At 41.4% G+C, this 144,179-nt stretch overlaps 1 protein-coding gene across 1 annotated transcript; it reads left to right on the top strand.

Annotated features, from left to right (window-relative positions):
• Positions 1–72,085: 72,085 nt before the first annotated feature.
• Positions 72,086–127,270, top strand: kif3a (kinesin family member 3A). The gene is given in 18 exon segments (XM_078411014.1): positions 72,086–72,097; positions 94,981–95,263; positions 99,517–99,661; positions 100,547–100,631; positions 101,078–101,183; positions 102,090–102,229; positions 103,416–103,613; positions 104,322–104,496; positions 104,850–104,945; positions 108,059–108,067; positions 112,122–112,278; positions 116,701–116,881; positions 119,717–119,827; positions 121,341–121,466; positions 124,162–124,215; positions 124,878–124,946; positions 125,057–125,184; positions 127,204–127,270. Coding segments are annotated over 18 exon segments (2,142 nt in total).
• Positions 127,271–144,179: the final 16,909 nt, after the last annotated feature.

The following is a 144,179-nucleotide window of genomic DNA, read 5'->3' as shown; positions in this document are numbered from 1 at the left end:
GAAACATATAAGATTATTAAGGGGTTGGACACGTTAGAAGCAGGAAACATGTTCCCGATGTTGGGGGAGTCCAGAACCAGGGGCCACAGTTTAAGAATAAGGGGTAGGCCATTTAGAACGGAGATGAGGAAAAACTTTTTCAGTCAGAGAGTTGTAAATCTGTGGAATCCACTGCCTCAGAAGGCAGTGGATGCCAATTCTCTGAATGCATTCAAGAGAGAGCTAGATAGAGCTCTTAAGGATAGCGGGGTCAGGGGGTATGGGGAGAAGGCAGGAACGGGGTACTGATTGAAAATGATCAGCCATGATTACATTGAATGGCGGTGCTGGCTCGAAGGGCCGAATGGCCTACTCCTGCACCTATTGTCTATTGTCTATTGTCTACATTGTACTGAGTTAGGATCCCAAAATTATCCAGGCACCTTACTTGGATCTTATTCAGTAATTATTACCCAAAGTGCAATGATTCTTTGAGAATGTAACAAAGAAGGTTGATGAGGGTGGTGTCGTAGATGTAGCAAGGCCTTTGAAACGGATCCGAATAGTAGGCTGCTCTGGAAAGTTAGATCTCATGGTATCCAGGGAGGGCCAACTAACTGGATACAAAATTGGCTTCATGCAAGGAGGAAGAGGGTGGTGGTAAAACTAAGGCCTGAGACTATTGGTGAGATTTGGATGACAATATGCAAGGCATTTGCAGATGACACTAAAATAGGTGTAATGGTAGACAATGAAGATGGTCATCGATAATTACGGTGGGATCTTTATCAGATAGGCAAATGGGCTGAAGAATAGAGAATGGACTTTAATTCAAATAAATGTGATGTGGTTTCGTATTTTGGGAAGTCGAACCAGGGCTGAACTTTCACAGTGAAGAGTAGAGCCTGAGCTGCAGGGAGAGATTGGACAGGCCATGAGCACATTCCCCAAGGTCCTACCATTCACTGGGTAGTTCCTGCTCTTGTTTGACTTCCCAAAAAGCAACAACTCACACTTATCTGCATTGTACTCTATCAGCCTTTCCTCAGCCCACTTGCCCGGCTGTTCAAGATCCTGTGGCAATTTTTGATGACCAGCCTCGCTGCTTACGATATGAGCTACTTTAGTGTAATCTGCACACTTACTAATCAATCCTTGTATAACTCATCTAAATCATTGATATAAACTACAAACAGCATTGGGCCCAGCACCGCTCTCTGAGCCTTATCATATCATATCATATCATATATATACAGCCGGAAACAGGCCTTTTCGGCCCACCAAGTCCGTGCCGCCCAGTGATCCCCGTACATTAACACTATCCTACACCCACTAGGGACAATTTTTACATTTACCCAGCCAATTAACCTACATACCTGTACGTCTTTGGAGTGTGGGAGGAAACCGAAGATCTCGGAGAAAACCCACGCAGGTCACGGGGAGAACGTACAAACTCCTTACAGTGCAGCACCCGTAGTCAGGATCGAACCTGAGTCTCCGGCGCTGCATTCGCTGTAAGGCAGCAATTCTACCGCTGCGCTACCGTGCCTTAGATGGAGCATATTGATCGGCATGTATGAGTTGGGCAGAAGGATCTGTTTCCATGCTGTATGACTCTAAGACCCTATGACGGCTTACATAGAAATTAGTTGAAAGTAAGAAGCCCTCCGGCACACTCTCCTCCTCCAGGCTCATACCCAAAGGACATTTGGATGACATAGCAGGAGGCAACTAGTTTCATACAACCAGCTTCTAGCAAGATTTAACTGCTCCAAGAGATGGGTGGACTGATTCCCCTCAAAGTATCTGGGATTCTCCTTGGAAAAAAGTTCTTTATGGAACAATTTCTGGGAAGCACGAGAATCTCTTACTGTACTACATGACATTCCCATCCCTTTTCGGGAAGATAAGTAAACAAATTAATGATGGTAGTAATAAATTTCTCCTATTAATATCATGGAGAATCATTTTAATCTTCTTCATGAGATGATATAAATTATCATCAGGGGGTGATGTATTTCGTCTATTGATGAAGGTATTGCTTGGACTAATTTACTAGCCTTCTACAAAACAAAATGAGATAACTTGGATTAATAAAGGATGTAGAAAATCCGTTCCATACGCCAGTACAATCTTCTCCCTCTTATGGCTTTCAGCTCATGCACCTTCAGAATGGAGATGAGGAGGGATTTCTCAACGGTTCAATGGATCCTTTATGTACCAAGGTACAGTGAGATTCTTTTTCTGAGTCTGAGGTCATCCTATTCGGCCCCCCTGACACCATCAAAATGATACCAGGCAGCCTTGGAAGCCTATCCTCCTTAGTCAAACCGCATGTCAAAAACCTTGGCGTGATATTTGACTCTGCATTAAAGTTTGACAAGCAAGTCAACGCTGTGGTAAAAGCCAGCTTCTTCCAACTTCGTACCATAGCTAAAATCAAACCATTCCTCCAATTTGACAACACTGAAAAAATCATCCACGCATTCATTTCCTCCCGCCTAGACTACTGCAACTCCCTATACACTGGGATCAGCCAATCATCGCTGTCCCGCCTGCAATTGGTCCAAAACGTTGCAGCGAGACTCCTGATGGGTACCCGTAAAAGGGACCACATCACCCCGATTCTAGCCTCTCTCCACTGGCTCCCAGTACAGTACAGAATCAACTTCAAGCTCCTCCTATTCACATACAAAGCCCTAAACGGGCTTGTCCCCTCCTCCCATATAAAAAATCTTCTAACCCACCACTCTATCTCCAGGTCCCTCAGGTCGGCCGACTTGGGGCTACTGACTATCCCGCGGTCTAGGCTTAAGCTCAAGGGTGACCGCGCTTTTGCGGTTGCAGCTCCTAGACTGTGGAACAGCATCCCTCTCCCCATCAGAACTGCCCTCTCCATTGACTCCTTTAAGTCCAGGCTCAAAACCTATTTCTACTCCCTAGCGTTTGAGGCCCTCTGAGGGGACGCTGTGAACTGTTTATGTATGTGCTGTTATGTTTGTGTGCCATTGTATGTTCGTTTTTAGTACCTGAACTGATGTACAGCACTTTGGTCAACGTGGGTTGTTTTTAAATGTGCTATACAAATAAAATTGACTTGACTTGACTTTTTTGCATACGGATCAGTAAGATTATTATTGCTTTACATAAACCCAATCCCGGCTAAGTACATAATGTATATTACCCATTGCGTCTATATGCAAGAGTCACCAGGTTTTGGCACCATCTCACCCACCAGCTGGCCATAAAGTCTTATTGCAGCCGTTGCCTCCAACCACACGTCCTGTGAACCATAGTCCATCTCCATACCAGGCCATCTTCAATCTCGGTGCCCCAGGGGCGCCCCGACCTTGAGGCATGGAAAGTAAGACCCCCCAGTTCATCCTACCAGCCCTTGTCCAACGCCCGCCATTGCCGACTCCCTCCACCTCCTCTCCAGTTCCTGGGTCTTCGAGGGTGAGCAGTGGCTGGGCTCTGCAGCTTCACTCTCCCAGTTCCACGGTGGGCGAGCCAGGCCTGATATCGGGGCATGGCTGTGGCTCGCCAAAACTATCTGCCGCACGGGGTTCACACAAACTTTCTGCCTTGCACGGCTCGCCAGGATCTTCTGCTGCATGTGGTTCGTTGGCACTTTAGCCACAGGGCGGTGAATCTGTAGAATTCGTTGCATTAGTTGGCTGTGGAGGCCAATGCATTGGATATTTTTTATAAGCAGAGATTGATAGATTCTTGATTAGTATGGGTGTCAAAGGTTATGGGGAGAAGGCAGGAGAATGGGGTTGAGAGGGAAAAATAGATCAGCCATGATTGAATGGCAGTTTAGACTCAATGGGCCAAATGGCCTAAGTCTACTCTTATATCTTATGGTCTTAAGGTCTTGAACCCTTCTATCCTGAGACAAATTCTATATACATGCACCTTGACACTATAGACTTTCCCAAAGGAAGACTATTCCCAAATCTTATTGCCCTCAGAAAATAATACTAGTTTCTCCCATTCTCTAAACTCTGACCCTATTCTTCATTCAAGATATTTTTTGAGGGAATTAAATAATAGATGACATTTGAGAAAAGCATGTTCCTGTCATTTTATTTTATTTTATATCATTTTTGTGTGAACTTTGAGTCAGTCAACACAAACCAGAACTGGATCATGATAAAATGTGTTCTAAGTATACTGTGGACTGTGGCATTGCGTTGAATATTATTGACATATGTGTCTAACTACATGTAATGTGAGAAGACCTGTAAATCCCTCTACTGGATTTGCGGATTCCTCCACTGATAAATCAATATTCCATCATTGAACACTTGGAAGAATTATTTTCAACAGCATTTTCAAATCCATAACAGTATAACAGAACTTTATTGTCATTCGGTATAAATACCGAACGAAATTTCAGCAGTCACAAGACACAACAAAAAAGAAAAGAACACAGGACACACGACCCCAACACAAACATCCATCACAGTGACTCCAAACACCCCCTCACTGTGATGGAGGCAACAAAACTTCCACTCTCTTCCCCCCGTGCCCACGGACAGGCAGCTCGACCCCTACCGAGGCAACCGACACGCACAGCCCCCGCAAGGGGATGGAAGGCCCCGCGGCCGAGCCGCTCCGGGCACTGACCTCTATAAGCAAGCACAGGTGCAGAAGGCACATGGAAACATCAGCTAATGGTCGTTTTTCCACGTTTCACTGACTTTCAAACACATCCCCATATCTTTCTGAAGAAGGGTCCTAACCTAAAACATTGCCCATCCATTTCCTCTATAGATGCTGCCTGACCTGCTGAGGTCCTCCAGCACTTTGTGTTTGTTCAAGATTCCAGCATCTGCACTTCCTTGTGTCTTCTTTCTTGTTTGTTTTTAAATGCTGGAATTCGCTACCCATCAGGAAGGAGGATTACTGGAGGGATTCCAGCAATTTGAGACACTCACTCTTAAGAGCAATCAAGGACAGACAATAATTGCTGGACTTGCTACTGAGGCCTAGTTCGATAATTGAATAATATTCTTAAAAACTCTGGATGCATAACATACTACTTCAATTTGTCTAGAGATAGAACTGGAGGATTGAGATAAAGGAGATAAATTAAAATCCATCAGTATTTCAGTGTGAGGTGGTCACCATTTGAAGAGGTTTCCTGGTGAAAGCAGATTATGCTGATTCATGGTGTACAAATCTGTTAAACTTTGTACAAAAGATATATGGAAAGTGTGACATAGATGTGAGGAGCACCAACCTTTGAATTTATGGTTACCTACTTCTTCCAACATCAGCGATTTCCTTTTCCTGATGTTTGGCTCTGTTGTAAGGTAACAGATGGTGATTGGTTGCTTTCATTTATCCACTGCTCCATTTCTGAAGTGAACCCTGAGTCCAGCAGGAAGAGAGAAAAGCGAATGATAGACAGGAGCAGAACACAAAGTGTTGGAGGAACTCATCGGGTCGGGCAGCATCTCTGCAGGGGATGGATAGGCACGGTTTCAGGTCAGGACCATTCTTCTGATTACCTGTCTTTTCTCTTGCGATTTCCAACTTCAACATGATTTGTGGGCCATGGAGGGTGTGGGCCACAAAAACAAATGCCGGCACAGTGGTGCAGTGGTAGAGTTGCTGCCTTACAGCGTCAGAGACCCTGGTTCAATCCTGACTGTGGGTGCTGTCTGTATGGGGTTTGTACGTTCTCCCTGTGACCGCGTGGGTTTTCTCCGGGTGCTCTGGTTTCCTCTCGCACTCCAAAGACGTACAGGTTTGTAGGCTAAATGGCTTCGTAAAATTGTAAATTTGTCCCAAGCTGGTGATCGCTGGTCAGCACGTACTTGGTGGGCAGAAGGGCCTGTTTCCATGCTGGATCTCTAGAGTTTAGTTTAATTGTAGTTTAGAGATACAGTGCAGAAACAGGCCCTTCGGCCCACCGAGTCCACACCGACCAGCAATCCCTGCATATTAGCACTACCCGACATACAATTTTACATTTCTACAATGAGAATATACAAACTCTGTACAGACAGCACCCGTAGTCAGGATCGAACCTGGGTCTCTGGCGCTGTAAGACAGCAACTCTACCACTGCGCCACCATGCTGCCCTTAAGTGCTTGATGCAAGGTTTTGGAAATCCTGCTCATTTACTGCACTCAAACATAGAAAGTGCATTATTTTACAATACTTATGTCCTAAGTGCCTGAGAAGTAATGATCATAAGGAAATGGCTTCTTTGAAGCCCCGCACGAAATTTGTGTTGGTTCCTGGAGCAGTGATATTTTACTTATGCATTTCCTATGGTGTAGATGTTTCTAAATCTTTCTTTTTGTATTGAGTGTGATCACATAGGTACTATTGTTTATAAATTAGAATATTTCAGGGAAGGCTGCAGTTAAATCTAGATGAATCAAACACCCTGCACAAGGACTGATTTTTAAAAGTGAAACTGTCAAAGATGGGTTTCAATAATGTGTACGTTTATTGATTGTGGTTCAGTTATACTGCAACGATGTTCATAACTTGTGAGCTACTTAGGCAGGTAGTGCAGGAGTCCCCTGCGGTCATCTCCCTCCTAAACAGATATGCCATTTTGGATACTGTTGGGGGAGATGGCCCATCAGGGGAAGGCAGCAGCAGCCAAGTTCATGGCACCGTGGGTGGCTCTGCGGCAAAAGAGGGGAGGAAAAAGAGTGGAAGGGCTATAGTAATAGGGGATTCAATTGTAAGGGGAATAGATAGGCGTTTCTGCGGCCGCAAACGAGACTCCAGGATGGTATGTTGCCTCCCTGGTGCAAGGATCAGGGATGTCTCTGAGCGGCTGCAGAACATTCTGGAGGGGGAGGGTGAACAGCCAGTTGTCGTGGTGCACATTGGCACCAACGATATAGGTAAAAAACGGGATGAGGTCCTACAAGGTGAATTTAGGGAGCTAGGAGATAAACTTAAAAGTAGGACCTCAAAGGTAATAATCTCTGGATTACTACCAGTGCCACGTGCTAGTCAGAGTAGAAATAGGAGGATATTTCAGATGAATACGTGGCTTGAAAAATGGTGCAAGGGGGAGGGATTCAAATTTCTAGGACATTGGAACTAGTTCTGGGAGAGGTGGGACCAGTACAAACAGGACGGTCTGCACCTGAGCTGGAATGGAACCAATTTCCTTGGGGGAGTGTTTGCTAGTGCTGTCGGGGAGGATTTAAACTAATGTGGCAGGGGGATGGGAGCATGAGCAGAGAGACAGAGGGGTGTAAAATGAGGGTAGAAGCAATAGGTAGCAAGGTGAAAAGTAAAAGTGGCAGGCAGACAAATCCAGGGCAAAAATCAAAAAGGGCCACTTTTCAACATAATTGTATAAGGGGTAAGAGTGTTGTAAAAACAAGCCTGAAGGCTTTGTGTCTCAATGCAAGGAGCATTCGTAATAAGGTGGATGAGTTGAATGTGCAGATAGTTATTAATGAATATGATATTGTTGGGATTACGGAGACATGGCTCCAGGGTGACCAAGGCTGGGAGCTCAACATCCAGGGATATTCAATATTCAGGAGGGATAGACAGAAAGGAAAAGGAGGTGGGGTAGCGTTGCTGGATAGAGAGGAGATTAATGCAATAGAAAGGAAGGACATTAGCTTGGAGGATGTGGAATCGATATGGGTAGAGCTGCGAAACACTAAGGGGCAGAAAACGCTAGTGGAAGTTGTGTACAGGCCACCTAACAGTAGTAGTAGAGTTGGGGATGGCATCAAACAGGAAATTAGAAATGCGTGCAACAAAGGTAAAACAGTTATAATGGGTGACTTCAATCTACATATAGATTGGGTGAATCAAATTGGCAGAGGTGCTGAGGAAAAGGATTTCTTGGAATGTATGCGGGATAGTTTTCTAAGCCAACATGTAGAGGAACCAATGAGAGAGCAGGCTATTCTAGACTGGGTATTGAGTAATGAGGAAGGGTTAGTTAGCAGTCTTGATGTGCGAGGCCCCTTGGGCAAGAGTGACCATAATATGGTTGAGTTCTTCATTAGGATGGAGAGTGACATAGTTAATTCAGAAACGACGGTTCTGAACTTAATGAAAGGTAACTTTGAGGGTATGAGACGTGAATTGGCCAAGATAGACTGGCAATTGATTCTTAAAAGGTTGACGGTGGATATGCAATGGAAGGCATTTAAAGACCGCATGGATGAACTACAACAATTGTTCATCCCAGTTTGGCAAAAGAATAAATCAGGGAAGGTAGTGCATCCGTGGCTAACAAGGGAGATTAGGGATAGTATCAAAACAAAAGATGAAGCGTACAAATTAGCAAAAACAAGCAGCCTACCAGAGGACTGGGAGAAATTCAGAGTCCAGCAGATGAGGACAAAGGGCTTAATTAGGAAAGGGAAAATAGATTATGAAAGAAAACTGGCAGGGAACATAAAAACTGACTATAAAAGCTTTTATAGATATGTGAAGAGAAAAAGATTAGTTAAAACAAATGTAGGTCCCTTGCAGTTAGAAACAGGTGAATTGATCATGAGGAACGAGGACATGGCAGACCAATTGAATAACTATTTTGGTTCTGTCTTCACTAAGGAAGACATAAATAATCTGCCGGAAATAGCAGGGAACCGGGGATGGAGGAACTGAGATGGAGGAACTGAGTGAAATCCAGGTTAGTCGGGAAGTGGTGTTAGGTAAATTGAATGGATTAAAGGCCGATAAATCCCCAGGGCCAGATAGGCTGCATCCCAGAGTGCTTAAGGAGGTAGCCCCAGAAATAGTGGATGCATTAGTGATAATTTTTCAAAACTCTTTAGATTCTGGAGTAGTTCCTGAGGATTGGAGGGTAGCTAATGTAACCCCACTTTTCAAAAAGGGAGGGAGAGAGAAAAAGGGGAATTACAGACCAGTTAGCCTAACATCGGTAGTGGGGAAAATGCTAGAGTCAGTTATTAAAGATGGGATAGCAGCACATTTGGAAAGTGGTGAAATCATTGGACAAAGTCAGCATGGATTTATGAAAGGTAAATCATGTCTGACGAATCTTATAGAATTTTTCGAGGATGTAACTAGTAGAGTGGATAAGGGAGAACCAGTGGATGTGTTATATCTGGACTTCCAGAAGGCTTTCGACAAGGTCCCACATAAGAGATTAGTATGCAAACTTAAAGCACACGGTATTGTGGGTTCAGTATTGATGTAGATAGAGAACTGGCTGGCAGACAGGAAGCAAAGAGTAGGAATAAACGGGTCCTTTTCAGAATGGCAGGCAGTGACTAGTGGGGTACCGCAAGGCTCAGTGCTGGGACCCCAGCTATTTACAATATATATTAATGATTTGGACAAGGGAATTGAATGCAACATCTCCAAGTTGGCGGATGACACGAAGCTGGGGGGGGCAGTGTTAGCTGTGAGGAGGATGCTAGGAGGCTGCAAGGTGACTTGGATAGGTTAGGTGAGTGGGCAAATGCATGGCAGATGCAGTATAATGTGGATAAATGTGAGGTTATCCACTTTGGTGGCAAGAACAGGAAAGCAGACTATTATCTGAATGGTGGCCGATTTGGAAAAGGGGAGATGCAACGAGACCTGGGTGTCGTGGTACACCAGTCATTGAAAGTAGGCATGCAGGTGCAGCAGGCAGTGAAGAAAGTGAATGGTATGTTGGCATTCATAGCGAGGGGATTTGAGTATAGGAGCAGGGTGGTTCTGCTGCAGTTGTACAGGGCATTGGTGAGACCACACCTGGAGTATTGCGTACAGTTTTGGTCTCCTAATCTGGGGAAAGACATTCTTGCCATAGAGGGAGTACAGAGAAGGTTCACCAGATTGATTCCTGGGATGGCAGGCCTTTCATATGAAGAAAGACTGGATAGACTCGGCTTGTACTCGCTGGAATTTAGAAGATTGAGGGGGGATCTTATAGAAACTTACAAAATTCTTAAGGGGTTGGACAGGCTAGATGCAGGAAGATTGTTCCCGATGTTGGGGAAGTCCAGAACAAGGGGTCACAGTTTAAGGATAAGGGGGAAGTCTTTTAGGACCGAGATGAGAAAGTTTTTTTTCACACAGAGAGTGGTGAATCTGTGGAATTCTCTGCCACAGAAGGTAGTTGAGGCTAGTTCATTGGCTATATTTAAGAGAGAGTTAGATGTGACCCTTGTGGCTAAAGGGATCAGGGGGTATGGAGAGAAGGCAGATACAGAATACTGAGTTGGATGATCAGCCATGATCATATTGAATGGCGGTGCAGGCCCGAAGGGCCGAATGGCCTACTCCTGCACCTATGTTTCTATGTTTCTATGTTTCAGTGCTGCACAGTGATAGAAACACTGCAGATTGATGTCCATATTCTGATTACAAAATGAACTTGAAGGGGTGGCCAGGGATGAGATTGGAGTGTTTGGGATGGAAATGTAAATGAGGCCTATCTATAAAATCAGTCCAATTACAGTCATCAACAGTAAATATACATGGACCATGTAAAGAGTGGCGAACATGTCTGTACCACTGCCCAACACCAGAGTGAAAGTCTGTTTCACTGGTGGTGCAGATTCCAATTCAGTTCCGTTCCAGACTTTCTGGTTCTGATAGAAAGTGTAGAGAGCTGAGAGCATTGGACACACGACATGATTTTTATTTTATTTTATTTTTGCCGACAGCTTTATCTTCTTGAAACACCTTGAGGTTTTTTAAGTTAAAGGCACTACATGGATGCAAGTTGATGTTGTTGTGATTGAGCAATGGAATAGCCTCATAATTTATAGGCTTGCTTTTAATTATAGGCTTGGCCTTTCTTTGACTTGTGTTAGCTCTGAATTCATCTGGAGTGTGTGGTGATGTGAAGTGGAGGGCCAATAGCTCAGGGCAGCCAAGGAAAGGGAAGACTGTTGGGAACAGCAATCTCTCTGAGCTCAACCCATTTCTATTTGCAGCTGGATCAAGACTGCTACCAGATATGTTGGTTGTATACTGCTTGATGTCTACTGTATTTGATACTGGATCTAAACTATTTAAAAGAGGCAACCAAGAAACACAAATATTGGAGAGTACTTGAAATTTTAATGGATATAGACCAAATGGACCCATTGGGCCCAAACCTCTCCTGCATTAGTGCAGCACCCTCTCCTCCCCTCTCCCCCTTCCCTCTACCCCCCATCCCCCCTCCCCCTCCCCTCTCCCCCTCCCCCCTACCCCTCCCCTCTCCTCCCACCCCCTTCCCCCCTCCCTTCTCCACCCCTCACCTCTCCCTTCCCCTCCCCCCTTCCCCTCCCCCCATTCCATCCCCCTCAACCCCCTTATCCTCCTCCTCCTCCCTCCCTCCCTCCTTCCCCCCCTCCATTTAAACTTTAAAATGTGAATAACTTTGAAAATATAACACCGATTTCAATGAAACTTCCTTTAGCACCAAAGGGATGACGGTGACTAAGGTGGGCCTAAAATTGTCACGCTATCGTGTACCATTTTGGCTGTAGTTCAGGAACAAACAAACAAACAAACGAGAGTTTTAGTACATAGATTATTTAACTGCCCCTGGCACCTTTGTAACACTTTGAATCCAGATGTCAAGCTGTGTTCGTGGAACTTAGTGTTGTTGTTCATATAATTTATGGAGGGGAAGATTATAGTTTTCTTTGTATTTCATAAAGACTAGTAATAAGCATTAGTTTAGTTTATTATAATGTGTACCGAGGTATAGTGATTGTTCTGGGATGCCAGAACCAACAGTTGAGCCTTCCCGAGGTGTCGTGGGCTTAACTCAATGAAACACCAGTGCAGGGAGGTGCCCATTTGATATACTTGCATCTACAGGATACGTTTTTAAAACATAATTAATATGTAGGTAGCTGTTTTTTGTATATGGAGTAATTTATTGTAAGTTGGTATATTTAGTTAGATAGTTAGATAATTCTTTGGCTTTGGGCTTAGGTTTCTTAGTTGAGCGTTTATCCTGGAGATACAGCACGTACTTTGTGTTTTAATTGTAATTCTCTTTATTTCCAGCACATTTTTAACTTTGAGAGTAAATGTCTGTCCAAGGCACATTGAATGTGGACAGAGCACTGACTGAATATGGATTTAAATAGTAATAATATCATTCCATAATTTTATAACATTTCAAAAAATTATTTTCCACATTCTGTTTCAGCACCCAACAACATCTGCCTCATCTTTCATTTATCTCTCCTGGGAGCATGGGCATTTTACTTTGCAAAGTCTATGTACACCAGTAAAGTTTAGAGCTTTGTACATGTGCCATTATCTATAAGTGAGTTCAATCACTAAGTGCATGGAAGCCATTAACCATGGCTAGCAACCCCAACACTCTTGTATCCTGACATCCCCAGTTGAAGTTTCAACAGTGGTAATGAATAGCAATCAGAAAGAGCCTTTGTGATCAATTTTTCTCTTAACCCCAGAATTCTTAAGGGGTTGGACAGGCTAGATGCAGGAAGATTGTTCCCGATGTTGGGGAAGTCCAGAACAAGGGGTCACAGTTTAAGGATAAGGGGGAAGTCTTTTCGGACCGAGATGAGAAAGTTTTTTTTCACACAGAGAGTGGTGAATCTGTGGAAGTCTCTGCCACAGAAAGTAGTTGAGGCCAATTCATTGGCTATATTTAAGAGGGAGTTAGATGTGGCCCTTGTGGGTAAAGGGATCAGGGGGTATGGAGAGAAGGCAGGTATGGGATACTGAGTTGGATGGTCAGCCATGATCATATTGAATGGTGGTGCAAGCCCGAAGGCCGAATGGCCTACTCCTGCACCTATTTTCTATGTTTCTATGTTTCTATGTTTTCTGTTGTGCTCAGGGAATTAGTGTCAAAAGCAACATGGACAGCAAAATGTCCTTTCTTGACTTTGTAGTGAAGGTGCTCTCATAGTGTCATTCAGTGAGGAGTTCTATGATACTGAACAAAGAAGAAGCTAGGTAAATGTGTCCAAGGACTATTTGTGGGATGGTGGATTTCTCATGCACTTGCTGTGCTTGTGCTACCAGGTCACAACGGTCTTGGGTAGAGGAAATTCTCATCGAGTGACCTCGTTGACTTACTGTGGCACATTGTGTAGATGGGATGTCTTGGAATCATGACACGCTAGGGTGAAAGAAGTGAATTTTAATTGTGGTGGATGCATATCAATGAGACATTGGCTTTGTCCTGAATTAATGGCAAGTTTCTTCAGTGCTTTTGGAGCTCATTTTATTTAGGCAAGTAGACCGTATTCCCTTAGGCTCTTGACATAACTTGTTGGTGGTGAAATAGCTGAAGTAATCAGAATGTGATGTTGTAGCCACAGTATTTATATGTTGGAACTAATTGAGTTTCTGGATGATGGTGACGGAATGAATATTCATGGTGGTGATTTGGCAAACATAATGTGCTTGATAGTCAAGGATAGATTATGAGACTGGCAATGGTAATCATGCCTACGTTACATGCCAGCTCAGGAATAGGCAGTCAGCATAACTTTTGGACTGATGTGGTAACATTTGTATTCTATATAACTTAACTATCTTTGTCTCAAACTGTTGTGCAGGAAGAAGTGCTTATATCTTTGCATCTGAAAAGACTTTGACAAGATTGGTTGTGTCAGGTGAATCTTCGATATCTGTTGGTCTCTTATAGATTTATTAAATAAAAGCAACTTGGTTTGCCGATGGAATTTGACTCCATTTGCCTGGGAAAATGGAAACATCTATTTGATTTATTCATGAACCTGGAGAAGATAAAAACATCCTTCAGATCTCTACTTATGGTAAAAAAAAAACAATTGTCACACCAATAAATGGAAAAGTGGCTGAGTTGTGATTTTCTACTGCACATTACTTTGTGGGGGAATAACATAGAAACATAGAAAATAGGTGCAGGAGTAGGCCATTCGGCCCTTCGAGCCTGCACCGCCATTCAATATGATCATGGCTGATCATCCAACTCAGTATCCCGTACCTGCCTTTTCTCCATACCCCCTGATCCCTTTAGCCACAAGGGCCACATCTAACTCCCTCTTAAATATAGCCAATGAACTGCCCTCAACTACCTTCTGTGGCAGAGAATTCCACAGATTCACCACTCTCTGTGTGAAAAAAAATGTTCTCATCTCGGTCCTAAAAGACTTCCCCTTATCCTTAAACTGTGACCCCTTGTTCTGGACTTCCCCAACATCGGGAACAATCTTCCTGCATCTAGCCTGTCCAACCCCTTAAGAATTTTGTAAGTTTCTATAAGATCCCCCTCAATCTTCTAAATTCCAGCGAGTGCAAGCCGAGTCTATCCAGTCTTTCTTCATATGAAAGTCCTGCCATCCCAGGAATCAATCTGGTGAACCTTCTCTGTAACATAGAAACATAGAAACATAGAAAATAGGTGCAGGAGTAGGCCATTTGGCCCTTCGAGCCTGCACCGCCATTCAATATGATCATGGCTGATCATATATTAATGACTTTCAATAGATCGCAGCAAGGTAGCTGCTCTGCTACTTACGAAACCCTGTACTCCCTCTATGGCAAGAATGTCTTTCCTCAGATTAGGAGACCAAAACTGTACACAATACTCCAGGTGTGGTCTCACCAATGCCCTGTACAACTGTAATACATAACAGTAGAATGTAAGGACGTGGCGCAATGTGCCTCAATGTCACTTCAAGCTGATAGAATATCTATAAACTAGGACCATTGGTTAGTTTTAAAAATCGGTTGTCTCCTGTTTTAGGTAATTACAGAAAAATAACACTATGTATGAGTATTTAAATATCTGAATGTTTGTAGCCTAAATGTTCACATTTCTGAACTATTCTACATGCTCTACGATCACAATCCATTCCAAACCAACCGTAAACATCAGCTACCCATTTTCTCCGGAGATGCTGCCTGATCCGTTGAGTCACTCCAGCACTTTTGGTCTTGTTTTATAAACCAACATCTGCAGTTCCTTAAATTCACCTGACCAGCAGTTATTGCCCATTCTAGTTATTTTTAAACTGATGACTTGATTCAACTCAGAACCTTGTTTTCAAGTTGAAGTTAAAAATGAACCACATCACTGTGAGTCAACAATACACCCAGAATAGAGTAAGAGCAGGGGATTGCGTTCCCATTTATGATTTTATATTTCAGGAATTGAAATGACACCATTACTAAGGCTACTTTTTTTATTACAGTGTTATTTAATTGATTTGAAATTCTCCTGGTGCCAAGGCAGTTCTTTGAACTCACGTCTCTGTAATATTAATTCAGCCCCACTCAGCCCCTCAATCTTGCCCTATCATTTTGTACGATCATAACCACTGTTCTAATATCTATCTCGACCTCTTTATTTTACATTGCATATTTATTTCATTGACATTTTTAATTTTTTTTATTTTAAAAACAATTTATTTTAGAGAAGAAAAGTGATTTGGCTGTACTTCGGGAACATGCATACATGCGTACATACAAGATGAGAATTTTAGTTATGTGTTAGACCAAGTATGTATGCACGTATGTGTGTTCCCGAAGTACAGCCAAACCGGTACACGATAGCGCAACAATTGTAGGCCCACCTTACTCACCATTGGCCTGAGGTGTGCAGTAGCTAGTTTTGTTCAAATTGTTGTTATATTTTTAAAGTTATTCACTTTATAAACTTTACACTGTGAATGGATCTGGCAGCCGCCGCACATGCGCAGTTGTGGGAGGGTTGCCGGTGCCGACCGGTGCCTGTACCGGCATGCCCCGTGCCTGACCTTCCTCCCATGGTGCAGCGCAGCGGCAGAGGGTCAAAGAAGATGGCCACCAGCAGGACGAACATGCGGCAGCGCTTTGCGGCCGCTCTCCTGCTGCTGGCCGCCGCGATGGCCGCCCGGGGCCGGGGTGAGTGACTCCCTCTCCCCTTTCCTCTCCCCCCCTGCTCACGTCCGGCCCCGGGGGAGACTCCCCGACCGGCAATGGGTCCACGAGTCGTCAGTTTGGGGAGCGTTGCCGGGCCCGCAGGAGACGTTTGAACCCAACGGGTCGTCTAGTTACTATTAAAGTGTTGACCAGGTGACCAGCTTGGCTGGTGGTTTAGTGAGATTAAATGCCCGTGCTTTTTAAATCTGGCTAATCTGATTTGGATTTACTTTAGACTTTAGGCTTTAGAGATACAGCCTGGAAACAGGCCCTTCGGCCCACTAAGTCTGCACCGACTAGCCATTACCCCATACACAAGCACCATCCCACACACTCGGGACAATTTACAGCTTTTACCAAAGCCAATTAACTTACAAACCTGTACGTCCTTTGAGTGTGGTAGGAATCCGGAGCACACGGAGAAAACCCACGCAGTCACGGGAGAACATGCAAACTCCATACGGACATCACCCATTGTCAGGATCAACCCGGGTCTCTGGCGCTGTAAAGCAGCAATTCTACCACTGTGCCACCCTTTATGTACAGATTTGCCAATAATGCCCTTTAGAAACCTCTGGGGCCATGAAGTACAAAATGAACATTACAATGAGAAGTAGACCTGCAAATTTATCTTGGTTTCCAGAATCTTCTGAGGCAAAATTTGTAAGGGAGTACTGGCCAAAGGTTTTGACATTGGGTGCTAAACCGGGTGGAGTTTGGAACTAATCTATTGCTATTTTGATCTGGGAGGCTCTCCTTAAGTAAATGCCATTGAAAATATTTTTATTTTCCAGGCTTTAAAACCCTCCCACTATTGAACATTAAAATCACAGTTATTTAAATAATAACTCTGCATTTCACAGTTAGTAATTGTTACAATTAAAGAAAGATTTGGAATATGTCATTAGTTGTGTGGAATTGAAGCTCTCAGGTTTCAGTATATAAAAATGATACTATCAAAAATGAAACACAGAAACTCTCGGCTTTATCTGAACTATATTTTTGCCAGTCTTACTGGATAAATTTTGCATCATGGATCTTACACAAGGAAATCTTACACCCACTGAGGCAACAGTGCTCCATTGCACACTATAAAGTTCATATTGCCCACAAAGCCTCCAATAGATTGGACACGAAGCAGCTTAAATAATGGATTATAAGAGACCTCCTCTCAATCTGGAGGAAGGAAGGCATGCAGGTGGCATTAAGGGTGAAGAATAATGGATGTGTATTATGGTCTGTTTTGCAAGTTTGATTCCACACTCCCTCCCCCACCACTTCTCCACCTACATGGACCCATCTCATACCACTTGTACCAAAGCCTAAACACACTCCCACAAGTCACCACAACTCCCTCCCTGTCCTACACTGTGATGTTCCGGGGCTAGATTCTGAGTGACCATTGGGCCCAAGGCCTAATAACATTGGGCCCAACGTTCAACATAGGACTCATTTTTGACGTCACTATTTAGATGATGAGAACGCACCCCATGTCTTTGCGCATGTGTGTGCGCCAGAATCTCCATCCCCCACCATTCATTATTTAGTTTCCAAAACACGAAGAGTTAAAGGCACCTTTTGTTAACCAACAACACTATATTTTGAGATGCTTTTGAGCTTGGTTTAAATTGGCTCTATTATTGATGAGGAATATTCAGTCAGCTATTAAATGTCATAAAAAAACAGCCAGGAGGTAAAGGGAGAGCATTTGCTGAAAAGCTGGAGCATTTGGACAGCGGAAGATGATGAAACATTAATGATGTTTTGTGGGTGTTACATTTTAATTTCAAATAGAACCCTTGAGGATTCTAAACCAATGTAAAATGGTCCCACTGGCATAATGTCTAGTTTTATTTTTTAAATTTTACTTTACAATTGGACTGTAACTTTGCAAAAAATGGCATGGTGAATGTTGACAATTGAAACAGAATGAATCCATAATCTGATTCATGAACAGAAAGGGTACAGTGTCATTTTCATTGCATGTTTTTAGTTTCATTATTAACATCAGAATTCAGCCTTACAATAAGGAGCAGAGCTAGCGAATGAAATTAAATTGGCAATGTGCATGCAGTGGAACTATTGTACATACATGAATAATTCTGAGCAGGGAACAAAGATTCCAACATTACATGATTATTTTAACCATCACCTGTGCTAAAGAGGATGCAAGTTAAAGACAACATCTAAGGGTCATTCTAATCGTCCTATTTAAATAGATGTTTTGAACTTGTGCATGCCGAATGAATGACTACGAATGAATGAAGCCTCAATAAAAATCCCCTTGTGCTCTTTCTAACTTGAATTGGGAGAATGGGCAAACAATCTGTCACAAGCTTCCTGCCAAGGCTTCTCTTGGGTCATATATGGAAAGCTGTGAAAATAGCCTCACTGGGATTCACACACAGTATTGTCTTTCTCCATTGTGGTGGCTGACGATGTGGCCAAGATGAGAGTTGGTCTGCTTGAGTAATCAAGTCTTCATACGGACCTTGAACAAAAGGAACTAACAGGTCTGGTGGCATGACCTGCTGAGTTCCTCGTGTAGTGTTTTTTTGCTTGGGCTTGCAGCATCAGCAGTCTCTCGTGTCTCTACTCATAGAGACGTTGCGAGATGACTTTTCAAAAAGATACTCATACAGATGGACTTCATCCAAATCAGGAAACTGAAAATGAGTGATAGAAACTTAGAAAATAGGTGCAGGAGTAGGCCATTCGGCCCTTTGAGCCAGCACCGCCATTCAATATGATCATGGCTGATCATCCAAAATCAGTACCCCATTCAAATGGCCTTCAGGGAAATTATGATGGCGCACCATAATAAGTTCCAGGAAGTCAGAACCAAATCAATTAATAATGGTCCCCCATATCCCTTGATTCCCTTAGCCCAAAGAGCTAAATCTAACTCTCTCTCGAAAACACCCAGTGAATTGGCTTCTGTGGCAGAGAATTCCACAGATTCACAATTCTCTGGGTGAAAAAGTTTTTCCTCATCTCAGTCCTAAATGGCCTATCCCTTATTCTTAAACTGTGACCCCTGGTTCTAGACTCCCCCAACATCGGGAACATTTTTCTTGCATCTACCCTGTCCAATCCTCTAAGAATTTTATATGTTTCTATAAGACCCCCTCTCATCCACCTAAATTCCAGTGAATACAAGCCCAGTCGACCCATTCTTTCATCGTATGTCAGTCCCGCCATCCCGGGAATTAATCTGGTGAACCTACGCTGCACTTCCTCAATAGCAATAATGTCTTTCCTCAAATTAGGAGACCAAAATTGCACACAATACTCCAGGTGTAGTCTCACCAGGGCCATGTACAGATGCAGTAGGACCTCCTTGCGCCTAAACTCAAATCCTCTCGCAATGAAGGCCAACATGCCATTGGCTTTCATCACTACCTGCAGTACCTGCACGCTTACTTTCATTCACTGATGTACAAGCACACCCAGGTCTCGTTGCACTTCCCCTTCTCCGAATCTGACACCATTCAGATAATAATCTGCCTTCCTGTTCTTGCCACCAAAGTGGATAACCTCACATTTACCCACATTATACTGCATCTGCCAAGCTTCAGCACACTCACCCAACCTATCCAAGTCACCCTGCAGCCTCATAGCATCCTCCTTGCAGCTCACACTGCCACCCTGCTTTGGGTCATTTGCAAACTTAGAGATGTTACGTTTAATTCCCTCGTCTAAGTCATTAAAATATATTTTAAACAACTGGGGTCCCTGCACCGAGCCTTGCGACACCCCACTAGTCACTGCCTGCCATTCTGCCATTGTTTGTGGTTTCCTTAGTGCAGACAGAACCAAAGTACTTGTTTAACTGTTCTGCCATTTCCTTGGTTCCCATTATAAATTGACCTGTCTCTGATTGTAAAGGACCTACATTCGTCTTCACTAATCTTTTCCTTTTTTTGCATACCTATAGAAACGTTTCCAGTCTGTTTTTATATTACCCGCAAGCTTTCTTTCATGCTCTTTTTCCCCCTCTTAAATGACCCCTTTGTCCTCTTCTGTTGAGTTCTAATTTTTTCCCAGTCCTCTGGTTTGCCACTTCTGGCCAATGTATATGCCTCTTCCTCGGCTTTAACACAATCCTTGACTTCCCTCGTCAGCCACGGTTCAGCCGCCTTCCCAATTTTACTTTTTCGCTAGACAGGGATGACCAATTTCTGGCGTTCATCCATGCGGTTTTTAAATCTTCGCCATTGCATCTCCACTATCAACCGTTTAAGTTTAATTTGCCAGTCTATCCTAGCCAATTCCCATCTCACACCGCCAAAGTCTCCTTTCTTTATGTTCAGGACCCTAGTCTCTGAATTAACCGTGTCACTCTCCATCCTAATGCAGAATTCCACCATATTATGGTCACTGTTGCCCAAGGGGCCTTGCACAACAAAATCGCTAACTAATCCTTCCTCATTGCATAATACCCAGTCTAGGATGGCCTGCCCTCTAGCCGGTTCCTCTATATATTGGTTTAAAAACACATCCCATATTCAAGGGCTTGAAAGGTTCTGCTGTCAGTAGCAACTACTGGAATGGAGTTCCACGCACGGGAAAGCAACTATGACTGCATCGGTGTGAAAGGTGGCACAGTGATGCAGCAGGTAATAATGCAGGTGCACACCTCCAGCTATCCACGTTCAATCCTGTCCTCCTGTGCTCACTGTGTGGATTTTGCATGTTCTTCCTGTGACCATTTGGGTTTCTCTCAGGTGATTCAGTTGCCTCCCTTATCCCAAACATGGGATTGTTGTGAATTCTCTGAGAGCTCTCATAGACTTGGTGGGCCGGACAAGACTAAGAAACATGAGAAGGCAAAGGTGAAATACTATTCACAGCAGGAAATCTTGGAATTTAAAACAGCAAGCAGACCTCAAGTTATTTATGATCATACGCTAAATTTTGTCATAACGTGTGCATGTTTTGCCTTGGGGAGAAAAGTGTAATGCATCAAACTATTGTAACAAGTTATTGGATAAATCCCGTGGATGTCTTCCAATATTATGCAACTTCCCATCAGCTTATGCAATTTTCTTTTATCGATCTGAGACACAGTGAAAATGGCAACATCTTAGCCAATCCAGGTGATGTGAAATCATTTAAAATATTGAGGGTACAATGCTATGTTAACACCATTATTATAAATGTCGCATTTACATGCTACGGTGTCGCAGGGGTAGAGTTGCTGCCATACAGTGCGGGAGGCCCGGGTTCAATCTGACCATGGGTCCTGTTTGTATAGAGTTTGTACCTTCTTCCTGTGACCTGCGTGGATTTTCTCCATGTGCTCCGGTTTCCTCCCACACTCCAAATACGTACAGGTTTGTGAGTTAATTCACTTCGGTAAAGATTGTAAATTGTCCCTAGTGTGTAGGATAGTGCTAGTGTACAGGGATCGCTGCTTGGCACAGACCCGGTGGGCAGGGCCGTTTTTACAGCATTATGGGCCCCCGGGCAAAGCAGTGTACTGGGGCCCCTACCGTTACTCTCCCCCACCCCCCTTTCCCTACCAGCCCCCCCCCCCCCCCCCCCCGTCGTGCCGGTGAAAAGCACTTACCGAAAAGCACTTAGCGATGGACTTAGGGTGCTACATTGTTGCGAAAAGTACTTACAGATCGCTGTGAGAAGCACTTAGGGACCGAAAATGTTGCGAAAAAAGCACTTATTGAACCTACATTTTTAAAGTAGTATTTATTTATTGCAAGTCACTTAACATACACAGATCAGCATGGTGCCCCTATGCTCGTGGGGCCCCGGGCAAGTGCCCATCGGGCCCATGCGTTAAGATGGCCCTGCCGGTGGGCCGAAGGTGCCTGTTTCCGCGCTGTACCTCTAAACTAAACTAAACTAAACTAAACTATGATGTCACTATTGGAAGTACATACATCCCATACAGGAAGGAACAGTTCATGTATAGTATTAACTTGTACCTCATTTAATTGCAATAGTGTATCAAATGCACAATCCCTAGTCCTCATCAGCAAACGTGGGCCCGCTATGGATAATTGATGACCAATGCATAGCAATAGTTAATATTTGGATGTAGCAACCCAGTATTCCCAGTCACTGTTCATCAAAATAGGCCTGGCAATCTGGCTGAGGTTAGAACATTGTTTAATAAAGCATAAGGTCACCTGACTTAGAAGTTTGACAAATTCACACTGACAAAATGCTGGATGATTAAATTATGGTACATATTTCAGGTGAAGCAAAAAGAATTACTCCAGCATTTTGTGTCCATCTTCGGCGAAAACCAGAAAGAATTATAGTCTATATTGAACGTACTTGAAGCAGGCACTGCGACCAGCAAGGATTAATGTTTGATTCAGCAAGTAACTAATATTAGGTTATTTTTGAAGCATTATAGATTACAGAGCACAGAGATTTTCATAATTTGGATATGCCTAATTGTTCGCCTGATTTTAAAGGCAGATATCCATCATTGCAATTGAATTGAGGGTGAAGCTCCAAAGGTCCACTAAAGCTGGGACATAAAGAAACCATCTGCCAATATTTTAAGCCAAGTTTATTGACATATGCATCTGTACAGTTAGCGCAGGTACAACATTTAAGCTACATCTGGGGTCTTTATTCTTTATAAGATGAATGTAAACTCTATTGCCCGAGTGACTTGTGCGTTGTGGGGCTGGTAACTGGATGCTTTGTTATATCAATCGGAAACTGTGTGGCTGTCATGTCTGCCCTTTAGTCCATTGAAAGGCAGACTGGTAAGCACTTAGTGAGGAATGACCAAACATAGAACAACAAACCACTTTATTATTATATGAAGTAAATGAATGAACATAAAATTATCTTCCTGTGAGGTTCAATCAATTCCCTATTGTTATTCGCAGCATCAAAATAATAAATTATTCAGAGCAGCCTGATGTTATGAACCTATTTCATGTCAGAAATCTGTGAAGACATTAGTGCTTTCTCTGCTTTCTCTCATTTAAGGGATATGGCATCATTGGCAGAGCCAGCATTCCAAGTTGCCCATGTAGAGTTGGTGGTGACCCGCCTTTGTGAACCTCTTCAGTCTTTCTTTGGTACTCCCACGTTCTGTTTGGATGTACCAAGTGATTAAGTTTCAGTGATAATGAAGAAACAGTGAGATATTTCTATTTTACTACTCTAATTGTGCGCAACCCGAATATGGGTTATATGCCCGAATAGACCACCCGCATATGGGTGGTAGTCCTTTGGGTCTGCAGCCCTTGTACTTCATATTGTATTTTAGAATGGTGTCAACTTAAGCATGTTTGTAGGTGCGTTTTGATGCTACGAGCAAACATTTAGACTGATGTACAGAGCCACAATCAAGTGACTGCTTTGTCCTGGACAGTGTCAATTTTAGGTTCTCAGTATTGAACTCTCTCAGGGAAGGAGGGAGTATTTCTTGACATTATTAAGACTCTATAGATGGATAAGAACTGGCCAGTTCTGCAGTAAGGTAGTCCAGCTGTAATACTAATTCAGATTTCTTACCAAAGGTACTGCCTCAAGTTCTGGACATTTCCAGCAGTCTGCTTTTAGTGCCAGTTCTCTGAAACAGCTCTGACCTACATTTCACAGCTCTTAGGGTAGGAAAGTAACTGCAGATGCTGGTACAAATTGAAGGTATCACAAAATGCTGGAGTAACTCAGCAGGTCAGGCAGCATCTAGGAGAGAGGGAATGGGTGACGTTTTGGGTCGAGACCCTTCTTCAGACTGATGTCAGGGGGTTATGTGCCATTTTGTTTGTTTTCTCTCTATCTAACGTTCCTCATCAATCTATGAACATATATAAACAATGTATCTCCTCAATAATCCAGGCCTCACCTTTTTCAGAGATATTCCCTTTGTCCCTATCCAACCCATCCGCACCTTCTCTGCAACTTATAGCAAAGGGCTTTTCTTGGATCCAAAGTAGAAAATTGTCAAACTCTTTTTTAATGAACTAATAGAAAACTTATAAATAGAAAACTTCCCTTGTCATTCTCAAAGGAATTTCACATTTTTGTTCTGGAAAAAAGCCAGAGATTTCTGTGCGCGGGATGAAAGGTTTAACATTACAAAGATATTCAGGAGATGGGAGACTTTATATCCCAAGACAGATTTGTACATTTTCAAAGCTACAAACACAATATCAGTTTGAAAATAATGACTTATTCAAATGATTTCAGGTTTGTCACTTTGAAACTTAAAGGACAATTTAACTAGGGTAACACGTGGACTGATCCCTATTGAGACATACTACACAACCTCTGGAGCACTCATGAAGATATCTCTATATTATGTTGACACCTGAAAGAAAACATATCATATTATTCAGGCACATGAACCTAATTTTCCTCACTTGTGAAAGGAGAGAAATGGATGGGGATGAGATAAAAGTATACTCTATGCAACAGTATGTGAAAAGTCAATTAAATTGATTCCTTCAGATGTGTTTCTGTCGTGATTTGATGCTTTACTGTATCCTTGTTGGTGGAGTGCAGATAGTTGGAAGACAAAAGACAGTACTTTAATACCTGCTCTGCAGAATTGTCTACTGCAGAACCATGTCGTTTCTGCAGCTCAGGTTTCCAGAACAATTTCTCATTACGGAGAAGTCTGTTCAACTAAACAAAGATAAAATATTGAAGTTTGAAAATTGGACTCTATAGTTATGTGTTATGATATTAGATTACCAGGCAAAGTCAAGGGACCAGAACCCAGATGGATTGGGTTCAGTCAATCCCAATAACTAAGATTATCGAACCAGACCTCAATGATCCAGTGTGTATTATTGATCAAGGGACATAAATTTATATTCGGGCATGGCATTTGGGAAACTAAACGCTGTCTGTACGCAGGGCCGTCTTAACGCATGGGTCTGATGGGCACTTGCCCGGGGGCCCACGAGCATAGGGGCCCCATACTGATCTGTGTATGTTAAGTGACTTGCAATAAATAAATACTACTTTAAAAATGTAGGTTCAATAAGTGCTTTTTTCGCAACATTTTCGGTCACTAAGTGCTTCTCACAACGATCTGTAAGTGCTTTTCGCAACAATGTAGCACCCTAAGTCCATCGCTAAATGCTTTTCGGTAAGTGCTTTTCGCCGGCACGACAGGGGGGGGGGGGCTGGTAGGGAAAGGGGGGTGGGGGAGAGTCACGGTAGGGACCCCAGTACACTGCTTTGCCCGGGGGCCCATAATGCTGTAAAAACGGCCCTGTCTGTATGGAGCTTGTATGTTTTTCCTGTGACCACGAGGGTTTTCTCCAGGTGTTTCCTCCCACACTCCAAAGATGTACAGATTCGTAGTTTAATTAGCTTCAGTAAAAATGGTAAATTGTCCCTAGTGTGTAGGATAAAACTAATGTGCGGGACGATCGCTGGTCGGCATGGACTCGGTGGGCCAAAGGGCTGTCTCCACACTGTATCTCTAAAAAAATCTCCAAACAAAAATTCTAATCGAATACATCTGGAATAAAGAAATCTGGTATCAGTCAGGTTGATCATGTCTTTTAGATAGTTTATTACTATCCTTCAAAAAATGGAGGGGAAAGATTCGAGTGGGAACACTTTGAGCGGAGTGCTTGGAAACACCAACAGAGAGAAAGGGAAGGAGGAGAAGGAAAAATGAAAGAAGGAAGAGAGTGAAAGTAAAGGAGTGATAGGAGAAGGTGACAGGGTGGAGGAGAAAAGGTAGGAATCAGTAGAGAGGAAGAGACAATGGAAAGTGAATAGATGAAGACAGAGGCAGGGAAAGTTCAAGGTATAAGGGAAACGATAGGAAAAGATGATGTAAGCTAGGAAAGGAAGTTTGGATGATAGCTCCCACAAGTACAGCTAGTGTTGCTTCAGAGGGAATAGATAAGCTGTGGGCCAAGAGTCTAGCCTCTCATCCCTGTTACAACAATGTTCTGTTACAACAATGATTCCATTTTGTTAAGCTAACAAGCATTCTTTGACCATTTAAGAGCTTTAAAATTAAACTTCTATTTCTCTTCCATGAGATATATTACAGATTGAAGCTCTTGTGTCCAGAAGCATTGGGAACTGACTGGTGTGTATGAAGGAACTGCAGATACTGGTTTAAACCAAAGATAGACACAAAATGCTGAGTAACTCAGCGGGACAGGCAGCATCTCTGGAGAGAAAGAATGGTTGACGTTTCGGGTCTGAAGAAGGGTCTCGACCCGAAACATCACCCATTCCTTCTCTCCAGAGATGCTGCCCGACCCGCTGAGTTACTCTAGCATTTTGTGTCAATCTTCGGGAACTGACTGGCGTCAGACTACAGAAAATCAGGACCGCAGAAATTGCCTCTAGTTTAATAGACAATAGACAATAGACAATAGGTGCAGGAGTAGGCCATTCAGCCCTTCGAGCCAGCACCGCCATTCAATGCGATCATGGCTGATCACTCTCAATCAGTACCCCGTTCCTGCCTTCTCCCCATACCCCCTCACTCCGCTATCCTTAAGAGCTCTATCCAGCTCTCTCTTGAAAGCATCCAACGAACTGGCCTCCACTGCCCTCTGAGGCAGAGAATTCCACACCTTCACCACTCTCTGACTGAAAAAGTTCTTCCTCATCTCCGTTCTAAATGGCCTACCCCTTATTCTCAAACTGTGGCCCCTTGTTCTGGACTCCCCCAACATTGGGAACATGTTATCTGCCTCTAATGTGTCCAATCCCCTAATTATCTTATATGTTTCAATAAGATCCCCCCTCATCCTTCTAAATTCCAGTGTATACAAGCCCAATCGCTCCAGCCTTTCAACATACGACAGTCCCGCCATTCCGGGAATTAACCTAGTGAACCTACGCTGCACGCCCTCCATAGCAAGAACATCCTTCCTCAAATTTGGAGACCAAAACTGCACACAGTACTCCAGGTGCGGTCTCACCAGGGCCCGGTACAACTGTAGAAGGACCTCTTTGCTCCTATACTCAACTCCTCTTGTTACGAAGGCCAACATTCCATTGGCTTTCTTCACTGCCTGCTGAACCTGCATGCTTCCTTTCATTGACTGATGCACTAGGACACCCAGATCTCGTTGAACTCCCCCTCCTCCTAACTTGACACCATTCAGATAATAATCTGCCTTTCTATTCTTACTTCCAAAGTGAATAACCTCACACTTATCTACATTAAACTGCATCTGCCATGTATCCGCCCACTCACACAACCTGTCCAAGTCACCCTGCAGCCTTATTGCATCTTCCTCACAATTCACACTACCCCCCAACTTAGTATCATCTGCAAATTTGCTAATGGTACTTTTAATCCCTTCGTCTAAGTCATTAATGTATATCGTAAATAGCTGGGGTCCCAGCACCGAACCTTGCGGCACCCCACCGGTCACTGCCTGCCACTCCGAAAGGGACCCATTTATCCCCACTCTTTGCTTTCTGTCTGTCAACCAATTTTCTATCCATGTCAGTACCCTACCCCCAATACCATGTGCCCTAATTTTGCCCACTAATCTCCTATGTGGGACCTTGTCGAAGGCTTTCTGAAAGTCGAGGTACACCACATCCACTGACTCTCCCTTGTCAATTTTCCTAGTTCCTAAGCAGGAAAATGGTTCTTTTTAAAAGGCATTCTCCAATTCTCCAATTACGTAAGGAGAAATTTCTAACCCAAAGTTTCATGGTTGGAACACTGCTGTCTAAGATCATAACAGTTGTACCGTTTGCACAGTTCTTAGTTATTTTTAGATCTCAGTTGGATCTTGGTCAGAATTTAATTAATTAGTGTAGATCTGTACTGCAGATTCAAAACATGTCCAACCATGTGAGTTGCCAGACTAGAGAGTTTCAATCTGTAATCTGTTGTTGAGCATAGTGTTGCACAAAAGTCAAGTACGTGTTTATAATTAGAATGCACACTTTGATTAATTTAGCAAGGTTTAAATAGAAAAAGGAATGATTGTGAAATTCTGGAGTTTTTATGAAAGAAAAGATTATTGTAGGTAATTTTAGTTAAATTGTTGTAACTATATTTTATTATGAATTCTTTAAAGATTCTTCATCTACAATTTACAATTGTTCTGCTTCCGATAGGGAATATCTCTGAATTTTTTAATTTGACTGCAATCACCCATCCTGCTGTGACAGTACCCTCTCCTTTCGATGTCACTTTGACGCCTATCATTGGCTGACTGACCAGCAGAGGCCAGTCTCCAGCATTGTTGGTAATAGCTGGCGCCAATTAGCTGATACTGGGTGGCCACTTGAACATCGTCAACCTACTGAGGCACTGCACCTGAGCCACTGAGCCAAGCCTGGGACCATCAGCGCCACTGTGTGGTCAAGAGTAAGTTGCCAGGAAGAAACCCTAGACATCCAGTGCCTCTACTGAGGCTATGACTGAGTGGCCGGGGCAAGCCTGACAAGCAAAACCCTCTTCGTGCCCACAGACAGCGAGAGACTGCGCCCACACACACACAAAAACAGGCAAAGACTGGCCGCCAGGATAGTCCAGAGACCGTCAGCACGGCCTCGTCAACCCCAAAGCTGAGCCGCCGGGAAGAAACCGGTACCGTCAACGCCTACTCTTGAGGCAAGGGTAAACTGCAGGAAGAAGCCTGAGATCGCCATGCCCCCTCCTTTAAAGATCAGGATAGAGCTGCCAGGACAACATTGTCTACTTGGTTTGAAGAACTTTAAAAAATAATGATATCAGTTATATATCAAACCACAAAAATTTCAATTAGCATTCCCAAAGCTGCCAATTATTACAGCACCTTTATAAAACTTTGGCGAAAACTTACTTGCTGTTGAATGTTCCATATCATCAATTGATTCATCCATGGTAATTAAATACATTGGCCTTCAATCCCAAACCATTTAAATTACTCTTAGGAGATGGAAAAACTCAACAATATTACGCTATGTCAGGCTTATCTTCCCAATAAAAAATATATTGTATATAGTCCTTTATTTTCACAAAAATACTTTACGTTAACACATAAAACATAGAAGCAGTGGGAGGCCCTTTTAACCCTCACACCTGCTCTGCCATTTAATAAGACCATGAGTGGCATGTGTCCAACTCAATGGACCACCTTTAATCAGACTCTATCAGACTTCAGTGTTATCTCTTGCATTAAATGTTATATCCTTTATCATTTATCTGTGCATTGCGAATGACTTGAGTGTATTCACTAGACATGAAGACAATCAAACCATTCACAGTGCAAACAAAACGTTTTCACTGTACCTCAGTACATGTGACAACAATAAACTTAACAAAATTAAATCAATACTAAACTAAAGATGGTTCTTATGCCTCATAGCTCCAGTGATCAGGTTCATTACTGACCTGGCATATTGCTCATGAGACTGGTCTGGTCTTGTCCATGTCCGCCCAGCATTTTATTTAAGTAGATGCTTAACTCAGAGTTTGACAGTGTGGGGGCATTGGGTGATTTAAATGTTTATTTTGGAGAAGGCCGTCATTTGGCAATTGTTTGGTGTGCGTTACTTGTCATTTGGACCTAAACCAGACTGCCAGAATATGGCTAATGTGGAATATGGCTAATGAAGGCTGCCATGGCTGTTACATTATCTTAGTGGTTGCAGTTTGAGCTCGGCACTGCAATTGAAGCCTTAATAGCAGAAGTAAATTATTGATGAAGCAGATGAAGGTGAATGGTTTGAAAACACATTCCTAAGAAACATTGTTGTCCTGGAGCTGCAATGATAAATCAGTGAAACATCACGTCTTTGTGCCAGGTGTAACTCCACACTGATGGTGAATTTATGATTTTGCAGTACGCTTACCAGTTATAATTTCTACCGATAATTAAATTTATAGAGCTTATGATAGAAAATGATATTGAGCTTTTAGTTGGTAACTAATTTATTCAATTGCTGCACTGTCAGAAATGCTTCAGTCAGCAAAGGTTGATGGTTTAAATTGATCCTACCGATCTTTTTATTTCTAACTTTTTATATTTTGCTCATGTTTTAATTTTTAGCCTCAAGCCTCTGAAATATGGGTGTCAGATGTATTGTACACCTTTACTCATGTCATGATTTGTCTTGGTGTCCTGACTTTTGGTCCATACCCTTTGCTAATATGTCATTTTAAACTTTATTATTTTGTCTTTTTTAATCTGCAATTGTCGACTGCTTAGTAAACAAAAACTTGCTGACAATAACACATCATGCCATAAGGTCATAAGTGATAGGAGAATTAGGCCATTCGGCCCATCAAGTCTACTCCACCATTCAATCATGGCTGACCTGTCTCACCCTCCTACCCCATTCTCCTGCCTTCTCCCCATAACCTCTGACATTTATACTAATCGAGAATCTATCTATCTCAGTCTTAAAAATATCCACTGACTTGGCTTCCACAACCTTCTGTGGCAAAGAATTTCACAGATTTACCACCCTCTGACTAAAGAAATTTCACCTGTAGGAAAATAACTGCAGATGCTGGTACAAATCGAAGGTATCACAAAATGCTGGAGTAACTCAGCAGGTTAGGCAGCATCTAGGAGAGAAGGAATGGGTGACGTTTCGGGTTGAGACCCTTCTTCAGTCTGAAGAAGGGTCTCGACCTGAAATGTCACCCATTCCCTCTCTCCTGGATGCTGCCTGACCTGCTGAGTTACTACAGCATTTTGTGATACCTTCAAAGAAATTTCTCCTCATCTCCTTCCTAAAATAACGTCCTTTAATTCTGAGGCTATAACCTCTCGTCCTGGACTCTCTCACTAGTGGAAACATTTTCTCTACATCCACTCTATCCAAGCCTTTCACTATTCCATATGTTTCAATGAGGTCACCCCTCATTCTTCTGAACTCCAGCGAGTACAGGCCCAGTGCCGACAAACTCATCATAGGTTAACCTACTCATTCCTGGGATCACTCTTGTAAACCTCCTCTGGATCCTCTCCAGAGCCTGCACATCCTTCCTCAGGTATGGTGCCCAAAATTGCTCACAATATTCCAAATAATATGAGTATGCCCATTCTTATTGAAGGATTTTCAGATTTCTGTTTTAATTTGATGTGCTAAAACATGGCTCCATGCAGTTGGTCAGTCTGATCTGCAACAAATAATTGTCAACTTGGTCAAAATCTAGTTTGAAACAATAATAATTTATACCTACGAATGTGTTTTATATTGGGGCTTGTCCAGTTCCCGATAAAACCAGAGTCAGACAAATGCACTTTCTGACTCCTTGTGCACAAATCAAAGCAAAATGTTGGCTCTTAAAGGGACATCCCCAGGGCAGCCAACTGATAAGTGCATACATGGAGCAGAGAGCACTAGCATGGTAGGACTAGACTCTAAGAAGGTGGCTGAAGTGAAATTCTGCAGGATGCAGCAATGCACGGGCATGTAATCAGACATGTTTACAATCATATACCTTACACACACTCTGACAGATTCTTGCACAAACACTCTCACACACACTCACACAAACACAACACTTACATGCCCCCACGCAAAAACATTCTCATATCAAGCCTTAAAAGGTGGGAAAGACAGGTTTACTTAATGTTTTTTTTCCCCATTTGTTCTTCTGGGAGAGCAAGGATTAGATTTGATCAACTGAGCATTCTTATAATCATCTGTGCTGTTGCATCAGTGTAAAGGAGTTTTGGGCACAACTTGTAATTACTTCCCGTTTCTGCCTTCAAGGATATCAAGTGAGTTCCCTAGGAACAACATTATTCTGTACAGGAGGTGCATAAAGAATAGGCAGAAAGACTACAGAGAGAGGTAAGTAACAGAAGGAGCTTGATATTAATGATGACCAAAACTTGATTTCTCAAGCACTGCTTCAGAGACTTGCACTACTAGAGGTGAACACATTAGGTTTGAGGGCTGCATGTCACACAGACACACACGAGGCATTAGTGGACTGACAGTAGGGTAGAGAATCTAGTAGAGGACTCTCAGGTGATCCAGGCATCCAAACTATTCCAGTCGATTCAGGCGTGGGCTGTGATTTGGATGTATTCATAGTAAGGTAGATGCCAGATTCACCTTGAGGTTGAGTGTATTATCAAGCCTGCTGGAGAATGCAGGAAGTGCCAAGGAGCAGGGAGAATTCATTTCTACAGGAAGCTGTGGAGTCAGGAGATTATGACCATCATTCTGGAGGTGATGCACATTTCTTTAAAGGCATTCAGAAATCATCCTTTCACACACCACCTGTTGGTGCAAGATACATCTATCTGCTTCTTTGTAGTATCAATCTGACTGATTTAGAAGATTGGTATCTGCCATGCAGAAGACCTAAGGGAACAGTGCTATGACTCCGTGGAGCAGCAGAATTCATTGAACAATGAAGTCTCCGTTGAACAGGCAGTTCACTAATTTCAAAACTCTGCGATAAGCCATTCACGAGTTGTGTGCTATTGTCAACAATCACTGGGATACTGCAAAAGAGCAGCTTGCAGTTCTGCATGGGTGTCACAGTGGGGCAACCAGTAGAGCTGCTGCCTCACAGCACCAAAGTGCTGCCAGGTTCCATCCTGATCTCAGGAGCAGTCTGCATCTAGTTTCCACATTCGCCGTGTGATCGCGTGGGTTTTCTCCACATCCCAAGGACTCATGGGTTTGTAGGTTAATTGGCATCCATAAGTTGCCACTGGTGTGTGAGCAGTGGATGAAAAAGTGGCTTCACATAGAACTACTGTGAATGGGCAAACGATGTTTGGCCTGGACACAGTGGCCTCTTTCCATGCTGTTTCTCCACATAAACTAAAAATCTCTTTTAGAGAAATGGGGCTGAAACCTAAGCATCCAGATGACTTGATCCATATCAAAAAGTGTTGAAAGAAATATAAGATGAATGGGTTGTCATCTGATAAAATACCATAGGTTCGAGAATGGTTCCCACAGATTGGAAGGGAGTTATGTAACCCTATAATTTAAGAATGGAGGGAGAAGGAGAATAAGAGGTAAAGATCAGTTAGCTTAACATCAGGTGGGAAAACACTAGAGTTTATTATTAAGGAAATGGTGGCAGGGTGTAACACAATAATAATAGGATTGGGCAGAGTCATCAGAGCCACATGAAATACAAGTCATGCTTGGCAAATCTGTTGGAGTTTTTTTTTGAGGCTGTAATTAGTAGAAGAAATAAGGAGGAACTAGTGGAAATGGTGGTATTTAGTCTTTCTGAAAGTCTCTGAAAAGATTTCATGCAAGAATTTATTTAACAAAAGTAATACACATGGGATTGATGGCAATATATGGACTTGGATTTTGTACAGTAAACAAGTTATTTCTGGGTGAGAAGGTGAGGCTAGTCAGTTGCCCAAATCAAGTTGAGTTTATTGTCAGCTGCACAACTATGGCGAGATATATGTACAATCAAGATCTTGTTTGCAGAGGCATCACAGGCACATAGACTTGGGCAACATACAATAACAAAAAAAGTCTGAAGAAGGGTCCCAACGTGAAACATCACCTATCCATGTTCTCCAGGGATGCTGCCTGACCCATTGAGTTACTCCAGCATTTTGTGTCTTTCATACAAAAACATAAATTGTACATAAATTATATAGAAATTACACATTCTACAAGACAGTAAAAAGAAAGACTGCCAAGAACAATACATTAGTGCAAAAATACACAAATGGACAACAAGTGTAAGAAGTTCTGTTGCTAAGGTAGGATAGGTATTACTACAGCAATCAGTGTTACAATGTGGGCTGTTCAATCTATATTGCTGATTTGGCTGTGAAAATCAATTGCAATACTTTCAGTTTTATTGATGATATATATTTAGATGGCACTGTAATCAGTGAGCAGGACAAAGTGGGACTTCAGGGGAATACCAGCACATTATGTGAATGGGTGATGATAATATTGTTGCCAGCTGAGGAAAATGCTTTGCTTTTGCCAGTGATACTTCATCATGTTTGTCCAGTTGTTCTTTGCTGCTATGACCTAAGATGACACTAAACTGAAGGATTTCTCACTGCTGGCTGATGGCAGATTTGTTAGCTTGTTTCATTGAATTTCATTAAGCTCGTAAAATTAACTCTTTGAAGCATTCCTTTGCCATTGTCGGTCTGATCTACATGTTTAGGTGGACTAAACTGGTTTAAACTGAAGATAGGTCTTGAAACATCACCTATTACTTTTCTCCAGAGATGCTGTCTGACCTGCTGAGTTACTCCTGCTTTCTGCGTCCATCTCTGATCTATATGTTGTCATGTTAGCTGCTGTGGCTATAATATTGAGAAAGCAATAATGAGGTTGAATAGAGGTTCATAGTGTTCAGGTTCTTGATCAATGTTTAGAGTGAAACTGATCTGATGGAAGTGTATTTTGTGCAGAGGCCATGATTGTTCAAGTAAAGTTGCATTTATCAGGAAATACAGAGAACGTGCCGTCAAGCTATGGAAGTCAGGTAATCATTATTTCATCAGACCTGGTGTGCTGCATTGGTGTTACCATTTATATTGTGGAGATTTAGTTGACACATTTTCTTTGTCCTGTGTAGACAGTGCCCGGGTCTTCCACTCAGATGGGAGATAAAATTTGGGATACTGATCAAGTACATCCCCTTGTAGTTCTCTTCCTCATAAATTCACAAGTCATGGGAGCAGAATTTGGCCATTTGGCCTATCGAGTCTCCTCCACCATTCAATCATGGCTGATCTATCTTTCCCTCACAACCCCATTCTCCTGCCTTCTCCCCGTAACATTTGACACCCTTATTAAGTCAAAAATCTGTCAATCTCTGCTTTAAAAATACCCAATGACTTGGCCTTTACAGCTGTCTTTGCCAATGAATTCCACAGATTTGCTACCCTCTGGCTAAAGAAATTCCTCCTCATCTCCTTTCTAAAGGCATGTCCTTCTGTCCCTCTTGCTTCTGCTGCAATCCCCGGCCGTGGAACATGCTTCAAGGCTCTGGGACTCTTTGCTTTACTTCTGGCGCTGCTTGCCATCTTTGATTGTCAAGATTGGGCAGCATGCAGAAACACTGATCATGTCTCCACGGCCCTTTGACACGTGTGACAAGACATACTGGATTGATGCCATTTATGTTTTCTTCTAATGTCCCGGTGCTTGGATTTTTTTCATCTGAGTTCAGCTGGTGTGGAGTCAGGAGAGTACACTTGTGTGAGAAGACAAGGAAATAGAGTGCAGACTTTATCCCTGAGAATTGATCTCTCCGGGCTGTGCCAAGTACTGAAAATGCCCATCAATGCAGACTCACTCAAGATGAGTGCATAATGTTTCTTAGATACTGTATGGAAATATTTCTTGTAATCCATATAATTTTGCACACTGAGAGAATAGAAGACGTTCCTGTTTATTAAAAGAGTCCCAATTACGAAGGGGAGACATTCTGCCCATGTGAATGTATTCAGCAGTTGCCCCTACGATGTCTCCACTGTCAAGTGTGCATGCCACAAGTACAGTCGGCAAGTCATTGGTTCCAGCGACTTGGGGCTTGTCTACCTAGCATGTGAAGCCTGGGTTTGGCGGATTGCGCGGAAAAAACCAACAGAAGGTTCAATGGGCAGAAAGACGACCCCAGCAAAGCGTCATGGAGCGCAAACAGGGCAGAGCGAGTTACCTAGAACACTTCTGACCATCCACTGCATCCTGACCTGTCCCCAGCTGTCTCGACTATGTCTTGCTGCTGGAACCCGATAGGCCAGGACGAGAGAGTGAGGCCGACGATCTGCGCAACTCCCCCTCACTTAAATCCAAGTCAAGCGCAAGTCATGACTTCAACGTCCCCAATCAGCAGTCAAAATAATAAGATTGAAAGTGAAGTCATGGTCATCTTCGAACCTGAAGGACGAACAACAACAACAACATCGATGGAAAGACAGCAGTGTGAAAAGATCCGGTGCCTGAGGTCCACCTGTTCCTCACTGAAATGACAGTGGATAAAATTATTCCTTTGGGAATTGGAAGCCTAGTTGACTAATCAGATGCAACAGTGAGCAGCAATATTTAACTTGACTGATATCTGTTTTGACTACTTCGAAAGATTTTGTGGTGAGGAAGTTTAAAAAAAACCTGTATAATCTTGATCTTTATAGAGGGAACACCCTAAGCACAAGAGAATGGTTGGTGGTGCCCAATAAGGCCTCCCAATATTTGAAAAGTGTACTTTTAAATCAGGAAATAAAACAAGAAATGAGCACAACATGGAACTAGTCCCAACTAGACTATTCAGTGTGGCTATGGGTTGAAGTTTTCTACTTCAATTTATCTTGGTGAATGCAAAAGTGGACATTACAGGAATAATTATGAAAATACGTGCTCATATGTTACAGGGAAAATCAGACAGAATAACCTTAGATGTGCAAGGGAGAGTCCATTTTCACGCCTGGCATACTTTCACCTCGAAATGTTCCTAGGCATAAATATCACCGACAATTTTCCCTGTACCAACCACATCGAGTCTATGACCAAGAAAGCACACCAATGTCTTGTCTTCCTCAGAAGACAAAGAAAATTCGGCATGTCTCCAATGATTCAATCATTTTTACAGATGTACCGTTGAAAGCATCCTGTCTGGATGCATCGTAACTTGGTATGGCCACTGCTCTGCCCATGACCGCAACAAATTGCAGAGAACTGTGAATGACACTCAGTCCGTTATACAAACTGGCCTCTCCCCTCTGCCACATCGACTCAGTCTACACCATGTTGCCTTGGGAAAGCAGCCCACATAATCATGGACCACTTACACCTTGGTGATTCCCCCTTCTCTCCTTTCCTGTTGGACAGAAGATATAAAAACATGAAAGCTCATACCACCAGATTCAGGAACAATTTCTTCCTTCTAGAAACAAGGAACTGCAGATGCTGGTTTACCAAGTTTACCAACTTCTTCCTTGCTATTATTAGACTACAGAATGGACTGCTCATAAACTAAGGGTGAAATCTGATCTCCCAACCTACTCCGCTGTGGTCCTTGCACTTTAAAAAAATCTGCACTTTCTGCAATACTATATTCTACCTCTGCTTATTCTTCTCTTGCAAATACCTGTTGTATTCGTGTTTGGTCTGATAATACTCATGTATGATTTGACTGGATAGCACACTGAAAAATGTTTTTCAATGTATCTCTGACAAAATAAACCAATACCAATGCCAATGTGATCTACTTTGCCTTAAGTTGAAATTGTACTATACAGTCCCAACTCTGGTTCCTAATAATCACAGTACCACTGAGGCCCAAGCCCCTGACCCCAAGTCACAATCCTCAGCTATTTACTTGATGACGATAACCTCTAACCTCCACCCCTAACCTCTCAAATCCCAGATTCTTTCTTGTCCTCCCCCCATGACCCACAACAACCTACCCAGTCTCCACTGCAAACCCCAGGACCAAATCATTCTCTGTGTATCGAATATCCATCCCTAAAACCAGGCACTGAACCTCAACCACTTCCTGGAAGACCGCTCTAACAATAGTGTACAGTTTTGGTCTCCTAATCTGAGGAAAGACATTCTTGCCATAGAGGGAGTACAGAGAAGGTTCACCAGATTGATTCCTGGGATGGCAGGACTTTCATATGAAGAAAGACTGGATAGACTCGGCTTGTACTCGCTGGAATTTAGAAGATTGAGGGGGATCTTATAGAAACTTACAAAATTCTTAAGGGGTTGGACAGGCTAGATGCAGGAAGATTGTTCCCGATGTTGGGGAAGTCCAGAACAAGGGGTCACAGTTTAAGGATAAGGGGGAAGTCTTTTAGGACCGAGATGAGAACGTTTTTTTTCCACACAGAGAGTGGTGAATCTGTGGAATTCTCTGCCACAGAAGGTAGTTGAGGCCAGTTCATTGGCCATATTTAAGAGGGAGTTAGATGTGGCCCTTGTGGCTAAAGGGATCAGGGGGTATGGAGAGAAGGCAGGTACAGGATACTGAGTTGGATGATCAGCCATGATCATATTGAATGGCGGTGCAGGCTCGAAGGGCCGAATGGCCTACTCCTGCACCTATTTTCTATGTTTCTAACAACTATCTAAGGTGTACTATGATGCTGTAACATTTCTATGCAATTGTCTATGATAAAAATATATACTAATATCAATTATGTAGCAAATCGTAATCAGTACAAACTGTTGAGATGCATATTTAATTTCTTACATAAATAAATATAACTTAAATGGAAAGTAAAACAGAGGGATTCAAAACAGAAAGAGTGCTGAAGAGCCATTTAGGTTAAAAATACCCACTTAAAGTCTGAAAGGGAAAGTGCTTCAGCTAATATCTGCCATCTTGAGAAACAAGAAAATACATTACAAAAAAGAGAGATGAATAAGTTTGAATGCAAGACTCACTGATTGCATAGTGGACGTGTCTTAATTATTTACACTGTTCAAATGGGACGTATCAAGTGCATGCCCGGTCAACGTAATGCAGTATGATTGATGAAAGTGAGCTTTGGTTCGGCAAAATTTGGTCCCTGGCCACATCCTGTTGCAGTTCGTAGGCAGGATATGATGCAGGACATAGTAAGGAGGAAACATTTGCAGAGTAGTCACCAAAGCATTAATGATTCATCACATGCCTGCAGCAACAAAAATTAAATACTGTACAAAATGCACATAGGCTTTCAATGGCCATTTTCCATTACTGTCATGTGTGCAATTGGCTCAAAGTGGATTTTTCAAAAATCTTTCCAAAGCTGTCTTAGATTCAACTGCCATTGTCTTCATGGCCAAAGCGCGCTTGATATGGAATTATTAAAATAATTTTAGTTTCCAATAGGATTAACTTGTAGAAAGTGATAATCTGTTTTGATTTCTTCTCCAGGAGGTTGTGTACAAGGTATTTCTCTTTTGATCGGCACCGTGGCACAGCGGTACAATCGCTGCCTTACAGTGCCAGAGATCCGGGTTCAATCCTGACTACGGGTGCTGTCTGTATGGAGTTTGCACCATGTGGGTGTTCCCGGGTGCTTCGGTTTTCCCCCACACTCCAAAGATGTCCAAGTTTGTAGGTTAATTGGCTTTTGGTAAAGATTGTAAATTGTCCCTAGTGTGTAGGATAGTGCGAGTGTATGGGGGGTAATCGCTGGTCAGTACGGTGGGCCGAAGGACCTGTTTTCACACTGTATCTCTAATCTCTGCTCCTGAGTTTTGGCAGAATTCCCAGAGAGCGTTCAGGCAGAAATAAAGTTGTGCTAAACTTGCTCTGGAATCAGTCAGAATTAGATTCACAAGTGCAAGAGAAGATGAATCACCTTCCAGCTCTTGGGGTCACTTGGCTTTATTCATCACCAGGATAACCACATGGCTACCCACTGATAGTGGCAAGGCTTGCATGCTATAATGCGTTGCAAAGTGAGGTGGGGTTACATCGCTGCAACATCGTGTCCCTCCCTGATGAGCTCAATGCTCATTCTATGTGTAATGGCAGTTTCTATACCATCTCAAAGTCCTACTTCGATAGCCATTACTACTCGGGGATGAAATGTAGGTATAGCTTACGCACATGTCGCACCCTGATATGACAAAATGAATCTTCCAAACTTCTTTTCTTCATTAATTGGTTTTATTATAGTAGCACAAATCATAGAGTAATTCATCAGTTTCCGTACTTTATCAACATCTAGACCCTCCCCATTATGCATTAAGTCACACCCACAAGCAGGCAAAAAAGACATAAACTAGAAATATTAAAACATAGCCATAACACAATGACAGTAATTGAATTAAGCATAACTGGCTCCTACACTATGCCCACTTATAGACAATAGACAATAGGTGCAGGAGTAGGCCATTCAGCCCTTCGAGCCAGCACCGCCATTCAATGCGATCATGGCTGATCACTCTCAATCAGTACCCCGTTCCTGCCTTCTCCCCATACCCCCTCACTCCGCTATCCTTAAGAGCTCTATCCAGCTCTCTCTTGAAAGCATCCAACGAACTGGCCTCCACTGCCTTCTGAGGCAGAGAATTCCACACCTTCACCACTCTCTGACTGAAAAAGTTCTTCCTTATCTCCGTTCTAAATGGCCTACCCCTTATTCTTAAACGGTGGCCCCTTGTTCTGGACTCCCCCAACATTGGGAACATGTTTCCTGCCTCTAATGTGCCCAATCCCCTAATTATCTTATATGTTTCAATAAGACCCCCCCTCATCCTTCTAAATTCCAGTGTATACAAGCCTAATTGCTCCAGCCTTTCAACATACGACAGTCCCGCCATTCCGGGAATTAACCTAGTGAACCTTCGCTGCACGCCCTCCATAGCAAGAATATCCTTCTTTGACCAGAAGATTGGTGGAATGACGTTATCTACCCAGAAAATTTGGGCACACCACTACCCACAGTTGCAGATGTCAAATCCTGATGAAAGGACATTGACTTGAAAAGTTAACTCTTTTACACCTTCCATAAATTCTCCTACCTCATTATTTACAATGCTTTCTGCTGTTATTTCAGACTTGTAGCATCTGCAGGTTTAAAAAAAAAATCTCTCTTTTTATACCAGGATGCAATATTAATTCAGGGAGGGTGAAACTCAACAGTGACATTCAAAAGAAAATCGGGATAAAAATGTCGGGGCAGGAGGGTAGCTTCACCAAAAATCCAGCTCAGGCAGTAAGAAGTGTGGCCAAAGAGCCTGCAGGGAAACAGTTTAGGAGAGAAATAGATAAATAAGTCAAATACGGATGGGGGATAGTTTGAGAGAATGAACCCCCGAGGGGAAATAATATAAGAAGACAACAACAAAAGTGGAAGAACTGACTACAGAAAATCAATAAGAGTGGAGAGAGCAAACCTGAGGCTAAATAGTGCAAGGGATAGTGAAAGCAAAAAATAGACCATGAGTTGAATGTAGAATATTGAGAAAGGAATTCAAAACCAACTTCAATGCCATGCATTGACTTACTTTGTAGATAATATTAGTTTGTGAACTTGTTCAATAAATTGGTGAAATTACTTTGAATGTAGTTTCCATTTTGCCTTAGATTTATGAATTTATTCCTCTTGATTTTGGTTAACTTGTTTTCAATTTAACCTCTCAATTCCTCAAATTAGGAGACCAAAATGGCACACAATATTCCAGGTGCGGTCTCACCACGACCCTGTACAACTGCAGTAGGACCTCCTTGCTCCTAAACTCAAATCCGCTCGCAATGAAGGCCAATTGAAATTGAACGGCACAGCATAAACATATGGTGCTACGTGATCCAATTTCAGGCCCATGTACTTAATTGTTAAAACATCTGGAGATTATCATGCCCATTAACTATCCTTAACTATCCTTTAATATCAAAGCTAATCGAGGGGTGTGCTGGAAATCTGAAATATAAATGGATAGTCAAGGTGCCCTAGAGTGAACTGTCCTTCCAGAATGCAGAAAAAATGGTGGAGGATCATTTGATTCTGGTGATGGGGAATGCACAATTGAAGATGAGGGAATATATATTGGGTGAGATTGTCAAAGTAGATGTGGCAGAGATGGTAAATCTGGGAGTGGATTAAAGCCACAATAAGAGCTCATTTTAAACTCGTTGGGCCCTACTTTCCATGTTCCCATTAAGCTCATCGTGGCCATTTTCCTGCATTGCTTTTAAATTCACCCAGGTCTGTTTCTAGTTCTACCTATGTTGAAAGCCAATCTTTTTTCTTTTTTTTTTTTAATGTTTATTTTTTTAATTTTTAATTTAATTGATTACAGTGCATATAACAACAACAACAGTAAACCCCATCCCTCCCCTTCCCTACATAATCATGAAAACAAACAAACAAAAACAAACAAATAAATAAATAAAAATAAATTTAAAAAAAACATAACTACAATGTGACAAAAAAGACAAAAGCACAAAAACATGAGGCAAGGTAATTTTCACAAGTCAGATATTTCAGTATTTTCACTGCTGGATTCAAAGAAGGTACAAAAGCATGTGGCATTGAGGGGATAGTTTTACTTGTCCTTAATATGCTGCAGCACTGGGTTCCATATGTTGAAGAACTTTTGAGGGTTGCCAGACAATTCATATCTCAACCTCTACGTGTAAGATGCCCATTAATTCTCTTAACCAAGTCTCAAACTGAGGAGCAGAGTCTGATTTCCATAGTTTCAAAATACATCTGTTGGCAATTACCATACCATAAACCAAGATTGTGCGACCTGAAACGTTGTCTGTGCATTTTACACCATAGATGCTGCCTGGCTCATTGAGTTACTCCAAAGGCTTTTTTTTAAACTGAGAATTCCAACATCTGCAGTCTTTTTTGTGTTTAAAAAGGAACTTGCACTCCCATTAAACTCACGAGGGCCCTGTTTCATATACTACTGTTTAACTTACTGGGATCCTATTTCCAGCACTCTCTTTAAATACTTCAGCATTCCATTTCCCACATTGCCTTTAAACTCAACAGGGTCCTGTTTTTGTGTTCCTTTTGTAGTTGCTTAGTCCTGCCTCCCTTTAAACTTGAGAGGATGCTGTTTACTGCATTATTCTTAAAGTTACAAGGCCCTATTTCCAGTGCTTCCTTTAAACGCACACAATCATGGATCAAAAAGTGAATTAAAAGTGGGTTGGGTCAATAATAGGAGCTAGTGTCATATTTGAATATCCATAAAAGTAAGAAATCTCGTAGAAAGCATGTTCTTACATGTTCAACAGATAAGCCAATCCCAGCAATGAACGAGGGAACCCTTCTTCACTCCGGTACATCTTGATTTCCTTGATTTTGAAAGCTGGAAAAATACCAGACTTCATCAAAGATGGTTTAACTCTTAACTAATTTTCATATCCAAAACGGTCAAAATTAATAATGTTCAGAGAAAACCAAATTTACAGTAATTAAATTTATGCTTCACTATAATGTAAGCTTGTGAATTAGAATGGCAGATTAATGTCCTAACAAAGGGAGCATTATATTGCCAGAGATATTACCTCATAGAAAAAATAATAAATTGAACGTGTCTATTATTCTCAGATGGATGCTTAATTTACTTGTGTCTTGGCAAACAGAACTCTGTCAACCAACAGTAACAGAATTATGTACTCACTTATTCATTTGTTGGTTATAAAACTGGTTGAGGGTAAGTTGAAGCATATTTTAGACATTGGGAAGCACATGTATATTGTATACCAATGAGTATCTCTCTGAAGCTTCACTGCATGTAATCTGGCACAGTTTCAGGGGACACTAAGGGTTACTGTCAAAGAAGTACTGAAGGTACTGTCGTGTTTGAAGGTAGACAAATCTCCAGGGCCTGATCTGATATATCCGAGGACATTGTGGGAACTAGAGAGGAAATTGCGGCAGCCCTGGTTGAAATTTACGAGTCGTCCTTAAATACAGGAGAGGTGCTGGAAGAATGGAGGGTGGCAAATGTTGTGCCTCTTTTCAAGAAGGGCTGCAGGGAAAATGTTGGGAACTATAGGCCAGTGAGCTTAACATCTGTAGTTGGTAAATTACTGGATATATCTGAGGGATAGGATATACAGGCATTTAGATGGGCAAGGGCTGATTTGGGATAGTCAGCATGGTTTTGTACGTGGGAGGTCGTGTCTCACAAATCTGATTGATTTTTTTGAAGACGTGACCAAAAAGGTTGATGGGGGCAGAGCTGCAGATGTTGTGAACATGGACTTCAGTAAGGCGTTCGACAAGGTTCTGCATGGTAGACTACTCTGGAAGGTTAGATCGCATGGGATCCAAGGAGAGATAGCTGAATGGATAGCAAATTGGCTCCATGGAAGGAAACAGAGGGTAATGGTGGAAGGTTGCTTCTCAGAATGGAGGCAATGATTGCAGCAGGATCTGGATCGATTGGCCAGGTGGGCGGAGGAATGGTTGATGGAATTTAATACAGAGAAGTGTGAGGTGTTGCATTTTGGGACGTCGAACAAGGGCAGGACCTGCACAGTAAATGGTAGGCCTCTGGGTAGTGTTATAGAGCAGAGGGATCTAGTACATGTACATGGTTCCTTGAATGTCGAGTCGCAGGTAGATAAGGTGGTCAAAAAGGTTTTTGGCACATTGGCCTTCATCAGTCAGAGTATTGAGTATAGTAGTTGGGAGGTCATGTTGCAGTTGTATAAGACTTTGGTGAGACCACATTTAGAATATTGTGTTCAGTTCTGGGCACCATGTTATAGGAAAGATATTATCAAGCTTGAAAGGGTTCAGAAAAGAATTATGAGGATGTTGCCAGGACTAGAGGGTGTGAGCTAAAGGGAGAGGTTGAGAAGGCTGGGTCTCTATTCCATTGAGTGCAAGAGGATGAAGGGAGATCTTATAGAGGTATACAAAATTATGAGAGGAATAGATCGGGTAGATGCAGTCTTTTGCTCAGAGTAGGGGAATCGAGGAGAGGAGGACATAGGTTCAAGGTGAAGGGGAAAAGATGTAATTGGAATCCGAGGGGATACCTTTTTCACACAAAGGGTGGTGGGTGTATGGAACAAGCTGCCAGAGGAGGTAGTTGAGGCTGTGACTATCCCATTGTTTAAGAAACAGTTAGAAAGGTACATGGATAGGACAGGTTTGAAGGGATATGGACCAAGCGCAGGCAAGTGGGATTAGTGTTGCTGGGACATTGTTGGCCGGTATGGGTGAGTTGGGCTGAAGGGCCTATTTCCACACTGTATCACTCTATGACTCTATGAGTGAGGTTGATCTGGCAGAATAAGGGCAGGTCTTGGATAATAGGCTATGATGCTAGTTGGGTCAGTTGTCCGGGAATGACATTATTATTGTGAATCCTAGAGATGTCTACCTGACCAGGTTTTACAGTAGGTATTGAAAATAGCACTGGGTTTTTATATCCATCTGTTATTGATTTGGACAGATCAATGGAACATCCTGTTCATTTGGACAAGTGCCTCAGATACCCATTTAAAGACCCGAGGAGAAATGTCAGTGGAGCTGAATTGTGAAGGTAGGTTTACAACTCGATCTGAACTCTGTTACCACACTGTTCATGCCATGCATAGGAAGTTAATATCTAACTTCTTGGTTGTACAGTTTGTCTATCCAAAAATAAATATTAGCCAGATTACAATGTCAACGTGATACAACTTTCAGAAACAAGTAGACCCATGAATAGGCAGGGAATAGAAGGATATGGCCCTTGTGTAAGCAGAAGTGATTAGTTATACTGGCATCATATGAATGAATGAATGAATGAATGAATGAATGAATGAATGAATAAGTTTATTGGCCAAGTATGCATATACAAGGAATGTGCCTTGGTGCTCCGCTCACAAATGACAACACAAACATACAGTTAACAATTAAGAATAAAGCATAAACACATCAAAACAATAAGGATACACCATTATGGTCTTAACATGTGGGTGAAAATGAACCAGAGCAAAAAAGAGACTACCGACTTTGGTTATTGAGTAGAACTATCACTCGTGGAAAAAAGCTGTTTTTATGTCTGGCTGTGGCTGCTTTGACAGTGCAGACATGATGGACCGAAGGCTTGTTTTCCTTGCTGTACTGTACTGTTCTATATATTAGGAAGTGAACATAATCCTTTTTTTTTGTTGCTAAAACCAGGTATAACGACAAAATTCCATTAAAAAAGCCTAACAAAAATGGAATGTATGCATTTTTGTCTAGGTTCGATTATTAACTGGATCATGATGCATAGATAGAATAGACAGTAGACAATAGACAATACTACTTGGCCCAGTCTGCCCGCACCTCTGAAAGAATTACCCAATAAGTTATTTGATAATTATTTCTCGTTAGGTTCACACTTTATACATAAAAAGGTATTTTCAGAATCATACACAGCTATGTAATTGCAAATGTGTAGATATTTGGGTTGTGATTGAGGCTGGGAGGCAATTCAATATAATTGGTATTCAGTCACTGAGATGCAAATAGAATGTAAGATTTCTTTCTCTGGCCACAAACATGAGAATAAAATTAATTTGTCTTATCAGAATTGAGATTAATTTGATTCATTGAGCACAGATGTGCTGTTACTTTAACATCAAAGCAAAGTGTTTTTTGGCTTAAATCATTTGGCTTAAACCAGGCAACATAACTCACAAATGGAATTGGCATGCTCATGCTAAAAATGCAAGCTTACCTTGAGTAGATACATGCTATTTTGGCTACTCCTCAGGTACGAATTGCTGCTCAATGATGAGAAAGTGGACGACCATTTGCAATCTCATAGTACGGAACAGTAACTACATAAGGTGTGGAAGTCTGCAGCTGTCCAATCATGAATGTTGTGCAAGTCATTGTCACTGAAATGGCACAATTTATAATTGACAATAAGACTCAGAGCTGTGCATAGTGTGAAGTACTCCACAAATATCAGTCTTTTAGTTTAGTTTAGAGATACAGTGTGTAAACAGGCTGTTCGGCCCAACGAGTCCACCGACGACCAGCGATTTGCACATACCCTATCAGAATCCCCCTCGTTCTCACCTTCCACCCCACCAGCCAGCGGATCCAACATATCATCCACCAACATTTCCGTCACCTACAACGGGACCCCACCACTGGCCATATCTTCCCATCCCCTCCCCTCTCTGCGTTCCACAGAGACCGTTCTCTCCGTAACTCCCTGGTCCACTCGTCCCTTCCTACCCAAACCACCCCAACCCCGGGCACTTTCCCCTGCAACCGCACGAGATGCAACACCTGTCCCTTTACCTCCCCCCTCAACTCCATCCAAGGACCCAAACAGTCTTTCCAGGTGAGACAAAGGTTCACCTGCACCTCCTCCAACCTCATCTATTGCATCCGCTGCTATAGATGTCAACTTATTTACATCGGCGAAACCAAGCGCAGGCTCGGCGATCGCTTCGCTGAACACCTGCGCTCGGTCTGCATTAACCAAACTGATCTCCCGGTGGCCGAGCACTTCAACTCCCCCTCCCATTCCCAGTCTGACCTTTCTGTCATGGGCCTCTTCCAGTGCCATAGTGAGGCCCACCGGAAATTGGAGGAACAGCACCTCATATTTCGCCTGGGCAGTTTGTAGCCCAGTGGTATGAACATCGACTTCTCCAACTTTAGATAGTTCCTCTGTCCCTCCCTTCCCCTCCTCCTTCCCAGATCTCCCTCTATCTTCCTGTCTCCACCTATATCCTTCCTTTGTCCCGCCCCCCTGACATCAGTCTGAAGAAGGGTCTCGACCCGAAACGTCACTCATTCCTTCTCTCCCGAGATGCTGCCTGACCTGCTGAGTTACTCTAGCATTTTGTGAATAAATCGATTTGTACCAGCATCTGCAGTTATTTTCTCATACCCTATCACTATCCTACACACTAGGGACAATTTACAATCTTTACCGAAGCCAATCATCCTACAAACTGTACGTCTTTGGAGTGTGGAAGGAAACTGGAGCACCCGGGGAAAACTCACGTGGTCACGTGGAGAACATACAAACTCCGTACAGACAGCACCCGTAGTCAGAAACAAACCCAGGTCTCTGGCACTGTAAGGCAGCAACTCTACTGCTGCGCCACCATACCGCACACAGTCATAGACCACTATGGTTTAACTTTGTCCGCTAAATTACTTTAACCATATCTTATAAATTACTGTTACAAATATTAACACTTGAACATGATAGGTTTGTATGATTTCCCCCAGTCTGCTTTTTTAACAAAGGTACGCACCATTTAAAATAAATTAAGATAGCAGATAAAGAAGTATTAAACAAATGCATTAAACATTCATTAATTTAGCTGATTCTATAAGCTAATATACCATATTTATATTAGAAAATTTTGGAATTGATCAAGTCTGGACTATTATCAACAACGATAAACAAACTGAGAAAATATATTTATTACTTGTTGAAAGTAAATCTTATGCTGATTATGCAGCAGCAAAGCTAGAAGTGGTAATTAATGTTGACCAGCATTCCGCCTGACGATTGATATTTGAACAGATGTGCTCAGATTCCTTGGAATCATTGGAGAATAACACACAAAACTGCCATCTACTTAAAAGAGAGGAGGAATGCATGAAATACATGAAAGATAAGGCAATTAGACACACGTTGTCACCGAGACATACACAATGTCAGTCTCAGCTCTTCAGGGCATAGGCACAGCCCCTAATAGAAGGTCTTTTGGACCTTTGTGGCAATAAATTTCCTCGGAGTATATAGACTTCATTGCTTTTCATTTATGATCTCTTCAACAGGAGTCCCGAAAGATTCTCACTAAATCTACTTAGCTATCATTTAAGCATTTAACTTCTGTGAATGCATACAATAATAAACTAGATTTGGGCATTTGAAAAATGCTAAATCTTTGTCAATGTGGCCTGGATTTGTTTCCTCCTATCAACTGAGAAAGTCTAAAAAAATCATTGCCCTGATATTTATGTGCAACGTGTTTTCAGTGGGGTGATATAGGGAAAGGGGAGGGGTAGGAGGGCCTGGATGAGTCAGAAACATAACAACAAGCACTCTTTTTTTAAATGAATAACACCAAGCAGTTTAGGTTTGGAGACACTGACAGCCAGAGACTAGATATTGGTTTGGATAATCACTGGTGGAAGTCTTTGGAGCTGCCCAAAGCATATAGAAAATATTTTAGAATGGATGGTTGCAAGGCAAGGGAAATCAGATCAATAGCTGGAGGGTTGTAATCAGTGTGCCTGCAAAGATCATAGGTATGTGAGGTGGGTAGTAGGCAACCTTTCCAGATAAGTTAACCTAGGCAACCCCAAATTATGCAAATTTGGCACACTTGTGACGATTGGCTTCTGATCTCACATGTTTATCAATTTAAATCCCCAATCTCACCCATTTTTAATGGCGAGGGAGAGATTTAAAATTCATGCAAAGATTAAGACGAAGATTTCAAAGCACCAGGGATAACAGATTGCATGCAAAGAGAATGCGTAATTTTCTATATTTTATTTTCTTTAAATTTTGTTCTGATGACCTTGACATTGTAAACTTAAACATACTTAATGCACTACTGCAGAATATTTTGCTCACCTTTTCAAGCAAACCAATATTGCTATATTTACAAATGTTTGACTAAAATATGGCATTAATTCTAATTTAGTTTAATTTAGTTTATTGTACATGAAAAGTTGTGCAGTGAAAAGTTTTTGTTGCGTGCTAACCAGTCAGTGGAAAGACTATACATGATTACAACTGAGGCATCCAGGGTGCCCACACTGCCTTAACTCTGCTTGTACAATTGATTGGAGTCATGATGTGTCACAGGTGCCTTAACTGCATACCACTCCCACCATTACCACACCACCCCTCTCACCCAAACCCAATATAGCCATAAGACCTGATCCTCTTTGGAATAGTTACCAATAAAATCAAGATTCTTGTAATTTTTGATCAGTTTCAACAGTCAGCTGCTAAGAGATCACTTTGTCCCAAGCAGAATCAATCCATCCAATTCATGTCAGGTATGTAGGTTAATTGGCTGGGTAAATGTAAAAATTGTCCCTAGTGGGTGTAGGATAGTGTTAATGTACGGGGATCGCTGGGTGGCACGGACTTGGTGGGCCGAAAAGGCCTGTTTCCGGCTGTATGTGTATGGTATGGTATGGTATGTCGAACTCACATGAGATTCATTGAGATAAACATTGAATTGGGTACTATTTTTGGAATTTAACAATTATTTAAATGTACTTGATTCTGGTTATCATTGGAACTTGTTTAGTACGGGTGTCAGGGGTTATGGGCAGAAGGCAGGAGAATGGGGTTGAGAGGGAAAGATAGATCAACCATGATTGAATGGCAGAATAGACTTGAAAGGCCAAATGGACTAAATCTGCTCCTAGAACTTACACAAAGTATTTCTCAATCTGTAAATTCAAAATGAATGAATCTGTTCTTGCATTTCCGTTGGATAAAGGAGCATGCCAGTGAAGTTCATGAATTGTTGGTTGTAAAAAAAATTACCATTTAAATGTTAAATATGGTTTAGCCCGATGGGCACATTTTCTTTTTTTTTTGCATTTACCCCCTCAATGTACATTCTATAAATTCACTCTTATTCTTTTTACTTAGGCAGTTCCGGCGGACAAGAATATCTACGTTCTACAACAATAGATGGTTTCTGAAGTGACTGATGGGATCTGCAAGCTCTGGCAGAGGTGGCACAGATTAATTTTATTGTGGTGGGCAGATTATTGGATCATTGTGCATTCCTTCCACTGCAAGCACTCTGTCTCCATGTCCTCATGTTGAAGAGACTTGCAGCGGTTAATGACTTCTAGGATGTTTTTCTGCTGGTTTGGGGATGCCAAATTTCATAGGAAGGGCTTACAGATATTTTCTCCATCCACCCAACAATTGCTTTGCCTCAGCATAGTTGGCATATGGACAATTTGGCTCATTTATCGAATGTTGTTGAATGTTGTCAGAGCCTTAAAGTTAGGCAAGTTGGGGTGGGACATATTGTTGGTTTGCCTATCCTGCAAATGGATTTGAAAGGTTTTGCCCAGGCAATAATGGTGGCACATCTCCAATGGTTTGAAGTTTTAACTGTGAGTCGTCCATGTTTCTAATACATAAAGGGAATCATTCTTGTTGGTAGACCATGAGATTTAATTATTAATTACTTAAAATCATTGAAAACATTAGCAGCGCAGTGATGCTGGTTTTTGATGGGCACGGTGACAGATGCACCACACATCTCTGTCCTATATACAGCTGGCAAGCTCCTCTTTTGTCTCTACATATGCGTCTTCCATCAACGTCTTCACCATCGTCTTGTTTGGTCGTCCCGGGTTCCGTCTTCCATGGGTGGGTTCCCACAGCACAACCTTGTTTGCTGGTATTTCTGGATGGCGGTGGAAATGACCAGCGAGCCTCATCCTTCTCGACCTGATCTTCTCGGTCAGAGGTGGAATCTTCCCATAGTGCTGGGCATTGATGGTCTGGTCCCTCCAACTGACATTTTGAACTTTTTTGAGCATACATGTGTAGATCCCATCGAGAGACTTGGACAGTGCTCGAGTGAGAGTCCATGCCTCACACTCGTACAATAATATTGTCTCTGCAGTTGCATGGAAGAATCTCAGTTTGAGATCCTTAGACATCCGAGATGTCCAGATTTTCCCCATGTTATTGAGGGCTTTCCATGCGAGCGCTTTCTGGACCTTGAGGTCATTCTCCGAGCTCTGTATCCTCGCTCCCAGGTACTTGAAGTACTCCACTTTCTTGAGAGTTGCACCGCCAGTGGTCTTAAGGGGCTCATGGTCACCATCGTTGTACTCCGACTTCTTGGCATTGAGGTGGAGGCGCACTTTCTCGCACTCCATCTCGACCCTGCCGAGCAGCTCTTGTGCCTCCCCAATTTGGTTTGACAGCAGGACGATGTCACCAGCGAAGTCGAGGTCTGACAAGTTGACTGACCCGATTCTTCTCGAACACCTTGGGGTGATTGTGAAGCCGAGGTCCTCGTGTCCCTTGAGCGCCTGCCTCATTGCATAATCAAGGACAATGACAAAGAGAAAGGGTGCCAACATGTCCCCCTGTAAGACCCCTGTGAGGATTTCGAACACTTTGCTCTCGCCATTCGGGATGACAACCTTGACCGTGGTGCCCAAATGCATATCCTCGGCTCTCAGGAGACGAGGAGGGATACCATAAGCCTTGAAAATCTTCATCATTTTCCATCAATGAATCGAGTCAAACTCCTTCTTGAAATCAATGAAGGTTAGGATGGCCAGCAGGTTGATATTCTGCACCTCCTCAGTGATTCTTTGGAGGGCAAGGATCTGTGTGACTGTGTTCCTCTTCTCTCTGAAGCCGTTCTGATTGTAATATAGCTTCGGGTCGATAGCAGCCCTAATCTGGTTGAGGATCAAACTGTTGCAGAGCTTGGCCAAGGCACGTGTCAGGCTAATGCCACGATAGTTGTCAGTCTTGTTCAGGCTCCTAGATGGGGATAGGGATGATGTTGGAACGTGACCATTGTGTTGGCTTGTCATTCGTCATTAGCACTGTGTTGCAGAACTTGAGCTTGATGTCGTCGAGCTCACAGTTTTCCAACACCTCTGGAGGGATGTTATCAGGGCCTGGACTCTTCCCTTGCTTCAGCGAGGTCTTCACTTTTCGAAGCTCCTCCAAGGTAAAGCGGCCGTGGTGAATCTGTACATCCATGAGGACAGTCTCAATCTCCTCAACTTCCTCAGTGACAGTTGGAGGTGATCCAAGTAGGTTCTTGAAGTGGGTGAACTACGTGTTGATTCGGTCCTCTGGAGAGTTCCTGTTGACTTGACCTGACTTGGCCTTCCTCCTGCTACTGAACTCGTTCATGACCCTCCATGCCTGGCTATACCACTTGCCATCGTTGGTAGCCTCTACTCCCTCTATCATTCTTGCAACCTCCTCCTCCTTCAGTGTGTCGTGCACCTCAAAGAGTTGGGATTTGGCTGCCTTCAGGTCCTCCTTGAGCTGCTCATTCCTGCTCCTAGTGTAGGCCTCGTGGCATTCAACAACTACTTTCCGTGCTGCAACAACTTCCGGCTGCTCAGAGTTCCAACTTCTCTTCACACGCTTCACTTTGGGTAGACTCTTCATTGCTTTTGAGTTGGTCTCTATGAATCGTTCATAGCGAGTCGTAGCATTTTCCCTCACCTCAGCTCCTCCCCTTTCCTCTACCGCCTCCTCTTCTTCTTGTTTCTCCTCCTCCAGCATCTGGAAGTGGTTCAACACCTCTACTGTGTATTGGGCCTGTAGATGTGGTCTAGAGGAAAACAACTTCCAGTCCCCTTTTAACCTTGGGGCCTGTAGATTTAGGCTGCCTCAGGCTAAGCATCACTCGCATTGTTACCACTCAGTGATCCAAGCTCACGGTCTCAAAAGTGCTGTACGCTTCAGCGTCCATGACACTGTGACGCCATTTGCGTCACACCATGATGTCATTTGCATCGCACCGTAATGGAAGCTGGCGCTCTTCCTCTGTGCACCGGTCCTGATATGTCCACAGCTTTCCTCATCGCTTCTTGAACATGGTGTTGACTGCTAGGACACAAAACTCCTGGAGAAAGCTGGCTTGGTGTTGACCATTCCGGTTAGTGTCACGAGATAGGTTTCAATTCTTGATCTTCCAACACACAGAGGACTGTATTGGAGGCATTGGCGGGTTTCATCACTGACAGTAGCCCCTCCTGTAGAAGATGAATCACACTACAAGGTCTCATTATAGATCTTGATTGTTGGAAGGGCAATTTAGTGCTAGGGAAAAGAAGGTTCTATGTCTTGTATCTGTTTTGCGTAAGAATCATCAACTTACATGGTGCAATGAGTCATTACTGTTCTACTTCAAAACAATGAAACCAGTTTGATGTAATTACTAGAAGATCAGGAATTACTAAATCATAAATGCCTGGCATTCTTGGACTGAAAACACCCACATAGCTCAAGAGAGAAAGGCACATTCTCAGGCATCTAAAAGCCAAGTTACAACAAAAACTTATGTTATACAGAAAGGATGGTGGGTGGAAAGAGCACAGAATATCCAGCCATTGGCTGACAACTGTATCATGCATACATTTTCAGCCCTGCCAAAGTCATCTTTGATCCAAACACGTCCTATTAAAGAAGCAAAAGTATAAAGAACAGTAAACACGTCGGTGCCCACAAGAAGGAGCACTTTGGAAAATGTCAAACAAGATTGTCTTTGATGTGAATGCTCTTTATTCTATTTTACAACATGCTATCCACTACAATGTCAGTACTACTACAGCTGGATTAGAGGTTCTAATCTGATGAAAGCAATGCTCTTGATATTGTAGTGATTACCTTGGAGAGAACTAATCTGATGATGTAATACCATTTAAAGTAGCATCACCAATGAAAGATAATGCTTAAGAAAAAGTCTCATAAATCTTTTCCATGGATACAAGACCTGAATCTAATTGTTAACAATTGTGTAATATGTTACAATGCAATATTATCAAAATGAAGCAGGTTTGCTCCTCTGTGTATCTCTCCTGTCCACTGACCAAAAGGTAATCCTGTAATTGTCATCTCCGACCACCTAAAACTAATGGCTGAATAAGGTAAACAATGAGAATTGGACGAAAATAGAGAAAAGTAGAAAAAACACTATACAAAGACAAATTAAAAACTTTTTAAAATAATGTAACTTTTCATCTTGCAATCAATTGGTTTAGTCACAATGTGAAGTAATATGGTTGAGTTCTTGTCCATTGAACTAATATACCAGAATAGCAAATTATATTAGGGCGGCACGGTAGCGCAGCGGTAGAGTTGCTGCTTTACAGCGAATGCAGCGCCGGAGACTCAGGTTCGATCCTGACTACGGGTGCTGCACTGTAAGGAGTTTGTACGTTCTCCCCGTGACCTGCGTGGGTTTTCTCCGAGATCTTCGGTTTCCTCCCACACTCCAAAGACGTACAGGTATGTAGGTTAATTGGCTGGGTAAATGTAAAAATTGTCCCTAGTGGGTGTAGGATAGTGTTAATGTACGGGGATCGCTGGGCGGCACGGACTTGGTGGGCCGAAAAGGCCTGTTTCCGGCTGTATATATATATGATGATATTGAAATGATTCTCAATTCAAAATATAATTTCAAATTACTATTTCTTTTCAATGAATTTAGAAGATTAATGAGAATTATATTTCTTTGACTTCCAATAAAGACTCTGAATTCCTGTGATATTTGACTTTTCTTTCTATATATGATAGTAGATAGATTTCATCTGCACTTAGTTTCTAGCAACATAAGAATCATGAACCAAGACAAAGATGTTTTAAATTAAATGTTTTCATGACGATAATCATACAATCCGGAACGAAACAGATTAAATACAGATTGTAAATTATATATTCATCAGACTAATATGTGAAGCTAATGTCAAACCACGTAATGATATCTGTTTCCATTATCCAAGGAACTATTCATTGCCTTCGGAAAGAAAGACTTTGGGAGTCCACACACCCTGTTTTCATTGGTGGGTCAGTGATGGAGAGAATTGGCAGCCACAAATTCCTGGGCGTTAACATCTCGGATGACCTGTCCTGGTGTAGCACATAGATATCATCATAAATAAGGCATGCCAGCGCCTGTACTTCCTTAGAAGTTTAAAGAAATTTTGTATTTCTCAGAATACTCAAACTTCTACAGATGCTGAAAGTATCCTGATTTGTGCATTGTGGCCTGGTATAGCAATTCCATTGCACAGGCATGCAGGAGCCCGCAGGGAATAGAGCATTTATCCCAGCATTTCATGAGCACAGCCTTCCCCATCACCGACAGCATTTACTTGAGGCAATGCCTCAAAAGGTGGCTTCCATCTTTAAGGATCCCCACAATCTGGGGCATGACCTCTTCTTGTTGCTATCATTTGGCAGTAGTAGAAAAGCCTAAAATCACACATCACCAGGTCCAGGAACAGTTACTTTCTTGCAGTTTCGTGAACAACCCGCTCAACCTTAATCCTACCTTGACATCAAAGCACCATGGAACACTTCCAGCACTACCATGGACTTGTTTTATTCTCTAATAGTGTTTTGCACTAATGTCTAGTTTTTTTATAATCATGTTTGTTCTTTTTACTGTTTTGCAGAATTTTATTGGTAAATTATATATTATTTATGCTTTTTTGTGTTTGACTAAGTCTATATGCCTATGATGCTGCTGCAGGCAAGATTTTCATTGATAGACACAAAATGCTGGAGTTACTCAGTGAGTCAGGCAGCATCTCTGGAGAAAATGGATGGGTGATGTTTTGAGCCAAAAACCCTTCTTAAGATTTTCATTATACCTGTACCTCACTGTACTTATGCATGCGGCAATAAACTCGACGAATCAATCTTCTCCAGGCTGGACCAGATTGGAGAAGATAATTAAACTAGTTCGTTAAAGCAAGCTGCTGTTCGCATGGATGGTGTCAAGGAATTCTGAAAGAACCACAGAAGGAACAAGCAACAAGGAACTCAAAATTCTCAAATTTTAAAGGTATATCCAGTATAGGATATTGTATTTATAGTAGTTTTACATGGCAGCAGAGTTGGAAAAATAATTACAAATAATCTGCTCCACGAAAACTTATTTCTTACTTTTGTAGATTGCAGTGGGTATTAAAGTTAGTTCTAATTTCAAAAACAAATAGCAGAATCTGTCAGTGCAGAACACAGAACAATTGGGTAAAGAAACACACTGGTAATTGATAACTGACATAAATTTAAACATTAGCCTTTTCAATGACACAAGTTAAATATCTTTGGAAAAATAATTCATTTATATTGGTCTCTCAGATCTTTCCCAAATTCTCCTAATCTGTGTGCAAAACGTTGAGATTTTCTTGTTGAAATGTTGAGAAGTCATTACTGCTGTAACACTTCACAGGGTATTTACCCAGAAATCCAATTAAGTAAACAGAATGCAGCATAATAACAACATATTCCGGGTCATATAACAGGATTTTGGAAGTTCTGTCAAGGACAATCAGACAAAAGTCACCTTTGTGATGCTAACTTAATTCCCATGGTCACTGAGAACTCCAGAACATTCTTCCAAATGCAATGTCATCCTGAGACTTCTGCCGGTTAGGTAAATTACTTCATCATTTGGCAGCTCCCTACACACAGTACCAATTTCCACACTTGTTAGCCCCGAGTACATTTTGGATCTTTAACCCCATGATCACACCAGTCGCAGGGAGAGCTTTTAAGTGCTTTCGCAGATGCTCCTGCTCTAGTTTGAGCAGTCATAGGTTAAGATTTTTATGAGATAGTGAGAAGGATACCTTTTTTCCAGAAAGGCGATAAGAACATTCTTGAAGCATCTTCTCTTCTTTTCTGGAAATTGCTTGGTGTAACAGAAGTCAGAGAAAAGTACGTTTTTGGACATGTGAGAGGAATGCTGACAATACTTACACTATCCTGCCAATGGATTTTGAGGATTTTGCGGAGACAACATTAGTGGTACCTCTCCTGTGCTTTGAGGTGCCCGATGTAAGTAGCTCATGACTCCGAAGCACGCAGGAAGGTAGGGGTCACTGCTGCATGTTTCTAGTGTGCAAACATAGTCTTTGGCCAACTGAAGAAAAGTCTTTGAAGATCAAGACTTCAAATCTGACATTAAGCATGTGGTAACCCAGACATTAACATTAATCTGTCATGACCAGCTAAAGTTATTCAAGTAATTTTTCTTCATGTGCAGAAAACATACAGTATTTTTTCAAACTGCATGACTCCACAGAGCAAAATACTAAAACAACAGCAAATGAGAATAGATGCTGAAAATTTAAAATAAAACTGAGAACATCTCATGGGTCGCTCATACACCTATGAAATGAGAAATAGATTTAACATTCCAATTTGATGATCTTTCAAGTGAATAATGATTTTGATTAATAAATTGAATTAACTTTAAGGTCAAAGCACAATTTTTTTATTTGAATAATTTCTAGGTAACAGTGAGGTCTTCAACTCATAAAACTAATAAAGAATCATTTACATATGTTAACCCAATCTATAGAAAAAAATAAATATGGCTAAAAATGATTATTTTATTGCATTATCATATGTGTAGTATAAAGAATAAGAATGAGTAATGGTGCAATATTCTTGTCTGGACTAAGAGTGCAATAGAGAAACAAAATATAGACCTACATTTCAATAGTCTTCTGTGAGAACAGTGTCATAAATTTTGAAATGGACTCATCTTTATTATATAGCAACTGAAACAATACATTTATACAAAGCAAGTTTCCACTAACAACTAGAAAGTGGTCTGTTTTCTAATGATATTGATTGAAGACTGAATGTTGTTTGCTCTTCAAAGTAATTTATGGGATATTAAACATTCAACTGGGACATCTTGTTTGAGTTCTCTTAAGAACGACGTTTCTTCAGTAAGCACAGTGCATCATTGACCCAAAATGGGATTACACAATTCTAGCTTTTCATTCAGAGACCAGAACGGTATTAACTTGGCCAAGGTGATAGTTTCTGATTGCTTGGTGAGACCTCCTAATTAATTTAACATTACCTCATACATGCACAACTGATCATTGAGGATTTGATTGATTTATAATCTGCTATCAGAATTTATTAACTGTGAATGATTTTTCTATGGACTCTGATTCTGATAGGTTCATATTCCTGTAATGAAGAATTAATATTGCAGAAAGGTTTAGTAGTCTGTTCAGGAATGGGCATTCTGAACAAGTAACAATGGAGTTTTTCATTTTGCAGACTAAGATGCCACCTTGATAGACACAGAAAGCTGGAGTAACTCAGTGGGACAGGCAGCATCTCTGGAGAGAAGGAATGGGTGACATTTCGGGTCGAGACCCTTCTTCAGACTGATTTAAATTTCTATTAGACTGAGGTTTTAAAAAAATAATTTGGCTACTGACTAGATGTTAACATGACTGGAATAGACACGGGTTAATGTATCAATTTATAAAACAGTTCCTTACCAAACAGAATTTAACGCTTATAAATATTTGCTATTTTGTTATCTATTTTATGAAAATGGGTTTAATTCTAATTGGGTTTCTATTTGAAAGGAAAATGTGCTAATGGCAATTATCGGCACTAACAAATTAAACAGTATGAATAAGTTAACATGAAACACAACATTTAAGTTGCTATCGCCTAATCTTTTACAAATGGAAATGTCCAGTGATTTAAAAAGTATAATTAGTTCGACATTGAAATATTTAATTTCTGTTAAACTTGGTTTTATATTGTATAGTTAACTGATACAGTTTTTACAAATTTGTTTTTTTTTCTCGATATTTATAAAAATGGAAAGTATTAATCATATATGTTAACTTTTCATTTTGTTTTATCTTCTCTCCCACACTTCAGCATCAGCTGCTCTATTGATCAGATTTCTTGATTAAAAATGTCACCTTGTCACTTTTTAAGATTTTTTAATCTATCTTATAATTAAGAGAACAAAATTATTTTTGAATAGAGGCTTTAATAAAACATTATTATTATTAATAGGCAAATGTTTCCATTGTCTCTTGACCTCGTGCAGAATGTTAAGGAAAAAACACACCAGTGGTGGGATGAAGTTCTATCATGAGGGAAAGGATTTCAATTTGCCTTCATCGTTAACTAGTTACGCAGTTAATCTGGACCAGTCACATAAATATCTTGGTAATAAGAACAGGTCAGAGACTGGTATTCTGCACTAAATGGGGCAAAATAACTGAGATTGTAGAATTCCATATTGAATCCATAACACTGGAACATACTTAGGTAGAAGCGTTGTTCCTCAAGCTTAAATCAGGCATTGTTATAATAGTGTAGACCACAGATAGGTAGGTCAGGTTGGGAGGGGCATGGAGGATTAAAGTGGCATGCAACAGAAACTTGGGATCATTCCTGCTGACTAAATATTGGTGCTCCACAAAAGCAATCTCCCAATCTGTATTTGTTTTCCCCAATGCAGAAGAAACCATATTGTGAACATCAAATAAAGTACACGCATCAGGATGTTGTTCATCGATGACAGCTTGGCATTCAACACCATCATCAACATAATCACCAAACTCAGAAAACTGCATTGCTGCTCGTCGCTATGCATATGGATCCATGACTTCTTCATTGACAGATCTCCATAGGGTGTGATTTGGCAACAACACCTCCTCCTCAATAACCATCAGTACAGGAACACCTCAAGGCTGTGTGCTTAGTCCCCTGCTCCACTCTCTCTAGACCCATGACTGCATAGCCAGACGCAGCTCCACACCATTTCTCAATTCACGGATCATACCGCTGTTATTGGATGAATAATGGATAGACAATAGACAATAGACAATAGGTGCAGGAGTAGGCCATTCAGCCCTTCGAGCCAGCACCGCCATTCAATGCGATCATGGCTGATCACTCTCAATCAGTACCCCGTTCCTGTCTTCTCCCCATACCCCCTCACTCCGCTATCCTTAAGAGCTCTATCCAGCTCTCTCTTGAAAGCATCCAACGAACTGGCCTCCACTGCCTTCTGAGGCAGAGAATTCCACACCTTCGCCACTCTCTGACTGAAAAAGTTCTTCCTCATCTCCGTTCTAAATGGCCTACCCCTTATTCTTAAACTGTGGCCCCTTGTTCTGGACTCCCCCAACATTGGGAACATGTTTCCTGCCTCTAATGTGTCCAATCCCCTAATTATCTTATATGTTTCAATAAGATCCCCCCTCATCCTTCTAAATTCCAGTGTATACAAGCCTAATTGCTCCAGCCTTTCAACATACGACAGTCCCGCCATTCCGGGAATTAACCTAGTGAACCTACGCTGCACACCCTCAATAGCAAGAATATCCTTCCTCAAATTTGGAGACCAAAACTGCACACAGTACTCCAGGTGCGGTCTCACCAGGGCCCGATAATGATGAGTCAGAGTACAGGAAGGAGATAATATTGAATGATTGAATTGTATCAGAACAACAATCTAATTCTTAATATTGGCAAGACCAAGAACCTGATTGTTGATTTCAGAAAGGGAAAGCCAGTGATCTCCATAAACCTGTCTTCATTGAGGGGATGGCAGTGGAAAAAGTCAATGGTTTAATTTCCAGAGTATGTATTTCTCTGATGATCTGTCCTGGGCACAGAGCATTGATGCAGTCACAAAGAAAGTTCACCAACGCCTCTAACTCCCTGGAGGATTGAGGACATTTAATATGTTGCCAAATATTTTATCGAACTTCTGTAGTTGTACATGGAGAGTAGATTGCATTATGGTCTGGTTTGGTAACTCATATCCCAGGAACAAAGAAGGCTGCAGACATTGCCCCGTACATCATGGGTACTGACCACACCACCATTGAAAGAATCTACAGGTGGTGCTGCCTAAAAAAGGCAGCTAATATCATCAAAGACCCACACCACCCTGGTCAATCCTTTGTCTTGCTATCACCATCAGGAAGAAGGTACAGGAACCTGAAAACCTCCAGGTTCAGGAACAGTTTCTTCTAAGCAACCACAACACTAAGCACAATCCGACCTCAGTAACTATGAACTTTGTTTTGGTTGCACTACGGACTTCAGTTTTGCACTATTATGGCCAGGTTACCTAATATTACTAGTTATTAATCTATTGCATTATTGGAACAACCCTACCTCAGCAATTATGATCTACTATTAACTTTGCTTTTGTTACACTGCTGACTTAGGTTTTGTACTATTATGGCCGGGTTACCTAGTATTACTGGTTATTTATTTATTGCATTATTTAATATTGTATATTTATTTATGTGTTATTGCGTTAATGGGCCTGTAAAACTGCAGCAAGTAAGAATTTCATTGTTCCATTCCTGGTGCAGATCACAGTTAACACTCTTGACTCTTGAAGTATGCTAGATTGAAAGGAATGCAGATGAAGTGTGGCTTCCCCAGGAAGGACTGTTAGGCCCCTCTCCTTTTTTCCCCATAATCTTCTGTGATACTGACTCAGTTTTATCTCTGCAGTAGCACTGCTGGGCATGCACTAAAGCTCTGTATTTCACAGTTTTTTATGCTCCTTTGTTTGTATTCTCATGCTCTAAATTAGCCTGTTAATCCATCAATCGTATGAATTCTACATCTTATTCCTAACTCACAGATAATCTACTTGTCCTACCAATTCCTTCTCCATCTTCTCTGCAATTTAAAGCTAATATATTTCCCTTTTCTCCAGTTCTAATGGTTTTCGACTTGAACATAACTCTATTTTCCTTTCCACAGATGCAGCCTGACATGCTGAGTGTTTCCAGCATTTTCTGCTTTTATTCAGAACAACAAATACATAGAAAATTAGCATGTCCCCTTCAAGTCAAATACATCCTAACTTGAAAATATTTTTCCATTATTCACTGTTTCTGGCCAAAATCCAATGTTATAATATCACCTTGAACAGATAGAATGAAGTGATTTATTTAAACTGCTCACCATCCATTTTCTCTGGGGCATTTAGCATTTAGCAGTCATTGCTGGCCTTGTCAATGATACTCTAGTGTGCAGGAATGAATGAAAAATAATTATATAATTTTCTTCATCCTGAGCTACCACAGTGTATTATGATGGACTGCTGAGAATTAACTCAACAATTAAACCTGTGGATAGACACAAAATGCTGGAATAACTCAGCAGGACAAGCTGCATCTCTGGAGAGAAAGAATGGGTTACAATTAAACCTGAGGTTTCTTTTGGCTATTGGCAAATTTTACATTATCACATTACATTTAATGTGCGGATTTTTTTGTAAATAAATGAAACACTGAAGATTAAACTCTTCCAATTTTGTTGCTTCATAGCTTATCATTAGTTGTCTTTCTATCACATTATTTTAAATTATTTTACTTTAGATTTTCAACGGTTTCATTATTCTGATTCAGATATAAACTTTCAACATATGTTGTTAGTAAAGTGAACATAAAGTCAAATTTCTGGTTAAGGTCAATATTGATTACTAATTGCCGATGACAAACATAGATGCTGAATCAATAACTATGAGAAATAAACATAACATAAAATTAAAAACTTTTCAATTAAATACCTATTTAAACTTAAAAATTAAGTTAAAATTGTAGATTTTAACAAAACCTTTGTTTCTTTGTTCAAAAGCATGAGTGGCTGCTTTTTGGTGCCTTGATTTGAGTAAAGTAGTTGAATATATTCTGTCATCTTTGTAACACCACTTAATGCACCTCTGGGACTTGATAAATATTGCATGAAATGGATTAAAGATGATTGGGACCATCTTTACATTTCTATGTTTTTTGATACATTTGCTCAGAAGTTACAACCATTTGAAGCAAAAGTTAATGTTTCATTATTGTCTCAAGGAATTGCAGCATTTTAAGGAAAAAAAGGTTAACATTTTGAATCCCAATCTCCCTATGACATAAAAGGTTTCATGCAGCAGTAACTGCAAGAGTGTTAAATACTGTAATCCTCAAAATACTTTTCACGAGAAATGTAATGTGCTAATTAGGCATGTTAAAAGGCTCATCATAGAAAATCAGGTGAATACAGGGTTTAGTTGTGGTTGGGAAGGAAGTTAGGTTAGTAGGTTAGTTTTGTTAGTTTTGCATGAAATATAAGATGATTGGGGATTGGAAGTGGTTGGTGGGCTGGGATAGGTATGTAACAGGATTCTGCTATAAGGGTTACGGAGCTGTCAGGACATGTGTTGGTAAGGTGATCAAAATGAGATTACCTGGGATCGCCACCTTTTCAAAATGATAAAGCAGAACACATGCATTTTTGTTTGAATGAACAGGGATTATCTAAGTTTTGTGTTGTATGTTTTTTTCTGATTTGGTGCATGTGGGGGCTGTGTCAATATGCAATGCATTATCACAATGGAACAAACCAGCTCCATTGTATATAATTCTTTATATATTATTCTTTGTCCCGCCCCCTCCCCTGACATCAGTCTGAAGAAGGTCTCGACCCGAAACGTCAACCATTCCTTCTCTCCAGAGATGCTGCCTGACCCGCTGAGTTACTCCAGCATTTTGTGTCTACCTTCGATTTAATCCAGCATCTGCATTTTTTTCCCTACCATTATATATCATTGTCCTAATCAGCATTATATATTATTGTTCTATTCAGCATCAATTTATTTTTGTAAATGAAACTTTTATTCTCAAACTCAACCTTTAGTGCTGCAACATTGCTCGGACCCTAGCAATGGAAGTGAACAATCTCTGGTAGATCAAACAGCACAAATATTTCTATTGTCATTGATTACATCATAGGTCTGGCCAGACTCCATTGCGCATAATCAAAGCACAGGTGAATGTTAATTCAAAGTAAGTTTAGGCAAAAATAGGAGGTATCGTGTATCCTATGACCATTGTTCATACTGTTGCTGCCTCCAATCTCCCTGTCCTCTGTTTCTGTAATTGAATTCTCCTTTGAAGAAAAAAAGTGGTAAGTGAAACTAAAAATTAACTTTAAATTGTGAATTTTAACAAAAGCAGAATAGAAAGAAAACAGGTGGAGACAATGAAGTTTATTACTTACATTTATTTGGAATCGTTTAAAATCTGTATTTGAATATAATAAAAGTAACCTGAATTATTGTGACATTATCTGATTTTCATTCCTGTCATAGATTAACTGAATTATTTAAAAATAATTGATGATTTGAAACAGAGCTCCTGATTATTCCGGCATTATGGAATGAAAGAATTAAAAAAAAATTTAAATAGATAATGACTTTGGAAAATGACAAGGTAAAATTCCAAATATTATTTCTATTAAACATACTTCTTCTTGCGTTTGAGGCAGCAGAAGTTGTGAAGCTGCTTCTGCTTCTGCTGTCTCTGTTTGTTGTCGTTCGCCTGACTGAGGTCAGTTGACAGGGCTCACCACGGGGAGGTCTACAACGTGAGCCCCTATTAAATATAGAAACATAGGAAATAGGTGCAGGAGGAGGCCATTCGGCCCTTCGAGCCAGCACCGCCATTCATTGTGATCATAGCTGATCATCCACAATCAGTAACCCGTGCCTGCCTTCTCTCCATATCCCTTGATTCACTAGTCCCTAGAGCTCTAACTCTCTCTTAAATCCATCTGGTGATTTAGCCTCCACTGCCCTCTGTGGCAGAGAATTCCACAAATTCACAACTCTCTGGGTGAAAAAGTTCCTTCTCACCCCAGTTTTAAATGGCCTCCCCTTTATTCTTTATAATTAACAAATATTTGATAAATGGTTGTGACATTCAGACTCTTTAATAAATAGTGAAAAGTATTGATGGCCTTTTAGGGATACATGTGGAGCATGAAGAATAAATAGTTAACCTAACTGTGACGTAGAAAGTATAATTCAATTTAAACCATAAACTGTCAACTGATGCATGAAATAGAATGCATATTCAATAATTTCCCATTGCACAATGCCTATTTAGAGCAATATAACCATGGAGATTCTGGTTTTCACTAAGAAAGGAAAAAAGCAAGACTATTTACACATCCAGTGTACCAGTTAGCAAGATGAGATCACAGTGTACTTTTCAATAAAACACATTTTTCTTTGTAAGATTAAAATTGCTTCGTAACACCTGACTCCATAAGGCCATGATCCTCAAACAAATGTAGACATATATAATAATAATAATAATAATGCATTACATTTATATAGCGCTTTTCAAACACTCAAAGACGCTTTACAGGGATTACTAGAACATAGACTCACTACCCCAAAACGTTAGAGACTCCTCCACACTCACCACATTCAAAACATCGCTGAAGTCTCACCTGTTCAGTACTGCCTTCAACCACTGAAGGTCACCTCACCTTCTGTCTCCTTTCTCTGTTCGTTTATTTATTTACTTATTTATCTATTTATTCATTTCCCTATGTTCTCTAAATCTCTGTAAAGCGTCTTTGAGTATATGAAAAGCGCTATATAAATAAAATACATTATTATAGAGAAGAAAATAAATAGATAAATAAATAAACGAACAGAAAAAGGAGACAGAAGGTGAGGTGACGGTCAGTGGTTGAAGGCAGTGCTGAACAGGTGAGACCAGTGATGTTTTGAATGTGGTGAGTGAGGAGGAGTCACTGACGGTTTGGGGTAGTGAGTTCCAGAGGGTGGGAGCAGCAATGGAGAAAGCCCTGTCCCCCCAGGATCTGAGTTTGGTCCGGATGGGGGGACAGGAGGTTGGCAGCAGCAGAGCGGAGGGTGCAGGTGGGAGTGTGTCTGTGGAGGAGGTCAGTCAGGTAGGATGGGGCCAGATTATGGAGGGCTTTGTAGGTCATGAGGAGGATTTTGTACTGGATTCTCTGGGGGATGGGGAGCCAGTGGAGCTTGTAAAGGACGGGGGTGATATGGTCACGGATCGGGGAGTGGGTGAGTAGACGGGCAGCGGAGTTTTGAATGTATTGAAGTTTACTGATGATTTTTGAGGGTGAGCCATAGAGGAGGCTGTTGCAGTAGTCCAGGCGGGAGGTGATGAAGGCATGGATGAGGGTTTCTGCAGCTGTGGAGGAGAGGGATGGACGGAGACGGGCGATGTTTTTGAGGTGGAAGAAGGCTGTCTTGGTGATGTGTTTGATGTGTTTGTCGAAGGAGAGGGTTTGATCAAAGATGATTCCAAGATTCCGGATGTGAGGGGAGGTGGATACTGGGAGACCATCAATATTGAGGATGAAGTTTTGGGTGGATTTGGCGAGCGTTTTTGGACCAATGATGATGATTTCGGATTTGTTGCAGTTGAGTTTGAGGAAATTTGATTGAAGCCAAGATTTTATTTCAGTGATGCAGTTTGTCAGTGTAGAGTGTGTGGTGGTGGAGATTGACTTGGTGGAGATGAGGAGCTGGATATCATCGGCGAAGCAGTGGAAGTTGAGACCATGACGGCGGATTAATTGACCAAGGGGGAACAGGTAGAGGATGAAGGGGAGGGGGCCAAGGACTGAGCCTTGGGGGACACCTTGGGGGAGGGGAGCGGTGGGGGATTTACAGTTGTTAATGGAGATGAACTGGTGCCTGTTGGAGAGGTAAGATTTGATCCAGGATAGGGCTGTGCCGGTGATGTTAAAGGAGGTTTCAAGTCGGGTGAGGAGAATGGAGTGATTTATGGTGTCAAAGGCGGCGCTGAGGTCAAGTAGGATGAGGATGTTGAGGTTGCCAGCGTCAGAGGAGAGGAAAAGGTCGTTGGTGATTTTGAGGAGCGCAGTTTCAGTACTGTGGTTGGAGCGGAATCCGGATTGGAAAGTTTCATACAGGTTATTGGTAGAGAGGTGGTATTTGAGTTGAGAAGCTACAGCGCGTTCCAAAACTTTGGACAGAAAGGGTAGATTGGAGATTGGTCTGAAGTTGTTTGGGGTGTCAGGGTTGAGTCCCGTTTTTTTCAGAATGGGGGATGAAAGCAGCGATTTTGAGGGATGGCGGGACGATGCCAGTGGACAGGGAGGAGTTTATTGTTGCAGTGATAAGTGGAGAGAGAGCAGGAAGGCAGGCCTTGACAAAGCTGGAGGGGATGGGGTCCAGAGAGCAGGTGGCAGTTTTTATTCCTATGAAGAGGTCAAAGAGGTCGGTGATGGAGACTGGGGAGAACTGAGGCAGGGGTTGACAGGATAAGGGGGAGCAGGTGGTTTGAGGGTGAACAGGTGCGTTGGTGGTTAAGGTGCTGTAGATGCTGTCTATTTTGCTTTGGAAGAATGAAAGGAAAGAGGTGCATTTGTCAACTGCGAATGACTGGGAGATGGTGTCCAGGGGGCTGAGGAGTTTGTTTATTGTAGAGAAGAGCGCTTTTGGGTTTCCGGAGCCAGAGTGAATATATGGTTTTCCTATTAACTTGTTGACAAACTCCTAGTCATTTAGATAGATAGAAACATAGAAACATAGAAAATAGGTGCAGGAGGAGGCCATTTGGCCCTTCGAAATGTCAAATATATTTAAAATACATCCATTTTGAGCAGTCTAAAATATGAGGAAGAGGATTTCCTGGAATGTATATGGGATGGTTTTTAAACCAATATGTAGAGGAACCGACTGGAGGGCAGGCCATCCTAGACTGGGTATTGTGTAATGAGGAAGGATTAGTTAGCGATCTTGTTGTGCAAAGCACCTTGGGCAACAGTAACCATAATATGGTGGAATTCTACATTAGGATGGAGAGTGCCACGGTTAATTCAAAGAATAGGGTCCTGAACTTAAAGAAAGGAGACTTTGAAGGTATGAGATGGGAATTTGCTAAGATAAACTGGCAAATTATACTTAAAGGGTTGACGGTGGAAATGCAATGGCAAAGATTTAAAGACCACATGGATGAACTCCAAAAAATGTTCATCCCTATCCAGCGAAGAAATAAAACTGGGAAGTCGGCTGAACCGTGGCTAACGAGGGAAATCATGGATATTGTAAAATCCAAGGAAGAGGCATATAAATTGGCCAGAGCAAGCAGCAAACCGGAGGACTGGGAAAGATTTAGAACTCAACAGAGGAGGACAAAGGGGTCATTTAAGAGGGGGAAAAAAGAGCGTGAAAGAAAGCTTGCGGGAAATATAAAAAGTGACTGTAAAGATTTCTATAGGTATGTGCAAAGGAAAAGATTAATGAAGACGAATGTAGGTCCCTTACAGTCGGAGACAGGTGAATTTATAATGGGAAACAAGGAAATGGCAGAACAGTTAAATGAGTACTTTGGTTCTGTCTTCACTAAGGAAGACACAAACAATCTCCCAGAAATATTGGGGGACCGAGAATCTAGTGGGAGGGAGGACTGAAAGGAATCTACATTAGTCAGGAAATTGTGTTAGGTAAACTGTTGGGACTGAAGGCAAACAAATCCCCAAGGCCTGATGGTCTGCATCGCAGAGTACTTAAGAAGGTGGCTCTAGAAATCGTGGATGCATTGGTGATCATTTTCCAATGTTCTCTCGATTCTGGATCAGTTCCTGTGGAATGGAGGGTAGCCAATGTAACCCCACTTTTTAAGAAAGGAGGGAGAGAGAAAACGGGGAATTATAGACAGTTAGCCTTACATCGGTAGTGGGGAAGATGCTTGAGATGATTGTTAAAGATGTTATAGCAGCGCATTTGGAAAGCAGTGACAGGATCAGTCAAAGTCAGTGTGGATTTATGAAGGGGAAATCATGCTTGACTAATCTTCTGGAATTTTTGAGGATGCAACAAGTAGAATGGATAAGGGAGAGCCAATGGATGTGGTGTATCTGGACTTTCAAAAAGCCTTTGACAAGGTCCCACACAGGAGATTAGTGCGCAAAATTAGAGCACATGGTATTGGTGGTAGGGCAGGGCCGTTTTTACAGCATTATGGGCCCCCGGGCAAAGCAGTGTACTGGGGCCCCTACCGTTACTCTCCCCCATCCCCCTTTCCCTACCAGCCCCCCCCTGTCGTGCCGGCGAAAAGCACTTACCGAAAAGCACTTAGCGATGGACTTAGGGTGCTACATTGTTGCGAAAAGCACTTACAGATCGCTGTGAGAAGCACTTAGGGATGGAAAATGTTGCGAAAAAAGCACTTATTGAACCTACATTTTTAAAGTAGTATTTATTTATTGCAAGTCACTTAACATACACAGATCAGCATGGGGCCCCTATGCTCGTGGGGCCCCGGGCAAGTGCCCATCAGGCCCATGCGTTAAGACGGCCCTGTGGTAGGGTATTGACATGGATAGAGAACTGGTTGGCAGACAGGGACCAAAGAGTGGGAATAAACGGGTCCTTTTCAGAATGGCAGGCAGTGACTAGTGGGGTGCCACAAGGATCGGTGCTGGGATCCCAGTTATTTACAATATATATTAACGATTTAGACGAGGTAATTAAATGCGACCAAGTTTGCGGATGACACAAAGCAGGGTGGCAGTGTGAGCTGCGAGGAGAATGCTATGAGGCTGCAGGGTGACTTAGATTGGTTGGGTGAGTGGGCAGAAGTGTGGCAGATGCAATATAATGTGGATAAATGTGAGTTATCCACTTTGGTGGCAAGAACAGGAAGGCAGATTATGGTAGACACAAAATGCTGGAGTAACTTAACGGGTCAGGCAGCATCTCGGGAGAGAAGGAATGGGTGATGTTTTGGGTTGAGACCCTTCTTTAGTCTGAAGAAGGGTCTCGACCCGAAACGTCACCCATTCCTTCTCTCCCGAGATGCTGCCTGACCCGTTGAGTTACTCCAGCATTTTGTGTCTACCTTCGATTTTAACCAGCATTTGCAGTTTTTTTCCTATACTTTTTTTCCTGCACATTATCTGAATGGTGTCAGTTTAGGAAAAGGGGAGGTGCAATGAGACCTGGGTGTGCTTGTCCATCAGTCACTGAAAGTAAATATGCAGGCAGAGCAGGCAGTGAAGAAAGTTAATGGCATGTTGGCCTTCATTGCAAGAGGATTTGAGTTTAGGAGCAAGGAAGTCCTACTGCAGTTGTATAGGGCCCTGGTGAGACTACACTTGGAGTATTCTGTGCAATTCTGGTCTTCTAATTTGAGGAAGGACATTCTTGCTATTGAGGTGAGTGCAGTGTAGGTTCACCAGGTTAATTCCCGGGATGGCTGGACTGACATATGATGAAAGAATGGGTCGACTGGGCTTGTATTCACTGGAATTTAGACGGATGAGAGGAGATCTAAAACAAACATAGAAAATTCTTAAAGGAATGGACACGTGAGATGCAGTAAAAATGTTCCCGATATTGGGGGAATCCAGAACTAGGGGTCACAGTTTAAGAAATAGGGGGTAGGCCATTTAGGACTGAGATGAGGAAAAACTGTTTCACCTAGAGAGTTGTGAATCTGTGGAATTCTCTGCCACAGAAGGCAGTGGAGGCCAATTCACTGGATGTTTTCAAAAGGGAGTTAGATTTAGCCCTTCGGTCAAAAGGAATCAAGGGATATGGGGAAAAAGCAGGAATGGGGTACTGATTTTAGATGATCAGCCGTGATCATATTGAATGGCGGTGCTGGCTCAAAGGGCCGAATGGCCTACTCATGCACCTATTTTTCTATGTTCTATGTTTGTATGAAATAATGCTTAGATTTCACGTAATATTAGATGTTTACAAGCCACACAGCGATAAAGTTATGGTTTCAGTAAATACACCGATCAGCCAAAACATTATGACCACTGACAGGTGAAGTAAAGAACATTGATTATCTTGTTACTATGGCACCTGTCAAGGGGTGGGATATATTAGGCAGCAGAGAACAGTCAGTTCTTGAAGTTGATGTGTTGGATCCAGGAGAAATGGGCAGGAGTAAAGACCTGAGCAACTTTGACAAGGGCCAAATTGTTAAGGCCAGATGACTGTGTCAGAGCATCTCTGAAACGTCAAGGCTTGTGGGGTGCTCCCAGTCAGCAGTGGTGAATACCTACCGACAGTGGTCCGAGAGACAAACCCCAAACTGGCGACAGGATATTGGGCGCTCAAGGCTCATCGATGCGCAAGGGCAATGAAGGCTATCCCATCTGGTCCAAACCGACGGAAGGTCTACTGTGGCACAAGTCACAGAAAATGTTAATGGTGGTCACAGGAGGAATGTGTCACAATACACAGTATATCACATCCTGCTGCGTATGGGGCTGCACACGGAGGGCCAACAGCATATTAGGCAGGAGGTCATAATGTTTTGGCTCATCAGGTCATAATATTTTGGCTGATCGTGTATATATAATTAAAAATAAGAAAAATAGAAAATCAAAACATGGTCATAGAGGGCAGTTCTAAAATTGACTCCACTGTTAAGCTTCTCAAGTTTGCGGACGACACAACCCTGATTGGACTGATCCAGGATGGGAAGGAATCTGCCTACAGGCAGGAAGTGACACAGCTGGCATCCTGGTGCCTTCGTAACAACCTGGAGCACAATGCTCTTAAGGCAATGGAATTGATAGTAGACTTTAGAAGAGCTCCCTCTCCCCTCCCCCCACTCGCCATCAACAACACCACAGTCACATCTGTGGAGTCATTTAAGTTCCTTGGAACCATCATCTCCAATGAGCTTAAATGGGGGGCCACCATCAACTCCACAGTCAAAAAGGCCCAACAGAGGATGTACTTCCTGTGGCAGCTAGGAAACACAATCTGCCACAGGCAATGATGATCCAATTCTATACTGCCATCATAGAGTCTGTCCTCAGAACTGTCTGTTCTCCATCATGGTCTGGTTTGGTTCAGCCACCAAGCAGGACATCCGGAGGCTGCAGCGAATCGTTCAATCAGCTGAGAAGGTTGTTGGCTGCAACCTTCCCCCCATTGACAAACTGTACACTGCGGAAGCCAGGAAGCGAGCGGGTAAGATCATCTCTGACCCCTCTCACCCTGGCCACAAACTCTTTGAAGCACTTCCCTCTGGAAGGCGACTCCGGACTGTCAAGGCAGCCACAGCCAGACATAAAAACAGCTTTTTTCCCCGCGAGTAATAGCTCAATAACCAAAAGTCTGTAGCCTCCTTTTGCTCTGGTATTTTATTTCATTCACATGTTTAAAATATAATGTTTTATTCTTAATGTTTTAATGTTTTATGCTTTATTCTTAATTGTTTACTGTATGTTTGTATTGTTACTTGAGAACGGAGCACCAAGGAACATATATTCTTTGTATGTGTACATACTTGGCCAATAAACTTATTCAATTCAATAGAGTTTTAAAAAAATGGGCCAGATAACGTTAGAGCTAAATAGACTACATTTTGTGAATGCTTCATATAATTTTACCATCTTAACTTCTTATGGTACACACCAAAATTGCTGAACTTTTGTAACAAAGTGCACAAGTTGGATGTTTTTCATTGGTCAGCCCATCTATGTGGCAGCATGCCAGAACAAAATGCTAAATCCCAGAAGCCATCAGCACACAATTTCTGCTCTGTCATGGTGGTGTGGATTTTCATGTTAAGCAAAGGCAAACCAGAGTTCTGGACAAATAATGTGGAAAAAAGTGAGTTTAAAGCTAAATATTTGAGAATTTGAATTCAGTGTTGAACAATTAGAAATTAATGCAAATTTCATTGAAAATGTTTAACTGTTGTGTTACCTTCAAGATTGATTTTCATTATGGAAGAAAATTTGCTGTCTTTAGCTAATCAGTTGCATCCGCAGCAAAGAACTGTCAGCAGCTTTTTAAGGCAATTAATGATATGCTATGATGTTCTTTTTAAACAGATTTTTTTCAAAGAGAAACAATAGAATTTCAATATTTTGAATGATCACTCATCAAAAGTTTTAATATATGTTTTGTGAAAATTAACATGGGACAAGATGATATAGACCCATATTTGCTAACAGAATAACACCGAGGTGTTTGCAATTGCCTCTATTTAGGTATGAATTGTAAAGTTGGTTCAGAAGGTTGGTTGGTAATTCCAGATAACCAAACTTACAGTACAATATTAGGTAATATGGACTAGTTTTACAAAAATTACATTGAGCTATCTGATTTACCTCTGAAAATTGATGATGTGTAGTTGCTGCATTTGAGACGTAGATACAAATTAAACCTGTCCAGAAATTTAAAGTTAATCTATTTCAGTTCAACAGCTTTTTGTATATGCGTTGGACGTTATTATTGTCAAGTGATTAACAAAATAGTAACATTTTTGAATGATTGAAATGAAACCATTTTGCATTTAAATTTGAAATGAACAAAGAAAATTAGTTTTTCATTTACGGACATGAATGTTGTTGGCATCCATCCATCTGTGAGAGATGATGGTGCAGCTTTGATGTTGTCCCGCTTGGAGAGGGGAATGTTTCATCTTTGGTTGCATTTCTGCTGTGGCTGGCAAGGTCTATCCTTCACAGGCAGGCTCCCACACGCCACCTCAGCTTCCATGGGCAAACTTGTCTCTGGCCTTTGGATTGGGGGAGTGAGTTGCTGTTGCCATTTACTATTCTGTGGCGTTGGCACCTGGCCTCCAGGGCCTTGAACCAAGTGTTTCATAACCGCCTGGAGGTCCTTTCTCCACCTCCCCTGGTCTTCAGCAACAGCTTCCCAGTTGTCAGTGCCAATGTTAAAATTTGTCATATCTCATTTAATCGTATCCTTCTAGCAAAGCCTCTTAAATGAATAATACAATGTAAAATTATCATTCTGTTTAACCCTCTAACTCAGTGGCATATGCAGTTATGCTATTCTCCAATTTTTGCATTCTTTCAGTTCTCACCTCTAACCAAATGCATACAAATATTAAAAAGGAATAATATGAAAACATGTAAACAGTCATTGCACATTTATTTATAATCTCCAAATTAAAAATAATATTTTTTAATATTTTGCTTTTATTGTATTGATCTTAATGTATGGATGTATTTGCTAGTATAATTTAAACTCTACCATACTTTCTATGAGATCTCTAATTTATTTCCTTTCCTTATAGTACACATTTTGTTTGCTACTTGCACTTTATTGCATTTTTCTTCTTTTGCTATGCAGAATTCAGATTGTTTGGATGTTCTTTGATCAAAAGATAATCATACTTAATTTGAAAGAGTGAGACACTAAAATGATCACAATCAAATATGAAATCAATGAAATTAAAGTTACTTGATATTTTGTACATCTAGATTTTCTTTTTCAAAACAACACAAAGTGCTTAAGTAACTCAGCAGGTCAGGCAATATCTCCAGAATTTAGTGTCCTTTTGTGCATTAACCAGCATCTGCAGTTCTTTATTTCTAGATTTTCTTTTTATCAGGGATGAGATGAAATGTTAGTTTATGGACATAAATGATAGCCAAATGCACTACATATGAGTTAAGAGACAAGTGTTTTATTGTCCAGAGATGCTGCCTGACTTAGTGAGTTACTCCAGCACTTTGTGTCATTGTATGTTCTATTCTCAAATGTCTCGAAACGAAACAATGAAATTCTTACCTGCCAGAAAGACAGGTTTAGGCACTTGGCTATCATTTATCTCCACAAGATAAAATTTCATCTCAGGCGAATGGAAGGAAAATCACTTCTGCCTTCTAGAGGTGTTTAGTCAACTTGTCGACATCAGCCTATTGGGAGAAGACGAGGTTTGTCTATCTAATTTAGGATTCTGGATCTGATACTGATAATGCAAAAGTTGCTATTGCAAGATAAAGTGTTTTCTCATTATCTTTTATTTTGGCTTCATAAATAGAGTCATAGAGTCATAGAGTGACACAGTGTGGAAACAGGCCCTTCAGCCCAACTCGCCCACACCGCCAACAATGTCCCAGCTACACTTGTCCCACTTGCCTGCACTTGGTCCATATCCCTCCAAACCTGTCCTATCCATGTACCTGTCTAACTGTTCCTTAAATGATTGGATAGTCCCAGACTCAACTACCTCTGGCAGCTCGTTCCATACACCCACCACCCTTTGTGTGAAACAGTTACCCCTCGGATTCCTGTCAGATGCGGCACGGTGGTGCAGCGGTAGAGTTGCTGCCTTACAGCGAATGCAGCACCGGAGACTCAGGTTCGATCCAGACTACGGGTGCTGTACTGTATGGAGTTTATACGTTCTCCCCGTGACCTGCGTGGGTTTTTTCCGAGATCTTCGGTTTCCTCCCACACTCCAATGACGTACAGGTTTGTAGGTTAATTGGCTGGACAAATGTTCAAAAAAATTGTCCCTCGAGGGTGTAGGATAGTGTTAATGCGCGGGGATTGCTGGGTGGCGCGGACGCGGTGGGCCGAAGGGCCTGTTTCTGCGCCGTATCTCTAAATCTAAAAAAAATCTAAATCTTTTCCCCTTCATCTTGAACCTATGTCCTCTGGTCCTCGATTCCCCTACTCTGGACAAAAGACTGTAGGAATCTATTCCTCTCATGATTTTGTATACCTCTATAAGATCTCCCGTCATCCTCCTGCTCCTGTTATAGGGACCCAGCCTCCTCAACCTCTCCCGATTGCTCACACCCTCCAGTCCTGGCAACATCCTTGTAAATCTCTTCTGAACCCTTTCAAGGTTGACAATATCAAGGTCTCACCAATGTCTTATACAACTGCACCATGACCGTTGAACTTCTATACTCAATACTCTGACTGATGAAGGCCAAAGTGCCAAAGGCTTTTTGACCACCTGATCTACCTGCACCTCGACGTTCAAGGAACATGCACCTGTACTCCTAGATCCCTCTGCTCTACAACACTACCCAGAGGCCTACCATTTACTGTGTAGGTCCTGCCCTTGTTCGACGTCCCAAAATGCAACAGCTCACACTTTTATGTATTAAATTCCATCAACCATTCCTCCGCCCACCTGGCCAATCGATTCAGATCCTGCTGCAATCTTTCACAACCATCTTCACTATCTGCAAAACTACTAACTTTTGTATCATCAACAAACTTGCTGATCTTGCCCTGTATGTTCTCATCCAAATCATTGATGTATATGACAAACAGTAACGGACCCAACACTGAACCCTGAGGCACACCACTAGTCAATAGACAATAGACTATAGACAATAGGTGCAGGAGTAGGCCATTCAGCCCTTCGAGCCAGCACCGCCATTCAATGCGATCATGGCTGATCACTCTCAATCAGTACCCCGTTCCTACCTTCTCCCCATACCCCCTCACTCTGCTATCCTTAAGAGCTCTATCCAGCTCTCTCTTGAAAGCATCCAACGAACTGGCCTCCACTGCCTTCTGAGGCAGAGAATTCCACACCTTCACCACTCTCTGACTGAAAAAGTTCTTCCTCATCTCCGTTCTAAATGGCCTACCCCATATTCTTAAACTGTGGCCCCTTGTTCTGGACTCCCCCAACATTGGGAACATGTTTCCTGCCTCTAATGTGTCCAATCCCCTAATTATCTTATATGTTTCAATAAGATCCCCCCTCATCCTTCTAAATTCCAGTGTATACAAGCCTAATTGCTCCAGCCTTTCAACATACGACAGTCCCGCCATTCCGGGAATTAACCTAATGAACCTACGCTGCACGCCCTCAATAGCAAGAATATCCTTCCTCAAATTTGGAGACCAAAACTGCACACAGTACTCCAGGTGCGGTCTCACCAGGGCCCAGTACAACTGTAGAAGGACCTCTTTGCTCCTATACTCAACTCCTCTTGTTATGAAGGCCAACATTCCATTGGCTTTCTTTACTGGCTGCTGTATCTGCATGCTTCCTTTCAGTGACTGATGCACTAGGACACCCAGATCTCGTTGAACATCCCCTCTTCCTAACTTGACACCATTCAGATAATAATCTGCCTTTCTATTCTTACTTCCAAAGTGAATAACCTCACACTTATCTACATTAAACTGCATCTGCCATGTATCCGCCCACTCACACAACCTGTCCAAGTCACCCTGCAGCCTTATTGCATCTTCCTCACAATTCACACTACCCCCCAGCTTAGTATCATCTGCAAATTTGCTAATGGTACTTTTAATCCCTTCGTCTAAGTCATTAATGTATATCGTAAATAGCTGGGGTCCCAGCACCGAACCTTGCGGTACCCCACTGGTCACTGCCTGCCATTCCGAAAGGGACCCATTTATCCCCACTCTTTGCTTTCTGTCTGTCAACCAATTTTCTATCCATGTCAGTACCCTACCCCCAATACCATGTGCCCTAATTTTGCCCACTAATCTCCTATGTAGGACCTTGTCGAAGGCTTTCTGAAAGTCGAGGTACACCACATCCACTGACTCTCCCCTGTCAATTTTCCTGGTTACATCCTCAAAAAATTCCAGTAGATTTGTCAAGCATGATTTCCCCTTCGTAAATCCATGCTGACTCGGAATGATCCTGTTACTGCTATCCAAATGCTCAGCAATTTTGTCTTTTATAATTGACTCCAGCATCTTCCCCACCACTGATGTCAGACTAACTGGTCTATAATTACCCGTTTTCTCTCTCCCTCCTTTCTTAAAAAGTGGAATAACATTTGCTATCCTCCAATCCACAGGAACTGATCCTGAATCTATAGAACATTGAAAAATGATCTCCAATGCTTCCACTATTTCTAGAGCCACCTCCTTAAGTACCCTGGGATGCAGACCATCAGGCCCTGGGGATTTATCAGCCTTCAGTCCCATCAGTCTACCCAAAACCATTTCCTGCCTAATGTGGATTTCCTTCAGTTCCTCCATCACCCTAGGTTCTCCGGCCCCTAGAACATTTGGGAGATTGTGTGTATCTTCCTCAGTGAAGCCAGATCCAAAGTCACAGGCCTACAGTCGTAGAAGCAACCTTCCACCATCACCCTCGGCTTCCATCCATGGAGCCAATTTGCTATCCATTCAGCTAACCTTCCAGAGCAGTCTACCACGCGGAACCTTGTCAAACGTCTTACTGAAGTCCATGTACACATCATTTAAAGCTCTGCCCTCATCAGGTCTTCAAAAAAATCAATCAGATTTGTGAGACACAACCTTCCACATACAAAACCATGCTGACTATCCCGAATAAGTCCTTGCCCATCCAAATGCCGGTATAACCTATCCCTCTGAATACTCTTCAGTAACTTACCAACTACAGATGTTCAGCTCATCAAACTATAGTTCCCAGCATTTTCCCTGCAGCCCATCTTGAAAAAAGGCACACAATTTGCCATCCTCCAGTCTTTTAGCACCTCTCCTGTATTTAAGGACGACTTGTAAATTTCAACCAGGGCTCCAGCAATTCCCACTCTGATTTCCCACAATGTCCTCGGATATATCTGATCAGGCCCTGGAGATCTGTTTACCTTGAAACACGACAGTACCTTCAATACTTCTTCGACGGTAACCCTGACTGCTCTTAAGACACTTCCAGTGACTTCTCCAATTTCCTCCATCCTACTGTCTTTCTCCTCGGTCAATGCAGAGGAGAGATACTAATTTAGCACATCGCCTATCTCCTGTGGCTCCACAAAGAGGTGACCACTTTGATTCCTGAGAGGTCCCACTCTCCCTCTAGTTACCCTTTTCCCCCTTATTAGGAAATGTAAAGGAAAACTACCTGAATCCTTATTTTTTCAACAATTATTTTTGTCCATTTTCATTTGGCTCGTCTCCTGTTTCATTGCCATTTCTCCAGTGCTCTTATAGCGGCGTATGATCTTATAGAGGTGTATAAAATCATGAGTGGAATAGATTGGGTAAATGCACAGTCTCTTGCTCAGAGTAGGGGAATCAAGAACTAGAAGACATAGGTTTAAGGAGAAGGGGAAAAGATTTAATAGAAATCCGAAGGGTAATTTTTTTCACACAAAGGGTGGGGGGTGTATGGAACAAGCTTTTCATTTACGGACATGATCCCCGCATATTAACACTCTCCTACACACACTAGGGACAATATTTACATTTACCAAGCCAATTAACCAACAAACCTGTGCGTCTTTGGAGTGTGGGAGGAAACCAGATCTTGGCGAAAACCCACGCAGGTCAAGGGGAGAACGCACAAACTCCATACACACAGTATAGGAGTGAACACGGGTCTCCTGTGCTGCAAGCACTGTAAGGCAGCAACTCTACCACTGTGCCACGGAGTTGAGGCAGGGATTATCGCAATGTTTGAGAAACAATTAGATAGGTACATGGGGGATAGGACAGGTTTAGAGGGATATGGGCTAAACGGAGGCAGGTGGGACTAGTGTAGAGGGGATATGTTGCCCGGTGTGTGCAAGTTGGGATGAAGGGCCTGTTTCCATGCTGTAAGACTCTATGATTCTCTGGTTCTAATTTGGGAGAAAACTGGACTATGCAGGGGAATCCCAGGGAGAATGTGCAAACTCCACATGGACAGCAAGGGAGATCAGGACTCGTGTCACTGGAGATGTGAGCCGGCTGCTCCACTAATTCTACCACTAATTCTACTTCTGGAATAGGAATAGGAGGATATTTCATATGAATACGTGGCTTGAAAAATGGTGCAAGGGGGAGGGATTCAATTTTTTAGGACATTGGAACCAGTTCTGGGAGAGGTGGGACCAGTACAAACAGGACGGTCTGCACCTGAGCTGGAATGGAACCAATGTCCTAGGGGGAGTGTTTGCTAGTGCTGTCGGGGAGGATTTAAACTAATGTGGCAGGGGGATGAGAGCTGGAGCAGAGAGACAGAGGGGTGTAAAATGAAGGTAGAAGCAACAGGTAGCAAGGTGAAAAGTAAAAGTGGCAGGCAGACAAATCCAGGGCAAAAATCAAAAAGGGCCACTTTTCAACATAATCGTACAAGGGGTAAGAGAGTTGTAAAAACAAGCCTGAAGGCTTTGTGTCTCAATGCAAGGAGTATACGTAATAAGGTGGATGAATTAAATGTGGAGATAGTTATTAATGATTATGATATAGTTGGGATTACGGAGACATGGCTCCAGGGTGACCAAGGCTGGGAGCTCAACATCCAGGGATATTCTATATTCAGGCGGGATAGACAGAAAGGAAAAGGAGGTGGGGTAGCGTTACTGGTTAGAGAGGAGATTAAAGCAGTGGAAAGGAAGGACATTAGCTTGGAGGAAGTGGAATTGATATGGGTAGAGCTACGAAACACTAAGGGGCAGAAAACGCTAGTGGGAGTTGTGTACAGGCCACCTAACAGCAGTAGGGAGGTTGGGGATGGCATCAAGCAGGAAATTAGAAATGCATGCACTAAAGGCGCAGCAGTTATAATGGGTGACTTCAATCTACATATAGATTGGGTGAACCAAACTGGCAGGGGTGCTGAGGAAGAGGATTTCTTGGAATGTTTGAGAGATGGTTTTCTAAACCAACATGTCGAGGAACCAACGAGAGAACAGGCCATTCTAGACTGGGTATTGAGTAATGAGGAAGGGTTAGTTAGCAGTCTTGTTGTGCAAGGCCCCTTGGGCAAGAGTGATCATAATATGGTAGAGTTCTTCATTAGGATGGAGAGTGACAAAGTCGATACAGAAACAAGTGTTCTGAACTTAAAGAAAGGTAAATTTGAGGGTATGAGGCGTGAATTGTCCAAGATAGACTGGCGATTGATGCTGAAAGGGTTGACGGTGGACATGCAATGGAAGGCATTTAAAGGTCGCATGGATGAACTACAACAAGTGTTCATCCCAGTTTGGCAAAAGAACAAACCAGGAAAGGTAGTGCATCCGTGGCTAACAAGGGAAATCAAGGATAGTATTAAAACAAAAGATGAAGCATACAGATTAGCCAGAAAAAGTAGCATACCAGAGGACTGGGAGAAATTCAGAGTCCAGCAGAGGAGGACAAAGGGCTTAATTAGGAAAGGGAAAATAGATTATGAGGGAAAACTGGCAAGGAACATAAAAACAGACTGCAAAAGCTTTTATAAATATGTCAAGAGAAAAAGATTAGTTAAGGCAAATGTAGGTCCCTTGCAGTCGGAAACAGGTGAATTGATCATAGGGAACAAGGAGATGGCAGACCAATTGAACAAATACTTTGGTTCTGTCTTCACTAAGGAAGACATAAACCGTCTGCCGGAAATAGCGGGGGACCGGGGGTCTAAAGAGATGGAGGAACTGAGGGAAATCCAGGTTAGTCGGGAAGTGGTGTTAGATAAATTAAATGGATTAAAGGCAGATAAATCCCCAGGGCCAGATAGGCTGCATCCCAGAGTGCTTAAGGAAGTGGCCTCAGAAATAGTGGATGCATTAGTGATAATTTTTCAAAACTCTTTAGATTCTGGAGTAGTTCCTGAGGACTGGAGGGTAGCTAATGTAATCCCACTTTTTAAAAAGGGAGGGAGAGAGAAAACGGGGAATTATAGACCAGTTAGCCTAACATCGGTAGTGGGGAAAATGCTAGAGTCAGTTATTAAAGATGTGATAGCATTACATTTGGAAAGTGGAGAAATCATCGGACAAAGTCAGCATGGATTTACCAAAGGCAAATCATGTCTGACGAATCTTATAGAATTTTTCGAGGATGTAACTAATAGAGTGGATAAGGGAGAACGAGTCGATGTGTTATATCTGGACTTTCAGAAGGCCTTCGGCAAGGTCCCACGTAGGAGATTGGTGTACAAACTTAAAGCACACGGTATTGAGGGTTCAGTGTTGAGGTGGATAGAAAATTGGTTGGCGGACAGGAAGCAAAGAGTAGGAATAAACGGATCCTTTTCGGAATGGCAGGCAGTGACTAGTGGGGTACCGCAAGGCTCAGTGCTGGAACCCCAGTTATTTACAGTGTATATTAATGATTTGGACGAGGGAATTGAAAGCAACATCTCTAAGTTTGCGGATGACACAAAGCTGGGTGGCAGTGTTAGCTGCGAGGAGGATGCTAGGAGGCTGCAGAGTGACTTGGATAGATTAGGCGAGTGGGCAAATGCATGGCAGATGCAATATAATGTGGATAAATGTGAGGTTATCCACTTTGGCGGCAAGAACAGGAAAGCAATTACCTGAATGGTGACCGATTGGGAGAAGGGGAGATGCAACGTGACCTGGGTGTCATGGTGCACCAGTCATTGAAAGCAAGCATGCAGGTGCAGCAGGCAGTGAAGAAAGCGAATGGTATGTTGGCATTCATAGCAAGAGGATTTGAGTTTAGGAGCAGGGAGGTTCTGCTGCAGTTGTACAGGGCCTTGGTGAGACCGCACCTGGAGTATTGTGTGCAGTTTTGGTCTTCTAACCTGAGGAAAGACGTTCTTGCCTTAGAGGGAGTACGGAGAAGGTTCACCAGATTGATCCCTGGGATGGCGGGACTTACATATGAGGAAAGACTAGATAGACTGGGCTTGTACTCGCTGGAATTTAGAAGACTGAGGGGGGATCTTATAGAAACATATAAAATTCTTAAGGGGTTGGAGAGGCTAGATGCAGGAAGATTGTTCCCGATGTTGGGGGAGTCCAGAACCAGGGGTCACAGCTTAAGGATAAGGGGGAAGTCTTTTAGGACCGAGATGAGAAAACATTTCTGCACACAGAGAGTGGTGAGTCTGTGGAATTCTCTGCCACAGAAGGTAGTTGAGGCCAGTTCATTGGCTATATTTAAGAGGGAGTTAGATGTGGCCCTTTTTGCTAAAGGGATCAGGGGGTATGGAGAGAAGGCAGGTACAGGCTACTGAGCTGAATGATCAGCCATGATCATATTGAATGGCGGCGCAGGCTCGAAGGGCCGAATGGCATACTCCTGCACATATTTTCTATGTTTCTATGTTTCTAACCTCATTGGCACAATTAGACAGGTACATGGATAGTGTGTAGGAAGGAACTGCAGATGCTGGTTTAAACCGAAGGTAGACACAAAATGCTGGAGTAACTCGGCGGCACATGCAGAATCTCTGCAGAGTAGAAAAGGATGACCCTTCATCGGACAGGTTTAGAGGGATGAGGGGTAAACGCTGGCAGGTGAGCCGAGTGTAGATTGGACATGTTGGCCAGTATGGGCGGGTTGGGCCGAAGGACCTGTTTCCCTGCTGCATGAGTACAACTATCTATGAATCCTATAAGAAAATAACTGCAGTTGCTGGTACAAATCGATTTATTCACAAAATGCTGGAGTAACTCAGCAGGTCAGGCCGTGTTATCTATGAATCCAGGCCATCTATGAATCCCCTCTCCCTCACGGCCAGGCCGTGTCCAAGGCAACCAGACGCGCCCAAAGCTCTCCGACGTGATTGGTCCAACTGCAATCTAGATCCGCCCCATTCCCGGAGACCGCGTCGTGCGATTGGCGGAGAGAGCTGCCCGTCAGGGCGGGGGGTGGAGCTGCTGTCGGTTGGGCTCGAGCCGCCGCCGCCGCCGCCACGAGGAGGAGGAGGAGGGAAAGGGAAAGGGAAAGGGAAAGGGAGGGGAGCGTCGGGCGGCCGGTCGGTCGGGGAAAGCCTGAGGTTGAGGCAGCTGGATCTCAAATCCGAGCGAACCCCACTGCGGCGTCCAACATGCCGGTGAGTTGAAGCAGCGCCGAGGCTGCAGGTTATAAATAGGCAGCCAGCGGCCGGCCTACGGGACCGGCGAGAGAGCGAGAGAAGGAGGGAGGGAAGGAAGGAGGGAATGGGAATGCGAATGCGAATGGGTTCGGGCCTTTGAAGCCGATCTGTAGTCGGTCGATCGCCCGAGGCCGCGGTGTTGCTCTTTGGATGCTAGGCCCCGGCGCTAACATGAAGCGGGAGTGTGGACAACAGAAGCCCTTCTGAGACAGTGAAGTGCTCAGTGTGGGGCGAGGGTAGGGTCTACCTGGACTGGAGCTGCTTTGCTTGCGGCAGAAATAGGAACCCCATCTCCTGGTCTCCTGATCGAGTGAAACCATCATATTTCCCTTTTCTTCCTTCCCAACAACATCCACCAACCACCCCCACCCCCCCCCCCCCCCCCCCTCCCCCCTTCCTCTCCCTCTCACACATATTCTTGATGTGGGTCCCCGATGACCTGAAATCTGATCTCCGTGTAACCCACCCCTTCGTTCGTCTCGCCACCAATCTCCATTCATTACCAACCTATCGCAAAATAAACCCCCTCGTTGACTGTTAGGGAACGGGAAATTTTTGATTCACCTTATTCTCCAGCTAAATATTGCCTTGAGAATGGAGGACGGTTAAAATCAGAGCTGTGTTGAGAGAACGGGGCCAAGCCCACTTGGATCATTGTGGTAAACACGATGATACTGTAAACAATACCTGCATCGGCTTGAATGTTGATGGTGTGTATTTGAGTGAACTGGATCTTGAAGCAAGAGGGATACGAGTGTTTCAATTTTATTAGGTGAGAAAGGGATGACGAGATCTCATTTGTTTGAAACATTGAAATTGATTGAAATGGCATGATTAAAATGAGGCAACTATTAACGCATATTTTGGATGAAAACAAAGGTTTATATAGTTTTTATAAAGGAATTGTATTTGAGGCTCATTCATTGCTCTTTGACCACATCCATGGTCCTAGGCATCACAAAATGCTGGGGTAACTCAGCAGGTCAGGCAGCATCTAGGAGAGAGGGAATGGCATCTGCAGTTATTTTCCTACACATCCATGGTCCAAGTTTATTTTTTTTTAAATTACGCTAATTTAGGCTGACAGCCCTGGGCAGTAGTACTGAGGGAGTGCAGCACCTGCAGAAGTCTAAATGTAGAAACAAGGAACTGCAGATGCTGGTTGACACAGTATCTGGTTCAGGCAGCATCTTGGACCACCCATATTGGAGCAATGACCAAGAAAGCACACCTACGCTTCCACTCCTTAGAAGGCTTAGGAAGATTGGCATGTCCCCTACAACTCTCACCAACTTCTACAGATGCACCATATAAAACATTTTATCAGGATGCATCACAGCTGGGTTTGGGAACAGCTCCATCCAAGACCGCAAGAAATTGCAGCGAATTGTGGATACATCCCAGACCATCACACAAACCAACCTCCCTTCTATTGACTGTATTTATACCTCACGCTGCCTCGGCAAGGCCGGCAATGTAATCAAGCACGAGTCGCACCCTGGCCACTTCCTCTTCTTCCCTCTCCCATCAGGCAAAAAGGTATAGAATTGTGAAAATGCACCCTATCAGATTCGGGGACAGTTTCTTCCCAGCTGTTAACAGGCAACGGAATCACCCTACCACAACCAGAGAGAGCAGTGCTGAACTATCTATCTCTTTGGTGACCCTCGGACTACCCTTGATCGGACTTGATCGGACTTTGCTGGCTTTACCTTGCACTAAACGTTATTCCCTTATCAGGATACACTGAAATGGATTGATTGTAATCATGTATTCTTTCTGCTGACTGGTTAGCACGCAAAAAAAAAGCTTTTCACTGTACCTCAGTACATGTGACAATAAACTAAACTGAACTGATGTCTCCAGTGATGCTGCCTGACTTGCTTAGTTGTTGCAGCACTTGGTGTCTTTTTTGTGTAAACCAGCATCGACAGATGCTCGTTTCTATATTTTCTGAATGTCTGATGGAATTTAATCCTAATAAGTGCGAGGTGATGCACTTTTGGAGGACTAATAAAGGTAGAACTTGCACAATTAATGGTGGGGCCTAAGGGATTATTGTGAACCTTGCTGCGAAAGTCCAAGGCTTCCTGAAGATGGTAGAACAGGATAGATAAGGTGTCAAGCAGGATATGGGAAACAACCCCAACCTCCCCCCAGCAGTGGAGATTCAAGAGGATGTTGACAAAAACATTGCAGATTCTGAAATCGGGAATAAAAATCACTGGTGGAGGAGCTCAGCAGGTCAAGCAGCATTTGTGGAGGCATAAGGAAAGTCAATGTTTTGGATCAGCCTGCTACCATACAATTTAACTGAGCAGCTCTGATGTGGTGCCTGGGATATAGTGTTCCAATTGTGAAGAGAGACTCTATGGGATGAGTTTATTTTTCTTGGTGCAGAGGAGGCAATGGAAAGATGCTGTTCCTGATTGAGGTGTACAACATTGAGCGATGTAGAAAAGGTTAATGGTAGGAAACTACTTTTGGCACAAGTATCTTGAGCAAGCGAACATAGAATTAGGATAAAGTGTATTTAGTTTCGAGGGAACAGAGAAAGAATTTTACCCAGGAAAATTTGGAAGTCATTTCCTGAGTGAGGGCTAGAGGCAGGTAGTCTTGCAACATTTAAGAAATATCCAGGCATGTGAATTTTCCGCGGATTTTCCCGTTTTAAAAATCCATTTTCCGCGCTTTTTGCATGGTTTCCACGTTTTACACTTTGCCAAATAAACGGAGAAATCAGATTGAAAAAAAGAAAGAAAAAAAAAAACGATGTATAAACTTGTAATGAACACTAGGGTCGCTAGGGGTTACGCGAGAAATACCCCCCTGCGCGCCCTAGAAGTCTCCCTGAAAATGTGGCACCTAGGCTGGGCAAGACAGCCAATCTCGACCTCATCGGGACTTCCATGGCCGATCAGTGGGTTGAATTTGCAACCTGCGGCTGGGGCTCTGGAACCACAGCGCAGCTGGAGCCAGCAAATCTATCCCCATAGCCGACTTCCTTGGCCTGCTGGATAAACCAGCAAAGCTCTGGAACCAAGAGTGCCAAACAATCAGTGGTGGAACTGTAATGAGTAAATATTAAATTCAAGCGCAAGATTATATAACAATTAATTAAGAGAGGGTTAAAATATAAAACACAGCAGAACAACCAATTACCACCTTTTTGGCTGATTATCAATTAATGTGCGAATTTACTTCAAAATGTTATTAGTGTACAGTGACATATTCACATTATTTTGTAATGTCTTTTTTCTTTGAAATGCACTAAAACTGGTAATTTTGTGTGTACATTTTTAAAAAAATCAATTTTTGGACCCCCGCTGTACGCCTCGTGCAAGCGTATTTCTCGCGTAACCCCTAGCGACCTCTTTTCCTCTTTGTTTTTACCTCGCTCACATGCCTGAATATCTAGACACACACCTGAATAGGAAAAAGTATAGAAGGCTATGGATCAAGATCTAGTAAATGGATTTAGAAAGATGGGTACTTGATGTTCAGTATGGATATGTTGGGCCAAAGGGCCTGCTTCAGTGCTGTATTAATGCAGTATTTCTAGAATTTATTAACATAAGTGCTTTATTTATAATGTATTTCATTTTTCTGCCATTTTTCCTAAACTCTTGGCGTATAGGCAATGTCTATACTGCATAAACCAGCAACAGATTAATTTGATAGTCATGTTCTGATGCCTGCATATTGGTCAAAATGTGTGCGACAGAACACTGGAACTTTATTTTGGAAAATTAGAAAGAGTGATAGGAATGAACAGGATCCAAAAAGTGCAAATTGGATTTTTGCTGCTTAACTCAATGGTTTTGTAAGCTCCTATTCATGTCTATCCAAATAACACAACTATTTCTCCTTGCCTCCCAAGTTACTATTTGCTTCCTGGATGAAAGAATATAAATTTCCACTTGGTTTTCCATTAACCATTCTGATAATAGGGATTCTGGCCATTCATTCCAATAAATCTCTACCAATTGGTCCACACGATGGTCAAACTATTCTTCATCATGCCCCTCTTTAAATGATAATTGTTGCTCATCTCTTGGCTGTTAATGCTGAATATATGTTAATTTGTTTCTTAGAAATTCCTGATTTAAATCCTTTTTCAAATTTCTTCTGTGGGCTGAGATTGTCTAGTAATTTGTGGCATATTTTATAATTTAAATGCTTCTCAAATGTATCAAGTCTTGGTGATTTATTCAATGTAAATGTACTACCCATTTCCTTCCCCTTCCAACAACAATCCTAACCTCCTGAAACCATTCATGGCTTTAAAATAACTGAGATGTGAACTCAAGATATAACTAAATAAACAGTGAAAAAAAATCAAGCTATCCATTTGACTAGCAAGAAAATGTTCCTCTCTAGTAGTTTACTAGAATGGTACCAGAATGGCCAAGGCAAACCTTACTCAGATTAGATCTACAAGTGACTTGATTTCTAATATTAGTATGTTCCTAACATATTGTGGTCTCTCTTGACATGTTAAATGGGAAGTACCAAGTGATAGATTTTTGAATATTATTCTTGGGTTATCATTTTTCTAGGTTACTGAATTGGAAGTGACAGTAGCTGCACTAATATGACTTCCATTCCCACAGAATTTAGTTTCCCCAGAGAAATGTCCCAGAATCATTCTATCATAATAAATTCATTTTTTGAGTGCCTGTCACTATAGTTTTATGAAATACTTGATTCCATTTGCAGCATAAAAGAGGTACTACTCCTTTGAGTGATCCATGTATGTCAGTATATGCCATTTGTTAAGTTGCAGAGAATTTAAGAAAATTGCAAACATGCACCACTTACTACATTTAAGATGGGTTAAAAATTTGCATTCCAATAATTATATTTTAAATTTCCTATGCCCTCCTATCTTCCACATTGTTTTCTATTAATCACAGTTAAATCCTTATGTATCTGACTCTTTCTCTTTTATGTATTGTACAAAATCCTCCTCCTTGCAACAAAATCTGGCCTGTTCATGCACTGATGAGCCAAAACATTATGACCACCTGCCTAATATGTCTTTGTTGCCCTTGCGCCTCGATGAGCTTTGGGCGCCCAACACCCTGTCGCCGGTTTGTGGTTTGTCCCTCCTCGGGCCACTGTCAGTAGGTACTCACCACTGCTGATCGGGAGCACCCCACAAGCCTTGCCGTTTCAGAGATGCTCTGACCCAGTCGTCTGGCCAAAACAATTTTGCCCTTGTCAAAGTCGCTCAGGTCTTTACTCCTGCCCATTTCACCTGCAATCAACTTCAAGAACTGACTGTTCATTTGCTGCCTAATATATCCCACCCCTTGACAGGTGCCATTGTAACAAGATAATCAATGTTATTCACTTCACCTGTCAGTGGCCATAATGTTTTGGCTCATCGGTGTATATTTCAACAGTCTTTCAACAGGTTTTATTTGATTTATCTTCCCAGTACAGATTTCTAATCTCATAAAAAATGACTCATTATGTGTTCATTTCCACTCCCAGATTAAAATAGTATGTTCAAGTTTCATTAATTATTTTTTTAAATTAGTATCACATTTTGTTGTGAGCTGTCTCAGCTTTTCTTTGTAACATTTGGAGATGATCCCAGGAATCTAACATTTGCACCTCTTGGCATGGTTTGAATTAAAACATGCATGTCAATAAAATAATGCTTTTTTAAAATATAATAAAAACAGAAAATGATGGCAACTTCACAAGGCAGGTAACATCTATAGAGCAAGAAATGGTTGATGTTTCCGTTTTTTCAGTGGAACTGGAAAACCTCTTAAGTTGTAGATTGGGACAATAGGGAAGGGGGTGGGAATGATAATGGGAGTCTCTGTGATAGGTGGAAGAGCATGCTGTGTCAAGGGCACTATGATTCTGCAAAAGAATAAGAAAAGATTTGAGTGAGTGGGCAAAAACCTGGACAGTGGAGTTTAACGTGGGAAAATGTGAGGTTGTGCACTTTGGTGAGAGGAACCAAAAGGTAGATTATTATCTGAATGGAAAGAGATTGCAAATTAATAATTCAGAGGGACCTTGGTGTTTTCGTACATAAATCACAAAGATTGCAACTGGTCCAATAAGTAGCTAAGAAGACAAACTTCATTTTGGACATTATTGTAAAGGAGAAAGAGTTTGAAAGAAGGAAGGTATACAAGGTATGAGTGAGGCCATACCAGAATACTGTGCACATTTTTAGTCCTCTTCCATAAATAAAAAAAGCATTGGTGGCAAACCAAAGGAAATTCACCAGGAAGTTCCTAGGATGAGTGGGTTGTCCTATCAAAAAGGCCAGACAGTTTGGGTTTGTATTCCTTGGAGTTTAGTAGAATTATGATTGACCTTATTCAAATATGTAAGCTCCTAAGGGGAATTAGTCATAGAGTTTGTGCCAATCAAGATGCATATAAGCTAGTCCCAGTTACCTGCATTTGGCCAATATCACTCTGAACCTTTCCTCGCGATGCACCTGTCCAAGTCATATTGAAATGCTGTTATAGTTGCATTGATCATATGGCAGCTCGTTCTATATATCCACCCCCTTGGGTTCTTATTAAATCTTGCCCTCTTCCATTATAGATGAGGCTCTCACTAGGGCCTCCTCTCTCTCCCGCAGCTCTGCTCTTGCTCCCCCCCCCCCATTCGTAACAAGGATAGAGTCCCCCTTGTCCTCACCTTCCACCCTATCAGCCAGCGTGTACAACAAATTATCCTCCAACATTTCCATCACCTCCAACGGGATCCCACTACTGGCCACATCTTCCCATCTCCTCCCCTTTCTGCTTTCCGCAGAGACCGTTCCCTCCATAACTCCCTGGTCCACTCATCCCTTCCTACCCAAACCACCCCTTCCCCAGGCACTTTCCCCATGCACCCGCAGGAGATGCAACATCTGTCCCTTTACCTCCCCCCTCAACTCCATCCAAGGACCCAAACAGTCTTTCCAGGTGAGGCAGAGGTTCACCAGCACCTCCTCCAGCCTCATCTATTGTATCCGCTGTTCCAGATGCCAACTTCTCTACATAGGCGAGACTAGACACAGGCTCGGCAATCGTTTCGCTCAACACATTCGCTCAGTCTGCCTTAACCAACCTGATCTCCCGGTGGCTGAGCACTTCATCTCCCACTCCCAGGCTGACCTTTCTGTCATGGGCCTCCTCCAGTGTCATAATGAGGCCCACTGCAAATTGGAGTAACAGCATCTCATATTTTGCTTGGGCAGCTTACAGCCCAGCGGTATGAACATTGATTTCTCTAGCTTTAGATAGCTCCTCTGTCCCTCTCTTCCCCCCTCCCCCTTCCCAGTTCTCCCACTGTCTTCCTGTCTCCACCTATATCCTTTCTTTGTCCCGTCCCCCTGACATCAGTCTGAAGAAGGGTCTCAACCTGAAACACCACCCATTCCTTCTCTCCTGAGATGCTGCCTGACCGCTGAGTTACTCCAGCATTTTGTGATACCTTCGATTTAAACCAACATCTGCAGTTATTTTCCTGCAGGATATTTTGTTTTGGCTATACAAGATGTTGATGAAACAACACCTTAGGAAATTGTTCTGCTTGATGTGCTCAGGACAGATAAGCTAGATGGGTACAAAAAAAGATTCACAAGGAGGTCGACTGGAGGACTTGAGCACATAGAGTGAATTAGGCCTTACAGAAAATGATAAAATTATAAGGGATATCGATAAGGTGAATGGTCATGTTCTTTGTCCCAGGGAAAGGGGATCTTTAGAGTTGACTACTGTTTAAGGTGAGAGGGGAAAGTTTTAAAGGGGACCTGAGTAAGCTTTTCACACAGAGAGTGGTGGGAAAAAGGATTAAATTGCCAGAGGAAGTTTTAGCATTGGATAAAATTTCAGTGTTTAGATGATCACTTAGGGACATGAATAGGAAATGTTTAGAGGGATATGAGCCAAGTGCAGGCAAATGGACCAGCTCAGTTAGATATTTTGTCGACATGGTTGAGTTGGGCCAAGGGCTGATGCCTGTGCTGTGTAACTCTGTGATAGGTTACAAGCGGATGAATGACCTTGTGTCAGCACAGGCCTATCCTCACACAAGCAGGCAAGCTTGTTGTTCTGAAATGGTTGGAATTTAAATATTGTGTCCTCGGGGCTGGAGAGGAGCTCTAAAGAGAATGAGTTGATTTTCCTTTGATTTGTTTGGTCGGAGCGATTAGCATAGGAGAATGACAGAAATGGAGAAATTAAATGACAGATAATTGAAAGCTCTGGGTCACTTACAAAATTAATAGACATATCGGTGCTGGCTCGAAGGGCTGAATGGCCTACTCCTGCACCTATTGTCTATTGTCTATCTACAACAAAATCACAAAATTTGTGTCGAGTTCAATGTTGTGGAAACCATGGAATGCAACATATTAAGTTGAAGGAAGTGAAAGTGATTTTCTGCTTCACTGGGAAGGATTGCTGGAGTCCTTGAGGGTGGGAAGAGAAGAAATAAACTACATATGTTCCATCACCTGTAGTTGTATGGGAAAATGCCATGAGAGGTTGAATGGTTGGCGAAATTGGTGGGAGGGGAAGATATCTTGTAGTGGAATCTCATTGAAGGTGATAAGAGTTATGAAGGATGATGCTTTGAACATTGGTGTTGGAAAGGAGAATGAGGGGATTCCTATCCTTGTACTAACTCTGAAGCAAGTGATTGGGGATCCTTGTTACTGCGTGAGAGGGGAAGTTGCAATTAAGGTAAAAGTAACAAATTTCTGAGATATTGGTGTGGAAAGTTTCAAATTATTAAATCGTACACTGAGATTGGAAGATTAAACTGGTTTACATTGGGTTATTGATTGAGTGTTTATAATTTGCTGCCAAATAATCAATTTCACCATCTGAATCTTTTGTACAATTAGTCACGTTTAATCTGGATTTAGATTGTTCACTTGTGAGAATTGAGAATAATGGTAGTCATCTTGCAGAGTGTGTGGATCACTATGTTCACCCAAACATTTGTTAAATCTAAAAGATGTATTCAATTTCTAGAGAGATGAACTTCTTAACACCAATACTACCTTCCACCCCTTGTGCTTTAAGTATTTGGACTCTTATTAGATTTATGCACATGAATATGCCTCCAGGACAAAGCCGTTCATCCCTTCTGTGCATAAACCAAAAAAAATGTGATTATGATTTTGCACCTGTCCCTATACCTCCCCCCATCGACTCCATCCAATGACCTCGACAGTCTTTTCAGGTGAGGCAGGGGTTCACTTGCACCTCCTCCAACCTCATCTACTGTATCTGCTGTTCCAGGTGTGGACTCCTGTATATCAGCGAGACCAAGAGCAGGCTCGGCGATTGTTTCGCTGAACACCTATGCTCAGTCCGCCTAAACCTACCTGATCTCCCGGTTCCTCAACACTTTAACTCCCCCTTCCATTCCCACACTGACCTTTCTGTCCTGGGCCTCCTCCGTTGTCAGAGTGAAGCCCAGCACAAATTGGAGGAACAGCACCACATATTTCACTTGGCTAGCTTACAATAGACAATAGACGATAGACAATAGGTGGAGGAGTAGGCCATTCGGCCCATCGAGCCAGCACCACCATTCAATGTGATCATGGCTGATCATTCTCAATCAGTACCCCGTTCCTGCCTGCTCCCCATACCTCCTGACTCCCCTATCCTTAAGAGCTCTATCTAGCTTACATCCCAGCATTATGAACATTGACTTCTCTAACTTCAAGTAACCCTTGCTTTCCCTCTCTATCCCCTCCCCTTCCCAGTTCTCTGACCAGTCTTACTGCCTTCGACTACATTTTATCTCTGTACTGCCCACTCCCCTGACATCAGTCTGAAGAAGGGTCTCGACCCAAAACGTCACCCATTCCTTCTCTCCAGCGATGCTGCCTGTCCTACTTGAGTTACTCCAGCATTTTGTGTCTATCTTTGATTTAAACCAGCATCTGCAGTTCTTTCCTACATGTATGTAGTTTTTATTCCATGAATAATTCTGGAACAGCTCATTTGCATATTCATAATTGGAAATGAGATGTTCAGTTGGCTTTTATTTTTGAGTTGTTGATTGAAGAATACATTTCAATCTTTTTGGGGGATTTTATGGAATGCTTTAGCATCCAATTTAAACAGATGATTAACTATCTCATCTAAAAGTTGGTACTTTGCTGGCAGCATGCAGGAGAAGACTTGTATGTACGACAAATTAGTAAGTTATAATAAATTAGTAAGTTTAGTTTATGTTCTCAAATCTCCTTGAGTGGGGACTACTGAACTCCTTTGATTGTATAGGCATGTTAATTTTCCGCGGATTTCCGCATTTTAAAAATCCATTTCCCGCGCTTTTTGCATGGTTTCCCCGTTTTTCACTTTGCCAAATAAACGGAGAAATCGGATCGAAAAAAAAAAGTTAAAATAAATGATGTATTGACTTGTAATGAACACAAGGGTTCCGCTAGAGGTCGCTAGGGGTTCCGCGAAAAATCCCCTCCGCACGCCTTGGAAGTCTCCCCGGAAATGTGGCACCTAGGCTGGGCAAGGCAGCCAATCTCGACCTCATCGGGACTTTCACGGCCGATCGGTGGGTTGAATTTGCAACCTGCGGCCAGGGCTCTGGAACTCCAGCCCAGCTGGAGCCAGCAAATCTATCCCCATAGCCGACTTCCTTAGCTTGCTGGATAAACCAGCAAAGCTCTGGAACCAAGAGTGCCAGAAAATCAGTGGTGGAACTGTAATGAGTAAATATTAAATTTAAGTACAAGATTATATAACTAAATTAATTAAGACAGGGTTAAAATATAAAGCAAATCAGAAACGCTAATTACCACCTTTTTGGGCTGATTATCAATTAATGTGCGAATTTACTTAAATGTTATTAATATGCATTGACATATTCACATTATTTTGTAATGTCTGTTTTTACTTTGAAATAGTTCTTCTTGGTTCTTGGTCCTCCAAAATATTCCAAATGGAATTTAAACTGGTAAAGAGGATTGAAACTGGTAATTTTGTGTGTAACTTTTCAAAGATTTTCCAATTTTTTGACCCTCATTGTACTCCTCGGGCAAGCGCTCGGCTCTTTTCCTCTTTTTTTTTTACCTTACTCACATGTCTGATTGTAGCTTATGCCAGCAATAATACATCTGCACACTATCAAGGCTATAAAGGCTACTAAGTTGCCTTGAATTTGTTTCTTTTATCCATTCCTTTACATTGTAACTTAGATTTTGTTTTACAGGTCCATCACCGATTTTCCGGCAACTGGTCCAGCAGCTGCTTTAATCCAGACAAAATTATGAGAGCACACTTGAAATCTCCCCCGGAAATCCCCCCGAAAATGGGGAGCCTTAGGCGGGGTGAGGCGGTCAATCTCGACCTCATCAGGGCTTCTGCACCGATCGGCGGGTTGAATTTGCCGGCCCCTGCCAGGGCTCTGGAACTCCGGCTCAGCTGAAGCCGGCAGATCCATTCCCAATACTGACTTCCATTGCTGACTTTGCAGGCCTGAATCCTGCCCCCGCCCTCCCTCCCCCCACCCCCCCCCAAGGCCCTGTCCTCTATTGGCTCGGCAAAATGGATAATACGGCAAATCTCTGGAAGCAAGGGTGCCAGAAAATCGCTGGTGGACTTGTGCTTAATATGCTGCCATATGTAGGTGTAGGTGTAGTCTCCTTTCATTTATTAGGCACTTATCGGTATTAACAATTGTGAAATTTCACTGTTCATGTTCTTCCAGTCCACCTTGTGCACGTAATATTTAGTATGTTTGATATTAGTAAATTATTCATCCTTAATACTAAGTAAATTTATTTGATTCAGTAGCTTGCTACTGTTTTGATACTGGTACTCAACTCCAGTTTTGAATTGCATATAAAATTGAAGTGTGGAAAATAAAATTTTGGTTCTATTATTTGAAAGGCATTTTATTTCATGATGAAGGGGAAATGTTGAATTCTTATTTAACTTTTAACTTTATTAATAAGTCATTGTTGTTTGTTTTCTAGAGTAATAAATTAGAGAGGAGTGACCGCATTGAAGCCAGTGACAATGTGAAGGTTGTGGTACGCTGTCGGCCAATGAATGAAAAAGAAAGAAATATGGGACACAGACAAGTGGTGAATGTGGATGAGATACGAGGAACAATCACAGTCTATAAGACAGATGCCGCCAATGAGCCACCAAAAACATTCACTTTTGATACAGTTTTCGGACCAGAGAGCAAGCAATTAGATGTGTACAATCTCACAGCAAGACCTATTGTCGATTCTGTTCTGGAAGGATATAATGGTAAATCTTAAGTTTATAACCACTTTCAGTTACGAATTTTCTTAAAACTATGTAACTAACTTACTGTTATTTTATGATTTTAAAGCCAGGAAATCACTCATTCCGATAAAATTCAGTAAAATGCAGAAGAATATTTTCACAAATGAAACAAGGTGAATGTGAAATACTTTCCTCACCAGATTTTCGTACAAAGAAAAATATGCAAAGTCACAGTCTTTCTATTTATTCACATCCTTGCAAACCTGCAACACCGGATGGATCCAGCAAAGCATAATGAAAATTGATACATTCCATGGCTCATTGCTTTTAATAGGAGTGGTCTAGGAAAGGACTGGGTAGTGGGATAGCCAAACTGTGACAGAAATACTTAACTGGTGGAAGAAGGGATTTCCCCAAATTGAATAATAAGAGGGCGAGTTACTCCAGCATTCTGTGATACCTTTTGTAATAAGATGGGAAAAATACACTTTTTGAACAATGAAGCTTTTGCATGGCATTTTTATTTTATGTCATATACCTATAGGTTTGGCTGTAAAGATGTATTTTTTTAAAGAGCACCACTAAATTTTTTATTTGTATACTGTGATAATGTACAGTATTGAAATAAAGTGGATGTAATGGATTTTTTTTTTTCCAGCTTTCTCTTAGTATTGATATTTGCAAAGTTTTTTTGGAATAAATCTTGGTTTCAGATTTTATGTCCAGAATTGTCTTTAGTGATCTAGACAAACATTCTGATTATGTACATGGATAACTATCAAAATGGCCTTAACCTTTTTTCTTAGCCAATTAAAATTAAATCACAAAAAGAGGTGCCATTTTTCTATGAAGTCAATGACCAACTTTCAAGATAATTGTTGGTAGATGTTAGGAGAATGGTTGCTGTACTAATTATTTCCACAGTCTTTCTGTAGTAGGCAGACATTAATATGGATATTCGAATTCTAGGACTGTTGTTTGTTGCTAGTTTAGGCTGTAAAGTTTGTTGATGCAGTATGGTGGCGCAACCGTTGGTGCTGGTGCCTCACAGCTCCTGCGACTGGATTTGATTCTGACCTGGAGTACTGTCTGTGCAATGTTTGTACAGTCTCTGCTTGACTGCATGGGTTTCTTCCAATTTCCTCCTTCCCAAAGACGTGCTGATAGGTCAATTGGTTAATGAAAATTACCCTTATCTAAATTGATGACTGAGAAAGTCAAATGTGAGTTGATGGGCATGTACGAGGGAGAATGAGTTCCGATGTTCCAGGAAAATGAAAGGTGGAATGGAATTAATGGGATTTTTCTGGAAGCCTGCATGACCCGATGCATGGCTTGTGGATTTTGCAGGGTGCATCAAAAAGGATTTACTGCCAAAATTAACAACAGACACCAGTGAGAATTCTTCCTCCTTCCATGCCTTACCTTCTATACCCCTCATCCCCAATCAATAACTTTTTCTCTTTCCACGGAATGATTTCAAAGAAAAGAGCAAGAGCAAAATGATGAAAATTTAAGTCATTGGGGGGGGGGGGGGGGGGAGGAGTGTTGATAATAAGGCATGGAAGGAGGAAGAATTCTCACTGATGTTTATTGCTAATTTGGGAGTAAATCGTTTTGATACAGCCTGCAAAGCCCACATGCATCGGGTCATGCTGGCTTCCAGGGTAGCAATCACATTAGTTCCATTCCCCCTTTCATTTCCCTGTACCACTGGAAATCATTTTCCCTCCAGAAGTCACCAAATGACTCCTAATCATACTCTGGTTTCATGATGGGGTTCCAGAATCTAGGTCCATGGCATTTAAAGATATAGTTAGGAATTTTAAATAACATTAGAGATATGCCGGATTTATTGAGTGCATATATAGTAGCATGAATTAAGATATGGGTAACAGAAGTTGTGGTGATAATTCCACATCTTCTCCATCAAAGGGAATCTTGCCATCTAGGGGAAAAAGGTAGAAATATCGAGTTTAGGCACAGGATCAGTAATAATCTTATCGAATAACAATGCTTGCCAAGCTGAATGGTCGTCTTCTTATTTCTTACTACCCCAATATTCTAGTTTCAGTTCAATAATATTAGCCGTCTCCATTCCTAAGCCCAACTGGTACTGAATGACGCTTTTCCTTTCCCATTTTTAATGTCAACTACTGCAGTGCTGATTTTAAAAAGAGAGGCCGGAACTGTTTTTCTTGGAGCGAAGGAGGCTGTGGGGTGATCTTATTGAGGTTTGTAAAATTGTGAAGGGCATAATTAAGGTGGATGGTCACAGGTAGGGGGGTCTGAAATTAGAGGGCATAGATTTAAAGTGAAAGGAAAAGGATTTGAAAGGGGGCCTGAGGGGTTGGTTTTACACACAAAAAATGGTTGATATATGGATTGAGTTGTCCAGAGGAAGCGGTAGAGGCTGGTACATTACAATGTTTTAAAAAAAACATTTGGATGGGTTTGTGAATAGGAGTGATTTAAAGGGATATTGGCCAAATGCAGGCAAAAGGGAATAGATCAGGAAAGTTGAAATTAATGGGTCGGGCAGAAGTGTCTGTTTCCATGATGAATAATTCAATGACTAGGCACTAATTTTATTGCCTTCTCCACAAATGCTATCTGATTTACTGAGTATTTTCAACACCTTTTTATTCTATTACTCACCTGCTTCTCTCTCTGCCCTTGTAAACATGTCAAAATGTAAAACTGCTTATCCATCACCTCACTCCCTTGTAGACGTGCGTTGGTTTCCAGTTTCCCATTTTCTCAAACTTTAAGTACTTTACCTAAACCTTCCTGCTTTTCTAGCTCCTTCTATTGCTCCAATCTGATTTGCAAGACTTTATTGAATGCAGTGACTTTTAATGTAAATAGCAGGCTCCCTTCACCCCATTATACTTAAATATCAGTTAAAGCTGTGGGGGAAAATTGTGTTTGTGAATGTTCATAAGTTCTTGCGTAGTAGGACCAGAATCAGGCCATTCAACCCATCAAGTCTGCTCCGCCATTCAATGATTGCTGATCTATCTTTCCTTCTCAACCCCACTCTCCTGATTTCTCCCCTAACTCTTGACACCCATACTAATCAAGAATATATCAATCTCCACATTAAAAATATCAATTGACTTGGTCTCTACAGCCTTTTGTAGCAATGATGTCTCTGGCATTGAAATATTTAAAATGAATCACTTATAAAACATTTCAATTATTAAATTAAAATGTTCAATAATTTAATACATATAGGTTATTTTAAGAAATGGAATGAAAATTATTTGTATTCTCCTCCCTCAACCTGATCCTACATTGAAATAACTTGAATTACTGAACTTGTGCCCGAGTGCAGATTACGCCAATGGAACTGCTCAAAATCAACAGGAAGCAGGTGGTAACCTAGCCTTTGAGTACAGTAAGAGTAATCGCGGCAAGAACCTCTGGGGAAATTTGGGAGTTTGTATTTGTTTATACTTCAGTTGTGAACTTAGTTCTGTCGGAAAGTTTTGAATGTTACCTTCAGAACTACTGTCATATCTCAGATAATTTTGGGTTATTCTGATTGTATTTTTATCTGATACACATGTCTTAGAATTTTCATTACTTTCTATATGAATGAAAATTGTCCTATTGAATTTATGGCCCAAAAATAAGGCCTTTGGTCTAATCGATTAATACCAGTATTATGCATATTTTTTTCTTATTCTTTTCATTTCACCTCGTACATTGATTGAAATGTATTCCTCATAGAATATAAAACAGTACAGCACAGAGCATGTCCATGCCAAACATGATGCAAAGTTAAACTAAACCCCTCCTCCTGCACTTGATCCATATCCTTCCATAGGCACACCCATGTACTGATCGAAAAGTCTTTAAAAACCACTATCTTATCTGTCTCCACCACCACCCCTGATAGACTCTTTCCTGCATTCATCTGTATAATTCATGTTAATTTGTGCTATTCTTTTTCTCAAATTCCATGTTGTATTTATAGGTGATGATTATTGTTCCTAATGAAGCTTTTTCTGCTGCTATCCTACTGAATCCTTTCATTTTAAGGATCCTATTCAAGTTGTCTCTTCATTTTGTTTATCTGCAGGACATTATTAATTTCTAGATTGATCATCTAATTCTTGGCCTACTGATTCACCAGAAAACATAACAATATGAATTTAAAATATTCATTTCTTGCATCACAATGTTTTGCTTGTAATGTTTCACTCTGTTGCTTAGTCTCTATATGTTAAATATCACCTAAAATTACAATACACTTTTTTATTCCTTAGGCACAGTATTTGCTTATGGACAAACTGGCACTGGGAAGACATTCACCATGGAAGGAGTACGAGCTGTGCCTGAACTTAGGGGTATTATTCCCAATTCATTTGCACACATATTTGGCCACATTGCAAAGTCTGAGGGAGATACCAGGTAACATTCCAAAAATAAATGTGTCTATAGTTATATGGGTCTATAGTTAAATCATTGAGTATAAAACAAAATTTTGTTTTTGAATTGTGTTAAACTATACACAAATCACTGTAATACTTCCATCTATTTAAGAGTAGATACGATTGTTGGTTGTTTGGCGGATGGTATCTCAGTGATGTTAAATTTATGCTACAAGAAGCCCAGGACATCTTGTGGTTGCATTAAATTGTAGAGCAACAATATTAGGAGAAATAATTTTATCAGAGTTGATAATGGATCTACAATTTTACATGGATGAAGAGGACACAAGGCAAAGATAAAGTGGGTATTTTTAGCTGGGCTTTCATTCTGATGAGAATCACTGCAATTTCTGTTGTCCCAATGTGGTAGTGATACAATTATTACAATGTAATGAAAATCCTGAATTTAAGCACTGAGGGGTTACAAGTTAAATGATTTTGACGAGTGTATTGCCGTTTCTCAGTATATTATTAAGATATGATAATGAACAGGAAATTTCTATATGAGATTTGATAGCTCCAAAATTTGGTCAGGACCAAAGAAGGTTGCCAAACTGGGATATCAACTGTTAATTTGCCTTCACAGACTCTGCCTGACCTACTGAATTCCTTCAGCAGCTTATTTTTTGCTCAAGATTCCAGCATTTGGAGTATATCCATTTCTTATGCAGGTGCACCCTGACACAGAATTCCGCCAGGATTTAAAAAAAAACTTTTTTATATTTAAAATATGTAAGGTAGAGTTTTAAAAGTAAATGCAGGGTCTGCATTTGCAAACTTGAATCCCTTTTGGATGTGGGCCTGTCAGAAATGTAGATTATTGAATTTAAATGATTGAATATAGGGCTTTTATCATTTCTTTTAGATTCCTTGTGCGAGTATCTTACCTGGAGATTTATAATGAGGAGGTTCGTGATCTTCTTGGAAAGGATCAGAGTCAGAGACTGGAGGTAAGAAGCTGAGTTGATGTTGCTCAACCAGCTAAAATGGAAGGAAGATACACCCATTAATCTTGTCATTTACCAGATATTCATTTCCCACAGTGGTATAGATTTGGGGTCCACGATTACTTTCAGCAAATATGAAAGATCATGTTAAAACCTATGGGTTTGCCAAAGTTCTTTTAATAGTAAGGCCACTTTTAAATTTATTTATATTTTAATAATCCTTTTTACTTGCAGTGTTGATTCACTTTCTACCTTCGGCTCCACTACTTGTACAGGAAAATGGATTTGACTATCCGTTGGGGCAACTTAATTTCTTCCATTCTACCATATTATTGTCTTGCAGTAGAATTCAAAATGACTCCAGTTAGTTTAATTTTGAGAATAATCATGGCAATTCAGTCTTCTTGATTTTCATGTTGTATTTCTAATTTATCTGCTTCATTGTGTAGGTTAAGGAACGGCCTGATGTTGGAGTATATATTAAAGATCTCTCTGGTTATGTAGTAAACAATGCAGATGACATGGACCGTATTATGACTTTAGGGAATAAAAACCGTAAGTTTACAAAATAATTTAATAATGGAAGTTTTGTCATGGGATTCTTACTTTGTACTTTGACAGACCAACAATTTTTTGTGTTAATAAGTCAATCTTAAGAATCTCACCATAATGTTATTTGTTAACATTTCCCAACAGTTTAGTCAAATGCATCAGAGATGTCTCCACTAGTTAAAGAATACAGATCGAAAATCTGGAAAATCAGTGGACTTTTTAAAATCTCTCCCATTTAAAATAAATTAGCCACTCTTATTGATCCCTGAGCTATCTCTCGTTCGACCATACCCGGATATAGGGAATAAAATTAAACTCTACCCCCATAGATTTGCAAAACTATCGAATTAAGTTAGGAATATTCAATTGTATGTCCTTGAGAGTGTCCATATTAAAGCTGATGTTTATAATGGAAGTTTATTCGTAGTTCATGAATTTCCATGAAAGTTTGAGGTAAGTTAGTATTTTCTCAATTGTGTCAGGAATGGCATCATCATAAGTAGTAACTAGGCCATTTTTGAATTTCCTTTATGTGGATGCTTTGTGTTGAGGGTGGATTGGAGTATTTCCGTTCTAACCTTTTGAATTCTGTAACTTTTCTCATTCTTTTCTTATTTGACACCCTGAGAAATATTGTTAAATTTATATATTTGTGTTGGATTAAAAAAAAAAGTGCTACTACTTAGCTGTCAAACTACATGAAGTCTACAAACAGAATCCATGATAAAAGGTGAACAAAGTAGATTTTTTCTAACAGTGCCAAAAGGTTTTGTGTCTTTCAAATCAGAAGAGGGCTAATTGCATCCCATTGGCAAGATTATTTTGTGTAAAAACCTCATTTATGTTTTGCATCTGGCTTTTAAAAGAAAATGGTCATATATTGATATTAATCTTTTGTTTTTCTTCCAGGTTCCGTTGGTGCCACAAATATGAATGAGCACAGTTCTCGTTCTCATGCTATTTTCACCATTACAATTGAGTGTAGTGAAAAAGGAGTAGATGGAAATATTCACGTGCGCATGGGCAAGCTACACCTCGTTGATCTTGCTGTAAGAATTGGCAGTATATCCTAGACAATATATTTAAATAATAGTACATTTTGAATGTGTTATGTATTATCTGTATTTATAATTTCCTAACTTTAAACTTTGGTTTTGCAGATTTTTTTGTATTTTAAAATCTTTTTTATAAGTTCTTGGTTATGTTTGTGTTAATTTTGTCTAATCTAATCATCCATTACTAATAACTGAATTCCAAGTCTGACATCCTTTTTATCCTTTCCTATTTTCAGTATTTTGTTCTGCCAATAAATTTCAGATTTAAACACTTTGACACATGGTGACCTTCATCTCATCATTACCTCCATAATTACTGCATATTTTCTTGAATCTTACTACGGATATTGCCCCTCTTTCTCATGTTTGCTTTTTGAAAGGTAGCACATGACATGAACGCTTCTCCTATTGTGTTCTGCAGTGCTCTCAAACATTTTTGCAATATGTGCATTAATATATTTGTTGAAAATGCTCTGGGTTCCTTCGTGAAAAGCTCCAAAATTTAAATAAAGTCGTGGCCACTATATTTTATCTATTTCCTTTTTTTTTATACTGCAGTTTGATCATCAACTTCTGTGGAATTGTTCACTACCTAATGGCATGCCTAGTGCATTTATAAATTAATCTGCTAGAAACATGAACTCTGGTTTGAACTCCACACATTCTTCCTGAAGTGGTGAATATTTCCAGCCTTTTCTGTTTTATAAGTTTACATATTCAGCATCTGATATGCTCTAACAATTATTGAAAAATATTATAAGTATTTTCATCTTAGCCTAGTGTAATAGCATTTGTTGCTCTCGTCAGACCATTGTATATTAAAGACCTACTCCTGAATTTGAACATAAAATTTAGGGTGACATCTGAGTATGTGAAGATATTAGTTAAATATTTGAATTAGGTAGTCTCCCTGCAGAGAAAAACAATAAATAATTTGGATCAGTGAAATCTCATCAGAAGGATGGAACTACTTCTTTTCCCACATAAGCTGCCTGTCTGGTTGACTATTTGCAGCAATTTTGTTTGTGTTAATCTGTCTTTATAATGGTGCATTTCAATATTTATTACCATCCACTTGGAAATATTTTTAAAGCATATATCAGGTTCAATCTTTGTAATCGTGAAAGCAGATTTTAAAATTTTAATGGCAAAGAATTGGTCCCATTATTTGTGCTTGCAGGGTTCAGAACGACAAGGAAAAACTGGAGCCACAGGGCAGCGATTAAAAGAAGCAACAAAGATAAACCTCTCATTGTCCACCCTTGGTAATGTTATCTCAGCTCTTGTTGATGGTAAAAGTACACATGTGCCCTATCGTAACTCCAAGTTGACACGTTTACTTCAAGATTCATTAGGAGGCAATTCGAAGACCATGATGGTGAGATTATAATTTTGTGCTTCTGGCACTTAATGGATAAAGAATAATTTTGTGAGATTATATTATATTTGAACTTTGTTAATAACATTTGCATCAGCAGACACTTGTACCTATAAATCAAAAGTGTCTTCTAAAAAAGTGTATAATCTTAACATAAGTGGGTTGCTTATGTTAACCCACTACACATAGGTGGGTTGCTTCCTGTAGATAAAACAGGATCAAAATATTATTTTCAGTTAATGTTGGACCTTTTCTGAAAGGATGATTGGATGGTATAGCGCTACAAATGCATTTATTTTTAGCTCGAGGATTTTTATTGGAGAGGTAGAAAATCTAATGTGGCTAATTATGAGATTCACATTAATTGACAAAATGTTTATCTGTCTGCATCTTTTCATAGACTTTAATAGAACTTCATTGCCTAATTTTCTTAAAGTGAAAGTTTACATCACAAACAATGTTAAATATTGGGCTGTGAGTTCTTTGTAAATTGCTTTTTGATTTAATAATTTCTGTAGAACACAGATCACTTACAGCTTATTAACTGTGCTAACTTAGTTCCACTGCAATGCTCACTTTATGTTATGGCAGAGGACTCTAATTTCCCATTGCTTGACATATCCTTACAGCAAAGTTGCTAAGACTGACTACTCAGTTACACAGAGTTGAATGTAAACCATGTTTTCTCTTTTACTATTTTATAATTAGTGTGCAAACATTGGACCAGCGGATTACAACTATGATGAAACCATCAGTACTTTACGGTATGCAAACAGAGCAAAGAATATCAAGAATAAAGCTAGAATTAATGAAGATCCTAAAGATGCTCTTTTGCGTCAGTTCCAGAAGGAAATTGAAGATCTCAGGAATAAGCTGAAGGAAGGTATGGACCCATGATGGAAAGGAAAACTGAGCTACAGATTAAATAAAAATGCAAGGGCTCCCGAGATTGCAATTAACCTGATTTACAGAAGTTTGAGTATACACAACTTATCTTGCACATTTTTAAAGAGGTAATGTTTCATGGCATTCATAAGCGAATACAGTATATATTCCATCAATTTAATTTTGGGTAGTGCTAATGTGATTATTAATAAACAAAGGAATTATAGTAAGTATATACAGTGTGAGACGATGTGGATAGCTATAGAAAATGGATTTTCTCAGGAATGAACCCCTCATGCAACCAGGGAACTGCTTGTATTTGATTTATTTAACAATTTTAATGATTTGTAGGCGAAGAAATCTCTGGTTCAGAAATAAGTGCATCTGAAGGTGAAGAAGAAGAAGGGGAAAATGGAGAGGGAAGAGAGAAGAAAAAGAAACGGAAAGGTACCTGTATAAATTAAACCTTAATATAGTTGGCCTTGATATGTTTATGTTATGTTAATATTCTTATGTCTTCACTTTATTTAATTGTTTAGCTTAATATTTGCATTTCTACATAAGGGAACATACCCAAATATTTTTCATTTACCTGAAGAAAACATACGGGCCATTAATTTATTGTATGACAGGTTAATTATTGTAACAGGTAGTACCTCCATTATTATACCAACAAATTATGCTTCTGTTATTTTAAAGTATCCACATGCTTGTTAAATGCAAATTCTACTTCAGTTCTAAAACGTACATCTGCTATGCTTTCTAACATATCAGATTAAATGTTAAACCAGAATCCTATTTTCACCATGGGTGCATGTAAAATATCCCATGTTAAATAAAGAGCATGATCATATTGAATGGTAAGGGGGCTTGAAGGGCTGAGTGACTCACTCCGGCTCCAACATTCTTGTGTTCTCTTTATTGTGGTTAACATTTCTTATGTGGTCAAACCTCATTAAAAACAATTCTGGTTATTTATCTTTTACTTTATGGGATATAGAAAGTTGCTGTTGTGTTATAACGAAAGAGGCAGGTGTAATCCATGCAGTCCCTCAAGCCACGCCACCATTCAACAAAATCTTTGCTAATATTTTCTATGAATTTTCCTATCATAAACCTTGATTCACTCTCTCGTTAAAAAATCAATGCCTCTTAGCCTTGAATGTACTTGATGATTTGACTAACACAACTCCATGGAATTATTAATTCCAATAATTCAAAACCCAAAAGAAAATGTTCTTCCTTCCTCTCAGTCTTGGATGGTTGGTGCCTTGACTGTGAAACAGTGCTGTCTTGTTCTAGATTCCTCCATCAGGGGATAATAATTATCCTGACAAACCCCTCTTGGATTGCAGTGAAATTCTCTCTGGACTCGAGATTATAGGTGCTCCATCTATTCTGCTCTATGTTAATTTGTATTAGAATATCGTTGCTTAGATTGCCAATGATTGCACAGGAATCATGACTGTATATTTCTGTTTGAGAGTGATTGCAGGATAATATTTAGACATTGACTGAATGCTCCTCCAATAGAAGCACAGAACAGAAATAGGCCTTTCTGCCCATTGAGTTAAAAACAACCATCAACCACCGAATTTAGCCCTGATTTGGCTTGGTCTTCTTGCTTCCAGTTCCCCTTCTCCCCCCCCCCCCCCCCCCCCCCCCACACACATACACAGTCTGAAGAAGGGTCCTGACCCGAAACGTCATTGATCCATTTTCTCCAGAGATGCCATCTAACCCACAGAGTTACTCCAGCATTTTGTGCTTATCATTGGTCTAAACTTGCATGTCCAGTTCCTTTAGACTTTGGGGGATGGGGAGAGTGGAATTTACAATAACCAGTTAACCTACCATTTGCAACTCTTTGACATGCATGCATTGTTGCATATAGTCTATTTTGCCCCGTCTACTTTTTTCCTGTAGTTTTAAATGTGTACTTTGAAATTGAGATAGAAAACAACGAGGAAGGAGGTGACCAAGGGCGATGGATGTTGGCCACATGAATTCAGTAAGGCATTTGATAAAATACGCCATTGTGAACTGATCCAGAAGATTAAGATGCACGGGATTAATAGTGGGTTGGTCATATGGATTCAGAACTGGTTTGGTGATCGAATGAAGAGAGTTGTGGTGGAAGGACAATCTACAGGCTGAAAGTCTGTGACCAGTGGAGTTCCGCAGGGATCTCTACTGAGACCTCTGTTGTTTGTAATATATATATAAATGACTTGCATGTGAATGTAGACAGGTTGGTCAGTATGTTTGCAGATGACACCAAGATTGCTGGGGTCGCAGACTGTGAGGAAGGTTGTTGAAGTACGCAATGGGAATCAGCTACAGAAATGGGTGCAGAAATGGCAGATCGAGCTTAATCCGAACAAATGTAAGGTGTTGCACTTTGGGAGGTCAAATGTAAGGGGAAAATATACAATTAATGGCAAAAACCTTTAAAAACGTTGACGTACAGAGGGACCTTGGGGTCGAAGTTGATAACTCTCTGAAACTGGCAACATAAGTAGATAAAATGATAAAGAAGGCCTATGGTATGTTTGCCTTTATTTATTGGGGCATTGGGTATAAGAGTCAGGGAGTCATTATACACGTCATTATACATGTTGCCAGGCCAAACTTGGTGAAAATCAGATCCAAAAGAGTTCATGAAAGTTGAGTTTTAAGTTATGTGATAGAAGCAAGATTGTTCTTTCGGGCCTCAAAATGCAACCTTTGATCCACATTAAATTGCCTGGCCTGAAATTTTCTCTTGGAGCAATTAACGTATCTGGATTATACCTGCTCTGCCCTATTTTAGCAGCCATCTAGGCACTTAATTAGCAGTTCTTGTCAGCAAGTTACATGTTAATGAAGCATAACAAATTAGAAAATGTCAGAGGTACTCAACATATCAGGCAGCAGCTGTGAAGAGAGAAACAGAGTTGATGGTTCAAGTGATGACTTTACGTCAGGAGTATGAGATATATTACGATTCTCCTGCTGCCACAGGGAGAACCTTGGAAGAGGAGGGGGGAGGGGGTTTAGGGTTTAGGAGCTCCCTGTCCTTGTCCTTACAAGCCTAATCCTGTCCTTGATGGGAGGCAGCAAAATGTGACTGTGGCAGCAGAACTCCTAAGATGATATGAGAATTGTCAAAGATAGGTACTTGAATATGTATAGGAATCCTAGTGGATTCAAATGTTTGTAACAGTTTCTCAATGATTTTGATTGTCTGCTGAAAGATGGGTTTAGAGGTTTGTTATATGCAACTCAAACCTTTGCTAAAGAAAATTTGTGGAGAGAACTACATTTCAAAATAAACTTTATTCATGTTTAAATAATTAGTGCTTTTTGCTATGATTTTATTTCTTAACATGCACGGTTACGATTTGTAGGACTATTATCTTTAACTTTCTTTTGTATTTGCGACAGTTTGTGCTTGAGTTGTGATCTCCATCGCTTTGGCTATTGGAAATGCTGAAAATAATAATTTGATTTTTGTCTCTTTTCCCTCCTACATTCGCATGCTGTCTTTGTGTGGCCTACTAACATTTTGCCAATTCAAGACCAAGCAGGTTTGTGACTTCAATTTTACTTCCTTTTAGTATAATGTTTTTTTTGTATACACTTTATAGTCCGGGCAGTTGCCTTTGCAAGAATTAAACACAATGCCATTTAAACTAAGCTGATGCACTGCATGTTTACTGAGGAGCAGCTTATCAAGTTTAAATAGCCCATAATGAATGAGGTGAAATGAATTGAGATGGAACCCAATTAAGATGCTATTTATAAAAGTTTATGATTAGATTGTACATAGAAACAGTATGCTGTTGATAATCAGAGACATTTAAAATAGTTCAGACAAAAATATTTAAATATAGCAAGCAATTTACTTAAAACATCTTAAAGAACAAACATAAAGTAAAATAAAAGTACCCAAACCGCTTAGTTTTATTTGCTATTAGCTGGGCGTGGACCCGTTGGGTCCAAACCTCTCCCAACAGACAACACTCACCCACTCCATCCCCCCTCAACCCCCCTTAAAACTCCCCCGGGGCCGGGGGTGGGCAAGGGGGGGAGGAAAGGGGAGAGGGAACCACTCACTCCGGTCCCGTGCGGCCATCATGGCGGCCAGCAGCTGGAGAGCTCTCCTCACCCCCCCCCCATCCCCCCATTGGCTGCCACTCCCGTCACTCGGGCGGACCCTGCCCCCCCTCCGAGTGGCAACCCTCCACCAACTGCGCACGCACGGATCCGGCGGCCATCTTATGTATTAGATCAACGGGCCCCAACTGCGCAGGCGCAGACCTGTTGGGTTCCCATAATGACGTCGAACACGGAGGTATTACTGCGCAGGTGCGGCTAACGGGCAGGGAAAGTGGAAAAGGGATTTATTAAAGTTTAAAATATGATTTTTAAAGTTTTAAAAGTGAAAAACTTTTAAAATATAACAAACATTTGAATCGCAGGCCAATGGTGAGTAAGGTGGGCTTAAAATTGTTGCACTGTATTGGCTGTATTTAGGGTTCGCACAAACAAACATATTAATATACAAGATGAGAGTTTTAGTAATATACTAGAACAAGTGTGCCCGTTCAAAGTGGGCCCGTTGGGCCCGTCCCCACACCCCCCATTTTCTCCTCCCCCAGCCCCACTCTTACTCTCCCCACACCCTCCCCTTGGGCGGGGAGGGAGTGGTGGAGGGAGGGAGGTGTTGAGGATGGAGGGGGGGAGGGTGATGAGAGATGGGGCGGTATTTGTGGAGGGGGGAGAGAGCGAGGGGGGAGGGGGAGGGGAGGAGGGAGGGATGGGGGAGAGGGGAGGGATATGGACCTCCCCTTTTCCCAGTACCCCTCTTTCCCCCACCACCAATTCCCCTCCGCACTACCCCTGTTGTCCCATTCCCCATTCTCAGACCCCCCCCCCATCTTCTCTCCCCCAGACACACTCTTAGCATCAGTTAAAGGCCCGGTGGGGGGGGGGGGGTGCGGGGGATCGGATCAGTGAAAAGTCCAGGGGGGGGGGGGGGGGGGGTGCAGGAGATCGCATCATTCAAAGGCCCGGGGGGGGGGGGGGGGGGGGGGATAGCGGGGGGGGGGGGAGCGCATCAGTGAAAGGTCGGGGGGGGAGGGGGGAGCGCATTAGTGAAAGGTCCGGGGGGGGGGGAAGAGAGCATCAGTGAAAGATCCGGGGGGGGGGGGGGGGGATAGCGGGGAGAGGATCTCCCGGGTGTGGGAGAGAGGAGAGAAGCAAGGGGAGAGAGGGGCACAGACGCACAGCAGCGCCACGCTGAAAGCCTTCAATAAATCAGTAGGAGGGGGGTGCATGGGCATTTTGACGTCACACGCTGAAGGCCATGGAAAAGACGGCTGGAATTTTTGTAAAAAAACTAAAACCTCTGTAACTTAAAAAATATACGACCGAATCAAATAAAAATATCATTTTCCAGCAGCGTTCAGCGTGGTGATTAAGGCGGTGCAAACATCGTGGCGCTACGGTTCACCGTTTTTGCCGAAAATCAGCCGAAAAAATGAGAGATTTAAAAAATGACTTTTAAACCTCTGTAACTTAAAAAATATACGACCGAATTAAATAACAATATCATTTTCGGCAAGCGTCCAGCGGTGTGATTAAGGCGGTGCAAAAATTGTGGCGCTACGCCTCACCGTTTTGCAGAAATCAGCCGAAATCACTGTTACAGATATACATACAAGTCAGAGTTTTAGTAAGATTAGATATGTGTATAAATATGATACTGGGACATAGAAGCGTGACATAGACACCCAGAAATTAATTGTTGTAAAAACCAACGCAAACACATTTATTTACAAGTTTGACAACTGTCTGACTCTATCAAAAAGAAAGAAAGATAGTTCCACAACCGCAAGTAGTTTTTTCAGGTAATTTAAAATTTACCATAAAAGTGTTAACGTACGTAAGTAACATGGTGTCGCAATGGCATTTTATTGCAATGGTAGAACTTCTTTTTTCTAATTCATTAAAGTGTAGTTATACATCCTATCCGTGGCGGTCCACAATGAAATTGGACAGTAAACCAATTTATTTACCGTCAGGCCATTTGACAGGTAGATTGGAGGCAACAGTTTGACAGCGTGGGAATTTTCGCGATGTTTTTGGCCTCCGCCATTACATGTAAAGTGGGCTCCAAACCCAGATATTCAACCCACAAACCAGATATGCATCTCCCTTACATTTTCAAAGAATGCCCACACACTTTTTGCAAAAATCCACGTAACCACTTAATTAAAAAATTTTTTTAATACAGCTCTTAGTAAACTGGAAGTAAATTCGGTTTATTCCTTGTTACAGTGAAGCTTGGTTTTTAAGTAACCCATACAAGGTGTTATAGTTCCAAACTCTCAAGTACTTACCGACTTGTCAGTGATTTCAGCGAAAATTAGGACGCCGGAGAAGCATTGACAGCGTGGGAATTTTCGCGATGTTTCAGAAGGGTGTAATCTCAACCTGAGTCGGCTGGTATTTCCCCCAAAATACATTTAAAATACAAACAAAATCTTACCTTTCAAAACGCAAACAAGATGGTGTCCGATGGGCAGCTTTCATTAGGAAGATAACGCTGGACAATTGAACGTCTGCTGTATTTAACCAGCAGACGCTCCGAAGACACAAAGGGTCATCAGGCTGCAGCACCGTCAGCAGAAAACTGACAAACTACACTTACACTTACTTATAAAATGTTAAAATATTTTTATAAGTTGACAAATCCACCAGACATGAAAACAGCGGGTTAATGATGCCTGCTTATGTACGTAACGATTTGGACACGGAGAACAAAGTAAGCATATTATGTCTCGTTTGCTTTAAAGTATGTTGAGTTAAGAATTTTTGGACATATATATTTTTTACTTGGCTTGAGCATCATAGAAACAAATGAATATCGATCTGAAAAATATTAATTTTTCATGATTTCCAACGGCATCTTACATACTTAACTCTCAAGACTCGATGAGTTACGTACATGAGCATGATATTTTTTACTCTCCCAAATGAATATGTGCAACTAATTTCTCCAAGCAAAGTCGGGTTTGGAAAGGCATATCAAAGGTCCTCAAAAAAAATGTGTTTAGACAAATGTAAGCCATTACGATACGTATATATTTTCACATAAGTTATGATGTGTAAAAAATGTCACATTTTTGTGTCCAATTATGGGTCAAAATCAAAATCAAATTTTAATTTTACAACAGTTGAAGAAAGTCTGGAACCATAAGTTTATATTATGTATTACATGGCTATATGAAGTACCACATACAAGCAAAACTTTCCCATCAAGTAAACAGAATATACTTTTGCAGACAAATGAAAATAACATTAAAAAATCTCTCCAGTATCATATTTTTATACATATAGATTTTACTGGGATGTGCCCCAAATTCTCTCAGTCTCGGGAAATAAAAAAACAGCAAATGTTGGAAATCTGAAATAGAAACAAAAAGTATTAGAAATGATTAACAGGTTAAGGCAGTTTAATTGAAGTTAAAGATGAGTTTAATTGTGAGGAAGACTTACTTGGCCACAAGTGAGTAATTTGGCCAAATATAAATGTGATCTGTGCAGTAAGATAACACAATTTATTGTGTAATGAAGGAAAAAAGAAGGTATCTCCTGAAAAGATGGTGGAAATGCAGGCAAAGATTGATGAAGAGAGAAAAGTTCTTGAAACTAAGCTTGACATGGAGGAGGAAGAAAGGAACAAAGCAAGATCAGAGCTGGAGAAGAGAGAAAAAGACCTTCTGAAAGCACAGTAAGTTAAAGATTATAAAGTTCAATGAGTGATTTTTGAGGTGCATGTCACTAAAGTTAATAAACATATGGGCTTACACTTTGTAGTTGTCACGGTGGTGAAACAGTTAGTGTATTCTTTCATTACCTCAAATTGGCAGCAACTGAAGTCTGCACAGGTACAAGATTTAAAGGGGTCCTTTGGATCATTTATTTTCCCCCCACAGAGAGTGATAGGTATAGGAAATGATCTGCCAGTGGTACAGGTAGGTACAAATTACAATGTTTGAAAGACAGGATAGGAAATGTTTAGTGGGATATGGGACTAGCTGAGGAAGGCACCTTGATCTGCAAGTGCAAGTGAGGCAGGAAGGCCTGTTTCTATGTTGTATAACTCTGACTCTTATAAATGTGCAGAAACTCCTGAAATTTTAATTTTAAAAGACGTGGAACAAATCAGAAAACATTTGGCAGATCATGCAGCATCTTTGGAGAAAGAAATGGAGTTTCAGATACTGGCTGACATTTGGAATATTGGGCAGAACAATGGTGTAGCTGTTAGTGCTGCTGATGCACAGTTACAACAATCTGGGTGCCGTCTGTGCGGAGTTTGCATGTTTTCCCCGTGACCATGTGTTGCTCCCCAGTTACTCTAGTTCCCTTTGATATCCCAAAATGCTGGTTACTAGGTTAATTGACTGTTGAAAATTTTCCCTGGTTTATGTGGACAACAGGAGAGTAGGTTGGGCATGTCCTCACATAGCTCACAGTGAGGAAATGGGAATGTTCTGAGAGTTGCATAGATGAGGACTGAATGTTCTCCTATGTCACAATGATACTGAAAAATTCATATTTTCTTGTTTTCTTTCTGATTTCCAGTATTTGTAGTATTCTGATAAAAAATAGTTATCTTGTACCTGTGCAGACTTCAGTTGCTGCCAATTTGAGGTAATCAGAATACTACAAAAAAACTGCAGATGCTGGAATTCTAAAATAACAGCAGAAACTACTGGTGATACTCAACAGGTCAGGTGACATCAGATTGCAAATGATGATATTTGTTTGTAGGTGAGATTTTAACTTGTGATTAAGTTTGGAAAATATGTAAGGCCTTGTGTCTTCTTGAGTTCTGTGTTGAAACTTTCTGATCAGCTAATCAATTCTGTAACTTTCCACATAAATGTCAAAATCATTTGTATGAATAAAGAGCAGGAGCAAGTACCTGCCCTTGAACACACTTCACATTCTAATATGATTGTAGTTGATCATACTGTAACAATAATCGCACCCCAGTCCCACCCAACCCATTCCTTATCAAGAACCTATCAAACCTTGCCTTAAAACATTTTCAACATCTCTGCTTTCTCCACCTTTTGAGGAAGGGAGTTATAAAGTTTCCAGATGGTTACATTTAAAGATTAATTGCTATAGTGTAACTTAGTCATTTTTAAAGATGTACATTTGTTCTTATTCTGAAAAAATACATTGAGCTTCATCATTAAATCGCAAAACTTACCCAAATTTGTGGAGAGAGGGGTATTTGATTGCAGAATAAGTGTTTCTCTAGATTATAGATAATCTAGGGAAGAATATGCAATAGATAGGTATCTCTGCAATATAGTTTGTATCACGTGGTTATTGGAATGTATAATGGGGTGGGGGGGGGGGGGGTGAGTTGAGAAGATGTGCACTCAATATTTGTGTTCTTGAGTGCCAGTTTATTTCATAGCGATTGTTTTTAAATTCTGAATTACTTTTCATTTAAATGCAGTTTTAATAGATTGGTTGGAAAATTTACCCGTATGTCCCGAAATGTATTTACTGAGTAGGATTTCATTAAATACACCATAAAGGGATGTTTAATTCATGTGCTCCATAGTTTATGTCAGATTTGTTGCACTCATTATATTTTTAGTTTTGCAGTATCCGTTTATATCCACCAGATGGAGCTATCATGACAGTGAAGGGATACGCAGCAAAAAGAGAGGCCAGGGTCGGCCATTCAGCCCTTCTGTCACTGAATATGCTCACAGTTGATCTTTTACCTCAGCATCACTTACTGCACTATCTCCACATTCCTTGATTTTCTTGGCGTAGGGGGATTAGAAATTTAGTAAAAATGTCTTTTTCTCTTTGCTATATTTCTAAACGTAAATCTTTAAGAATAAGGTGTAATTGCAACACTGGAAATTCGATTGGGCATTCTATTCACAAATCATCTTTTTCTCATGATGTCCACTTCAATCACTCTCAGGTCATGACACTGTTGCTGCAATGCTCTATTAGAATGTTCCTGGGGAATTTAAATATTATAGGAGGGTGTTCTGCAGAAGGCCCAGCCCCAGAGCTGGAAATGTGACCCAGGTTGACGCCTTTCAATTTTAACACCTGCTCTCCTCTTTCCTCTTCCCTCCCCTTCAAACCTTCCTGAGAGAGCTCTCATTCATTTCCGAGTCTTCAGTCATTGCATCCCCTCTCCCATATAGGATAATGTTTGCTTCCGTCTTCACGGCAGCAGGCCCGTGAAAGAAGTGGGCCTTGACATGTCATGCAAAGACCCCTTTTATTTCCACCAAAGAGTTGCTAGGCTGCGTTTTTTGCACCAATGAACTCATTAAAAAATTGCATTTCGTCAACCCCTTTGACTGCTTATATTTATCTTCAATGCAAAGCTTTTGCAATATGACACATGATCTTTGTGTGCATCAGCTTTCCTACTATCTACCCCACCCTAGCCCTCATTCATTTGGTCTATCCCTGACACCTCGCTCCTCTTTCTCAACCTTCGTCTCCATCATGGGACAATTGACTGACATCTACTGCAAACCCACTGACTCCCAAGGCTACCTCGAGTACACTTCCTCCCACGCTTTCTCTTGCAAGGACTCCATTGCTGTCAATTTCTCCTCTGCCGAATCTCTTCCCAGGATGAGGTTTTCACTCTTACGACAACGGAGATGTCCTCTTTCAGTAAAAGTGGCTTCCCCCTTGCTGTTGTGGATGGAGCCCTTACCTGTGTCTTCTGTGTCCCACTGTTCCACTCTCACTTCCCTTCCCTCTCCCCCCAGATGGTACAAGAAGTACCTGTCTTCCAGATGAGAAAGAAGTTCACAACCTCATCTACTGCCGTTAATGTTCCTTATATAGACTCCTTTACATCGGCGAGACCAAGCACAGACTAGGCGACCGTTTTGAACTCTTGAACTCTGCTAAGACCTCGCATGCCACTTTGGTAGCTTAGCACTTAATGGTATGACATTGAAATCTAATTTCAACTTATATCACTCCCCCTCCCCAGCCCAATCCCTCTCTTTCCCACATACACCCCTCCCCACCCCGGCGTGCACAAATTTCTCCCACCACTTCAATCACCCTGCTTTCTCTCCTCTGTATGCTCACCTCCCATCCTTGAGACCCACAGTTCCTTTTTATCCACCCATTCTTTGCTTTCCACTATGTCCTTCCACCCGAAATGTTGCTCTGTCTCTCAGAGCAAAACCTTGCTCTGTCTTTACATTTCACTCCACTTCTTTCCTTATCTGATACCCGTTTATTTTCACCCCTCGCCTTTGTCATTTTCTCTATCCATCTGCCAATCACCCCCTCCCCACTCACACCGGTGTCCACCTATCACTTTTGCCAGGTTTTCCCACACCCCCCTCTTTCCTTTCCTGCTTTCCCTCTATGCCAATTAATCTGAAGAGCATTTCCTTCCTGAAAGTCGACTGTCCAATTCCTCCACAGATGCCCCACTGTTTTGTACTGTGAATTTTTACTGTGTGTGTGAGTGTTAACTCATACAGTATAAATTCACAGTACAAAACAGTGGGGCATCTGTGGAGGAATTGGACAGTCGACTTTTCGGAGTGTTAACTCACACTTGGATTAACAGAAATAGTTTAGTAATAGCAGAATACATTAAAAACTGCTTGGTATAACGAGTGAGTAAACCATCTATATCAAATATTGCATAAAGAATATAATAATATCTGTTGCAAAATTCAACCATAACTACAGATGCAAACGTTTTACAGAACATACTTTACTAAAGCATGTTCTGTAAAACGTTTGCACCTGTAGTTATGGTAGAATTTTGCACCAGATATTATTTATTTCCCAATTAGGACCTATGACTGTGATGAGTTAGTTATATTCTGATTAAGATATTAAGTTGAATTTTTGTTTTTTGTGGTCAATTACTGAATTACTTTGTGCAAAAAGTGCTTACATTTTTTTGACTGAAGGTATAAGCACAACATTACTTTTCTTAACTCGTATTCTTCTCTTCTATGGTCTCACCCTACTTGTTCTTTTCATTTTATGGGTAAATCATGACATGCCTTGAGAGTTGATATTTTCTTTATCCTTTGAAAATAATTTATATCTTAATGCTATTTATTACAAAATAAGTGTGTAATGAAATCCTTTCACTGGACTTCCCAAGGCAAGAACATCAGACTTTGTTGGAAAAATTGTCAGCACTAGAGAAGAAGGTGATAGTGGGAGGAGTGGATCTGTTGGCTAAAGCTGAAGAGCAGGAGAGGCTGCTGGATGAATCTAACTCTGAACTGGAGACTCGCCGGAATCGTGCAGAACAACTTCGGAAAGAGTTGGAGGAGAAAGAGGTTGATTCTCTTAACACAGACTTAGTATCGTAAAATTGAAATCCTACTTCAGTCAATCATCCTGATAATGTGCTGTTTAAAAGACCCAAACTGTAAATTGATGACAGATTTTCTTTGATTACTTTGACCCTGTTCCTATTGGTTCCATTCTAGATTGGAGAGTTTTGTTCATTTTTTCCCAATTTTTAAAGTAAACTTTATAGGTTATGGGGCAATGGGATTACTGCACGATCTGAATTATTAATTCACTCATCATTAGAGAAGTAGGCAACTTCAGAATATAATAACTCTGAAATGTGTTTAGTGTGGAAAATAACGATATAACATAGAACAATACTGCACAGAAACATGTTGTCAAGTTAAATTAAATCTCCTCTGCCTGCACGTGAGCCTTATCCCTCCATTTCCTACATATCCAGGTGCCTCTCCAAAAGCCTCCTTAATACTCCTATCACATCTGTCTCCACCCCTCATAGTGAGTTTCAGGCTCCAACCACTCTTTAAAAAAAAGTGCCTTGCACATCTCCTTTAAACTTCCCCTCTCACCTTAAACAATATGCCCTCTAGTCATTGACGTTTCTACCCTGGGAAAAAGTTTCTCACTCTCTATCCTATCTATGCCTCTCATCATTTAATATATTATGAACATCCAATGTTCCAGAAAAAAAATGTTTATCCAACCTCTCCTTATAGCTGTAGGAAAGAAGTGCAGATGCTGGTTTAAATCGAAGGTAGATACAAAATGCTGGAGTAACTCAACGGGACAGGCAGCATCTCTAGAGAGAAGAAATGGGCAACATTTCGGGTCGACACCCTTCTTCAGACTTCAGGTTGAAGAAGGGTCTCGACCTGAAACGTCGCCCATTCCCTTCTCCAGAGATGCTGCCTGTCCCGCTGAGTTACTCCAGCATTTTGTGTTTACCCTCTCCTTATAGCTAATACCCTCCATCCCAGGCAGCATTCTGGCAAACCTCTTTTCCTCCTTCTCCAAAGCCTCCAGATCCTTCCTGTAATGGTGCGATCAGAACCCTATGCATTACTCTAAATGTAGCCGAACCTGTCCTGTAAAGTTGCAGCATACTTAGTCTAACTTTACATACATTGCCTTCCATCTTGTGCTGCATTCTATGCAACTTCAGCCTATCTGATCCTATCCTGTATGAAATCCTACTTACCCATACATCTTGCCCATGCTGACCTACTTTTATGATTTTCAGTCTGTGGTTCATTTACTTCGGGGCCTTGTGCCTTATTTTCGACCTCTATAAATTTCAACGAAAGATTTTCTTTTCATGTAGTTTGGGCCTCTTGTGCCTCTTTTATTTGATTCCCTCAACTTAATATCCTATTCTCTGGCTTGGTAAACAACTTTACTTCGATTACCTTTGTGAAATTTCTTTTCAAAGGAATTCAAAACAACTGACATCTTGCGATGCTCAAGGTCAATTCTTTGCTCTCAACATTTCAAAATGTTTCGGGAGCAGCTATCCAATACAACTTCTGAAAAACAGCTTTTTCAATAAAGCCTAATACTCACTGGCTTTCAAAGTTTTCATTCTCTCTAGTCAGATTAACACAGGTAATGACCCTGATCAGTCTATAAAATTCAGTACAGACGTGCCAGATAAAACAATCCCGGTTCAGTCCAGTCGATTCATAAGCTCCAATCTCACTCATAGAGACAGGTCTACTTTGTCTTCACTCACCGAGGTCAGTTCTTAGATTGTTCACTCCAGCTCAGGAAATTCTTACAATATTCACTAAAAGAGCACAATTCTTACAATATAGTGGCAACTTCGAACCTTTCCATTGAGTCGTCTCCTTTAGTCACCACTTCACGAAAGGAATGGTGTGATCATTCTTGACGCAAACAACAACAGAGATCTTCACGATGTTTCAGTTGAATTAGTCATTTATTGAAGTTGTAATACAAACAGATTAGTATTTAACTCGTCTTAGATTTGTTAAGAATTGTATCTAGCCAAGCTCCTCTCGTGTCTGAAGCATTACATCAGTGCATTCTCAATTATACTCCTAATTCTGGCTCCTCCCAGTCCATATATGCCCATATATATATATATATATATATTCATCTCCGACAACCCCCAAGTGTCCAAAAATAATACAGCAAGATACAAAATAATATAATATGCTAAGACAGCTAGTAAACACAAATGGCTCCTACACATACTTTTAAAACACACTAAAAATAGCAAAAAAGACAAAAAAACAGACAGACTGTTGGCGAGGCTGCCTCGCTAATATCGCCACCCGGTGGAATAGATCAATAGATTAATGACCAGGGATACGGAGTTAGTGTAGGAAAGTTGCAAAGTGGTAAGTGATCTTTTTGAAAGGCAGAGTACACACAAGGAACCATTGCCCTTTTTCTACCTTTTTAATATCCCTTTTATGACGTCATCTGAAATTTGGGTTCATTGCGCTGAATTCTTTTTTTACCCTAGACTTTTGCATTTTAATCTGTTTTTCATTCATCCTTAACATTTCCTTTTTTATTTAAACAAAGATATTGATTTCCCTACCACTTCCCCAGTGCCATTCTGCCATTCTCGGTGGAACAATTTTCTACACTGAAGACATTTCCCTATCATAAGTAGTCACCCCTGGTCAGTGATCATATTCAAACTACATTAGCACAGATCAGCTAATAAATTATCAAAAGTTCCCAACGGTGTCCTTTTTGTGCAGCATAAAGGATTTGTAATGGCTATGGGGAAGAATAAAACTGTCTTCAAAAGGTTGCATTCATTTATATTATTTCTGGTTATTTTTACAAATAAATAATATACTCTTCTGGCATGTTTTTCATTAAAGCAAGAACGTCTAGACATTGAGGAGAAGTATACCAGTTTGCAGGAGGAGGCGCAAGGTAAAACAAAGAAACTGAAAAAAGTTTGGACAATGCTGATGGCAGCAAAGTCTGAGGTGAGCAAATAGACATTTTTAATGGTACTTCTGGGACATATATTTTATAAGATTTATATATTTTTAACAATTGTATTTATTCCCCACTCAAACATTACATGCAGGTGAGTATTTTAAATTTTAAAAGCTCAAACTAGGAAAACTGGTTTAATAAGATAGTCTTTAGAACCATATACCTAAGAATATAATCCACATTTACAACATTTTCTGACTTTCTCAGCAATCTATAGTGATAGTACTCTTTCTGCATCTATGCTAAGGCATCATTGTGTTGAGTCCTTCACAGAGGACATTGAAGTTGTAAGTTTAGAATTTGTAGATTGCATTTTAAGATGTTCAGGAAAGGGTTGTATTTGAAAAAATAGTACTACAAAAAAGAATAATGCGGAAGGAAACTAAAATCAATTTGCTCATCCTTTCCCAATTTTGTCATTGCCTTTTCCATGTAAAAGTAAACACTGTTTAGGTTTGTTATTGTTGTGTATATTGAGGTACAGCGAAAAGATTTGTTTTGCATGCCATCCAATCAGATCAAATATTTGATACACAAGTACATTCAGTCAAACTCATGTACAATAGATGGAGCAAAGGGGAAGGAAGATACAGAGTGCAGAATTGTAGAAAATATCATTAGAACATTTAGGTATTATTAGGAGTAGGCTTGTATTCACTGGAGTTTAGAAGGATGAGAGGGGATCTTATAGAGACATATAAAATTATAAAAGGACACGACAAGCTAGATGCAGGAAAAAATTTCCCAATGTTGGCCGAGTCCAGAACCGGGGGCACAGTCTTAGAATAAAGGGGAAGTCCATTTAAAACTGAGGTGAGAAGGAACTTTTTCACCCAGAGAGTTGTGAATTTGTGGAATTCTCTGCCACAGAGGGCAGTGGAGGCCAAATCACTGGATGGGTTTAAGAGAGTTAGATAGCGCTCTAGGGGCTGGTGGAATCAAGGGATACGGGGAGAAGGCAGGCACGGGTTATTGATTGTGAATGATCAGCCATTATCACAATGGATGGCGGTGCTAGCTCGAAGGGCCGAATGGCCTCCTCCTGCACCTATTTTCTATGTTTCTATGTATGACGCTAAGCTTGCAGGTAGAAAAGAGATTGAATCAGTTAATTGTGGACCTCTCTCTGGGAAGAGCACCCAGAATTGCCACACTGCAGCACCACCTTGCAGTTGATCTATTTGATAATACGTAGAAGAGGTCCTGTTGGAAATAACCCCAATGTCCAGTTTTTTTTTGCATTAAATGGTTCAATGTAGTTATGATAGATGCACGCAATCTTCTGTGACAACAACATTTCAAAGATATTTGTACATGTACATGGATAGGAAAGGTTTAGAGGGATATGGGCCAAATGTGAGCAAGTGGGACTAGTGTAGATGGGGCATGTTGGTCAGCATTGGCAAATTGGGTTGAAGAGCATTTTTCCATGTTGTATGACTGAGTGTTTTTCCTGCATCACATAATGTTACAGATAGTCTGTTTGGTTTTTATCCAAAGATGGCAGACCTGCGGCAAGAACATCAACGTGAGATTGAAGGGTTGCTGGAGAATGTAAGACAGCTCGGCCGAGAACTTAGACTCCAGATGCTCATTGTTGACAACTTTATTCCTCAAGAATACCAGGTCAAATGGATTTTTAATGATCTGCTTATCTAAGGTTTTTCATAAAGTTAAATAATTTGTATTTGTGTCGAACATACTTTTGTGTAAGCACAAAACTATGATGTTGTTTGGATTGCTCGAATAGTACATCCTTCCTGAACGTTACAGGTTTAACTCCATCTGCTATTTATCAGCCTATTTTACCAACATCTCAATATCCTTCTGTAGCTGAGGAACACCCTCCATGCAATGGATGACTACAATCTTCGTGTCAATACAAACTTAATGATCATGCTTCTTCCATCCACATCCAAATCATTCATGTATTTTGTAAACAGTAATGGTCCCAGCATTGAGCCCTGAGAAACATCACAAGTACCAGGTGACCAAATACCAAAATAACCCTCTACCATCACCCTCTGCTATTGCCAAGCCAGATTTGGATGCATTTTGCTAACTTGCCTGGATCCCATGGTCCTTACCTTTTAGAACAGCCTTCCATGTGGGATCTTGTCAAAGGCCATGTTGTTGGCCTCTGCTAGATCCTATATAGTGCATGTATCATGCAGCATGTCACAGCTCAGGAGATGTTCCATAGTCTGGAGGCCCCGTCTGCACTCGCAGTCTGCCGCATCGTCAGTATATCCCCACTTCAGCATGTTCGATTTGCTCCTCCCCATGCCTGTCCGCAGTCTGTTGAGACTGCGCCAGGTTATCCACGGTTCGAGTTTCTCAGAGGGATCGATTGCCATGTGAATGTCTTGCGGAGATTTCTCTAGTCTCTCTTCCCAGAGTTTGAGCGTTCTGGACGATGCACTGCAGTCAGGGGATGGACAGAAGAGAGGAAACTTCTGTGTGATTTCAAACGCTGAGGGAGCAAAGGGTTGTCATGTAGGGGGTGTCTTTCATCCTCTGATTGTCTGAGGCGTTCTTTTTGACTGGCTACAGCTCTTCTGATTCCAGGAGGTGCAATGCCAGAGAGTAGGTAGATGTTGTCAGTCTTGGTAGGTTTCATGCATCCACTGATGCAGTGACAGCTTGTGTTTAGCACAGGATCAATCTTCCTTGCATGAGCTGAGCGCTCCCATACTGCGCAGGCATACTCGTCAGTGGTAAAGTAGAGAGCCAGAGCTGTTGATCGAATGGTTTTAGAATTTGCTCCCCATTTTGAGGTACTCGGCTTGCTAAGAAGAGCATTTCTGGAACTGGCTTTTCCTTTAAGCTTGGTGATATGTGCTTTGTAGGCAGAGATCGATCAAGAGTCACACAGAGATAGACTGGACTGTCACAGTGCTGCAATCTGACTCCATTCCATATGATCTTCAACCTTTGATTTGCATACTTGTTCTTCAAGTGGAAGGCGCAGACTTGGGTTTTAGATGGATTGGCTCTCAGGTGATTCTCTTTGTAGTACGAGGATAGGTTGACTAAAGCCTTGCCAGTCTGCCTTTTTGAAGTTGAAATGCCTTCGTAAGGGTGTTATCTCAGGTTGGACAACAGTTTGAAGTTGGATCCCTATTGGGCGATGTTGGGATTTGGGACAAGTTTGGAGCTCATGGGTGCTAGGTTGGAACTGATGAAAACGAGGTCTGGGCTATATCCCCTTCTCCATCGTCCACTGTTGAATGACCGTGGAAGCTTAGAGTCATGGATGAGATGGAGGTTGTGTGAGTTCATCCAGTTTTCCAACAGCTCTCCATTCTCGTCTGTATCTTGATAGCCCCATCGATTACTGTGGCAATTAAAGTCTTCTATGAAGATTTTGTTTCTGCACTTACCAACCACATCAGGAGACATGAAACTCCCGAGTGGGTGGTTTGTAGAGAGAGGTGATCGAAATGTCTCCATCAGTGCATTGTCAATACTTCAACATCATACTCAGCAAATATAGATGTAGAACAGACTGGGATGCCCAATTTGACAAAAATTGCACTTCCATACTGTTCATTTGGCCTTTCAACCACCAATCTCATGCCAGGAATATGGGGCTGGATGTCATCTGGGCCGCGATGTGTCTCTTGCAAACACAGATATACCTGCTGAGGCATCAGACACCTCCTCTTTGTTAATTAAGTCTTTCACCTTCCCCTCTGCTAAGTTCTCCAACTTCAAAATCCATTTCCTCAATGAATAATAAAAATTGTTAATGTAGGACCACTATGATAAGATAAGGTTCCAGACGTAAGTCTGAAGAAGGGTCTCAACCCGAAATGTCACCCATTCCTTTTCTCCAGAGATGCTGCCTGTCCTGCTGAGTTACTCCAGCATTATGTATCTACCTCCAGACACAACTGCTCCTGTTTCACCTAAAGGACACTTTCCTTGTCATACATCTTTAAAAACAAATTAGGAATAACTTTTGTTCTTGTAAATGTTAAGCAGTAAATTAGGAAAGTTATAGATTGCATTTACTCTTCCTGTGTCTAAAGATTTTGCAAATTAGTAGTAAATTGTCATTAATTTTTTTGTAAGTAGAACTTCATGTAAGACATTAGCCTATAGAAATTTTGATTGATAATTGGGAAGGGTAATAACTGAATAATCGATTATAAAGCTTAGTATATCTTCAGAAGAGCTTAATGGGTTTTATTCGTGTAGGATTGATCAAATCATGTACAGTGAATTGGTTTATACTTTGCATTTATTATATTTTGTGCTTGGCACCAATAGATAAGAGAGAGCAAGTTTATCTAAAATGGATATTTATGCTTTCAAGGAGATGATTGAAAACTACGTACAATGGAATGAAGACATCGGGGAGTGGCAGTTGGTAGGTTGTAGAGTCAATGAATTGAAACTCTAGACGGATTCATGTTTACTATAAGCTTGGTTCATCTGTAAAGTAATGCTAGCCTTGGATTTGTCTCATTGAGAGGATCAATAGTATTTCCATTTTTGCCGTTAGCTTGTAAGCTTTAGATATCTTTGTATAATTTATAGCTGAATTAATAATTAAACAATTTGTTGATTTGAGAAACATATCAAAATGAAATAGATTGCACAATGAATTTAATTTAGTAAATTAACCACTTAATAATCTCCTCACAGTTCACAATGTAATGTCAGGTTTTAGGGGCATGCCTACAGAACAAAGGCATTTGACTATGGATGTTGGGAACAATTTCTATGTTTTGGTGCTTAAAGAATTGATCTGAATGTTGAACTGAAAGAAATTCAATGAAACAACGGCAGAAACATTCAAAGTAATGCCAATGTGTTGGTGTATCAAAAATGTTGGAAATCTACAGAAAATGTTGAGTTCAATTCATAAAATTAATTTTGCAGTTCCTATTTTGTAGGAACCTGTTCCAACCATCTGAATCTTAATCCAAGACTTGCAGTATTTCTATGTTTGATTCATTGGACATTGCAAAAACATTATTTAGAATGATAAATTTTAAGGTGCCAAAAGATTTCTCCGCTTGTTTGCAGAAATGTGTGGCATATACAGGAAACAACATGAGAAAACAGACGCCAGTCCCGGACAAAAAAGAAAAAGATGTAAGTTGATGCCACTTTTGAATTCTTTACTTCAAAATGGAGTTGATCTTGAATGATAAACCAAAAGTTCATAATTGTTTTGTTACTTAAAGCTGGCTTTATTATTTCAGCCCTTTGAAGTGGATCTGTCTCATGTTTACTTGGCCTACACTGAGGAAAGTCTGCGTCAGTCATTAATGAAACTGGAGAGACCTAGAACTTCAAAAGGAGGAAAATCCAGACCCAAAACTGGAAGAAAGTGAGGCTAGCGGAAATATTTTCTTAATGTTTTTTAAAAAATTTAAAATATACCTTAACTTTTACATTTTATTTTATTATTTCTAACATTTTCATCTTGAATTCATGGCTTTTCATTAATATATAATTTCAAATGCATTGGATGAATTGCAGTAACTTGTCTTTTTTGACATGAGCCATTTAAATCTTAACAGGAAAAGATAATAATTCCCAAAGTAGAATAAACCCTCATGCAAGTCATTCTGCGATGTGTTGTAGGTTAGGAGACAACTTGTCCAACAAATAAAGAACACCCAAGTCAACTGCTAGTGTGTTCTTTTTAAAACTAGCCAAAAGGGTTTATAGACAATAGGTGCAGGAGTAAGCCATTTGGCCCTTTGAGCCAGCACCACCATTCAATGTGATCATGGCTGATCATTCTCAATCAGTTTGCATCAGGGATGTTCATTGTGGGTGCAGGCGATCCCTATTTTCCAAGAAAATAGCCTGCATTATCGTATTCCATAAAGCAAAGCAATGTTAATCTGTGCATGTGTCAAGAAATGCAAGTTGAATAACAATATTATTTTTTTCACAAATTCTGGAAGAGGGAATGTATTATCCCTTCTATCAATTTTTTGGCTGGTGATTTATGAATTCTGCAAGGATGAATTGCTGTTACCCGAAGAGCTGTAATACCCAGGTTGCGTGTATGTAATCAGTTTTGAAGGTGCATGGATTTTGAGTGATTATGGTTTAGCATTATGTTTATTATGTGTTTCCACACAATATTTGGTTGTTGCTCCAGACTTGGAGTAGTTGCTAGTAAGGCTGTTTTTCCCCTGCTTTATCTTCTCTCCTAGAGTGCATTTTCCTGTTGTATTGTTCACTTTCATTTCTTACCTTGCGTAAATTACCATCGCCAACTGCTTTTGTCCCTTGCAAATCATCATTCTCTGTTGTATGGAACTCCAGAACTTCCTTGCCAACAACACCAAGACAATCTTAACCGCTTATTTCCTCTCTTAATAAACCAAACCAAACTTTAAAGATGCTGTATTGCATACTGATACATAGGAAATATGCAGTTCAGTGATGTAGAATATAATGTTTCTGATTATTGGTTGATGATGTGATAATATGAAAATGGATTGCCTTGAATGAGTATACAAATTTTTTGTCAAAGACCAAGCTCGGGTCCACCACTAATTTTCCAGCACCCTTGGTTCCAGAACCTTTCTGGATCATCTGTTTTGCCAAACCAACGGAGGTCACTGGCAATGAGAGGAGTCCTAGGATACCAGAATGGTCCACCCAGAGGCCAGGATATCGGCCCACAAAGTCGCCCTCGGAAGTCGGCTATGGGAATGGATCTGCCAGCTTGGCTGAAGTTCCATAGCCCTGGTCACATGGGGCAAATTTCACTTGCCGATCGGGGTGCAAGTCCTGATGAGGTCAAGATTGGCCGCTTCATCTGTCCCAGGCGCCACATTTTCAGGGGGACTTCTGGAATGGATTTCAAGTGCACTCATAATTTTGTCAGGATTAAGGGAGGTGCCTGACCACCAGTTGCCGGAAAATCGGTGGTGGACATGTATCCATTTGTTTGACCAGTTATATACCATTGTTGAAATAGAATTTCTAGGTTTCACTTTGCGAGGAAATTGTTTGATAACTTCATCAGGACAGGGGGACATGAGAAGCTTTTTTTGCATGAGAAAGAGAGAAGGAAGACAGAAATATTTAATTTGTTTTATCTATCCTCATTCTTCCCACCAAACTGTCAAGATTGTATTCTTGTGTTTGATTGCAGGTGTTCATTCCATCAGCCCAGTGTTATCCTCATCAAACCTAATGTTATCTTCTGTGTTGTAACACTTCTACGTTTCATCTCAACTGAAATCACATCTTATATTCTAAGTACAAGTTATTAATGTATATTGACAACAGGGCCAGTAATTTGGCACACACTTAGGAAAATATTAAGCTGAATTTACATCTTTGAATAGTTATTATGGTTTGTTTTCTTTTTCACAATCAGGAAACGGTCTACAAAGGCTGAAGCTGGAATTGACTCTCTCCTTCAATGATCAAATGATCAGTCTTAACTATAGTGGGAAATGCTGCAGGACATTGAAAAATGACATGGCAAAGATCAATTATGATTTATGTTGTCACACGAGCTTTTCTTGAACCCACATTTACTGGTCTGTGAGACAAATTTATTGCTGATGATGATGGAATGTCATGAGATTTTGTTGGAGATGGAATGTCACAAGTTTTGTTAACTAATGTTTTGAGATTCTATTTTGAGAAGTCAAGATTCCTTGACTTATATTGTGTCTTATCAGTGAACATAAAATACTCAATTGGGCAGCTAAGCTATTAATTTAAAAATATGTATCTGACTTTAAATGAAAACCAAATAATACTAAACATTTTCAGCTCAAAGGATTTTAGGCTTCTAAAATTGTTCCAAACATCAGGTACCAAGTAACTTCATTGAGCTGCAACTGTTACCTCTATCCTGTGTAATTCCTGCAATATATAAACCTTAACGTTCAAACTTGGCATCATTTTTACCACTTTTTCATGTCTATCTTATGTTTGGTTAAAGCCTCGTGCTTTATTGTGGTTGTGATATGTTTAGGGTTTGGAGTTATGATTGTGTTCAGTGACTGATGCAGGTTAAGTGAATGTTGAATACTTTGGAATGTATGGTTCTTTTATTTTACTAAAAGTGCAATGCATATTGCATCAGTCCTTTCATAACCACACTGTTAAATTAGAAGGTACATCTTTTACCCTGGGAGAGTGGGGAGGGGGAGGAACATTAATTATTTGCCTTCTATTTCATCTCCATCAAGGATTCAAAAAAATGGAAAGGCTAGAGAAGAGGTTCTGTAGATTAAAGGGTTTTGTGCCACAGAAACTGACATCCATTTGATGGGGAAGATTAAGAAGTAAACAAGGGAGGATTTGGGAAGATAACTAGCAATGAGCTGTTATTTCCGCTCTTGATTTATACTATGGGAAAAGTTCTATGTTCGTCAAAATCATAAGAGAATGTCCGAATTATTTTATGAAGATCTTTAACATGGAATACTGTAATTAGTATAGTAGAAATTGAATTTTGTAAAATGTTTTAGGCATGGAAAATTAAACACTCAATGGATAAAGGTAAAGAAAAAGTCAGTGGGATAGGATTTAATGGATAGCACTAGTTACTACTGGTGGAGTGGATTGATGGTCTTGGATTCTTCCTTGATCAAATCACATTAAACGATCACTTCATTTGATCGTTGGCAGCAATTTAATGCATGAGAAACAAATTAAAACATCCTATGTACTGGCAGCTGTTAACTAAGGAAGCTTTAAACATATATATAGGAAACAAAACAGTAAAGCACTTTTGCACATGTGTAGGGTGTGCCCATGGTGGGGTAGTTCAGTCTGTAACGTTATTTAAGTTCTCAACACATGTCTCCACCAGGAACTCAGGATTGGAGAACGAGTCTATGATAGTTATTATTTTTAAAACACTAACTCAGATATTTTGCTTAAACATTCCTTGTATTTGTTAAATGGAAAGCTGCTCTTGTTTGTGAACATGTGAAGTATTCTGCTTTGAGCAATTCTCTGGGAGGAAGGTACATCAGGCTTTCTCTGGGATTAAGGTACATCAGCATTTCTCTGGGAGGAAGGTACCCGAGATTTGTTCAAACTGTGTAAGATAGATGACAAGGAAGTTGTCAAGACTGAGTTGTTAATTGCTGCTTTAAGTGCAAAATGAATCTTTGTGTGCTTTGGATACACAGAGCTCGATGCTAACCTGGGAATACTTGCAGTTTACATCCCTTGAGACCTATCTGGTTGAAACAGCAATGTTTGGTGCCCGTGTGCGGTTCTAGGGTAGTAGTAGATAAAATAATATGGTAAGCCTTAGTTTTCATTGATGTGGCATTCACTGTAAAGACCCCAGAGTCCCATCATTTTCATAAATTAGCAGGAGACTGAGTCAAATTCAAAGTACCCAGCTGTGTCCACAGCAAGGTTAATTTGTTTCCATTCTGTAATATGTTAAGCAGGTCAGTGACAGCAACCTGGGAGTATTTGTTGATTCTTTGCCACACATTTAGGAGTAGAAAAATATATTTCTTTTAATTAGCTCATTCTTGGCCAGAAAATGTCTGGATTCTGGTTCCAAGGATTAAAAACAAATTTAAGTTTTGGTGTGACTAAAGAATAAAAAAATCAATATACTTACTAATCCAAAACATGAGGATTTATATTGTTGAGGTAATAGCTTTGAAAGATTCAAATGAACCAATTCTATTAAATACCCTATTTTCAACTGATTTCCCTTGGACATTATTAATGAATGCCTCTATTATATAGTGCGAGAGCACAAAAGTGATCAGAACTTGTGATTAAATATATGGATGACTTATGACCATGCCAGAGTACTACAAGCAGAACCACTGGGGCAGCAGTGGGTAGGTTCCCCTGGAATAAAATCTGCCACGTGAAACAAGCATTACAAATTAAAAACCTTTTACACAGGTTCCTGCAGAATTGCTAGCCGAATGTAAACCTCTGTAATATAAAACTGCAAGTACAGCTGATTTGGTTATCTGCAGAATTATTGAAAGATCTGCATTATCAGATTGAGAAACTTGAAGTGGTTTGCAAGTGACCTCTTTGAGATATCTGCATTTTGTTATTTTTTGCTAACTTTAATGCCCATTTAATGTGGTAATTTCTCAAATTAATCTCAAGAATTAATCTGAAAAATTGTTGACTTCAAGCATATTAAAACACCCTTTTTTAATTCAGTGGATGAGCATCAATTCTTTAAATATTCAGATTTAACAACAGTTGGTCAAGGCTACTTTATTGTCTACCATAGATTTGAACTTAACAGTTGAATATATTGTTGCATGTCATGTTCATAATGCAAAGCATTGTCTTTGTTTTATTACTGTGTACTCGATGCCCATTGTTGTCGCAAAGATTATTGTAGAGTGTTTAAAAAATATTAATAGAAATCCGTATGTTCTTAAATTATATACTAATACTGGGATGTGTGATGAGATTATTACAGGGGCTCCGGGTTCGGTTTTAATGTTTCACCTCGTGTAAACTAACTTCTTATAGGATATGCTTAGAGCAGTTAATCTATGCTCTTCAAAAAATGTGTTTTTTCTGGTTATTCCATGTCATCTGTTGTGTAGGTTGTGCAGTGTTGTACATATAAGACCATGTATATGTATATATATGCAGCATGTTAATGGCAAAAAATAAAATGTATTGATTGCTATCACTAAGCCTAAGCTAGCAATGCTATCTGAAATGAATGTACCGTGATTGTTAAATGAGTTGTCTTTGTTTTAAAATGTCAATTAAAAACTGTGACGTCAACTGATTTGGTTTTCGAAAAGTAGCATCAGTTCTAATTGAGTACCTGAATCAAAAGGTTTAGTTGTGTCTCAACTAACAACTATGCAATGGAAATCATAGGAACAGAAGTAGGTCATTTGGCCCCTTATCTGTTTACTATGCATTTACAGCTTCAGTGTGAATCAGTCGTGTAATGCTACCCATGTGCCTCAATTACATATTTAAACAAAAATCTTAATGGTAGTTTCAGTATTTTGAAATTAGCTTCTTTTACATTTTGTGTAGAAGATTGTATCACTGTAGAAGAGCCTTGCAATGAGGTTAAAATAATGCTTTGCTATTCTGGGCTTTGCTACTCTCAGAAGTGTTTTTTCACTTGTCAAATCTTTCAAAAACTCCACTAATTTTACCTTCCATATGCAAAGATGGAACGTCTGTACGGAGTTTGTACGTTCTCCCCGTGACCTGCGTTGGTTTTCTCCGAGATCTTCGGTTTCCTCTCACACTCCAAAGACGTACAAAGATGTAGGTTAATTGGCTGGGTAAATGTTTAAAAAAAATGTCCCGAGTGGGTGTAGGACTAGTGTTGGTGTGTGGGGATCGCTGGGCGGCGTGGACCCGGTGGGCCGAAGGGCCTGTTTCTGCGCTGTATCTCTAAAAAAAATCTAAAGAAATGCAAACTGAGTGGGGACAGTTTATATGATTATTTAGCTCCACTGGGCGGCCTTGCGCTCCCTTTCTCTTCCCTCTCCCCCCCCTCCCCCTCCCAAACCCCCTTTCCAGGCCAATATATTCTTCCTGAGATGGAATGTAACAGCTGAACTCCAGAAATGCATTACTCTATGGAGTGATGTGGGGAGATGGGTGGGTTGGGCTGAGACGATGAAACTATAGACACTTCTACCTATTTATATTCTTGTTCTCTTGAGAAAAAGACCCACATCCCTGAACCTAAGCTGTAGCTTTTAGTTAAATGTATGCATAGAGTCTCGTATTGCTTCAAAATATTTTCCCTTGTTGAGTTTCATCTGCCCTAGCTTTGTTAATCTTTTAAATGTAATCAAGCCTTTCCAGCTACCTCTTCCATCTCCACTATCAATAAATGGCCCCCACCTGAAACATCACCCATCCGTTTTTCCAGAGATACTGTCTAACCTGCAAAGTTATTCCAGCATTTTGTGCATATCTTTTGTATAAACCAGCATCTACAGTTCCTTTTTATTATATTATTCCACTATCAATTATCTCTTAGATTATGATTGGCATTGAGAATGATTGAAATATAAATTGAGATACTAAGAATAGCCAGTCTGAAGAAGGGTCTCGACCCGAAACGTCACCCATTCCTTCTCTCCCGAGATGCTGCCTGACCTGTTGAGTTACTCCAGCATTTTGTGAATAATACTAAGAATAGCCATATTTGCAATGCCCTCCAGCATTGTCCCAGGAAAACCGATGTTATGGTTGTCATTATTGTTTTGGGCCCAGGATGATGAGATGGCTGGAGCTTGGATTGGGGTCATGTGGTCTTGTGTTCATCTCTCCTGTAAAATAGATTATAACAAGATGATGCTCTGAACATATTGTGACTATAGACACCTTGTCAGAGTCTCCCATCCTTTCTGACCCTAGTGTTGAAGTTGTCTGGGAGTATCAATTTAGAATAAGAGGGAATTTGCATATAAATGGGCTCTTTGACCCACCGCCTCTGCTGACCACCAATTATCCATTTACACTAATTGTACACCAATCCCATTTTTATTCTCCACATATTGCCATCGATTTTCTCTACTGCCACTCATCTGCACTAAAGGGGCAATTTACAGTGGCCCATCAATCTACCAGTCTGCATGTCTTTGGGATGTGGCAAGAAATGTGAACACTCGAGGGAAAACCGTGCATTCAGAGAATAAGGAAACTGCGACAAATAAGCTTTTGAGTTTCTGCGGGTGTATTGAGTTAGCATATTAACTGGTTGCATCGTGGCTTGGTTTGCCAACTCGAATATCCAGGAAAGAACGAGATCACAAAAAGTGCCAAAGATTGCCCAGTCCATCACTGGTATTGACCTCCCCACCATCGAAGGGATCTATAAGAGGTACTGTCACATAAAGGGAGTCAGTAACATAAAGGACCCACACGTCTTTGGAATGGGGGAGGAACCGTAGATTTGGGAGAAAGCCGTCACGGGGAGAACGTACAAACTGTACAGACAGCACCCATAGTCAGGGTCGAACCTGGGTCTCCAGCGCTGTAAGGCAGTAGCTCTACCACTGCGCCACTGTGGCAACGAATTCCACAGATTCACCACCCTCGGACTAAATAAACTTCTCATCTTCCTAAAAGAAGTGATAAATGATTCCATCTCCCCAAAGAGACAATTCGAATTTAATTGAACTCCCACAGCTAATGTTTTGAGGATCACTATTGACCAGAATCAAATGCATCGTTCATATAAATACTGTAAATGCTATGAGAATTAGTCGAAAGCTGTTTCGGGTCAAGACCCTTCTTCAGACCCGTCTCACCCATTCCTTCTCTCCAGAGATGCTACCTGTCCCGCTGAGTTACTCCAGCTTTTTGTGAATTCCTGTCCCGCTGAGTTACTCCAGAGATGCTGCCTGTCCCGCTGAGTTACTCCAGAGAAGTTGCCTGCCCCACTGAGCTACTCCAGAGATGCTGCCTGTCCCGCTGAGTTACTCCAGCTTTTTGCGAATAACTTGAATCCATTTTCTTTGAAATGATTTTACAATCTTGAGTTAATCTAACACTTAACATTCTATTCCCTGTGGAGTGACAGAAGGCTTGTGCAGATTTGTAACACTGATGCAAATCACAAATTTTCACTACCCACATTTCTGTTCTTGAATGTAACTTGCGGTATTGACAGTGGTGAAGGTGTGAATTACTTAGATTTTTGATTGTATTCAGCACTGAATGTCTCTCCATTCAGTTGATTGCTCCATGAAAGAGTAGGTCTGATTTTGAGTACAAAGAAAACATGTGGATGAACAATCTCACATAAGTTCATTGAATTGCTGATGTACTGTTTGAGAAACTGACCCCCACTCAGGGCTTCCAGGTTAAGTTCTTTCTAATGTCATAGTTGACTTACTAGGTTTGCTGAAAAGCTGACCTCGGCATCTGATGTAAATCAAATTTAGGTCATTTTGTGACCAATTTGGAAACCACCCATGATACCGTTCATACCACTACCACAATTCCAATTCTAATTGATGCACGTTAATTAATTCGGAATCAGAATAGGACAGGATAGATAAGATGACAATGTGATGCTCAAATCAGTACACCATCTCAGTATCGTAAAACTGCTCCAACCAGTGTTGCAGAAGACTAGTCCAATTACATTTAATGTGCAATCAAACTAATTTGGCTGACTTGTGAATAATTTGTCATTTGTATAGATAAACCTATCAATGTCTTCTTATTCATTTAAATTTACAAAGAAACCAGATAAAGTAGCTAATCTTGAGCAGAATAATTCAACTTTATGATGTTTTACACTTTTTTTGCTGAAATGGGATGGATTCTCCATGTATCATACTGTAACTGAACTATGGACATTCAAGGTTAATTATTGGGTTAACCCCCATTCGGTTGAGTCTGGTTTCATAAGAAACTTGATCTGCATCTGGAAACAAATCTAGCTGAAAGTACGGAGGGCATTTGAAAGTAAGATCCAACATAACATTCACTGTGGTGTTTAACTCCAAGGATTTATGCCAGCATTATGCAATGGTCCACATTTGGCAGCTCAAATGACTGTAGATCTACTACCACTGACCATTGTTAATAAATGGAATGGACAGCAACCTCTTGTATCACCATGGTGGATGTTCCATCTCATTTTCCTCCTGAAACACCACAATGTCTTAGAAGCCACTTTGCAGTAAATCTAATTCACACCATGATATCAAGAAATGGCTTGGAGCAATGGATACAGAGAGAGCTATGGAGCTAGCTGTAGTACTGAAGACTTACAGACCAAAACTCACCATGCTCCTAGCCTAGATTTTTCAGTAAAATTGCAACTCTCGCAACTAGCAAATAACATGGAATATTGCCCTAATGTGCAGGTCCACATTTTCCAACTCCCTTGGTTCCAGAGTCTTTCTGGCTTATCAGTTTTGTTGGTCCAACAGAAGTCACGGCTCCAAGAGGAGTCCAATGGTACCGGGGTGGTCCGCCTTGGCCACCGATATCCTGCTGTGAGTGGCTCACCTTCTGACACTTCAAAGACTTTCCACCATCAACAAGACACAAATCAAGAATGGGATACAATACGACATTTGTCTAGATGAGTGTACTTCCAAGTACTGTGAAGAAGTGTGATACAAACTAGGACAAGTAATCTGCCTGATTGATACCTATTCACTACCATAAATATTAATTGCCTCGAAAACCAGTGGACAACGGTAGCAGTGTGCCCACTCTACAAAATTCACTGCAGTTATTTCTCTTCTCTGACAGCCCTTACAAAATCTGTGATCCCTGGCAGAAAAAAAGACCCCAAAAAAAGAAAAGTTTCAAGGAGAAAGGAACACTTTCACCTGCGAGTTGTACTTGAAGCTTTACAGCATCTTGATTTACAACCTCCGAGGATTCAACATTTGCAACGTGCAAGAAACAGGTACATGGATAGGACAGGTTTAGAAGGATATGGGCAGGTGGGACTAGTGTAGATGGGACATGTTGATTGGTGTGGCCAAGTTGAGCCGAAGGGCCTGTTTCTACCCTCTATGACTACGATTCAAAACGTTTGTAGCCCCTTTGGTCAAACCAAGTTCTTAGACTCACTGCTACTGCTGTCCCGTAAAGCCAATTGGATCTTCAAGCAACAACTAAACCTCAAATGGGACATCCCAAGGCCCTGCAGTGATCTCCTGATGGTCCTTTGACAGATTGTGTTGCCAAAGATCTTTTCAAGTGTTTCAAAATCTCTTCAGAGACATTCCAAAATAGTTGAATTAGGTTACAGTAATTTAAGAAATAAAACATGTTTTTACTCATTGATTAAAACTGTATTAAATCAAGAAAAGGAAACAAACCAACCTACATACCAATGTATATTTTATTAATTCAAATCATTGACATGGTCATGTTATGGATATGAAGTCTATCCAATCTCCTCAGCACAGTGTGATTGAGCTCTGCTCTGGACTTGGTGTTTTGGCATCTGCCCTGCAGCACATGTCTATTTTCCACACAGTGGTTTGCCGGTAGAGAATTCAGGAACAGGCTGGCTCCTCATTGACCCAGCTGGTAGTTCTCCATGAGAACACAGACAGTCTATCTGCAGAACATGGTCCAGCATAACAAGTCATAACTCTTTCATCAACTGTATTAATAGAAATTCCCAGATGAAATATTTAGAACATAGCACAGCACAACAAGAAACTGGCTGTATGACCCACGATGTCCTTTCTGAACATGATGCCGGGTTAAACCTATTCCCTGTGCCCACAAGTGGTCCTTATCACTCCATTCCCTGCATATCCATGTGCCTATCCAAAAGCTTTCAAATGCTACTATTGTAGTTACCTCCACCATCAACCCCGATGGCACATTCCAGGAACCCACTACCCTGTGGGTAAAAAACACTCTGTACATCCTCTTTAAATTTTACCTACCTCACCTGAATGCAACGCCCTCTAGTATTGATACTGTACTGTACTGAAGTTTCTTACAAAGACTGTAGCCTTTTTTTTGTAAACCAATAACCCCATCATATAGAATTATAATGATTGCAATTTGAACTGATTTGTTTAGATATAAATATCAAACGATATTTCTCATATAACCACAGCTTTACAAGTTGAAGAATTAATGTATTCACTTCGTACCATTTGAACATTTTATAATTTGCGTCATTTTCCAAAGCTTTTTCGGAAACATAAAATTGCTTGCTTGCTGGTTTGTGAAGTATCAGCAAAATCTGATAGCTTGGTTTGATTGTAAACATTTTCTTGAAATGACTCTTGGTGGTTACTGCGAGCTCTGGGATCGGTTAAGGTTTCCTCTCTTCAATATAACGTGCACTCAGGGGATCTCTGATGAAGCATCAATATCAGATTTAGCTGAAATTGCAAAACGATTCATTTTCTTTTTGAAATTATTCTCCATCTCAAAAGTTTTAATGCTTTTTTTCCTGATGTTTTAATATAGTGAACATAATGAAATCAACTAATTGTTCATTAGAAAGGCATCTTGGTTAACCAATTGTTAATAGAGAAATTGAAATGGTATGCAAGAAAATTAAATGAGCGTCAAATAAAATGGAAATAAAATTATAATGCACAGGATTATGCAAATAGCAAAATTGTAACTATAATAAATAAAAACAAGATTTTCTGCAAAACGTAAAAGTAGCAACAGAGATAAGAAGGTGTTACTAACTTTTCAACGTGATATTTGGTCAGAATGTTCAAGGATCTTCCACAGTACAGCAACTGAACCATTAACTTGCCCAGGCCTACAAACACAATTGATCACCAGTCTAACAACACCCAAATCTCACTGATCTTACCCTCATCCAATTCACTCCACATGAAGAAATAGCTGTGATCACTGTTAAAGCAAAGGCTAAGCTCTGTCTGTGGCAGCACGGTGGCGCAGCAGCAGAGGTGCTGCCTTACAGCGCCCGGGATCCATCCTGACCATGGTCGCTGTCTGTACGGAGTTTGTACGTTCTCCCCGTGACCATGTGCGTTTTCTCCGGTTCGGGTACCGGGACCGTTGGTCGGCGTGGACTTGGTCAGCCAAAGGGCCTGTTTCGGGGCTGTATCTCTAAACTAAACTGAACTAAACTAAACTCTCAGACAACATCTTGGCTGTAGTCTTGAATATGTGCTCCAACTCTATCTTTAGCCACAATACTGTGACTGGTGATTTTCAACCAATAGTTGTCCACAAAAAGTGGGAGAGATTAAATCCAGTTAAGTACAATTGAATTGGCCTTCTCCAATCCGTTAGCAAAGTGAGTGAAGGTGTCACTGACAGCGCTATGATGGATCTCTTAATAGTCTTGGGCCAAATGTGGGTCAATGAACTGAATTCCAGATATGCAATGAGAGTCCTCTCTTCAGGTTTGTTAAAATTAGTCAATGAGCATCAAAGGAGAAAAGAATGCAATGGTAGGAGTCTTGACAGTCAAAAAGGAAGGTGGAGATACAACAGACTGTTGAGACCTGGAGCATAAAACAGTTCCTCCAACTGTTTTTTGCTCCAGGTCCCAGCAGTCTCTTGTGTCTCCGCCTTCCTTTGTGTGGAGGCAAAGGGTTGGCCAATGTTTCAGATCGAGACCCTGTATCAGGATTGAGATTTTAAATGGGGAGATAATTAGTGTAACTTCCCCACCCACACCTTGCGCAATCTGGCTATCACCCACACACTTTACCTGCTTAGTCCCCTATTTTCTCCCTTTCCACCACAGTTCCCAACTGCCCAGTACAGTTCCAACTCCCTTTTCTGCTTTCAAGCATCATCAATCTTTCTCATCAGATTCCATAATTTGCAGGACTTTGATGTCTCCACTAATCACTTCTAACCTCTGTCACTCCTTCCACCCCTCTACCCCCTGCCAGGCTCCATCTGCTCACCATGCCCCCATCACCTCAATACACCTATTGCTTGCCGCCTCCTGCCTTACTCGCTTCCCTTACCTCTTTATACAGGCTATCCCCCTGTCACACACTCAGTCCTGAGGCAAGTTTTCGACCTGAAACACTGACTATGCCTTTCTCCCCACAGTGTCAAAAATACTATGAACATCCCTTCACCAGAAAGACTACTGACATTCAAGAGGATTTCTAACACAAACTTACTATTCATGCAAATTACCTTCTCATCCAAATCATCGATATGGATGATAAGCATCAGTGGACCCAATACGGTTTCCTGTGCCATTGGACTGCTTATAGGTCTCCAATCTAAAAATAAACTCTGCTGGGATCCAACAATGTCCTGGTCTCCACAATGTCCTGGGTTACACCTGGTAAGGCACCTGGTATGTAGCTAGTTTTAATGCTCTTTAGGACCTCTTCCTCTTCTTTTGTAAAGTGGATGTGTTTCAAGACATCACTGTTCTCTTCCCTGAATTTCCTCGCTTCTATGACCTTCCCCATAGTATATACAGACAAAAGAAAAAATCATTTAAGACCTCACTTACAGATCCTTAATTGGCCATGTTTGCTCCCTAGTTAGCCTTTATCTCTCAATATATTTATAGATTAGCTTAGGATTTGCTAGATCCCAACTGCCTATACCTGATATATGCCTCCTTCTTTTCTCTGAATAGAGCCTCACCATACATTGTGAACCAGAATTCCATAATCCTGCCAGCTTTGCTCTTCACTCTAATAAGAACATGATGGTTGTGAATTCTCCCGATCTCACTTATTAAAGTCTTTCACTTGCCAGATATCCCTTTATTTGCAAACACAATCTCCCAATCAATCATTAATGATACCAAATTTAATATCAAAATTAATTCTGCCCCAATTTAGGACTTTAACTTATTGACTGGTCCAGTCTTTCTCCATAACTATTTAAAGACTAATATAATTATAGTTATCGGTCCCAAAGTGCTCTCCCATGCACACTTCTGTTACTTGCCCTGCCTCGTTTCCCCAATAGGAGATAACTGCCCTCTCTTGAGCTTGAGCAGTATTACAACCCTATTATTTCTTTTATGGCCATCTGCAATCTCTCCACATATTTGCCCCTCGAAATCCCATTGGGGAAGGGCCTATAATACAATCCCATCAAAGCGATCATCCCCTTCAAATTTCCATCACCACCCATAACCTCACTGGACGATCCCTGAGGAATATGCTTTCTAAGTACTGCGGTGAAGTACCCCCTCTTCACCTCTATCACATCTGTTGCTTCTGTACCCAGCACATTGAGCTGCCAGTCTTGCCCATCTCTCAACCATTTTTCTGTAATGGCAATACTGTCCCAGTTCCTACTTATTCATGCCAAGAGTTAGTTTACCTGTTTGATCTATCAGGCTTCTTTAGAGCCATACAACATGGAAACAGTCCCTTTGTCCTAACTTTCCCATGCCGACCAACATGCCTCATCTAAACTAGTCCCACCTGCCCACATTTGGCCCATCTATATATTACTAAAACTCTGATGTCCGATTACTTTCATTCAAATTGAAGCTACATTTTTAAAGCTAGAGAGATATTAAAGTTTAAAATTTTCATTTCTAACCCTTTTCTTGAAGGGCTTCAGCGTGTGACGTCACAATGGCACCCGTGCACCTATGAGAGATCAGCTCGCGCTCCCTGCCGGTGTTCAGCGTGTGACGTCACAATGCAATATGACCCGCACGTCTTCAACAGATCAGCTCCCGCCCCTCCCCCCCCCCCCCCCCCCCCGGACCTTTCACTGATGCGCTCCCCCGCACCCCCCCCCCCCCCGGACCTTTCACTGATGCGCTCCCCCCCCCCCCCCCCCCGGACCTTTCACTAATGCGCTCCCCCGCCCCCCCCCACCCCCCGGACCTTTCACTAATGCGCTCACCCCGCCCCCCCCCCCGGACCTTTCACTAATGCGCTCCCCCGCCCCCACCCCCCCCGGACCTTTCACTAATGCGCTCCCCCGCCCCCCTCCCCGGACCTTTCACTAATGCGCTCACCCCGCCCCCCCCGGACCTTTCACTAATGCGCTCACCCCGCCCCCCCCCCGGACCTTTCACTAATGCGCTCCCACTCCCCCCCCCGCCCCCTCCCCCCTCCGCTCCCCCCCTCCTCCGCTCCCCCCCCGCTCCGCTCCCCCCCCCGCTCCGCTCCCCCCCTTCCCGCTTCCCCCCTTCCCGCTTCCCCCCTTCCCGCTTCCCCCCCCCTGCTTCCCCCCCCCCTGCTTCCCGCTCCCCCCCCCTCGCTCCCCCACCCGCACCTTCCACTAATGCGCTCCCCCTCCCCTGTACCTTTAACTGATGCGCTCCCCCACTCCCCCGTACCCCCCCCCCCCCCCCCGCTTCCCGCTCCATCACCCGCGCTCCCCCCCCCCGGTCCCCCCCCCATCCCCACTCCCCCCCCCTCCCCCGCTCCCCCCCGCACCTTCCACTAATGTGCTCCCCACCCCCCCCCCCCCCCCGGACCTTTAACTGATGCGCTCTCCCCCCCTCCCCCCCCTCGCTCCCCCACTCCCCCTCCCACGCTCCTCCCCGCTCCCCCACTCCCCTCCCTCCCCCCCTCCCACGATCCCCCCCCCTCTGTCCCGCTCCCCCCCCATCCCCTGCTCCCCCCTCCCCGCCCCGGACCTTTAACTGATGCGCTCCCCCCCCCCCCCCCCCCCGGACCTTTAACTGATGCGCTCCCCCCCCCCCCCCCCCGCTTCCCGCTCCCCCCCGCTCTGCTCGCTCCCCCCCTCCCCCCTTGCTCCCCCGCTCCCTCCCCTCCCCCGCTCCCTCCCCTCCCCCGCTCCCACCCCCCAGGACCTTCCACTAATGCGCTCCCCCCCCCCCCGGACCTTTAACTGATGCGCTCCCCCCCCTGCTTCCCCCCCGCTTCCCCCTCCCCAACGCTTCCCCCTCCCCCCCGCTTCCCCCCCCCGCTCCCACTTATCATCCCCCACACAACCCACCTCAACCCCCTTATCCTCCCCTCAGCCCCCTCATTCCCTCTCTTCCATCCCCCATTCGCCCAATTCATCCCCCCTGAACCCCCTTTGAAACTCCCCCAAATCTCTACAGCATTGGTCTAACATTCACCCACTCCATCCCCCCGCGTTCCCGGGTGGGGGCAGGGGAGGGGCAAGTGGGGGTGGCTAGGGGGGGTGGAGTGGGTTAGTAGGTGGAGGAGTAGGGGGAGGAGGGGGGGATTGAGTGGGGGTTGAGGGTGCTACAATACAAGAGAGGCTTTGGGTCTAGGCCTCACTCAATCATACCCTCTCCCCTTCCCTGCCCCCCCCTCTACGAGGAATGGGCCCAACGGTCCACTTGGTCTAGTATCCTTCTAAACCTCTGCTATCCATTTACCTGTCCAAATGTTTTTTAAATGTTGCGATAGTACCTGCGAAACTACCTCCTCTGGCATCTTAGTGTAAGAAAATAACTGCAGATGCTGGTACAAATCGAAGGTATTTATTCACAAAATGCTGGAGTATCTCATCTCAGGAGAGAAGGAATGTGCGACGTTTCGGGTCGAGACCCTTCTTCAGGCTGATGTCAGGGGGGGCGGGACAAAGGAAGGATATAGGTGGAGACAGGAAGACAGTGGGAGATCTGGGAAGGGGGAGGGGAAGAGAGGGACAGAGGAACTATCTAAAGTTGGAGAAGTCAATGTTCATACCACTGGGCTGCAAGCTGCCCAGGCGAAATATGAGGTGCTGTTCCTCCAATTTTCAGTGGGACTCACTATGGCACTGGAGGAACAATGGCATCTTGTTCCATTCACAAAGCACCCTTTGTGTAAGAAGATTTGCCCCTCAGGTCCATATTAAATCTTCCCCCCCCTCACCTTAAATATATGTCCTCTGGTTTTTGATTCCCTTTGAATTAAAATAAATTCAATTTAGTCTGTGGGACATTCCTGGCTCTCCACCCTTTGACCTTCCTGGCTCTCCACCCTTTGACCTTCCTGGCTCTCCACCCTTCTGCCTATTCTACCAACTGAACTTTCTCGCTTTAACTAACTTTTCCTCAAATTTGGCTACTTTGGATCCTACCCTCGTGCCAGACTAAATCCTCTTGAGTGGCACTAGCAAATCTCCCCATCAGGATATTGGTCCTCCTCCAGTTTTACAACCCATTCCTCTTGTACAGGTCACCTCTGCCTTGGAAGAGATTCCAATGATCCAAGATCCCGAATTGCTCCCTCCTGTACCAGTTCCTCAGACACGCATTCATCTGCCCTACCCTCACTTGCACATGCCACCAGGATTAATGCAGAGATTACAATCCTTGGGATTCTGCTTTTTAACCTTCTGCCTAATTCCCCATATTCACTCAGCAGTAATTACCAGATAAGGGTTTCCTTCCTGCCCACTTCAGTGCAGAAGATAGACTTTAGATTATGTAATTAAATATATGTACAGATTAATTCTAATCAGTTTCAATCAGATATGGGTGGTTTGGTGACACTCAAGGACATTTTTTTTTCCAACAATGAATAAGTATATAAAGAGATGTTCACCTATCAGTCTTTAACAAGCTTCTGGTGAAACATTTACCTTTGACTTGTTCAAGTAGTCAGAACATTGCCAAACCAAGATGCTGAAAACTGTGGTTCTGCTTTTGGCCATGGCAATGAGCATTGACTGTGGAGCACTATGGCACAAAAATAATAAGGAAGCAGTTCTGAGGGAGATCATTAGAACCCTGATAGATATAGATGTGGCGAACATAGAAACTGTAAGTACCTTTTGTGTAAATAATGGCTGACCACTTAATGTCACAATATAGAGTCAGGATTCTTATCATAAGATCGAACAAATTTGATAATTTGAAATGAACATTTTTACTTTGCCTGACAGTCGGTCCATAAAGGGTGACGGTCCATAAAGCGTTTATAATTTCAAGTCCTCGATAAGATCAAGAGAAAGGAGTGAAAATAGAAAATATCTCATACTATATGTTTCTTGTTGAACACTAAATGTTCTAAACATTTCAAAAACAAAGTTATTTATTCAGGTTGGCTGCAAAGGATAACTATTTTTTATTACTCTGTAAAAGAGTCACAAAGAAGACTTGGGTTTAAAACAATTATATTGAATCTAATGATAAATGTTTATCCTAGGTTTTTGATAGAAAATACAATTGAGACAGAAGACTTAATCTTAATCATGAATGATTTGATACTTTTATAGGATTTGGCTATATTGTACTTGCTCAGTGATAAATATAGTTTGCTGAACTGTTTTTTTGGAATCTATTTCTTTGAGTAGAGGTGGTCTAACAACATGTTTCTTTGGTTTGAAGGCTGGCTGTCAAAAACCCATGGTGATGGACATTTTCAGCAATAGTACTGTAAGTCGATGCATTTAATTAATATAACAACTTTGTGAATTGTATTTCATATTTTTCAATGAACATCCATTTTAGAGTTTAATCTTGTCAATTGTGAAATGGTACATCTTTAGAGATCAAGGGCGGCATGGTGGCGCAGCGGTTGAGTTGCTGCCTTACAGCGCCAGAGACCCAGGTTCGATCCTGACTACAGATGCTGTCAGGAGTTTGTACTTTCTCCCCTTGACCGTGTGGGTTTTCCCTGGGTGCTCCGGTTTCCTCCCATATTCCAAAGACGTACAGGTTTGTAGGCTAATTGGCTTCAGTAAGATTGTAAATTGTTCCAAGTGTGTAGATAGTGTATAGGGATCACTGGTAGGTGCGGACTTAGTGGGCCAAAGGGCCTGTTTCCACACTATCTCTAAACTAAAGTAAACTAAACTAAGAAGGTGTATGATAAATTAAATTATATAATTTCTGATCAAAACAATTGACTGATAGAAAAATACGGCATGGAAACAGGCCCTTTAGCCCACTGAGTCTACGCCCAATTTCAATCATCTATTCACACTAGTTCTACGTTATTGCACTTTTGCATATGAAACAGTAGTCAGGATGCGTTTACCATAGATGTGTTT

Source organism: Rhinoraja longicauda, chromosome 14, assembly GCF_053455715.1.
Source record: "Rhinoraja longicauda isolate Sanriku21f chromosome 14, sRhiLon1.1, whole genome shotgun sequence".
In the NCBI taxonomy this organism is placed as follows: Eukaryota; Metazoa; Chordata; class Chondrichthyes; order Rajiformes; family Arhynchobatidae; genus Rhinoraja; species Rhinoraja longicauda.
This window is presented reverse-complemented; position numbering and strand designations above follow the sequence as displayed.